A 118,908-nucleotide genomic window follows, 5' to 3' on the forward strand; every position below is an offset into this window, starting at 1 on the left:
TAAAACGTAATACAGTGAAATCTCTTTGTAACGAATACCGAAATAACAAAACTCCCAGTATAACAAATCTTCAATTTGTCCCCGAAAAACTTTCATACAAAATGTTTTCATTGTAATGCCAAGGAAACGTTTTACCTAAGTTTTCTTGCTGTAAAAATCAAAACAACCTAATCATGCAATTCGCTATTTTATGCGCAATTTCTTGTTTACAAGATCATTTGATGCGAATCTGTATGATATTTATTTACTTCTTTTAAATAAATAAATACAAATTTTTAATTGTAATAAAAATTGTAATCTTTCGATGAAACATTAAATAGTCATTAGCTCAACAAGTACTAAGTAAGTATTAAGACACCAGACTGAAATCAGTCTGTAAGGCGGTGATTGTCATCCATTTTAATAATTTTAAATTATTATTACAGCTTACAAGTATTATACTATATGTCACTTCACAAAACCTAGTTCGATTTTATTTTAAATATTTATTTCGATATTCATTCCTGAGGATAGGAAAACCTAATCTGTAATAATTGATCACTGACTTATACTACTGGTCTACAGTGTTGATTATATTTTTAATTTATTAATAATGCCTAACTATTATTACAGCTTACAATCATTATATGTTATTTTGCACAATCTCGCTCGATTTTATTTTATTTATTTATCACGATAATCATTTGTGAGATAAGTAATTTCTAGAAAACCCAAATCTGTGATAATTGATCACTGACTTATACAATCTCACTCGATTTTGTTTAATTATTTATTTATCTCTATATTCATTTGCGAGATAAGTAATACATAGAAAAGCCAAATCTGTGATAATCTATCGCAAAGTTCTATCGTATTGATTATATTTTTAATTTATTAATAATGCCTTATGCTGCATTATTGTAATGCTTATTATACGTATTATTATATAGAGAAGAAAATACATGCTAATGAATATAGAAATAGTTTTATAAAAGATAATACAATATATAATTCCTTTATATTAACAATAAAATACAAATTTAAAATACGTATGTACATATGTACAACAATTAAGATAGGTTGATCGATTGCCAAATTGAGGTTTTGATTTTTCTTATGGTCAATGTATTGTTTTAGGATTTATCTCATTGTTGCAAATATTATTATTATTAGTAATTGTATGAAATGAGCATTTTTAACAACTCACTTTATCATTTCTCGGTCAATGGGAACGCCTTTTATCTCATCTTTGATGTGCTCGTGAGTGCTCTGTCGGCCCTGATCTCCTTGTCCCACTGTCTGAACATCATTTGATGACTTCTCACACTCAATTATTTACTTCTTGATTATTTTAATTCACTGTTCGGCACAAGTTCGCTTTTCTAGTCTTCACTGCGAATAACACACAATATAAACATTGTGAAAACAGCGAGCAAGCGCACAATGCGAAAGTTCGCTAGTTAATGGACATAAAATCACGAATTTTCCGTATTGACATGTGTATAATCAGAGACCTAATAATATACACATGCCCTAGGCTGCACTCTGCATTTTATAAACACTTGTTTGGGTTTAAAAAATCGGTATTTATTACCCATGGAAAGTATAATTGTTTTGATAACACACCCTAAATATCTAACTGTGCTCAATCGACTATGATGTTTGATAATGTATTTTATAAAGTTAGATAATATGTTATTATATACAAATTTATTAACATAAAAGTATTTATATAAACATCTATCAACAAAAACATATTTTGAAAAAATAGTTAAGTTTAAACTAATACAATGTTTATTTATTATACCTGAAAACTCTTTGCTGTTTTTTCAATATGTATGTTCATATATATGTTAAAAATATGTATGTTTTTATAAAATATATGTCCTTAACATATAATATATTTATGGAAAATATGTGTACATATATGTAAATTAAATAGAAATTATAAATCATTTATCTTATACAATTATAAATGAACTTTTTTGACGGAACATATCAATAAGTTCTATACAGATACTGAAATATAAAATGCTACATTATAATTTCTTCATTAAACGGATATGCCTTTATTACTTTGTAAACATCAATTGCGTCTTTCACACTTTTGGTGCTAATTAAGATCAAAAGGCACGTACATCTCGAAGCCATTATGTAAACTTTGCGACGATCCTCAACTTCCATTTGGTCAAATCCATCATCTTCTTCAATAACTATTATCACAACTTTAAACTCCAAACCTTTAACTCTTAAAACCCAAGGCACAAGAAACTTATTTTGATCCTTCGTCACGATGAACTCTTCGACGCTTGTCGTCGATGTAGGTTGAAAACCATTCGGAACAAAGTACGACGCAATAGCTTTGTTGATATTCTCAGGTAGATATAGTTCGCTGATTAAGAATGGTAAAACGCATAAATCATGCGGTATGATCCCTTTGGTTGCATATAAATCGATGATTCCGGCAATTAATGCGTTGAACGTTTTACTTCCGAGGACGTCTGGACATAGCGATTCTGTGGGAAAGTTTTCCGAGTCTATCCAATATATTGGTGGACCTATGATATTATGTCCAACGTTGATACTTTCATCAGTTATAGCTGTATTTCTAGCCGTGTCGGACATTAACATTGTTGGATTATTGTAAAACTGACTGAATACATTATAGATCGTTCTTGTGTTCCGCACTATTCTTGATAATATAATATCAGGATTTTTCACAATATCAGGAGAATATTTAGGGATGAAAATCGTTACTTGGTTATTATCCACCAAATACCATAAGTCCCCGTAAACAAGATCAGGCGGTTTGACACTCCTTTTAATTTCATTGTTTTCTATTTGATATCCGTACTCGTAAGGAGTTGAATCATTTGTATCTTTATTATAATATATTTGACGGTAGTGAAAATCTTCGTCGTAATCGTTTAATCTGCATCTATTAATATGTTTGAAGGTGTTCGATATGATTTCTTTGTTGAAAGCTAAATATATAGCTTCACACTCGTCCATGAATATGTGTCTGTATTTATTTTTCTTGTATTTCAAGAAGCCATCTCTGGTTATAAGAAATATCACAGTGTCAACGTATTCAGATATGTTCAACTTTTCTAACTTTTGACAGAATTCAGTTCTAAAAAAATATTTATTTGATATTTTACTATATTTTTTAATTGTTAGGATGAAGATAAAAGTTTCACTAACCTTATTCCCTGCCAGTAACATATGTATAGTGCTCTGTTATCTTTGTTTAACAATCCGCATTCATGTAAGTAGCTCAATCTGTGTAAAATTAAAAGAGTTTTTCCTGTCCCTGCTGCTCCATGGATAACTGTAGGAGCTCCATCGTTTTTTGGCTTTTTATGTAAAAGACTCACTTGCTGTTGTGTTAGCAATGCTAGCATCCCATCATGAATTTCATTAACAAATATTCCACAACTCAATATGATGAATCTAAAAATATAAACACACATAATTTTTGCACATAAAGTCTAAAAAGGGGCTTTATATAGCATCGTGCTAACCAAATATTAATGTATACTTTTTATACGAGTTTAACTTGAAGCACAATGTAGCAAAAGTCAGAGAAATATTTATCGGTAGTTTAAGAAATTTCGTATGGGTGACATTAGTGCTAAAAATAAAATTGTAGCTAATAAAGAACAATTGAGAGACATTATAGTCAACTAGGTCAACTTTACAACTCCTAGACATCGTTTTGCTAAATTTACAATCAATGTGTTCAACTTTATCGAATGCCATTTGAAGTCAATAAAACACATATAGGCACTTAATTTGCATTGAAACATCACTGTATCTAAACACGAATGCTCAAAAGCTATGCAGAATTTGATACACAAAATTAAATTGATTAAGTTTGGAGAATAATTTATTAGCATTCCATTATAAAATAATTTCAGAGTTTTTTAATAAATCTGAAAAATATTCATTGTTATCTCATTGGGAGAATATCATTGTGAAAACAGTATTGAAATAGTTATTATTTTAATTTCACACAGAAATAAAAGTATTTTTTTATCCAGTAATTTTAGATTAAATTTATTATTTTTTCTTAATAACGTAATTAATGACGATCGACCAAATGACGGAAATCGTTGCGAAAATCAACATAAAATTCGATCTAATCAATTTTTCGATTCTTGAGATATTGGTAGTTGCAGAATGTTTACTTTATTGACGAATAATAAACTACAAGCTAATTATTTGAGTTATTAAAAAATCTGAATGTATGTGAATTACAACAGTACAAACTTATTCTAAATGGTTATATTCACCGCAACTATGACATATAGAACATAATTTTGAAGGAATATATATGATTAAGACAATAATCTTAACTCCCATTTTCTTTTTTTCCAAGATCCTTTACAGTTTGGGTAATTAAAATAATGAACAAGTCACTCATTGTAAGATTCAGGACACAACATTACTTGATACAAATTAAATATAAATAAAATAATATACATACCTTTGAAATACTTTATTAAAATGCTCCTTATCAATCGATTTTCCACATAAAACATTTTTATATAACCATTCGTTGAAAGCTTCCTGTTCAGAAAATGTGTCAGTAAAAACGTGCAGATTCTTTTCATTCTCCCATCGCATCACTCTATTTCCTCTGGGATCAGTGGTCCATCTCGTCAAGTAAGGCCAAAACAAGAACGTGTTTATATCGCTCACCGGAATCTGGGTAACATTTTGTATAATTTCTAAGTGATCACGGATTTGATGTTGGCCAGACCGTTTATTGTTTTTGATAGAATTCGCATCGCTGACAATGAAACCTCTTGATGGATCGTCGCACGTCGATTTAACTTCGATCAATGATATAAAGTATTTATCTGTAAATCAAGAAAGATTTTTTTAAGTTTAAATATAATTTTAATCAAACATTATATTATTTTTCATACCGTCATATTTATTGAATAGGACTAAATCATGCTCCCTGGTCATCAATCGTCCATCTCGTGCGTTTCTGTAAGATCTTCCAGCATAGCAAATACCTTGAAAGGCAGCTTGCCATAAAGTTTCTTTTACATTCGTAGGCAGTTTAACAGCAGACAATCTGTTGTATGATTCGAGTTCAGCTTGACATCCTTGCTTTTCTCCATGCTGTACGAACGATGTCGGTATTGAGTAGCATGAACATTGATTCTTGTCTTTAACAGGCATTGGGAATTCTCTATTTATATAACTGAAATTAATAAATACGATTGCATAAGCAATACTGAAATACTATATCTATTGTTTTATCGACGCTCACAAAACTTGTGTACATTTTAGATTAGCATGTATGTTTATGTACATATGTATAATATTTAGTGTACACATAAATAAATTCTTTATATTTAAATAATAAACACATACGGATCTAAACATATATGATAACAAAAATGTGGAAAATATTCGCTTATAGTAAAATTGAACGATTATTTAATAACATATTGAGGTTACATTAAATTATTATTTGTGTCACAAATTTGTTATGCACAAATATTGTTAAAATTGTCATATTATTATCGTGGCTAAAATTTATTTTTATTTTGTATATTTAAATACTTTTCAATATATTCGCATTAACACAGTCAGTTCGAGAACTCTCATTTCATCATTATTCATAATTGAGAAAGAGATGACAAGTTTGGGTTTACGCGCCTACTATTAGCTCTAAGCACATCTTTTATATTCATTATTTAGATTTAAATATAATTTTTTTGGTAAACTAGACCACAATTATGTTATTATTATAGATATTTAAAAAAATATTTTAAAAATAATTTACAACGATATTTTTACCATTACAAATGTATTATATACATACGTAGAATTAACAATTCATACATGCATCATTTTTTTTATTACAAGTAAAATAATAATTTCAAAGAAAGTTATAAAAAAAGTTACTGAAGCCATCCATTTTTGTATTTACAAAGTTTCAATAATTTTTTTTTTATCAGCGATCAAATAAACTTTTTATTTGCTATCTCGTTTCCTGTGTAGATATTTTGCGTTAAGATGCATTTTCTAAATTAATTTCAAAAGTCGATAAGATTGTGTTTAAAAAATGATAATAAAATATTACCAATGGTTTATTATTACTTGTGTTGTATTTTCACAGAAAAGTGTGATGTCACTATCAACAGTTGTACATAAATACTCTTTGTTTCACAGTGATTTTTTTTTATAACTATTAAATCTATAGTGGGCGTGAATAAGTTGACAATTAAAAATATCATTTTTCAGAATAGACATTTTGTGTTAAATACAATTATATCCTTTGTGATGTTTTTATAATTAAATATATAATTTTCCTTAAAATACTTTTAGAAGATACATCAAAACACAAATGTATTCACAGCAAAATCATATTATCTAAAATGCAAAAAACAAATAATTTAAAATTCCTTGCATCTCGAGTTGTCAACTTATTTACGCTTATCATGGATATTAAGAAAGATTTATTATACATAAATTATATTTTTGGTTGGTTCAACAACGCCTCAAGTACAGAATCGTTTATGTAAAAGCATGTGATATTTTATTATTATTATTTTTTTCGATTAATCAATAAAAATTATAATATTACGTAGAAACATGATTTTCATTAGCCCAATGCGTTACAACTAAGTAATAATACACCAAACTGAAATCAAAGTCTGTAAAACAGTGATTGTCAACTATTTGATCATTTTAAATTATTATTACAGCTTACAATTAATATATTATATGTCAGTTTGATTTTATTTTAATTATTTATCTCGATAAGTAAAATCTAGGAACACCTTATCTGTGATAATTGATCTCTGACTTATAATACTGTTCTACCGTATTCATTATATTTTTAATTTATTAATAATGCTTTACGCTGCATTATTGTATTAGCTAATTATAGATCTGTTTATACTGTTAGATAATTGATTTTTATCTGTAGTTTTGAAGAAAAATGGAATGGTTATTATACATATACACAGAGAGGAGAATAAATGGTTATGAATATAGAAATAGTTTTAAAAAGACAATACCTTTATATAATATTAGCAATAAAATACTTATTTAAAATACGTATTTATGTACAACAATTAAGATTGGTTACCGATTGCCACATTGAGGTTTTGATTACTCTTATTATGGTCACCGTATTTTGATTTAGGATTTACCTCATTGTTTCAATTATTATTATTATTATTATTATTATTAGAAAGTATATGGACTTAAGCATTTTTCACAACTCACTTAATCATTTCTCTGTCAATGGGAACGCCTTTTGTCTCATCTTCGCTGTTCTCGTGAGCCGGCAAGTAAATCCTGTCGGCCCTGATCTCCTTGTCCCACTGTTTGAACATATTTTGATGACTTCTCACACTCAATTTTTCACATCTTGAATATTATTATTCACTGTTCCGCACAAGGTCGCGTTTCTAGTCTTCGCTGCGAATAAAACACAATATAAACATTGCGAAAACGACGAGCGAGCACACAATACGAAACTTCGCTAGCGACTGGCTCATTTATCGCTTTGCGGTTGTATATATGGACATAAGTTGCTATGGGAAAGTTTATTTCGTCAAGCAAAATCTCCCATCATTTTTTTATCAGGAATTCCCCGTATTGAAAACATGTGTATAATCAGAGACCTACATAATAATATAGCACTCGCCCAAGGCGCACTCGAATGGGAGTGCCCCTGCATTTTATAAACGATCACAGTATTGCATTTTCGAAGTCTAGAATCAATAAGACATATCAGACTTACTTACTTCTGAGTTATATGAATGTCATTCCAAAAAAAGTGTGGAAGCTGGGTGCGTATTATGATATTTGGTTTTTTAAACCAAGCTTAAATTTATATGTATTATGCAAATAGTTAGTGTTTATCAAAATCAAAGAACATATATAAATGTGAGTATCTGGAGGAGTTGTTGAAGTAACATCTGAAGTCTGAAGTAGAAATGTCTCGCCTGAAAGGAAATATTAAGCCTTACATACATTTGCTCTTCAGTAGTTTCGACTAATTACATTTGGGCTAACCAGCTCTATAAATCAGTGATATAAGTAAATGACAAATATCTGAAAGAACTGGGTTCAACTTATACATAAACCATATTATTTTTCAATTCTATCGTGTCTGTAAATATCGGAATTAGTTATAAATATAAGCTATAGCTTTAAAATTATAATTTCAATAGATCATTACAGGATAGGCTTACCTAGCTCTGCCAAATCTTCCGAATGAATATCGGTATATGGTAAGGTGACCAGATTTTGAAAATATCAAAGCATTCGAAATTGTTGTTTGAGGAGAACAACATGTTTGAGAAAGACGATCCTTCTCAAAGGAGAACGTATGTTCACCTTGCTAAAAATAAAAGTGAAACGATTTTTTTTTATAAATGACCACAACTATTTTGACTTTAACTTTTGCATAAAAAATAGGAGTATATATCTTTAACCATCGTGACGCATTATGGAATTAAGAAATAATTTTTTATATTATTAAATTTATTTCTTAATGCATGAAGGTGTTTCTTTATTTCATTGAGGATACAAATTCACACTTCCGTACATTATTCCCCTGGCCGTCCTCATTTTCTTAAACCTAACTATCCTTTAATTGTCTCTATTTCCAATATTATATCTAGGTACATATTTATTTATTATTAAATACTTATTAAAATACTCTACTAACATAATATTTTACATCTTATAAATAAATACTAAAACAATCATATTCAACATTTTTTGAATATCCAAGCATTCCAATCTATCAATTATACTAGTAAATATATTATTATTTTAAAATACTTTCATTTCACTAATTTGTTTTTCATCTAATTTATTAAGCATATATAATATTGTTGTACAATAATTAGTAAGGTTTTTTTTATGTAAAAACTTAACATATTTCTCATCACAGATAATATACCTATTTTTTTAATATGTAATTACAATATAACTTATAATTTATTTTTTATATTATCAATTTCTATAATAGAGTTATCTATAATTATTTGCAAATAATATAGATGAATTAGACAATAGAATGTAAAGGACGGGACAACACAAAAGCCCTTGTTACATCTATAAAAAAGGGTTCACATAAATAACACGCAATTATTCTCCGATGCATTGAAAGAATATTTGTTGCAAAACGGTCAATGGAAACAATATATTATCGGAAGACAAAAATCACGGTACGGCGACAATATTCCCATTGCACAATTCGATCTAGGAAAGGTGTCTAGCAAACTAATGTCACTTTTAATAGACGTATACATACTTCATTGTTCTAAAAAACGAGTGCAACAATTAGCTGCATAGTTTTGATTCGTCAACTAGCTTTGCAACCCTTAATATTTAAGACTAATTTCCCACGAGGAGAAACCAAAGATTCTGTGAGGATCTGTCTCTGACATCATCTCTCCGCCAGCTTCTCAACCATAGTTAGATCATAGTTTGTCGCAATATGTAAATTTAACTAATAAATTATTACCAGTTTCTAACGTCTTTTTGGCTGCGAAGTCACACCCCTTAGGGTTAGAATACCTTAAAGTAGTGGACCCCGACTTGATAAGAACACCTTGAAACTATTTTTGTATTATTATCTAACATATATTTATAATTAATATACATTTAGTTTTATTTTAATTTAGTTTAAGTACATTGTTTTCTAACATATATTTATAATTAATATACATTTAGTTTTATTTTAATTTAGTTTAAGTACATTGTTTTTGAAGCATATTACCATCTTACTATTTTTTTAGTTATATTCAAGTTTTATTTTTAATATTATAATTCTTGCTTTGTTCTTTTTCAGTCTTGAATCAGTTAATGTAATGCAACTTATCTAAAAAATTGTGTTATAAATTCAACAAGACAATTGTTAAGCTTTGAACTAAAAAAATATATAAAATAATTGGTTTATGTAATAAATAAAATGTATTAAATTGAACTTTTTATACGAAAAAAATCCAAGCAGTTAATCTATAGCTTTTTTTAAATTTTAAATTAAACTTATTTTCCCAAATCAAATAGTCGAGACTTTTCCTTAAATTAAAGAATAATTATGTAGTATAAAAACAATGATTGTAAATTTTTTGTTACTCAAAATAAGCAAGGGGTTCTCGAGGAAAAATCATGAGACTTGCTGCTGCATTGCCTAATATGTCGTGACATTTCCTTTAACGATAAGCAATATACAAATAAAACGAGTTTTAATTTTTGCTACGCCATTTAGTGTATCAGTGTATATTATAATAAAATACATTTGTCAAGAAAATATTTCTTGGCACCCAATACTTCATGCATGTTTTTACATATATATTAATTCTCAAACAAAGATTATTGCGCAACATTATCCATTATTAAAAATTACTTTTTTAGACGATACTGAAATTAAATGAAAGTGCTAGATCTTTATGGCACTCAAGTTAAAAGTTTTTGATAATATTGAAATTATATTTGAAAATAAACTAATGTAATCCTCTCTAGCATATTGAAAGCTATGTATACAAAGCCTTAATAATGTTTGAATTGTATACTTAAAACATATAATTTGATTACGCATTAGTAGTTATCTATGTCAAAAAATTAAAATGAAATAATTAATCATCATTTTCATGTATTTTATGTCGGTTTTAAGCAGAAAATCTATATTAAACTGCGAAAAGCTGATAATTAAAAAAAAGATATATCATATATAATACAAGCGGTTAGCATTTCCTGTTGTAAAAAAATATTTTAATCTAATCCAATTTATTTTGTCGCTGTGTATATCGCAATCGTCAAATAAAATCTTATTATATACATATGTATATGTCATTCATAAATTTATCAATCAATATATATCATTCATAAATTTATCGATCGATATATTTCTATGCAATGAGATAGAACGAGTATAAATGTGCATGAAAAAGTATAATAGTATTATGCAATGCTTTTATGTATTATATATTATATTTTATAATACGGTAATATTTTTTATATTAAATTACAACCTAATTCCATCAACATAAGATGAACTCACGTCATCATGGCGGTTAATTGCAAATTCCCTAATCACCGGAAACGTTTATTTAACATATAAAAAAAATGCAGAAGTTCGAAAATGTTGATAAAAGTCAAACAAACATCCGATATAGATAAAATGCAAAAAATAAATTTACACATATTAGAGGTAAAATGCAAATTATTCGATTTTTTATTAACTTATTACTATATCTACGTGGTTTTTCTGCCAGACTATGTTGACATTACGTCTGAAAGAAATAGTAGAATTGTATACTATATGCGTCACATGTTGGGTTTCGGAGTTTTAATATCGACTAGAAAAATATTGAAATAACGTATTTTGAATATGTAGTGTGCATCAACTCTTTTGTATTGTGTATTTTTTCCTTGTTGGATAATTAAGAACCAGTCAGTCTTTGAAGGTTGTTAATGGCAAGTTAAAAGTGTAATTAATATCAGCAAAATACAAGCGTAAAAACAGCACAGAGATTGTGGTAAAGAAGAAATCAACTAATCATCATTGGCAAAACAAGTTCTTCGCCAAATAGGTCGTGTTTCAATGTTTAAACCTTTGTTGCCGAATTCCGGTATATTGACTTTCGCTATTTAGGTAATGCCTGCACTAGACTCTCTGGAAGTTCGCTTACTCGAAGTCGAACGAGACCTACGACACACTGCCGCAAATTTCATATGCCGTCCGGACGGCGGCTTCTGTCACGTACAGCTGGCATATTTGCGCGCGATCGAAAAATGTGCCAAATAATCGCAATTTTTAAATTGTCATATTATTATAATTACGCTACTGATAATTATAAAAGTTTGTGTGGGCACTCACCAATACAATATCAGTGAAAACTTTTCGGTCGTAAATATTCAATTTACGCAAAATCTTTGTCGGGTTTTGCAAAATGGCATAAGGCATAAAAATGATACTTCAGAATACGAACACCACATCTGTGACTATCCTAGAATGTGTCGCCATCGATTCCAAATAATAATTCGTTATGGTGTGACATTTATATAAGCCGATCTAGGTAAATACATAAGGATATTCGAAACGATTTTTTTTAACAAAATCAAGTACTACTAATTATTTAATTTTATATAAAAAAATATAATAACAATATCTGTTAGAAGAATATACTATCAAAAATATAGCTAATCCCTGTTGGTGCCCTTAAATATTCAAAGTTGTCAGTAAGAGTCTGTTGAAGTCCTCGATAAGCATGTGGTATTATAACTTGACCACGTGACTACGATGCAGCGCTCGACATGCGTGTTGACCACAGGGGGCCTACGCGCATACTAAAATTGAACCGAGTTACTCGTTCTATCTCAGTTTGCAAGAAACCATATCATTATCTCTCTCACTGTCGTCACTTAACACGCGAGAGAGCGAAAGGGGAAGTATCTCACCGCTCGAATGAGTAGCTCCGACTTCGGTTCCTTTAACTGCGGTCCGTTTGCCGACAATGTTCGGAAGCGCTCGAAGCTGGCCAAGTTGACTGAATTACCCCAACTTTACCTCCCGTTCTCGGTAACCTCGGACAACTTACGAGAGATTTTAGAGCGGACAGAACCGAACTCGACCGAAGTAACCCACTATATTCTCCGTCCTTGGCCAACCTTGGCCAAGTTCCAGAGAGTGTAGTGCAGGCATAAGAATTGTCGGATTTTACATCATCAATAAAGAAAGATTTGAATCTATTTTTAAGTCAGAAGCGAATTACAGCTTCGCTCTTTTCTACTCTCGAATATCTGGCCAATTTAATATCTTAGAGTGGAACATTATTGTCTGTTACTTATCTTATAATAATACTTGCTTAACAACAATTATTTAAACAGCAGTATATTTGGCAACGCTGTCACTGAGTACCTGCTAAACACATTAAATTTTGTCGTAACTTTTATTTTTTAATAATAGCGTATTTTTATAAATAAAAATCTAAGTTCCGGGGCTTGACCCACAACTTCAGAGTTACTAGTCTGAGACTTTACTATAAAATATACTACATAATCGCAATTATATGTGTTTTTTAGCTTTTGGAATCCAAAATAATAAAATAATTATGTAAAAGGTTAAACCTAAATAAACAAAGAGAAAAATAACTGTCTCTTAGCAAAAGTTTAAATCTTATTCTTCAGACCAGCTTCCTTTAACTTTTTAATATTTAAATCATTAAAAACTATGATGTATGTGAAAATATATAAATTAATCTAAAACTAATAATGGGAACCTTCAAATTTTTTTAGCAACGTAGTATCCAATATTTTTTTTTAAAATCAACATATTTGCATCAACTCTAGAAATGGTATTACAGTATTTTCCTTAAGTCTTAATATATGCATTTAATAAATATCAACGAGTTATTAAAACGGTATTTAGATATAGCAAGATATAAAAAAACTGTTTTACCTGAATAATTAAAACTAATAATCATAGGATTCCCCTCTTTTATTGCATGCAAATTACTATTACAAATTGTTGTTCAACGTAATTGAACCGGACTTAATACAGTGCTTCTTAAAATACATGTTAAAATTCTACGAATGAATTTATATTATATAGACAAGTACAATAATACAGCTATTTATTTGCGGTTATTTGCATATTGTTTGTCTGTATTATTATAAATAACATAGTCATACATTAAAGTGAATTCCAAACGGATATGCTTTTATCGCCTTATTCGTGTCAATCGCGTCTTTCATGCTTTCTTTGCCATGCATTGACCAATAAACAAGTGCATCTGGAAGCCATGACATAAATCTTCCTGCGATCTTCTGGATCGCAGCAGTCAAAGTCCTCGTTCTCTATCGCTATCACAACAACCTTAAACTCCAGTCCCTTTACTCTCAGAGCCCAAGGCAGAAGAAAGTTTTTAGGATCTCCATCCATCAAAAATTCTTCAACCCTCTGTGTGCAAACAGGTCGATACCCGTCGGTTATGAAATGACCCGATATTGCTTTGTTGATGTTATCGGGCAGATATGCTCTTGTGACGAAAAATGGCAACACGCACATATCGTGCGGCTTTATGCCTTTAGTGGAATACAAATCAATTATGACTCTAATTAATCCCTGGAACGTATTATTGGTTAATTCGCTGCCGTCAGAATCGACCCAAAATACAGGAGGACCGGCAATAGTGTGTCCCAAATGTATATTGTTCAAATATAAATCGGACAATTTAGCGGCAGCTTCGACTTTAGGTACAGGATTTTTATAGAATTGACTAAAGACCATGTAAATTGTTCCAGTATTCCTCATGACCTTAGACAACGTTATAGTGGGTTTCTTTAACATGTTAGGCGAATGCTTTGGAATGAAAAGAGTAGCTTGATTAATATCTACTAAATACCATAAATCGCCATATGATTTTCCGTCATGTTCGTCACAATGAATTCCATAGTATTCACATTGCTTTTTATGAAAATTTTCATCAAAATCAGTCAATCTAGATTTTTCAATGGTCAAAAATGTTTCCACGACAATCTTTTCATTAAAAGCTAAACAAATAGCTTCACATTCATCCATAAAAATATGTCTATATTTTTTAACATTGGTATGCATAAAATTTTCTTGTGATATAAAAATTCGCTCAGTATCTACATATTGTTCCAAGTTAAAAATCGACAACTTCTTTCTAAAATCAGCTCTGAAACAATCAAAATATTAGGAGCAAATTCTTAAGTTTAATTGATAATATTAATATTGACTCTCTTACCTAATTCCAGGCCAATAGCATATATACAACACCCTATTATTTTCATCAATCAGTCCATGCTCATATAAAATTTTAATTCTATGTAGTGCTAATAGAGTTTTTCCAGTTCCAGCAGCTCCGTGTACAATAGTCGGACTTTCATCTTTCAAAGGCTTAGTATACAATAAATCAATTTGTTCTTGAGATAGTAAAGCTAGCATACCTTCGTGTATCTCATTGACAAATATACCACAGCTTAACACTATAAACCTTTATCAAATGTATAAACATGATTAAATAATTACGTAACCAATTCAATAAATACCTTTTCAGTACAGTATTAAACATACTGTTTGTAACAGATTTGGCTCCTACAATTTTGGTATAAAACCAATCATTAAATCTTTCCTGATCAGCGAATATATTATTAAAGGCATGATTGTCTTCCTTTTCCCATCGCTTGATTTTAATGCCCCTAGGATCTTTAGTCCACATGGATAGAAAAGGCCAGAATATGAAGGTATTGATCTGATCGTCTGATACTCCACAAATGTTCCTCAATATCTCTAAATGATCTCTGATCTGATGCTGAGCAGATCTCTTGTTGTTTTTAACTCCCATTGTATCACTAATTTTGTATCCTGTAGTTGGATCGTCGCATATTGATTTGACTTCGATTAACGTGACGTAGTGATGACCTGGTAAAAATTTAATTAATTTATAAATTACACTATTAAACATGATTTTACTATAAATTTATGATTGATTTTGTGGCGACCGTTCGATAGACACCGTATTTTGGAACCACTTTAAAAACGGCTTTTTAAGAAAGATTAAAAAGCGATATTAAACCCTTATAAAGAATTGAAATTCGTTAGCATATGAAAAAACTGTGTGTAATAGAAGTGTTTTTTGTTAAAATTTAAAATTACTTAAATTGTGCATACTTCAGCATTCTTAAGATTCTACGAAGCAACTGCAGCGATTGGCTGGAAGATCGCTGCATATATGCGATCTGCCAGCAAGCCTTACAGCCCTCCGGACTCGGAGGGTCCGACAGGAGACAGGCAATCAGAGTTACCAACAGCCACTCGAAGAGACCAGCAGACGCGCCCCCACCGACAGACGCGAAGAGACGACCTGAAACTCCCGAACGACCATCGCCGCAAGAGAAACTGCCTCCTGATACTCGCTGCAGACAGCTACAAGAACCCTGAGGATCGTCCACGGACATCATCATGTGCGTCACCACTGCTCCGAGAAAACGTTTCGTCAATAATCGTCCGTCACACATGTAAATACTGCAATAAAAAGTCCTACTAGATTCCACATTGAGTCTCATTGGCCACGAGGTCAATCCCAAAGGTACCAAAACATTAAAACACAAACGCTGCCTTTCAAAGGGATTGAAGCGATAAAACTAAGGAAAGAAGTTTAATTTTTTCTAAAAAATAAACGCCCATTTTTTTTTTGAAACAAGTCAAGAAATTAGAGCAGAATATGAAGTACAAGCTTTGAGTTAGTTTTAGTTTGAACGAAATTTGAAGCTCTTGTTAAAACCAAGGGGGAATGTTTCACTTTTTTGAGAGGTAAATAAAAAATTCAATCTTTAAACATTTTAACAGTAAGGATGGTTGGCTTACTTGGAAGATATTTTACATCATATGAATAAGATAAATCTTTCCATTCAAAGTTGTGAAGTCAATATTACGGATGCAATTGAAATATCACAAACTATATTGGCTGATTATCCAATTTAGAAGACATGAATAAAAGCTGAACATTTCTATGTATGCACTTTACATCTTCTATTGGTAGCCGATTGTCAAAAGAATATTTTACCCCTTCGGGGGCTCCTCAAGGATCCAATCTGGGCCCTCTGCTTTTTGTGTTATTTATTAATGACATAAATACAGCAATTACAAATTCAAGTTTTCTTCTGTACGCAGATGATTTAAAATTATATAAATGCATTCGATCTGCTGTGGACTCCTTCTCTCTACAAAGTGACTTAGACTCTCTATGGAGATGGGCTTCCGTTAACCGTCTGCCCTTTAGTGTCGGAAAATGCCATACTGTGTCATTTTCTCGATACCATTCGCCATCAGCTTATTTCTACCATATCGGTGGTAACATTTTGACTAAAGAAACTTCCACTAAAGATCTCGGAATCACTTTCGAGAGCAAATGGAGGTTCTCTCTACACATACACGACGTCTGTGATAAATCTTCCAAGATGCTCGGCTTTGTTATGAGGAATGCCTTTCACTTTGACGATCCGTCAGTTATTCGCATCCTCTATGACACCTTAGTTCGTAGCATTCTTGAATCGGGATCTATAATTTGGAATCCCCGAATAGCCAAATATTCCCTTTTAGTGGAAAAAATTAAAAAAATGTATTTAAAATACCTTTACAAAAGGATATTTGGTTATTATCCGTACATATATCCCAGCGTCTTTCTTTTAGGAGCGTTGGGATACAATTCGCTGAGCTCTCGCAGAAGGTTGTATGTCGCTAAACATTTTTTCAAATTACTAAAAGGTGCTGTCGACAATCCAGCAATTCTCGAGGAATTCCAGTTTTGGGTTCCGGAACATTTTCGAGAATCACTATCGCGTCCTCTTTTGATGGCCGTTAGGGCTAGGACGTCCGCAGTTGCCGACTCGCCTATAGCTGTGAACATCCGGCTCCTTAATACGCTGGCATTACATATTGACTTATGTAATGTTACTTACGAGGATCTGATCCAGTTTGTATCATTTAATTTTGATATTTTATAATTTTTTGTTAAGTTTAAGTATTGTTATATTTATGTAAATATACGTTTTTTTATGTTTTATAAATTTAAAATTTGTTTTCAACCATCGTGGCGCATTGGGATAACCTGTTAGGCCACAATGGTCTTAATTTAACCTAAAAAATAAAATATTGTAGTGTGCCGCGAAATTCTGTGCAAGCTTTGGTGTGGTTTGAGTTAAAAAAATATACAGATATACATTTAAATTTATTTTAGAATGATAAGATAAGATCATCTAAAATAAATTAATACTAAAATTGATAAATAAAGTGTGTAGAAAATGTAGCGATTATTAGACAAGAAATTTATAATCTAAATAGCCCAAGTCAGTTTAATATGCTCTCGATGAATATTTCGAAATTGAAATAAGATTAGTAGTTTATAAAAGCTCACCTTGATAAATGCTAAAGACAACTAAATCATGCTCTCTTGTCATAATCTCTCCTGATCTTCCTTTCTTGAACGATCTATCAGCGTATGATATTCCTTGGAAACAAATCGACCATAGGTTTGGTAGTTTTAAGTTCTTAAGTCTATCACACGATATTTGTTCTGCCATAGATCCTTGTTTTTCGCCATGCCTGACAAATACTTTCGGAACTTGATAGCATAAGGTTTGGTTGTTGTTTTGCGCCAGCAAGGGGAATTCTCTGTTTATGTAGCTGCAAAGAAAATTTTTATTTATTTATCTTTTTATTACAGACATATAATGTATAGCTGTGGCAATCGAGTGTACGATAAGTAAATGATAACAAAATTGCACACGATTGATTGTCAACAGTAAGTTCTATCTTTATTATTAACACAAAGGTGCGATTACGAGGAAAATTTATACACAATGGCGTAAGCTAAAATATAGGTATATAACATATATAAATTACGTTAAATATTATTTCAATTTGCGGTAAGATAAAGAACATATAATCTTACTCAACAATTTCGTCCAGTAATTTGTTTTTAAGCTCTTATCGGTCAAATACTTTTACGTGTTTTTAGTAAATATTGGAAATCATTAAGGAAAAATTAAATAAATAATAATAAATATCAGGTGAAAAGGACAAGATAATTTAATATAATTAAATGTTAATAAATATTGACTACCTATATTAACTACCTCCTATATAAATAATATTTAGGGTAAAGATATAATATATACGTAGTTTTAGACACGCTTAGATCTTTTTAGTATAAATTTAAATTAAAAGTGTATTTAGTATATACTAGATGTAAAGCATGATTAAAATTATGATAAACTATTAAAAATAGTTTTGTAAAGGATCTTGAGACTATGGAGGAATGTTAAATAAAATAAATATAAGGCGTGATAAAAAATAAAACTGTTTCCATTTCAAAGTAGTAATTAACGGTAATAATATACTTATTTTTATCCGCAGAACATTTGGTATAGTCTTTAGGTCACACAGAAATGTTTCATTCATCTCTTCTATAATAGTAAAACGTTGACTCTTTATCTGTAGGAATAGTAGCGGGGCTCCTACCTGCGAACACGTTAGCTAAGGCATCACGACAGTGTCGCTTTTGGCCAAAACATCACGAATTTTAAATGTAAGTCAGTGGGTTATTATGCTGCAGAGATCCCAAAGTTGTTTGTTCACAATTCTGATCTTCGGTTTCTTCGGATTTCTTCTCAAAAACGACGTAAAGCTGCAGAGTAGTACTTCTTATTGACGGTAGAACTTAGTGATAGAAATTATTAGTGCATTATACTATTATAATCGGGTAAAAAGAATCTTGACATCTGATCGAACTTGACATGCTTTTTTAATCTTGATTCTTTAGAGCGCTTCCATTGAAACGATTGAACCCTTGTTTTGGTATCATAAAAATACATCCATGATAGTGCATTAGACAAATTATATAACATTAGAAACTGTATTTTACAAATGCTCAGAAATTTATAAAATATGAGCTTAAATTATCACACCATCAAGAATGGAGAATTCTCAACTGTCTTAGAATCGAGTTTTAGACCTTGACTTCACTGTGGAGACAAGAGTCACGGTCAGGGCCGGCCCTAGATTATTTGGCGCCCCAGGCAAAAACTAAATTTGCGCCCCCCCCCCCTATTAATACTTTATTAACTCATTACATGAGCACAAAAATATAATTCAAATTAAAGTAATTTAATATTACATTTGACACCATACTATTTTTTGAGATTGTGGGTATTTAAAAATTTGTAGTTTTATTTTCGTCGCGATTTTTTACTCGTGAAATAATCTAAAGAGTGCACAGTAGTGTATACAAAAAAATAATATCAGATTATATTCTTTAACAATATGGTTTGATAATTTTAAGTGAATATTGCGCTTTTATTTGGTATCACGGCGCCCCACAAGATCTAGCGCCCCAGGCGATCGCCTGTACTGCCTGCCCCTCGGGCCGGCCCTGGTCACGGTAAGAGTATGCATCTCAAGACCTTGATCATATTGCCCCTTATGGAGGTTTAAGCACTACGCCTAAATAAAGGGACATGTCTACAACAGTAGCAAAGTCAGTAATTAAAACGTTCAACCCATAATCTCATATTGACTTGAATACATTAATTTCATGTAATATCCGTTGTATGGCATCCTGTATATAATTATCGTTCTAATTAATCATTGAATCGAATCGCATAGATTACCTTAAATCCTTTTATGTATAAATAGTTAATTAACAAATTTTGTCGACATACACACATATCTATATTGCTTTTGCGATAAAATATAACATACAGCGATTATTAAAGATGGTATTATATTATATTAAAAGTTTTACCTCATATATGTATGAACGTGTCAATTTAAACACCTTACTAATAAGTAGAAAACTAAAATTTTGCTTTCATGCAACATAATAGTAACATATTGGCAAATTTCAATTTTTGTGCAAGAATATTATATATGTCACGATATAGAATAAGAACAATTGTTTATTATCTTAAAAATACACAGCAAAACGCTCAAAGAAACGTGCTTAGATAAAAAGACCTTGTCGTATAGTTTACTTGAATATATATTATGGTTATATCAATAAAAATAGCTTTTAAATAATCCAGGTAAGTTGCAAAACTTAGAAAATTCTTAATATATAATATGTATATATGCAGACAATGGTTTCATTGATAACTATTTGTTAACCGCAAAATATATCAACTTTATTTTTATAAATGAACTAATTGGAATCAACTTTTAACTATTCTATAAGACCGCAATGACGCATATTTCCGTAACGACTGACAAATTACTTTTTTCGAGCGACCTTTATTTAGCTCTTGAATTTTACCGGGCAACTTATACAAAACATTTAATTTAGAATTTGTACAAATAACGTAATATATTTGTTATCATAATTACCCCACGATCAAACATGGTTGTATTTGGGTGTGTAAGCACCTGCGCAATTTTTTAAAATTTAAAAGTCATTCTAACGACCACTTCAAACAAATAAAAAAATAAACAATGGCCCTCGAAAATAAGACTAACAATAGAAAAGAGATCTTGTGACCAAGCAATTGCGTTAATGATTGGAAATATTTCACGGACAATTTAATGGCACATCTGTATCAAAACCGCTCTTTATTGAAAATGATGCGCGATAGACAATATCTTCTACCTAACGCATAAGTCTAAATCTAGCTGACATCCGAACTTTCAGACTTGACCCGCCGAATGCAGATACATGCAGTGCATCAGAGCCGCGTACCAATATTTTTTGCTATATTCATATCAAAATCATTGCTATGTAAACTTTAAAAAAAATATGATTTTTATTGTACTTATAACAATAGAATAACATTTCGCATTAGGAACATATTATTTTAAAAACCATAGACGAAATAATTTCTCCTCAGCTCTCTGATAGAACGGGACAATAAAGAACTTGGTATATCATAAATTAAGTACAGCAATGTAAACATTGACGACATTCTTACAGCATTGTAAATACACGTTTCAAGTTATTTGTAAATAAAAATCTGCGTAATAACTAAGCAAAAGAATAAAATATGTAAAGGGCACAGAATTCATTGATAAAATTGAATACTATTTACAAATCATATGATTCAACTGAATCACATTTTTTTTTATCGATATAATACATTTTAATATTTAACTCACTTAATAATTTCTTCATCTATCAGATGTTCATTTTTACTCTCGTAATATTTATCTGCAGGTAAATATATTCGTTCGTAGCTCAAGTCTCGATTCCAATCCAGCGACATGATTTTTTTAACAAATCGAACAATAAACTAATTAAACATTTGCAGCATGATTATAATTTATATGATTATAGTTTTAAACTAGCGTCTGTCCATAGCAATGCTGACAGTCTAACTGGCCGCATACTAGCATTATCATTATTATAAGAATGAAGAGTCAGAAAGTCAACAAGACAATCGAGCAGTTCAGATACGCCTAGAATCTGGGTGGTTTTCAATCGTTGGTCCGCAAAAAAAGTAATTTCCGCTAATAACCCATGATTCGTGAGAAAAAAAGGTTAGGCATTACAGTGAAGATGACCTAAAACTTAATTTTACTTTAAAGAATATGACCGCGGCTTTTGTGTATAGTATGCGCCAAAATTCTGTCAAATGACGCTATGAAACATTTCTAACTTATTCGTCATTCTGTTCAAAATATATATTACAGATAAGCCACTAGATTGTTTTGTAAAGATAACTACTAATGACGTCCTAACTAGTTCTTCAAATATATTTTTTTAGGACGCGTTTTCGTTTGTGTTGCAGCTGATCTTTGGAATTTGTTATTGTTTAGTGTATTTAAAAAAAATATATTTAAATTAAATTAAGACCATCGTGAACTAACAGGTTAACCCAATGCGTCACGACGGTAGAAAACAGTACGTTGTATTATTTCAATATACAAAAAATTTATGATTAAAATAATACATAGAAAGAAGCAAACAAAAATCATAAAATATTAAGATTATATGGTACGAACCGGACCAGCTCCACATAACTGACATTAAACAGATCAATATGCATTGCTAGCGTATCAAGGAGCCGGATGGCGACAGCCATAGGCGAGCATCGACAGCACCCTTCAATAGTTTTAAGAAATGCTTAGCGACATACAACTTTCTGTGATAACTCGTATCCCAATACTCTTAAAAGAAAGGCGCTGGGATATGATGTAATGCTCGCGCACATTTTTTTAAGTATTCTATTGCTAGGGTAACCATATTTCCTAGAACTAAAAAATCTCCCCCCCCCCCCCCTTTATATAAAAAAAGTGTTGCATGTCCAAAAAAATTACAACTATTCCGTCGAAGAACCATTAATATTGTCAGGGTTTTTTTTTCATAAAGTACAATTCTCGTGTACAAAAAAATATAATGAAACCTGAAGACAAAAACGAAAATTTTATATAAAAGTAATTCGTTCACCGAACACTAACAGAGTTTATGGAGAAAATGGGAGTAAAACAGGACAAATAGTAACACGGGACTGAGTAGGAAAATACGGTGACAGTCCCGTATATACGGGACGTATGGGAACCCTACCTATTGCCCTCTTTGGATACGTGTTTTTCAATAAGTGTGTATAGTGTCGAAGCTCAAATTTAGAGCTTGAAATTATTTTTTTTAAGCTCGTACATATTTAAATCTTGTTAGATTAAACAGCGCGATCTGTAGCAGACGTTTATAAGCTATGAACTCTGAAATATTCTAATAGCGAGCTATTACAATATGGATCGTTAAAAAAACAATCGTCCATTTAATAGATATTCCTGTTTTACGATTAAAAATGACTAATGTGTACCATAATATATATATAGACTGCTTAAATAGCTTTATCGTAAAATCTATTGGTAATAAATTCATTTTATTAACCTTTAAAATTCTTAAAAAATGCATTATATAAAAACAAACCACATTGAAAGATAATTATTATGTACTCCCACATATTGTGTATATCAGATATTAGTAAGCTTGATAACTCGTTCATATTTCACAAGCATCTCCATCGTAGCGTTCACCGGGATTTCCCCAATTAATAATCGGATAAGCACGCCGAAAATGTTCACAAAAACCTACACAGTAAATTCAGGGGCTTCCCGATATCATAAATAAAAATGATTATCTGTCATTTGTAATCCCAGTACAAGACTCATAATTATAAACACACGGGAAACACCTGGAAATAGAATAATTAAAAACAAGCTTATTTAAATTCAAAATAAATCTGGGAATAATCTTGGAGGTGGATAAATATATGATATGAAACACATATAAATAGAAAGTATTTGTTTAGCTTACAGAGTGAATCGGCCTCCTCTCGGTAGCAACCCAAGTAGGAGGTCTCTTGAACTCCGATGTGGATGTTCAAGTATGTGTGACACGAAGTGATTCCTGGTTGCCAAAGTTTCAGTATTTATATTCATGGTGTATTTTGTGGTTTGCCCCTTTTCGTTGGAACGACCGATTACAGAAAAGTGGTAAATTTCTTTAAATTAACTCTTCGTTGGCCGATAAAGTAGATTAAAAACAGTTGCGCGCGTTTTATACTAACAAATGCAATAAATATTTTATGATTTACGGCGTGTACCGTAATTCGTTAAGTGGTCTCCTTCTGTGTTTCATTCAAACTAAGAAACCCATTTTATTTTCGACGGATAAAACGCTTTTATCGCAAGTAGAACTGATACTTTTTTTATGATTATGATGTGCGTTAATCCTTATTCTTGTAAATAGGGAGTGTTTTAGTTGATGAACTCGACAACATAAATTTAAGATTGAAAAACTATCATAAAATAAACAACACATTTTCCAAATAAATATTTTCTCGCTAGTAAAATACTGGCTATGTATGTAATTTACAGTTGTCTTTCAGATGTTGAATAAAATAAAATTTGGAAGCATTTATGTTTTATTACTGAAATCATTTGATTCGTGACTTGATGCTACAAAATATTTACCTGCAAGCAAAGATTCGTCATCTTTGCTATATTTTTAATAATTTCAACTTAGTTTAAAAATAAATATTATGGTAAAATTTGCTTCCAAATCTTTTCGAACAAAAACACTCGATGAAAACGTACCTTTTATTATTAAAACATTGGTAACTGACAAAGGAATATAAGCCGTTAAAATAACTTTTCAACACGATACAACGTTATCAAGTACCCAAACACTATATTTTTTATATTTGTATATGTACACGTTTGTATCACAATTTAGGGTATATTTATAACATAAATCTAATTATAAATTAAAACTAAAAACAAAATCTATACATTAATAACATAATGAAATTATGTCGCATTGAAGAACGTTAACAGTGTTATACATATTGTGTAATTATGAGTAGTATAATGTATTAAATATATATACTATATAATATATATATCGTTCTAAATTTTATCATATAAAATATAAAACAAATTTCTCAGACCCCCATCGGTCCTATAAAATAGATACAAATTTTTTTAGAAATAATTGTAATTTATGCATTTACAATATGTATACGGTTGGGGTTTAAAACTATGTACATTTAAAACAAACACTGAAAAATTACGATTTTACAACACAATTATTAGATTATTACGAATATACCTGCAGTCCGGATATCATATCAATATTTGTTCATTTACGTATTAAAAGTGTTTCAATATTCTGAATATAATATTTGACTAATGTTTCACCATGCTGACAATTTAAATTTATATGTAGACTGTTTTTATTTATTTATTCTGTACTATTGTAAGTTTTTGTTTTAATGTATTTTATGTCGTTTGTATAACACTTCAAATTATGTCAGTCTTCACAAAAAGAAAAAAATAATAAACCATTATAAATTAAAATTACTGAGTAATAGGAAAAATGGCTGGATTTCTTTAACAAACATAACTCTTATTTACAAGCCGTAATGAATGAAAATACATATATATATATATATATATATATATATATATATATATATATATATATATATATATATATATATATGTATATATATATATATATATATATATATATATATATATATATATATATATATATATATATATATATATATAAATAATCGAAGAGCGTACGATATATTTGGTTTAAGTGCAACAAAAGTATAGAAAATAATAAAAAAAATCCCACAATAAGCATGTTTTTTATACATCTTGTAAAACACTTCAAAGTATGTCAGTCTTTATAAATAGAACAAATAATAAATCATTATAAATTAAAATTAGTGAGTAAAAGGAAATGGCAGAATTTCTTTTGACAAAAATAACTTATTTACAAGCAGTAAAGTGTAATCGAAGGGTGTGTATCATATTTGGTTTAAGTGCAAAAAAGATAATAAAAATATTTATAAATAAAATCATCGAAATTTAACATAAAAAATACTCATAATTGATAGCTCATATTTTTACTATGTAATAAATCAATTATATCTCTAAAACACCACTTTGTTGCATAGAGATACATATATTATATGTATGTAAATATTAAAAATCATCTGTTATCTGTTGAATACGGCATGTGCCTCAAAAATTATATTTAAAAGTAAACTAAAGTAACTTAAAAGTAATTTTGTAATTCAAAGTGAAACGTTCAAATGTTTTCAAGACTTAATCCAATCAAATTTCCACCCTACAATTCGCAATCAAATCAGTACTTAATAGGAAAGCTAAATATAACATAAAAAATACAGCCATCTTTAACAACGTCTAATATATATTCATATGCATTTTTACAATCAATCGTTAATAATAAACGAAAACCTAACTAGGACGACAAGCAACTGTAGCGTCCCTCTCGGGCGTACTACTCCTGGCTCCGGGACCACCTTCACGGGCGGCGCGTCCCAAGCCTCCTTGATACGTGATATTGAAGAGCATAGCTTCAAACGGATCAGCTTGCATTCGTTGCTGATTTGCCGACGCTGCATCAGGAATGTCTACAATTTCTCGAGGTTCAGACACTCCATCCTATATCACAAAACGATCATTAATCTTTGAAATATTCTATTAAAACATTTTATTACATACCTCAGGTCGTGGACTCCACAAGCGGACAACGGCTTCGATTCCACTCGTAGCTATAAGGCACGAAGTTGGATGCACTTGAATGCAATTAACTATCGATTCGTCTCCTTTCAAACAACGCACAATATTACCAGACTTTCTCGACCATATAAAGAAGGATCCGTCGTCAGAACTGAAACATGTACATTATAAGAAAATTGAACACATTAACATATAAAACAAATGAACGATAGCATACCCAGCAACTATATAATTGCCGTCTTGTCCTAAAAAGTTAGCTTCTTTTATATCCGTTGTCGTATTACAGTGACCCAAGAATCTATGAGAATAATCGTTACTGGACGATCTGAGTTGACGCTCGACTGGGCTCACAAACTCCATATCATAATTGTTCTGATCGTCTACTGAAAATATTCGAGAAAAATTTGATTATTTTTCTCAATGAGAATAAATGGTACATTAACTTTTATCAAACTTACTTTGGAACTTTTTATCTGAATTTTTCAAAGACAATTCAATGTCTTTTTGCAACAAACATACTGCGTGAGCGTCGGCTTGTTTGGGGAATTTATCTTTGAAGTAAAGAAGACACTCGTTGGCTTCTACTCCCTTTTCGAGTTCCAATAACGCTTTGGCTAATCGGAAGTGTGATTTGACGTGTTGTGGATCGAAGTGTATGGCTGTGTAGCAGTCGCGTATGGCAGCATAAATATCACCAGCCCTAAAATTATTAAAATATTTAATAAAATAACCTCTTAAATGCCATAATTTTTTTTAATAATAAATACATAATTCAAGTAAATACAAAAAGTCGTAGTTTAAAATATAGATTTTTGATAGGGAAAATAATTATTATACTGGAGGTTGTCTTAGAGATAGCTCTATGGATGAATTTCGCATTTATTTATTATAAAATTCTGATGAAAATTTTCAAATTAATATTATATTGTGACAAATACGCACATAGATAAATGTCCATATTACTGTTTTTAGAGATATTCTATGTTATTTTCGAGTTACCAATGAACTGTTTTACTCGGATATGAATATCTAACTAGCAAGGAAGGTCTGGTTTTGTTTCTGCAGCGTTTTTATTTTACTCAAGTTACAAAATACTGGACGAAAAAGAAGCTACTAGTAATCCAATTGAGTTCTTAAACTCCGTGAATCAGAGCGAAATATTTTTAGCCCGCAAAACGACGGTTGAAAATTATTGATTTAAATCAGTCTAAATCAGACAGTCGATGCGAAATTCATGTCCGGATTTTTTGCTAAATCATAACATTTGTGTAAATTTAAGCATTAATCAAAAGATACAATTTAATGCTTTTTTTAAGACATTAAAATTTTTAAAATACTGTGATACCAATAACTTTATAAGTGTTGCGAGGTTGTTGTAAAGTGGATAAAAAATAATATATTTAGTAAAGCCAAAATATTTCAATTATTATACATATATCACAGACGGATTAATCATACAGATATGGGCGATCGGTATATTTCCAATATTTTAAAGCCATGAAGTGAACATATGTTCTTGAGCCAAAAAAAAGGTAAGAAATACAGCAATCTCGCTTAATCAAACAAAATCTTAAAATGCGTTTTTTTTTTAATAAATATCAAACAATGTGTGAAAAATAAACAAAGATGCAAGAGAAAGAAGAACAATCGGCAGGATGCGAACAAATAGAATAAATTGAAAAGCAACCAATGGAGGAGATAGAAAGCAACAATGAAATACGATTGGATTTTCCTCAAAATAACGCTTGTAACGCTCTGTTAACTTGTGAATGCTCTTTCTCAGTTCTTAAGCGCATTAAAAATCAGTTAAAAAAGTCTTGAACAAAATAATTTGTAAAATCTTTCGATTTTATAAGAAATAATCTAACACAACAATTAAATTTTGATATCATCATCGATATATTTGCTGCAGCTAAAAGTAGAAAAGTACCATTTTAAATATGAAAACTTTTGAATACTTTTTAATTTGTATATTTTCTTTGATGACCTTTTTTCAATAATTGGGATATTTCATTTATTTTGTGTGATATTGAATTTAAATACATTTATTTAGAACAAAATCTCATTTAGAGTTTTTTTTATCGATATAATTAAGTAATGCTATGACGGAATTTCATTCGATTTTCGTTTGATTATCAAATATTACATTTTTACCGCTTCTCAGCTTTTTAAGTTTGAATCAACTGTTTTTAAGTTTATTATGTAACTAAGAAAATTGTAATTATAGTGGATCTAAAGAAATATCAATTTCGGCATTAATAAGAATAAAAACATATTTATTAATGCTACTGAACACAAACCTCTTTGTAATTCGGTTTTATTTACCGATAGAATTGAAATACAATACTGTTCATTTATGCTAATTTATTATTTTAAAATATTATTTTCCCTTTCTAAAATCGCTTTATAATTTCACGGATCATGTTACATCTTTTTTAATATTATCGCTATGTTTTTTTTCTTTATATTAATAATATGTAACTAATTGTCTATCAACTACTAACTGACACATCTCCTGGTGAGGTACATACTAGCTTCCACCTTCTCATGGTATTAACTGAAAAGATTTGTTAATACAAAGCTGCTTATTCTAATTTTTATATTAACGTTTCTGACAAAGAGGAGCTTTATCATATTTATACATATTAACTACAACATAAAAATATATGTTCTAATAAAAAAATATTTTATGTGCAATTGAATTTATTTATGACCCTTTGTTTATTAAATGACTCAATGGTAGCTATATTATGAATGCAAAAATAAATATATGACTTGCTGCTTTACCAAATTTGTCATCTGATTGTGATATTATTTATGGCAAATGTAAATAATTCAAAATGAAACATTGTTTAGTCAAATATTGAAGAATACGATATAACTGGTAACAAAACTGTGGGGTTTAAATATTCGATGAGATATTAAAATTAAATTAAAAATCACTCAACGTAATTTAAATATGCATATCTATGGAGTCAGATATAAAAACAAGGATAGCTATAAAAGATTCAGACAAGAGTTTGAGCCACATTAGTCAGACACAACATCAACAAAGATACAATTTTTATCGAAGCCTCATCGACAAATAAGCCAAAATCACAACATCAACGTAACCACTTCATAGAGTCTCAAATAAAGAAGCAGTTGTTTAAGAGCCAAACCAACGTTTTTGCTGCTTGTCGCAGTATACACTATATGCAGACTGCATTGCTACAGATCTGAGGATCTCAAGTCATCTAGACTAAATCCCCATTACTTCTAGATGAAAACCCATACACAATTGCATATAATAGAGCCAAATAACCGCATTTTGTACACAAATATAGACAATATGCATATATGCAACCTGCACAGTCCCAATCAAACAGTCATGCGTAAAAATTGAATTGTTTCATGGCTCACTTACTCAGTGGTCATCTAGCATCCATCCCCGCCATTTCTAGACAACACAATAGTAAAAAACAAACATATATAGACAAGGACTATAATTATCACCTGCCTACATACATTTGTGATTGAAGACACTGGTAAATAGTTTGTCACTAAGATAAGGAAATACGAAGAAAAAAACCTCGCCGGTATAAAAGTTAATCGTCGATGAATACATACCAATTTCTTCTCATTAACGCAGCGGCTCGATTTGAATACAATATAGCACAATCGGAGCATAAAGATATCGCCTGGTTATATAAATGTACAGCTGCAGGATAATTGCTATTGTGTAACTCATCATTGGCCTAAAAAATTTAAACATTATTTACCAAATGCATCTATAAAATATTTGCATGAGTAACTTTTAAGTAATATTCAACCTTATCTTTGAGATTTTTAGCTTTCAATGGTAATATATACTCTTTAGACGGAATCGGCTCAGTATGTATGGTCCCGTTTTTGACTTCAACTTCTATTTTTGCAGTGCTAGCACCGGCCTGATTAACTCCATTTGCATTGTTGGCCATAGTCTTTTCGTAACTATGATTGTGTTGGATGATGAAACTTTCAAGGAGAGTCGCCTTCTTGTTTGAGTTTACGTCAAACAGATAGACTTGCTCGGATCCGAGATTAACTAACAGTTCATTTCCATCAGCGCTGAACGTCAAATATGTAGTCGCTTTCTTTTGTATTGTCGAGTTGTTGTTATCTTGTATTGCCAAATGACCTAAATATCATACACAAGACATTAATTATGGCATTGAAATCATGATTGTTAACAATACACATTCAAATAAATTACCAGGAGCGAAATACTGTACACAACCCTTGGGTAAAACGTATTCTGGATCACTGCGATAATTTCGTAAACTATACCTGTCCCCGTACAAAGTATACACTTGCTCATTAGGACTATGACTCTGTAATAAATTAGTTTACATAAAATAAGATATTCAGTTATTCAAAACATATTGAGTTGAGTAATAATTCATCGCATTTATGAAATAACAACGGTCTAATTGACTGAATGACTATAATTTCAAAGCTTTTAGATCCTCAAAATTGACAGTGAATAAAATCCCCTTTCCAAAGCTTGTCATATCAACATTTTTCAAGCTGAAGAAAAATATGATGATTTAATACTCGACTTGGTATAAAAAAATATTTACATTTTGTAATTTAGATAATTTAATCATTCGCCTATCATATAATCTAATATAAAAGTCGTTTGCTCCCACAGCGAGTTGTTCCGGTCTTCTCGGGTTTATCGCCAAACATTTTGCTTCGATAAAATGTCCGACTTGATTGAGTAAGTTTACTAAAACGACGGGAGATGAAGAAGAACAAACATGTGGTGTTCTGATGTCATGTTGTCTAAAAAAAAAGATATGATCAATTTAAATTTGTTAAAATATACTAGTATTTACTTACATTATTAATCCGTCTTCGCCGGCAGACCACAATAAATTGGGACATTCTGGAGTCGTAGCGAGACGTTTCACTCGGCTGTAATGACAGTAACATTCGGAGCCTTTGTAGTCAGAGTCAAACGGTTCTCCAATCACTTGTACCCTAACGGTGGAATCAGCTGCACAAGTGGCCACTACATCTGGTCTAATAAACTGTAACATTTCCGAATTGTTATTGTAATGTTTATATGTTGTTATTTTGTAGTATTGAAATTATTTTCACCTTGACCGAAAATATGTTACCGCTGTGTCCTGTCAATATTTTGTGTCTTATCTTATAACGATAAGGATCCCATAAAATGACATGATAATCGTCAGATGCAGAAGCGAGTACTCTGAAAAAAAATGAATTTTTTGATGAACTAAAAAAAGGAACAGCTAAATGCGAAAAAAATTAATTGTTACACTATTAATCATTAAGTCGTAGGAAGGACTTTTTGGTTCTCCACTGAAGAGTCATGGGACGGACCATAAGGGTTTAAATTTTCGTAATCGGCGTAAAACTACGCCTTTTTTTCTCTAGTTGTGCTGCCTTAGTTCACTTATTTTATAATTGCTTTTTCGAAGTTTACAACTGGTTGACGATAATAAATCATAGTAAAAAATATTTTTGCTATTACATATGCAAATAGTTGACATAGTATTTAGATAGTATTTTTTGTATAAAACGCATTGACACATGATATGCCCCACTCAGATGATACGACTCATATTTAGTATTTTGCTTTTCTAAAAATATATTTAATAACAGTGAGAAGAAAAATTCAGTTTTGGGCAGTTATAATAGATATTATATGAGTATAATCAATTTTGTTAAAGTTTGTATAATAATTATTACAACATATGTAAAACTGGAACATCGGGTATTTTTTATTAAAGACAAAATATGTCACTACAACATTTTTATGAGAATACTGGTGTTATGTTTCATAATATGGTGTCATATCCTATCAATTATTTAACCCTTTAAGTGCTGAATTAATTTTCATAATTAGTCAATTATACAGTAAAAAATAAATTTAAAGATTTAATTACGATTTATTTACATATATTCATTCTATGTTGCATCTATATTCACCTTCAGGAATCTTTCATTTTATTTTTTACTGTATAATTGACTAATTATGCGACTTTTTATGGAGTTATATTTAGAAAATGAATTCAGCACTTCAAAAATCTATTATTTTTATTGAGCGTAAATCTGAATTTTGATTCGGATTATCCGCACCTAGCACATAAAGGGTTAAGTACGAATTTATTTTTTGAAGATATATTTAGTGAAGATTCCTGGTTGGGTCTTTAGACTGAAGAATCAGAATTGAAATTACATTAGGAATTAATTGAAATATCGACAATCGAATTAGGACCAATGGCTCTACTTGAAAAAGCAGTTATCCACACTTTATTGTGGACTATGGGCTGTGACAAGTAAAATTTAATTTGATAACACATTCAGATAAACATATTTTTTGTATTTTAAAATACAATTATATCAAAATATATTACTAATGATGGTAATAAGATTAAATCTTATAATTGTAGAGAGATATTTGCTATATTTTATGTTGTTTTTATCTGACTAAGGATTTTTTTTAAGAATCCAAAATGAATTAATTAATATCATGTCCAAAATATTATTCGTTTATTTTAGACAGCACACCCGATATCAGTAATATAGAACAGATGTTTATCATAAGACGATTTGTTCGTAAAAATTCTCATGAAATATGTGAACATTATCTTGGTTTTATCGAAATAAAAAATAAGACTGGCGATGGATTAAGCTATTTTATAACTAAGGAACTGGAGGAATATAATATCAAGATAGATAGTACGAGGGGTCAAAGTTATGACAACGGCGTTAATATGTGAGAAAAACATGAGGTAGAAAAACATATCAGGGATAGAAATTCTCGTGCTTTTTATGTTCCTTGAAATTCTCACAATGATGCTGTCAAATGCAATTTAGATGCTGTCATTTTTTGGTTTAATTCAAGTAATTTACAAATTCTTCCCGGCTTCCACCAGCGTATGGTATGTTTCACTTAAATTTGTACTGTCACTTACATTAAAACCTATTTGGAATATGCGATGGGAGTCCAGAATTAATACAATTAGACCTGTGCGATATCAACTACCTGAGATTTATGATGTCTTGTTATATAGATAAGAGAATCAAAATGGACAAAATAAATCTGTAATTATAAATATATGTACTGCCTCATAATTTGGTATGATATATAAAATTCAATAAATCCAGTTAGCAAGCAGTTAGTCCATATATTTCAATATCAACATAGCCTTCAGGTCAATAGAAGCCTTGCTTGACTTTTTCTGAGGTTACAGAGAAAGTGGGTTGAAAGTAATAAAAATTGCAGCTCGTGAATTATTAGAAGCCCTCGAAATACGAAATATCTGCATCATCTTTTTAAAAGTTGATTGCAGATTGTGAAAAATGAAGAAACAATTCGATTATGAAAGCTGTGGTGAACTTATACATAATATTTAAAAAAATCCGAAGTTGAATTCTTCAATTGTTTAGTAGATAAGCGAATTTTGTATAACATCAATGGTTAAATAAATGTTTTGCCAGAAGCATTGATAAAAAATTGTAAGAAATTAGAGACCAAGCTCACTGATAATGGGTAATTTGATATTGATGCCATTGAACTGTGTGAAGAATTAAAATTACTCTGCAGATTGATTGATTAGAAAATTGATTAACGGTCAGAATTTCAAAATGATATGTCACAATGTACGACTGCATTTCGGATAATCTGACAATTCCTATATCTGTAGCCAGTGCTAGTTTTTCAAAATTAATCCTCATTAAAAACCAGAAGATACAAGCAAGAAAAGATTAATTTATATAGTGTAAATTTAAATGATATTTATTTATACATATCGATGGCTTAGTGTAAGTTTGCTAATTCCACTTTTGGGATGACATAACAATGTCATTTTGTACCTTTAATCGAAAACCACATGTTCAAAAAATTGCTATCTCTAATATCTCCAATTAAACACCAAAATTTAAAATTAAGAAAATTAAGGTATTGTTTTATTTTCCTATTTTAAGGTTGTCTTTAGTTTTTGTTTTTACCGTAGTTGTCAAGATCATTAAGAGTCGATACTTAAATCATGTAAGTGCATTTTAAATTTATATTATTTTTTGTGTTACATAGTGATTTGAAAATATGTAATATGGAGTTTTTGGATCATATTTGTACAGAATATGGCTCGAGAGTATCTTTGTCAACAATTATACATATAATGATCTTATTTCGAAAAATATTAAGAGTGGTATTTTAACCCTGCCACTGGTAACACGGAACGTTTTCTATAGCCTTGCCTATATATCAGCATATCACAACCAAAGGATTAAAGCATTTCGATTGAGGCCCGATTCTGTCGCTGTGAGCAATTCTGGGATAGCAAAACCTGATGAATTGTAATTATGAAACGTTGAAAGAAATTGTGTATACTTTGACTGTTGCAATGACTGGAAGGAACATTTGTGACATCACGTCTCAAAAAAAGATGCCGGAAGAAAAGTTTTCTGTCAAACTTGTAAAGCTTCAAACGAAACTGAACGTTCAATTTAAAATTGAAATTGAAATTGAAATTAAAATTAAAAACAAAAACAAAGTATAAAAATAAACAAATGAATTATTTTTTATCGGAATGCGCGTGACGTCACATGAAAAAAATTTGGGGCCCTCTCGAAGACTCACGATCCGTCCGCATTCCACTCGAGGCAATTGACGCATCCGGTGTGGCCCTTGAGCTCGGCCTCCAGCCCCAGCCGATCGACGAGGGGGCCATAGAACTGCAGGCGGCGAGGGGTGCGCCGGGTGTCCGGCTGGAAGCCCCCCGCGCGCTCCGCCACCAGCGACGCCGCCTCCGCCATCACATACCGACGGGGCACAGCCGGCTCGACCGATTTACCGATCGACTAACAGCCGGACTCCGTCGTCTGTCACGCCGCTCTGACGTTTCGCTAGCTGCATTGACTCGCACCCAAACACACGAGAACGTGTCGCAATAATCAAAGATGGGGGCAATTTTAATTTTAAAAAATATGCAATTTTAACTAATTCAAAAACATTTTTTATTTTACAATTGTCAGACCCATATAAATACGAATAATTTATATTATATATTTATTAAACAAAAATTTCATTATATATACCATGATGCTGTAGCACAGCCGTGGTAGAAGTGGGGGGAGAAAACTTAGCCCCCCGCCTTAATTTTGGATTGTCAACGCCGCTCCCTAACGATGAATTATATATCTCAACGCGCTTTGCAAAGATTCGATAAAATACGATTCGTACTACCTCTTGTATAAATATCTAAAAAAACGTCCTCTGCTTCTACCAATAAATAACCAATAAATCGATTAGGTGACACACGCTCCGCATTACTAAACCGAGCATCTTCAATACAAACTGCTTAAACGTTACTCAATTCCTTAACGGAAGTATTCCTAATTTATAAAATGTGTGGGTCTAAGACTTTCTCAATCAAATATACGAATATTCGTAAAATATTATTTTATACTATCTAAAATATGAAACAGTTTGTATATTTGAGCAACACAGGTAGTCGTTTTTTCTCTCAATATACCCGAGTGACTAGTACCGCTCTAAGATCTATGATCCTTCATGCGCTTTTATTTTGTTTTTAAATGCGAGACAACGAGACGTTCCTTCTCAACATAAAACTGCTTTTAATTGTTTACGAAAAACATTTGTAAATAAAATGTTTGTGTATATCAAATTCGTTCCAAACATTATTATCTATTGTATATACAATAAATTAGATAAAATCATGTATTTAAAATGTTCCATTATTTTTTTACTAAATTAGTCCAATCGCAGCTCATTTTAGTTCTGGTAATTTAATTTGACAAAACATTGGTTGATAAAACGACTCCGATTTTATTAATAATATTATATATTGAAGCTAATTTTGTTTCTCACAAACTTGATTTAATTGAAAAATAAATTAGTTTTTTTTTCACATGAAATGAAAACATGGAGAATTAGCCATTAGCGATAATGTACTTTCTGTAAAACCTACGATAAGAATGATTCATTCTTTATCATCATGGATTTTGGAACACATGCATCACATTTTTTCAAATTTTGTTACTGTATAAGCACGTGATGAATTTTTGTATTTATTCATTTTGAGACACAGGTACCTCATTTGGGGGGTGAATTTGCTTAACCTAAATTTTGCCATAAAAATGTGTTATTTGTTAAAATAATGAAACACTTCTCAAAATATATTTGAGAAGTGTTTCTCAAATTTATTTTGAGAAGTGTTTCATTATTTACTATATTAGCTATAACTTGGCGGATGTTGGTTTTTAGGTGCTCAAGCGTTTCGGGCTTATCGGCATAAACACCACCTTAGCGTAACTCCACAAAAAATACGACTTAATTGCATGATCTTAGCGGCCAGTTGACGTCACCAAAACGTGAAATAATGCAACCTGGGAACTTTTCGCGCAAAGCGTTCAATGTTTCACCCGTTGTGTGGTAAGTTGCATTGTCTTGTTAGAACAACATGACTTCCACATCAATATCTTCAATTTCGTGGCAAAAATAATCGGTTATCATGCGCTTATAGCGATCACCATTGACTGTTACAGTCCGACCTTCATTGTTTTTGAAATAGTAAAGCTAAATGACGCCGCCTAACCACAATGCACACCAAACAGTCCCATTTTGTGCGTGAAATAGTCTCTCGTAAATCACATGAGGATTTTCCTTACCCCATATGTTGCAAATTTGTTTATTAAAATACACAGAAAGGTGAAAATGTGCCTCATCAGAAAAAAATTCTTAGAAAAATCAGCATCAACCTCAGACTACTCTAGCACTCAATCTGCATAAATTATTCGCTGTCCATGGTATCTGAGCTTCAGTTCTTGTGTTATATGAATTTTATACGATGTAGGTGTAAGTCCGGATGCAAAATGCGCCAAAGGGAGCCATAAGAAAATCCAAAAGCTGCAAACGCCGACGAATCAACAATTCCAGGTTTTCGGACACATTTTCACTTATAGCAGTAATGTTCTCCGCTGAACGGGCGCCATGCTGAGGCACAAGCCATACCTATCTCCAACGCTTCCAGTTTCTTCAAAGATTTTTAATACGTTACGAATTGTTCGCTCAGTAGGACGATAAAATTAGCCATAATCTTTTCATAAATTTCGAAGCACAGTTCATACAGAATTGTTATTTAAGTAGAACAATTTAACAATTTTATTGTGTTATGCGGTGGTTAAACGATCTATTTCGTAAATGTGTTGTTGTTAGTTATGTAAAGTATGATGTCAGGCATCTGGACAGGGAGATAATTTTTGTACTTGTCATAAGCGCTATTTTCCGTAAACGATAATGCGTTATATTGAAGTACACACAATCGACACGAGAATGAAAATTAAGGCTATAAATCAGTGACATATTTAAAAAAAATAATAAGCCATTGTCACGAGCGCGCTTAGTAAACGTGGCGGTTCGCAATAAACTGGCATAAACTGACGGATATGAAATATCAGAGGTGGGTGAGGGGGAGAAAGATAGCGGTCAGTTGCGCTCCACGTATTTGTGAATCATTTTCGTGAATAAAAATAAAAAACGCGCCTAATAAAATAATAATCGTTTAATATTGCAGTAAATGCATTTATTAGAAACGTTAATGCTTAATAAACAATACAAATTAACGTCCTTCAATTTTCTGTAATAAATAAAAATATTTTATTTCTTATTATAAAAACAAAATTAAATGAAATGCAAATAACGTCCCAATAAACTTAAAAATGCTTAAACGCCCAAAGATTTAATTTACATTACTTTTTTTTATATAGTTACTTAATGCACTGTCGTTTTATTAATTTTGTTATTTGTTTTATTTTATTAATTACTCTATGTTAGTAATTTGTAAAACCTTTTTTAAATTTTGCAATAATTTATTGCGTTTGACCGATTTATATGTTGTTATGGCCAATTCTTAAACGTCATTCGAGTGACATTTCAGGCGTTCGGGCCGTGTAGAAGGTAAAAGTCCATGGTTATTATTATATCAACTAGTTTATTATATATATCTAAAGAAATTTAATTGAAAATATGATTTTTAATAATACAATTATAGTAAAATTCAATTATACATCACAACTCTTGCAACTGCACTGTCTTTTATGTTAACATCTTCGGCACAATATATTATTTAGACATATTTTTGTAAATTTTATTTATAATCGAAAAATTGCCTCACTATTGTTCAATTTGTACAATTATATATAATATACTTTATGATTTATCAGCATTTTAATTCATTAATTTAAACCTAAATTTAGCTAGTTGCAGATATTTACGTAGTTATATTCATTGGTGTTAAAACGGTAATCTAACTTCTACTCATAAAAATTACCTTTCAATATTTGTTTACTTGATTTTAAATGTTGGACTAATTTTTTTCTTAAATGCATCTCGGACCAAAATATTTCCCGAAATTACCATAGGTTAAATAAAGTCATAATATCACAATTTTCAAATCTTAAACATTTTAATGAAAAAATGTTGAAGATTTTACGCATCTTTATTTGAAAAAAACACACATGAAAAATATTTTTTTCAAGTTTAATTTGACTTATCCTTGTATGTATAATAAATAACCTCTAATAGAGGATTATGAAAGATATTAATTAACAAACTAATATTTTTCAGATTTTCTTCGACTAGTTGCTCACCCCGATCTTCAAAAATGGGTGAACGCAAAGGACAGAATTTATACTATCCGCCGGACTATGATCCGCGCAAGGGTGGAATAAATAAAGCTCAAGGAACACACGCGCTCCGTGAGCGAGCCAGAAAGCTGCATTTAGGCATTCTGATCATTAGATTTGAGATGCCTTATAACATCTGGTGTGACGGCTGCAACAATCACATAGGAATGGGAGTGCGATACAATGCCGAAAAATCTAAAATCGGAATGTATTACACAACGCCTGTTTATAAATTCAGGATGAAGTGTCATCTATGCGACAACCACTTTGAAATAAAGACAGATCCTGGGGTATATTATTGACTTATTTTATATAACGATATTATTTTCTGTAATATTATTTAATATTTTATTTTAGAATCTTGATTATGTTATAATAACTGGTGCTAGAAGACAAGAAAATAGATGGGATCCAACAGATAATGGTCAAGTAGTACCGGAGACTAAAGAAACACAAAAGAGACTATTCGACGATCCTATGTTCAAATTGGAACATACGTCAAGTGATTTACAAGCTGCCGCTGAAGCTAAACCGCAAATTTGTAAATTATTCAACAGAAATGAAAATGTGTGGAAAGATAGCTATGAAGCTAATTGCTTATTAAGAAAAAACTTTAGAGTATGTATTACATTCTTTTTTAATATATTATTGATTTTATTTTATATTTATTACTATATGATTTTAGGACAAAACTAAAGAAATTAAAGGAAATGTATTAAAAGACAAAATGTTGCTTTCAAAATCTTCATTAGATATTCCTTTACTTCCGGAATCGCAAGAAGATGTAGATTTAGCCGCATTGTTGTCGTTAAAACCAGCTTATTCAATGGATGAGAAACAAGCCGTCACCAGAAGAGATATAATCAACAGTCCAGCTTTACCGAGCTCCAGTGGATTGATCACATCTTTCGGAGGATTAAAGAAAGAAAAATTGCTTAGTCAAAGTAAAATTTTAAATAGAAATACGTTGGGAATTAAACCAAAATCAAAGACCAGTGAAATTGCAGTGACAACTGAAATTGAAGAAAACTCGGAAGCCAATAAGAAGCGAAAGGTTGAGGATGGAAGTGAAAGGATCGAAAGTAAAAAGAGTTTATGCGATTACGATTCAACTTCGAGTTCTGAATCATGACTTTTTTATATTGTTTATTTTTGAAATAAAACTTCTGAAGAATATATCAAAAACCTTTATTGAAAAATATAATTCAATTTAATTGCATAAATCAACCATTCTGATATATTGAATGTAACGGCAACATGATAAAAAAAACTATAAAGCAAACAATAACCATATGTATATATAGTCAAAATATAGTTTTTATATTTTATTTTATTATATTAAAAGCTTTGTTTTAATTCTTCAGTTGTTGTGCAAACGTTTTATTATGATAATTTAATTAATGCACCATTTAAATAGCGTTTCATATAAATATAACTTACATTAATTAATAACAATTGAGGTTTTTCTGCCCGAGTATATATTATTTCATACTTAAATTATGATTTTTTCACATTGAGATATTTTTCAGCTATTTTTGTTGTGTTTAACAAATATTTTGATATAATTTTAAGTTACGATGACAAAATAATTGTCTTAATATTACTTAATAAATATATTTAAAATTATAGTCATATTTTAACATTCAAAGTAAATTTTTCTAAATAAATAACAAAGCTAAACAATGTTTAGAGCTATTTAAATATAATTATAATAACACAATTACTATTATATAATTAATATACTAAAAATAAAATAATACATTTATAAATAGAAGTTAACATGCTTTAACGATTTTTAACCATATACTTTTCACCAACAATTCATTTCTTTTTTTGGCAAATTGACTAAAATATATCGATACATTCACTTCATTCATCACATGCTTACAATACAACGATAATTGTAACGATCAATACATATATTTGAATCTAATACATAAAAAAAATAACACATAAAATTTCTTGCCACAAGTCATGAATAATTTCTGTTTAATGAAAATTGTTAATTAGTTACCCCCTTATAGTTTAAGTTATGTTGTTTATTGAAAGATGTTTCTATCAAAACAAATAATATTTATTTCTTGTCTATTGTATGTTCAGAATATCTGACATTATTATCTTTTTTCAGTCAATTGTATTATATATAAATAAAATCAATTAAAGTTTAATCTTAAATAATATATAATTAATATAAAAAACAGATAAAACTATGTATTAACTTAGAGATACATTTCCTTATGTTGGAAATTCTTATTTTTTAAATTGGATTATTGATAAGTAAATGTTATATATTATTAAGAAATTACTTATGACTTGAGAGCAGATATTTATCTACAAATTAATTTACACCTGCGAAGGGCAGTGTTTATCTTCCATGTTTAAAATAAGTGCCGATTCCACTTTAGACTGCAACCATTTCAATACTTCCATATCTTCGCATTCAACTATGCGCTCATTGTTTGAGAAATAGTTGACGTTATCATCCTATAAAAGAGTAATTTTTTTATACATGTGTTATGTGTACAAATAAGTTTAAAGGCTAGTAATTCTAATGTCAATAATATAGTATAGGGACTAGTTGATTTTTTATGCCAATATTATTTTTTTATTTTATTCACGAACAGCAAAATTTCGTAGAACACTCCGTTTCAGCCCACTTGCGAATTTCCACTGAATCCTGTCAAAAACTCTTGATAATGAAGTTACGGGATATAATACAATCGAAAAGGTGTGGTGAATACTTGTAAAGGATAGTAGAAAATCATTTAGAAAAAATAATTTACTTGTTTAACAACAAAAATCAATTTATTTTCGCTGATATTTGGAACGCCTATCACATCATCGATTCTGATAGCCCATTCGATTTGCCAAGGACTGCCTGAATTGCCAGTTCTTATGAGGAATATGTGCCTGAAATTATATAAATATGTTTGATATGTATGAACATTAGATATAATTATTACAATAAATAATAATTACTGCATTGTGAGCAGCAATGTGACTTTAGCATTCGTGGTTAGCGCAGCGTGAGCCAGATACACATCCGTATCGGCATAGTGCCCTCTTTCTAAAGACGCTAATAGTCTTAAACCAAGCGCTTGATATAACGAATAAGGTTTTATACCCTAAGAAAAGGTAGGTATTACAATTTTTGATTGAATGAATATTTCAGATCAACTTACTTCATACGGGTGGCAATATCTTGGTAATCTAGCTCTCAATACAATCGGTCTACCGCTTTCTGCAGCACGTCTTAAAGAATCATACATTGTAGAAATCGTGTTACTACCAGATTTGGATCCAAAAACTGCCACAGTTCCTCCGCAGTTCTTTACAACGCCTTCGACACATTCATTTCTTCCGCCTGAAAAATTATAAATAATTATGCTCAACTTAAGATATGATGTATTGTGAATTGCTATAATATTTTTAAGATAAATAGTGAGTAATTATGTTATCATGCAATGTCCGTTACCTTCATTCAACGTGAATTCTTCGTCTGCCGTCGAAGAAGACAATTATGAAAACATGAAAAATACATAACATTCCATTAAAATGATCAAAACAAGCATTGTATGTTTATATTTTTTTAATTAATAAACATGCCCTGGTAAAACATTGTAATTACATTCTCTTAAACACACACATTGTTAGTGAACGATTATTTGTTAAAAAAAGAGAGTGAGTCAGTTGTTAAATGTAATAGATCAGTGCCACATTTTTGTAGTAAGATGTGCTCGCATAGTATTAAAGAAGGAAATTAAATACACACATTATGATGTATGTTTGGGAATAAAATGTTAATTTGTGTTTAACATAATAAAATGAAACGCAAACTCTTTTAACAACAATACATGTAACGTATATGAAAATAAAATAACTATAAAAGAAAGTTGTAACATGCTAAAAACAATATTACGGAAGATATTTGATTCATGAACATTATTTTTGTAATTTAACTCGCAGGTGTAAGTCTTACATCTTAAGTTGAAATATTGTGCGATAATTAAAGAAGATCTACTCAAGGAGTATTATAACACCAAATAATGGCAAAATACATTTTTAGCGAAACGGAGTGAACGTTAGACAATGCAAAAAAACTTAATATGATTTTTTGCGTAGGCTCGTGTATGTTTGTACAAGATTATCTCAAAAACAAATTGTCTAATTTGTATGTTGTTTTTTTCCATAGATACATATTGTTTGGAAAAAGTTTTTAAGTACAAATCTCCCATAAAAATATTTATTGCGTCATCAGCTTGCATGTATGTCTTGCTACATTTTGGATAATAGCACGAAAATGTCGGGTATTTAGTGCTATTATTTTATATCTTTTAAAAGGTTTATAGTGTCATAAAAAGGATTCAATTTTATTTATTGAGCAGTACTACACTAGCAAATTTCGGATGAAAATTATTATGAATAGTTTTTACAATGACGTATGTAATATTATTTAGTGTATATCAAAAAAAGTGTATATAAGATTGTATAAAAACTGCCTTGTTTTAATGAAACTGCATTAAAGCTTTTACTGTAGAACCAATTTTTACTAAAAACATTATTCTACACATTTAATAAAATATATATCGACAAAATTTGATAAAATCCATTGCATCTATATAATAGAACGCAAGAAAATGAATTTTTAGATCACTTAAACCTCTTTTATTCATTAATGTTCAAATCAAAGATCTTCTATATACATTAATATATAAGCAATATAGAAAACATTAAATAACCATAGTTTTTAAATACACACGTATTCAGACCATAAAACTAACTTAATGCAAAATAAAAAAAAGATCTCGTTTATTAAACTTTTGACTAAAATGAGATCCAATTATAAATAATCATAAAAATATTGAAATATCAGAAATCTACTCACCAAATGTTGGTTTAGTTATAATACCACCAAGTCCCAAAGTAACACTCATTATATAACTTTGACTAGCCAAAATAGACGATTCAGGTAAATCGCTGTTCTTTTGAGTACCATATCCTGAAATAAACAATGAAATACATTAAAAGGCACTCTTTTACATTGCTTCTTATTTATTCATACCATATTTTCTTTTCTTTTTATAATCGTCATCAAATGATAAGGTCGCTACTAATTCTCCCAAAGATTGCGACAAAAGAGATTCCATTCTGTTTGTATTTCCGGAACAGTGACCGTACAGTGTAGATGCTCCGTAAGCAAGACGGTTGGAAACTTCTTCAGGTCCTTCAGGTATTCCCTAAATTGGAGTGATCAACATGTTAGATATTTTAAATACGATAGTGTGATTATGAAAAGATCATACCACAAAAGGTTCATAGAAGAAGTTGGTGATGGCTTTAGAGAAATCTGCTAATGCATTATAAGGATTTCCTAGAACGTCCAATCCCAAGATCAACACGTAAAACTGCTGTATGACTTGAATGTAATAATGTTGATAAGCGTTTGCTATTACTTGCGAAGAAGACATTGTTTGTCCCAAGACTTCATAAAATGACATTCTAAAATATAGTAAAAAAATATATTACAAGATGAAGTCCACTGTATAATATAATATTTGAGGTTTAGCCTTTTTTTGACCTAGAAATATAGATTAAAATTTAAAATAAATGTCTCCTTTAAAGCACTTTTTTAGTGCTGGCTTTCAAGAATTCGAAATGGTGTAAATAGTAACATTATATAACATTTAAAATTAGTAGTGAAAATTATGGCTAAAAATATGCTATATAAACTATCTAAAATTTGTATTGGAAAGTTCTACCATGGAAAGGTAAAACATTAACTGCATCTCACAAATTTCACTAAAAGTTTGTAGTGCAATAGAACACCTCGTTGCAGCCTGCGGTCAGATATACCCTAAATTTTATACAAAATACATATACACAATTATTATAATAATTTAAGGGGCGACATTTTAAGAGACAGAAAGTCAAAATCTATGTCAAGAATCGCCTGATTTTTTTGAATTACCGCTTATTTTAGTCAAAACTAAAGACTCATGGAAAGCGTGAACGATGTTACTTTTTTATAGCATACCATGAAAATCAGAGAAATAATGTGATAAAGACGTAAACTCATTAATAGGTATACGTAATACTTACTTCAATTTAACACCTTTCATCTCTGTCAAGAAAGAGCTCCAAGAATTGAACAAAAATTCCAATAGATCACTATTGAACAACTTAGGTCTATTCTCCTTCTTTGAGTTGGTTTTAGATCTTGAAACTACGTTTTCTTTATTATAACCCCTCGAAGATAAGCTCAATTGGAATTTCATTGGAGATAGATGCATGTATTCTATTATGGCAAGTCTAGAATTATCAATCGACTGTCTCGCTGCTACGTTAGTTATGGGAACGTGAACTAAAGCCAAATCAGCTCTCAGCCTTAAAGCTGGCTTTTCTTCGACAGTCCATTCGTTTAATAAATCAAATATATAGTTCACGAAACCTCTATCAAGCTGAATGCAAAACTCTTGTACTAGCAACTTTATGTATTTATAAACATCTTGATTAAAATATGGTCTATTACGTTTCAGACTGATGTATTCAATGCAAGGGCGAACTCCTACTTTCTTCGCTACGTTTACAGGTATTATAGCAGGATAAAGAACGGAAGGGAAAACTGCTTCGTTTAACTGATTATCGATTTGTAAACGATGCATTTTAAGATGGACATATGTCTGATTTTCAGATTTGCGGCACTGCAGCCACAAAGCCGGGAAGTAAGTCCTACGTAGTTCGGCAAAGACCGGTTTGGTCATCTGCATCTTTTCAAAGTCTATATGTATGCATTCCTTGGGTTGACTCTTTTTCTGCTCCGACTTGAATCTGTCTTCAATCCATGTAGTCAATTCTAATGGTAGCAACTTCCATTTATGAGCAATACAGATTTCCCACTTGGCGGGTGAATCAGTCAAGCTAATGTAAGACAATTCTTTAATGCCTGTGCTAGTTTGCATGCAGATGGAAAAACCGATACCAGTAAGCGATAGAAATATTTCATAGTTACACTTTTCGGAGTCTATCTTGTGTCTGTATTGATAAGCTATTCTTTCCTCTTGGGTCAACATGAAGACTCTTTGATAGTTTTCTAAATATGACACCCAATAAACTACAGCTTTATCTTTTCTCGTTTTGGTCGCTTTTGAATTGGCTTTTGATACTTCCGAAGTGTCCGAGTCTTCGCTGCTTGATGATTCCGGTTCTGGAGATTTCGGAGTAAACTTTTTGAGTGTTGATGATAGTTTTGAAGTGACACTGTTTGTATTCGTTGTCGAAGATTGTTTGACTGTGTGGAAGCTGACTCGAACTTCTCCGAACCTACACATGAAATATGAATTAAAAAAGTATATTATATAATACAGTGGTTCCCAAACTTGTTGATTATGCAAAAAATACATCATTATTTATATTTGAATCTAGTTATGGAGTACAGTTTGCAAGATGGCAAAATGTTATATTACGAAAATGAAAACACTTATCCGGCTATATCTTAACCTGCACTCCGTCACGACACCTTGCACATTGACTCAGTGTTTAACATACCATTTCTAGAAACAATTAAATGCACTTCTTAGTCGAACAGTTGCGCTCTTTCATCCTACTTTTAAAATAATAAATAAAAAATCGATTTGATCAGTGTTTAACGAATAATATACACTATGAAATGATTACTGAAAGATTATGATTTGAGAAAATCCGCGCTCGTTGGGTGTCAAAGTAGTTATATAACAGTTGCGAAATCTTTATGACGTTGTAGTCAAGAAACTTAAGAGGTGTACAAAATGAATTGTAAGTCAATCTTAAAATAAGACGTTTTTCTTATACGTATAAGTTAGAAAGTATGCTTAAATTACATGAACTTTGGAAAGCCACTGCCCTATAATAATATTTGTTTAATTTATTACCCGTCCTTTAGAAATTCGGCTTTGAATCCCTTTCCTTTATTATTGTAAACATTCCAGAACAGAGTCCTTTCCTTTGTAGGATCATCCCAAGTGTATAACGCTGATTGATTGGGACTCAATAGAGTGACTTGTCCTGAGTCACTCTGATTTAATTTTAAAAATATGTCTTCGCATAGATTGTCGACTCTCACTGGAGAATCACCAGGCTTGTAATTCATGAAAGTGATGGTAAACGGTTTGTCTATTCCTCCGACGACGTTTACGCAAATGCCGGTCTGAAAATAACATATAATCGAATTATACAATCGTAACGTTATGAAATAAAGAGCGAAAGTACAAAAAAACTGTGAATTTGTCATGCACGTGTTAAGTGGAAAAAATAGAAACGTGATAATTAATTCTTTACTTATCACTTTTGAAAAGTATGTACATATATATATATAGGGGCAGAGGCGGAACTGTTGAAATTCACAGTAAGCCTCAGCTTTCACTTGAATAGTCGCAAAAGGAAAATATCAACATGTCATTGGTGTTCAAGTTGTGTGTGTTTTTGCAAATATTTATCTTGTGCGAATCCAGAAGTGTTGATATTAACAAATCGAAAGAGTGTGAAAATTTAACTATTACGGATAACGTTGTTAAAAACGAAACCGATCATATATTGAAACCACGCAGCATACCAAAAGTTAAACAATTAGGACCCATTTATGTTGACAGTGAAGAGTTTTATGCTGACAGTATTCTATATGATACCAGTAAGGAAATATTAGATACACCTCCAATAAGAAGCGTAAGTATAATTTTATTCATACTTTTTGTTTACAGAACTTAAATCAATACTCAAATCTAACTTTCAGATCCAAATTAATGATGTTACAGAAAATAAAGATGATAAAACTTTTAAAAGAGAAGTCAATGAAATATATAAAAATAATGAAGTTAGTATAAATTACTTTTACTGTTTGACTGCCATATAATGCTATATACTTATTATTATTTTAGAGTTCTGAAGATGTTTTCACTGAGTTAAAACCACCGAAAGAATTAATTGATATAGCTGAAAAGCGAATACAATTAGAAGAGTCTGGAAAACTAGACGAAGAAGTAATAATGATTTACTTTATATATTTATTATAAATTATGAATAATTTTTTAATAATTTTATTCAGGTTATTGTTGCAAAAACTACACCTGCCACGTCTTATGGAGTGCCATTTTCTTCAGTAAGTTAAATGAAAATAATATAAAATATTTATAAATAATATGTTCAAGTATATATACATATATTTTAAGGTCGTTGGTTATCCAAAGATAAAATCAGACTCGAACTCAGACAAAACTGTCAAAAGAAGTCCTCCAGGAAGATCGTACGGTATTCTTGACATTAAGGTAATAAACATAAATTGATAAGGCATAGTATAAATCAGCATTATTAAATTATTTTCAATACAATAGTCAACTCCATATCCTCCATACCATATACCATCAGATTCTGATAAAAAATCAGAAGAGCATTCTAAAACTCCGCCTGCAACATCATTTGGTGTACCAGATACTAAGGTATTATATTTTTAATTATTTAAATTTAAAGATCAATCATTATTATAAAAATTAATATTTATAGATAAATCCTGAAATTTTCAAGCGTAACATTCAAGACAATACTTTTTTTAATGATGTCAAACCAATAGGCAAAAATTTGACTTCATACACAGCTCCAATGAATTGGGTATTTAAAATAATACTATACAATTAAATATTAAATATATATAACACAATTTTTATCTTAGGTATTAGATTTACCAAAAATTAGCTCGGATTTTATTTCAACTTTCGAAGTTCCAGAAGTAGACATTAAAGAAAGATTTAATGCGAGGCGTGCCAGAAGCGATCAAGTAATTTACATATTATTTTAAAAAATAACTATAAAGTAATAATATATATTTTTAAATTAAGGATAAAGAAACTACTACTAAAGGTCATAAAAGTTCCGAAAATCTCAAAGAACCGACGATTGTAGATGTTCAAAAATCGATTAGTTCATCTTTTGATTTAAAAGGCAAAGGACTTCTAACGAAGAAAGATGCTTAAATATATTTTTATGATTTTTATATTACTTAATATTTTTATATGTAAATAAACATTATTATGCAACATACCCCTTTATCCATCCTTAGAACAGTGTTGTGAATTGATGTTATAGGAAAATGTTGTGAAACCAACGACGAATCTCTATATTTGCAATGCATTTTCATTGAATCAGTTTCAGGCCAAAATGGCACACATAGAGTTGGAGCCAAATCCATCCAAAGATCTGCCCTTTCATTTTCTTCCATGAATCTCAAATACTTCTTGGTTTCGTTTGAAACCAAAAAGTATGGTAACAGAGTTACGATTCTCGTCAATTGTGGGCATAATTGAGAGAGACTCACCTGTCAAAATCAAATTGAGTACATATTCTTCATATTATATAAAATTAAATACTTACAGTCATTAGGATCCTATAATGACGATTCCTTTCTCGATGATTACATATTATCAAACCTGGAGCACCAACTGTATCCAAACCAAAAGCAGAAGACCAAGAACTTTGATAGATTCTTAGTCGCACTTGTTTTTTTCTTATGGAACGTTTGTAGTTAAATAGTAGAGGTTCAGAACCGACGCATTCATAAACCATATCAGATTTTGATCCCTAAAAATATCATATAAGGATTATACTACAATCATTAAGAATATGAACGGCTGTTTTTAGTTGAGACGTCCATATATGTTTTAATAATATAAAAAGGTTAACTACGTAAATAGCAATCAGGCTTAATAAATAAGAGCAAAAGTTATTTATGAAAATGCATCTATCAAAGAAGTCTGTGGATAAAAAGTTCTAGCACAGATGAAGAGCAAAAAATAAAACATCTACTTACTTTTAGCTGTAGGGGCAATCCAGTCTTATTTATAATCCAATAAGGAGCATGAAGGAATAATTCACACCCTTCAGTTCTATCAACTTTGATACCCAACCCCAACTGTTTATTTCCGCCATCTGTATCAATATCAGTTGTCATAGTCAGAGTTTTCTCATGTAAATCATTACTCAGATTGAAGCTGCCAATCCATGGTAGACCCAAATAGTTTATTTCGACTATAACTCTATGAGATTTGTTAATATTCATGTGATAAGCGTTAGTCTTCTCTCCTGCTTCTATCCTGATTTGATAATCAATGTTAGGTACTTTGATTTCTACAGCATATGGAAGACGATTGTGTATTGTCAATGGAGATAAAAGACGAATAAGATAATTGGGAATCGTATGCGAAGTTTTATTTGCCTTTGTTCCTAGAAAATATAAAATAAATATAGCATATTGTAGATAAGTTTTATTATAAATTTAGATATATACCTTCAGTAGTGAAAGCGCGTATTGAAAATCCAGTTGGATCTTTATCTTCTTTTGGCAAACAACATAAATTAACCCCAGTATTTAAATCAGTAGATAACTCAGGCCACCATAAGCCATGACTAGTCACGTGATATTTGCTATAAATCATTTTAGATAAGTTAATTAATACGTATATAATCATTTACTTTAAATACACTTACTCGACATAAGTTGGTTGCAAATATAATTGGCAATGGTATGCTACATATAACGGTATATTATAAGTTTCATCCGGTTCTAAAATATGTATTCGCATAGTTCCTTCAAACGGATTCATCTGCTCTCCCATTAAGCTGATATTTAAAGCTTCTAAATCTGTCTTTCTATAAAATATTCCAATGGCGTATGTAGTTTCGTTTCTGATCTATAAGTAAATGTTATTAAATAAGCATATAAATAAATATAAAATGCTCATCAAAAATTCAAACCTGTAGAGGAGATCTCAGAACGACCTTCTTATTCTTGTATTTAGAATCAGTGTTCAACATTATATGATATTTAGTGTTATTTTTGCTCGGCTGTAAAGAATGCAATTTATTTACGGCCCTTTGAGGGCAAACTATAGATAGATCGTCGAAATCTTGTATCTTGATAATTAAACGTTCTTCAGTGATCTTTCTATACAATTGCGATACAGGATCCAATGGAAACAATTGCGTTGGACTAAACATTGGCTGTGGAGTGGGTGTCCGAATTTCACAATTAAAACCACCTTCAAATCTAAAATAATATTTACATTAAAAAGAAGTCTTTCATTACATATGTGCTTCAATACGTACGTTTCCCAATCATGTTCAGAACCAATCGAACCATGATTTCTTCCATCGAAGCTATTGGCAGGACTACTTGGACAACTATAGTCTTTATCATAATTTGCAAATGCTATCACACGATCATTTCCTGTAATATCCAATTCTGCGTGTGATACCAATTCAACTCTCGAAGCAGGACCTATGTCATTGATAAGATTGATTGGATTCTCGTAATCTACTCCCAATACAGTTTGATAATCGACTATCGATATTATTTTTTGAGTGAAGTTATTAGCCAAATCGTAAATGACTTTCATCGATTGAGGTGTTAATGTGATATTCAATAAATCTCTGGATTCTATCATGACGTAAGTAGCCATTTTATCAGAAACATTTTCTGATTCAAGGCCAGAATCTATGCTTTCTGCTTTCATGCCCATGTTAATGTTGGTAGCGGGTTTAAGGACTGCCGAGTCAGTCATGTATTTGGCAGGAGACTTTTTAAATTTGACGCCATTTCCTGTTTCTTGATCAGATTGTTCTGATTCGACACCAGAAGGTTCAGCTCCGGAAGAATCCTCACATTCACTATTTTCACCATCGCTGGAATCTCTGTAATGAAATAAATAAATGATACTATTCAGCGGTTTTGCATTTTTTGTATTTTAGTTTTTTCCTAAAAGATATCGTCGATTTGTCGATAATGATTTAAATGTAAAAAAAATAATTTAATATGCATGTATTTTAATTTTTAATATACACTTTGGCAAGAAAACTGTAGTTCAATCATTTATGTGACTTATTGATAGCTACAAGCATTTGAACAACTTCTTTAACATAAAGGACAATTTTTTATTAGAAATTGCCACAATATGTTTTATGCAGAGCATTTACGATATACCTTGAAATACTCTTCATTATCATATTTTTCAGTAAAAAAATGATTGAATATGAATAAATACATTTTTAACCTAATTTATTATCTTATACGTACTCGATAGTAAAAAACACATTTACGGCAAGAACGTGATAACTACATATTTGGTTATGAAAATATATGCGAGTGGACGAGGCACCACAGCCGCTGTCTATCCGGCGAAGTCCACCAAGAAAATGTGCCGCCGTTTTTTGGCCATAATAAATTTGTGTGTTTTTGGCCATAATAGAGTGATACCAGAATGCCGCCAAATTTTGGCCATAATAAATTAAATACATATGTAAATAGGTCCCCACATTACCACCAATGGTATTGTCTGGGCCACTTTAATTTTTCATTGCAATTAGTTATACAATACAAGGAATAGTTATAAATACAAAAACTTTGTGTATTTATAATTATGTAATTATTATTGTAGTGCTTTTGTAATACTTGACAGAATTTTTTTTTAGTAGTATTTAAAAAAGATTTAATACTTTTAATTTATTGAGTTCTTCTTTATTATACATTTTGAAGTCCTCTTAAATTTTGCGCTACTAGAAAAAATACATTTCTATAGAAGTATAGACTAATGGTATAAGTCGTGATTGAAAGACCTGGATTCAAATCTGATATACATGATGGATTTATATTTCTTTATCTATCTCTGAAAGATCGGAATTAGTGATTATTTTATAATTATAATTGAGATTGATCCATCATAGGTGAGGTTTTCATACATTTTCCTAATCTCCCAGATGAATAAATAAAAAAAATATTAAGAGCTAATTTATGCATAATGACACTATTGATTGTAGGCTGTAATAGTTGTCACTGATTTACAGACTTTGATTTCAGTCTAGTAATGATTGTATTTACTTCATTGTAAAGCATCTTATGTTGAAACAATGTACATTTCAATAAATAAATGTTAACTATCATAAGAAAGTACAGAAATTTGTACAATGTATATATAATAATTAGTATTAAAATCGCTATTAAAAAGTATTTTGTCAAAAAAAAAAATATATAAAATGATATTTGATAAGAAAAACTAATGACAGATTTTGCAAGCGTGCAAATTCACCACACGAATAAAATGATTTAATCTTTGTGGCATATATTTTGTTATATAATACGTTGTAAAAAAAAGTAATAAATACCCGGTAAATAGATGTCCGATAGCCGAAGCTAACTTTTCCATGATTCCATCTTCGTTTTCCGAATCGGAATTCTGACGCAAACACATTATAAAATTAAGGCTATCCGCCATATATTCACCCTCGACTTTGCTATCGCTTCTGTGTTTAATGAAAGTCATTCCATTATCAAATTGATCGTTTTCGTCTCCTGATGTTTCGCTATCGCTATCCGTTCTCTTTTGTAATGAGATTTTCCTTATCTTGTTTCTATCGTTGTCCATTTCCGAGCAAGACGTATCGTGATCTAATTTACTCGAAAGTGGATACGATTTAGCTTGGAAGCATTTGACAAGCACCTCCCAAGGTCTATATATATTTTCTTCGTGAACCATAGGTTCGATGAGTGGTTCCCAAGTATCAACTTTTTCGTTGTAATAAGAGCCTTGTATATTTATTTCGCATTTTGAGTGCATCTGCTTCGACCAGTCGCATATGGTCATTTCCATGTTTGATTTGAACATCAAAACTGGTATTCTAGCTTTTGCTTCAATCTCAAATAGAATTCTAATACTAGGTATGACCATTGTGAATGTTTCACAAGCTTTATTAGTAGGATATGAAGGTACACTATAATACTGATCTTCAGGATTTACATATGTGTAAGGAGAAATCTTTTTAGGTGCCCATAAATCTTCGCTATCGGCTTTGTCTATAGATTTTTGCGCGTAATTTAGGAAGTTAAATGCTTCTTTTTCTTCTGGTGGCGCTATATCTGTCCTAATGTCGTCTACGATATCTGAGATGGTTCGAACTGTAGTTTCAGATAAGTGCAAGTCTACAGAAGACACTGACATGTTGACTTTTACGCCTTCTTCTATGCTCTTGAAAGATTTTGAAAACTCTATATCGCACGGATGCAAGACTAAATAAGGTTGAGAAGTTTTTAGTTTGCTTTGCAACTTCGACATGATCTGTAGACCAGATAGAGATAATGTCATATTCTCTCTGCATGAATGTCTCGAGTAATCGAACAATATTTCAGTTCTGAACAATAATGCATGGCCAGCTGTTTTCGTCAAGTCTGAGAAGAACATTATTTCTGGTTTTCTGAACTGAATCGAGAACGTCAATCCTGAAGAGTCTTCGCATAAAGGCGTTCCTTAAATATATCATTAATGTAATTGCTGTATTTTTATATGTTTCATATCGGAATACCTGTTGAGAAATTTCCACTTGTGGAATCAGCCGAACTTGGAGGTCTCAAAGATCTGCTGTTGGTAGTTGCTTCTTGTTTTGAATGCGTTATATCACCTACGTAACCATGATTTACAACACCGCCATCCAGAGATTTATCACCTAGAAGCAACACAAATTAAAATTATATAGATAAAATATTGGATGATTTCAAAGTACATACCTGGTAGAGCGTCAAGCATAAATCTGCCCAAGTTCATGAAAAACGGTACAGAAAAGTTCAATCTAGTCTTTTCTACATGAACGTCTATATTACGATCTCCTGTTTGATTTTGACGAAACGTTAGATCGATAATAGGCGGTGAAGATACAGATATTGCGCAATAGTCTTGTCTATTTTCTCCAGCATGCGAGTGGAACATCCTAAATATTTAAAAAAAGTTACTTACATCTTATATAGAAAATGATTTATTTAATAATCAAATATTACTTTTTAATAACGATGGAAGTATCTGGTCTTATGTCATCCATTGAAAGACTTTGCAGATTTGCTTTCACATCCAACGATCTATCAGAAAAATAGTCTAATGCGAAGGAAGCTTCTCCTGCTGTCAACTTTGCTAAACCTCTATTGGAATCTCTGACTGGTGAACTCAAAACTTCATCTATATCTGTGAATATTTTCAATTCAATTCCTTCTAAAATAAATCTGATCACTGCTTCTTTTCTCAATGGTTCAGATAGAGCGAAAAATCCTTGAAGTTTTCTAACTGAAGAATCTGAACTTGCAACTGGATCGCTTATATGACTTGTAGTATTAGTACCTAAACAACAAAATCAAAATATTATTTTATGCTTTTATTAAATTATTGAGAAGTTGTATATATATTTTTCTTACCAACATATTGACCTTCCATGAGATTATCTGTCCAGACAGCCAAAATGGTAGACAAATCCCTCTGTCCCAGATTCACAGTAATAACTTCCATTAAAGCGTCAACTTCAAATAACAATACGTCTTTTTGAGTCAAACTACTTCCAAAAGTTTGCGTAGTCAATAAATTATGGTAACCGATTGCTCTTCTGATATCAAATCTTAGAGAAACTGGTTCAAGAATGGGCTCCTAAATAACGAATATTATTAATACACATATACTTTAACAATTTATAAAAATATTACTTAAATACATACTTGCACTTCTAATGTACCAGCTAAAGTCATGACAGCTCTGCTCAAAGTTATAGAATCAAGTTTTATTAATACATTATCAATAACTGGTTTAACTGCATGTTTATATGAATCATCTTTTTCAGATGCTTTGTTGACAGGTTGGTTGATATTTTTAAAGAAGTTTTCAACAGTTAGATCACCTGGAATTAATATTATATATTTTAAACACTTGTATTCCATTATTGATGATGTGTTGAACTTACCCATGTTAAAAACTACCAAATTTGGAGATGTAGCTTTTTGAGGCAGTAGAATTATAGGTGCGTGTATTTCAATTGAAATGTTCAATCTAGTTTGCCAGCTTTTTATGTTTGTCAATTGAGATTCTAGATTATTTTCTGCATATTTAACAGCAGAATTTGCTGTTCCAGTAGGAATGAACGGTTCAATAAAGTGCTGAAAAAAATATGAATTGAGTATTTTTTTTAAGAAAATTGATCATCAATAGGCTCACCTGTAGTTCGATCAATATTTTATATAACAAAACCACGTGTAACCTTCCTATGTATATCTTAAAAGATCCATCAGATTTTATGTTTTCAAATTCTATTAAGCTGTCCTTATCTGAACCTCTGTAAACTCTGGGATTATGCCTAACATATTTCATCTCAAACACTTTATCTTCGTCTACCCAGAGTAACTGAAATATTGATTATATTATTACAGGTAAGATTTATCAAATTTATATTTTTAAGAATACCTTTGAGTATAATGTCATATCTGACATGTCATCGACCGTCAATGAACTGAGAAATCCTTTCAAAATCATTCTATCGTTTGCTTTATAAACACAATCACTCTCCAATCCTCCTAATTTTATCTCTAAAATATCAACTTCAGAATGTGACAGCTTCAGTGCAAATTGCGATAATCTAGAAAGATATGGTTAATTTTATATAATTTATAGTACAAAAATATTAATAGTTCAACATATTAATTATTTTGACATAGAAAAAATTAAGAAACATTTGGTTTACAAACGGCTGTTCGTAATCTGTTTCAAAAACTCGCCACCCTTTTGTAATTGGCCGTCCTACCGAAAGGGGCGGAAACTTCCGGAAACACTTTCTCTGATAATTTACTGACATTCAATTTTTGACCAAAAGAAGACAGATCCAACATTAGGCCATCGAAGATTGCAGAAGCCGCCGCTTCTCTCTTCACGTCCGGAACCCACAGGAAAACTTTACGTATAACTAATATATACAAATTGTACGTGACGCTCTCAATTATTGCATAAAAATGACACGAAGGTTAGAATAAAAGTGGGAAAATCTTAAAGACGGAATATTGTAGGTACATTAAATTTAACTTAAAAATATTATTTAAATATTGAATTATTTAGAAACTGATTTTTATGCGTTAGAATAAGATTATTAGGTATTTTTTAATGTATTTTTATAGTTTATCTTTATTGTTTTTGATAGTTACATGTGACGCATAATTAAATTCAATATTTCGATGGAATTGAGTTATCTTAGATTTATATCGAAAATCGTGTTTTACAATGCAGTAAGCATACCTGAAAGAATAACTGAATTTTGTAGCACCAGGTGGTATTGGAGGATCTACACCTGTCCCTTCCAAAAGACTCATAGCAGTTTGTGTGTGAGATCCTAAAGCTTTTTTCACTTGCGCAGTATCTCTGAATTGTACTCTACAATGATTGTATAATGTAATAGTATTTTTTTAAGTAATAAAAATTTTCAAGGCATACTTTTGCATTATAAATTCCAAATATTTAAACAAAGTTTCCCAAGCTTCTCTATGGAATGTCACATTGATGATACCAACATCGGCCACCAAAGATTGTTCGACACTATGAAAGTGGGATTTGAAGTCAGGACAATCGGCTCGAACCTAAAATATAGATCAATTGTTATTTTGTATGTGACTATAAATTAGTTGTATTATCATACTTTTCTATATAAGATATTGGCAACTTCTTCAGAAGGATCTGTCGTGATTAATTCTAGATATTCTCCAGAAGATCCTTGATGCAGTTTATCAGATAGCATTAATGACTGCAAATTGATTTGCAAAGCTGGACCGTATTTCATCAATGCTGCGTCGACACATATCTTTAAATCGAATATATTTTAATATTTAAAATAATGTTATTAAATTTAACAAATAATCAAAACTTACTTTTCCAAAACGCAGCATCATATAAGGTTTATCCATCATGTCCAAAGATCTACATAGATTCAACACAACTTCGCCTAAAAATAATTACAATTCATAATATTCTGGGTTCAATAATTAATATAATCATAATACACATTGTTATCGTACCGATAACAAATCTTAATAAAACTGTTATGTTATTGTTTGGTGAAACGTTATCATCAAATCCAGGCAAATCGACAGTTCTAGCCCAAATTTCAGCATCATCATCACTGTGTTCTATCGAATGAGTTGATTTATCTGAATCTGCTACGCCATTTCTAACGCTCGACTTTTCAGTCATAGAATCATACATTCTAAAAATATTTTAAATTAACATTTGAGCAGATTTATAGAACTGTATAATAATCACCTGTTGCGCGATAGATGAGCCAAAGGTAGCGTATGTTTAATCTTCTTCAACTGTCGATATGTAGGATCGTCTGTAATTCTGTCTAAATCAAAATCATACGCTGTTCTTCCATCAATGTTCAATGAATCGAATACTGAAACTGGAACTGTGTTTGATGTTGGTATCGGAAGGTTATCAAAATATTCCAGCAGCAATCCGATTCTTCTATCAGACAGATTAATCTTGAGACTCGATATTGTAAAGTTCAATTTGTGCTTCGGTAAAAGTTTATAGTCTTGCTTTATGCTATTTGAAAAGACGAACTGCATTCTTATTTTCGTTATCAGATGATAATCTGAATCTGCCATCTTTCGTGCATTTCTCCACTCATCTCCAGAATCAGCAAATAATACCTAAAAATATAATATATTTTATATCTTAAGTAAAATTACTTAATAATATATTATCATAATTTACTTGAATTGCAGAACAATCTGCATGCAATCGATCGTACAACCTTTCTTCTAATTCCATACAAGTGGCATCTTCCAATTGATTATTTGAAGGTTGTAGATCAGATTTTATTACAACTCTTCCTAAATCAATCACTAATACATTTCCACTTCTGTAATAATATATGTAATTAATTATTGAATTTAAAAGCATATTTTGTATATCCTATAAACATACTTATTCAAAGATCCAAATTCAGGGATTATCACATATGGTCCTTTCAGATCCATATTGATATTTATAATCTTATGCCTTTTTATAATGTAATTTATTAACGATTTACCGACTACTGTGACTTTTCGTATTTTTTCGGTTACTATATCAGCAACGTCGTTTACAGCCATAGAGCGCGTTTGGAAAAAGTTGATTATCTCTGATAAAGCGTGCTAAAAATGTTCATTAGAAATAAATATTAATTTTAAGATAATCAGAATGGATTTTTTTACCTCATTATAGACGATCTCCATTGGTTCCAAAGAACAAGTGAGTCCAAAATCAGCTTCAATGTTGTGCGGATTTTTTTCGAAGTCTATTGCTAAAAAGTTGGAATTTGTATTGCCTTGGTAGATATTATCAGCTGTAACCATCGGCACTAGATCGTTATCTGCATTAGAGCCTTCGATCACAATGCTTTCAGCTCTGGCTGAAACCTGATAATAGAGTTTTAGTATATTTATTAAAATATAATATTTAATACGATTGTCGAACATAAATTGCATGCGTTTCAAATTCATTTGTAAAAATCATAAAAAATAAATGGACCAATAAGAAATGGCAATCAAAATTACTCGCTTCTCAGAATTCTTTGATTCACGTCAAAAGTAATAAGCCCAGATCTTGTGCGAATGTACGAATGAACGCTTCAGTAAACAATTAAAATGCTTGGCTGAAGAAATGGACCAAAAATGTTATTTACTGATCAATGAATACAATAGACTTATTTAACTTATATCTTCATTCGTAAAAAGATTAGTGAGCTCATTGCCATTATCTAAAATATTTATAAAATTACCTTAAATGCTTTAGCAGCTGGTCTTGTTTCTAAAGATAGCAACAGTTGAGTCAAAGTCAACACTAAAACTTCTTTTCCTCTATTGACGAGACTCAGTGAAGCATTTGCCAGTGTAAAATTAATTTTGTGCTCTAAATTATATATTAAGATTATTATATTACATAAATTAATTAAATATTATATATGACTTACCTATGTATAATTTTGATTTTTCAGGTTTAGCGCCGCCTTCGACGTATCCGATTAATTCGCAAACTCTTTTCTTCTCAGGACTGGATAAATGGCTCCAAAGTCCTTTCACCTTTTCTGGTTTTACACACAAGTCTATGTTTTTTCTTCCGAATGGATATTCAGAGGTTTCTCTTATGGGACTTGGAGTCGATATTGTCCACCATTCAATTTCGCTCTCTTTTACGTAAACTCTTTCCGGATCTTCTTGTTGCATCTTAATAAATAAATAAAAATATTATAAGCGAAATTTTACTGAAATGTCTTAACTTAATTAGAAATATCAAGCACAAACATTAAACAACGCTTTTCTTTGAAGTATTAATTAATCTCCTTTACGTTTTAAGCACATAATGAACATTTGGATCACTTTTTGTTACTTCCATTTACTTTCAACATAATACATAGCTAATTAACGCAATTTTAACGCTACTGTTAAACGTGCCACATTTATGTCATTATTTAATTTTATATAACTTATCGGTAAAGTAATGAGAATCTATTTATAAATATATTTTTCCGAATTAAAGGAGTCCTTTGTTGATTGAAATTGTTGTATAAACAGGGCTGTGGAGTCGTTGAAAAATTTTCCCGAAAATTAATTATTTTATTTATTTATATTCATGTTAATAATCCCAAAGAAAAAAGTACAAAAAATAATTTTAATAATATTTCTTAGGATTAGTGCCGCGCCATGACCATGCACGTCGGTTGTTGTTGGGTATTTGATTAAGTGCATAATATTTTTTACTTCATATTTCTGACTTCAAACGTATGGCGCATGACGAGCAATTAAAAAAGTAATGGTCGGGGTGGAAAGGGTTGATAAGGAGTCGGAATCGGTCGATTTTTACAACTCCGACTCCACGGATCTGATTGTTTGTCTTTTGACAGATTAAAAACACGTCATAATGCTTGAACTAACGCATTTTTTTAATAAGTATGTCCAATAAATATTACCGTAAATTTCCGTGATTACCAAAACTGTTATAAGTTTTATGAGCAACGGCGTTTGAGCAGGTTGCCAGAAAGGATTAGACAAGAATTAGAAAAATCATAGCGATATGACGCTAAAATTTTTTTCCTGCACAATTAACTTTTTAAACGGGATTCATCAAACTTTTAAGATAATCGCAGAAACACAAAAAAAAACATTTCTTTGGGCAAGTAGCGAAATAATTGTTGTCGATTTTACGTAATGTACATGAAGCGCTAGAATAATTTTATATAACATACGAAAAATATTGAAGAAAGGTTAAATTAAAAAATAATATGTACTAAAGTATTTTAAAAATATATAATACACTCAAATTTACTACAAGATTATGTTTATGAATTTAGTTATTAATTTCCACTTCGTAAAAAATACGTCCTTTTTACTCTGATCGTCAGATTTAATTCAGCCAAGTCCATATAAAGAATTAAATCAAGGTTCAAAACCATTTGAAAAATGTAATTTCAGTCACGTTATATACAGTACATACTTAAAGGTTGGAATAGCGTAGTCAGCACGATCTAGATTAGCAATCCAGAAGCCGTGGGTTCGAACTACGGCTGCAGACTTGAATTCTTTTTTATAAAAAATGCGATTTTTACCTACCCAGTTAGTTTATAGTTTACCCCGTTTGAATGTATTAGGCTTACACCTGTCAGGTTACAGCAGAAAATTAAAAAAATCATTGCACAAAAATTCATTTGCATCACTAACTGCCATAGTCCAGGAAATATAACGTTTTAAGAGGATTTTTAAGACGGAAAAGATAAAAAGATAGATGACAAGCTTAGCACATTATTAATTAAAATTTGTAAAAACAATCTCCCGTCGTTACATACCTAAGCCCAATGCATTACAACAGGCCACATTTGTACACTTTTTATTAGGCCAATCAGACACAAAAAATACCTAAAAATAAATATTAAAACACCAGACTGAAAGTCTAGAAATCAGTGACTTCTATATAATTATTATCATGAACAAATATGAACTTCTGTGATTTTTCCCTGTTTTCATAGATAAAGTAGACATGAAAGTGAAAATATTTTGTAAGATTAAAAGAAACGCTGAATAAGTAAATCATCTGTTAGGGATTACGTTGAAGGGAACGTCATCAATATTTAAGAATAAATAAATTTGATAAATCAAAAATTGTGGTTTATAATATAAGTTTTTGTAATTAAAATTTTGAGACATTTAAAAGTACATATGCTAAGTAATTTATTTTGATAATTTACTGGCTCTACTGAAGCAGAACTTAGAAAATGTATGTGAATGAGAAATAATTAACAGAAAACGCCAGTTACTTGATTTTGCGTTGGAACAGCTGATTTATTGAACCTGCAATGCAACTTAAAATTACTTGAGAATAAAAAATCAATTGGGCTAAATGTATTATTAGGGTCACGAATAGCATTCACTGCCATGATATCGATTACTTTTCACAAATGTACAAACAATATTAATAATATAGAATTGACTTACCTCAATCTTTGCCTGCTCTCTGGCTATAACGATGCTCATGATGGGCAGATTATCTTCACACTTCTGAAGATCCATTTTCAATTCCGTATCGTTTGGACACTTGAGAGTGCTTTTGTAAGCGTCTTTGTATTTGTGATAGTTTTCCCTGTGGGATTTTATAGCTAGCCACGTATAAGGCTTGACCCTCTGCTCTAAAACTACGTCATAAAAATACTTCCACCATTTTTTTATGTTTTTACTAACAGGTACCTTTGGGTGAAGATGGCGATATTTTCTGTTAACAAAATAACAAAATATCATTTTATTGCATAATTACTATAATATATAAAATATATACTAACCGATTTATCGAAATTCTTTTTAGAGAATCTACTACGGAACATATTGATAAATATTGTTTTCTAGTGACTTGTGCGGCACTGTCTTGCAAAACTGCGTCTACCAACAATCTAGGAACTCTCGCCTCTCCAGATCGATTTACAATCACTTTAACTTTGCAAGTTATTGGCTTTAATACTGTAACTTAATTATTAGATAATTATTCTTACAATAATAATTACACAGCAATGCTACTTACAAAATTCAAAATCATCTTTGTGCATCGAGAACTTCTCTAAACCATTAATCATATAATGCCTCCAACTATAGAACTGCGATTCTGTAATGCTTCTAGTTTCATCGTCGTCTAGGACTACTGTATTTGAGTTCCAATAGAATGACAGTGATTCTATTTTCATCATTTGATACACTGTGCTAGCTCCTTGTGGCGTCATAGATTGCTTCCATTTGCTGTTGATATTATTAAAAATTACATTCATCGAATCAATTTTAATATATTAATCAAGCTATCCTTACTTGTTGGTAGTTTCAATTGACATACTCTGAAGGCAAAGCCCACAAGCCAAAGATCCTTCAGTTGAACTGATTGAATCTTCATATCTGATATGGACATTCCTGATGAATATTTGCACGTTATTGACAATGGTAGTCAATAAGTTTTCAAAGAAATTTTGAGGACCACCCAAGACTTCACTTTCTGATTCCAAATCTTGCAGAATCTTTTTCTTGGCAGCTCTGATAAGCCTCTTTTCTCTTTCGCTGTCAAAAAATTGATTAGAAACAGCCGGACCGACTAAGATGAGCACATCCTGAACGTTGATGATGATCGGCTGAGTATAGAGGCCAGTCCATGGTATCTGAAGCGAAATCTGACCGATTGTTCCGATCCTCACATCGATGGGAAGATCGAGCTCGTACTAAAATAATTAATAGATCAAAACTCTTGAATAATACAATAATCTATTCAAACTTACCAGAGCCTCGGGCTTTAATTTCAGATCAGTCAAGTTTACATTTCCAGAGAATATGCCTATATTCAGATTTTCAGTGTCCAAATCTTGAACGTACTTTCCGAGAAATCTGTTCAAGATTCCGGCTACGACCCCCTCGAACATTTTGAATGTTGTTTTTTAATCAAAGATCAATCAGTTGAAAACACGAATGGACGACTCCATTGTGTGTTTTTTTTAATACTTAAGCCTTCGATTTATTTTTATAACCTGAACAAAGAATATACTTAATATAGAAACGTACCTCGTTCGTGGATTTTATACAATAACTAATTGATTACGCGTGCGCAATCTTATCTATGTTTAATATAAAAATATATATCACTAATCACTACGTTATCTATATCAATTTCGTATGTAAATATTAATGGTGTTAATAATAATAAAAATACACTAAAATATAATGTAAATAATTTGATGAAATACATATTATTTCAATGTTTTATCAGTGGTATATTTAGTCATTGTTTATAAATTAAAATGCTATGAAATCGATTTGGTTTTTAAAGTATTTTGTATGTAGGTTACTATTTTAATTATTTTGGAATTATATTTAGACACACCATGATCTAACTAACGGTTAGCAGGTTGGATTTAGTTCCTATATAATTTAATAAATATTTTTGATTTACCAGTGAAGTAAATACACTGAAAGAATATTTCTCATTTCTGTCTTTATGACTTGATCAATTTCACTTTCATCGGTCACATGGTCGTCAATATATAATTTTTGTAATATTTTTTAGACATTCCTTATCCTTTTGCTCACCTGCTAATAGTCATGCATGACTAAGAGGGATTAAAAATCTTAAGTTTAATCAAGTATAACAAACCAGCCATTAAGAAAACTAATCTGAACCGAGATTCTCACGCCGAAAAGTAAATAAAGTTTCAGTATTAATAAGTCACAAATTATATTACTATACATATTTTATACTAGTACGGATGCCGAAATCGTAAGAAAAAGTATGAGATTGCGCAATATTATTACCCAAAGTCGGCTATATAAGGGTTTCATTTTAAGTACAAATTTAATAATTCTACGGTTCACAAACTGTGAAGTACATGTTTTATCTAACTTTCTAACTGTGAGATCTACACAATCGCTATTGGATACAGATTTATACGAAGATCTACAACTGTTAAGTCGACGGGAGTTTATTTTTCTCGTCGACCGATTCAAGAGTCATCATCATGTAATAAATATATATACAGTACCATCACTCGTCTTCATTGATGGTCATCACCATTTAAGTACATGCTATAAACCTTATAATCTGTTAATTTACTACATTTTTAAATAGCCGCTATTTCGAAACATATAGACGAATCAGTTTGGATAACGAACTTAGTTGAGATATTTATAAGCTATTAACAAGAAATCAACGAGCGTGACAAAATACTTGGCCGTCAGAAACAAACTACGCATCCAGCATACTTATCACAGACAGTAATACCAACGTAAAAATATAAAAACGATTCCATAAACGAAAAGCGTACGTAATTTAAAAATTAAAGTAATTTTTAATCATTGTGTGATACTCAGGCAAGTTTATTTTAGTAAAAGTTAAAATAATGAATCTAGGCATAATTTGTTAAGGTCAGGTTATTGATTAGTAGATGTATGAGAGATTACGTATTGTGTTTGCCATTTTTACAGCCTATTGAATTACGGTAAAGTTTCGATATCCTACGCCCACTTTTTCTAAGAAGAATCATCGGACAATATTGGGATTTATAGTGACATATGTCATCAGTAAAAAAACATGAATAAGTAAAATGTATGGAGATGTTATTTTATGAATATTTGTAAAATTACGCAAGGCATGTACTTAGAAAGGAGTATAGCGGACTTCCCAAAACATAGCTGAAGTAAAAAAAATGACTAGCAGACCGTTCGTAAGACCGCGACTACACTAACGCATCAGACGCTGCTCTTGCGGGAGAGATAATGTAACATTGTTCAGGTGAACATTGCACCAATAGAGCAAAAGTTAGTATTATATTTATTCGAATGTCAGAGTAATTAAAATGTAGAATATTGATTTTTAATAGAGCTATTTATATGAGTTGGAATTGTGCGGCTCGCGGGTCACATGCGGCTATTAGGGTAATCGCATTTTACTTTAGAAATATAAAATTTTAATATATAATTAGTATCTTACAATATATTTTTTTGTATATATATATTTATTTTAATATTCTATAATTGATAAAAATAGGAATACTGATTACCAGGCGCGTACAGTGAGATACAATATCTTTCGCTCGCGTGTAATGGGCGTGTGTTACATGCGTCCGTACGCCCACTTCTTCTCAGTCACTCTCGTCACTTAACATGCGGGCGAGCGAAAGGAAATGTATCTCACTGTACGCGCCTGCTAATTACTTGTTATTACACAGCTCACAAACGGCTTGTGGGCTATCAATTCTAAGGTGACATAAAGGCGTAGAGCCTAATACTTCCAGACCAGAAAATGCTTTTTTATATCGTTACGTTAAGTTACGCTAAGCGATAAAATCAATCTCGAACTATCGAAAATATATGAGTAAAACATTCATAAATAACTATGAAGCATTGAGAATATTAATGACGAACTCAACAAGATAGCCATTTTTAACAATATCGTCGAAAGATAAAAATACATTGCATGTTGAGTTCACCATTAATATTCTGAAAGTTACAATATTTTTTTTAATATTTATAAACTGTACATAAGGTAAAGAAAATTATTATTCAATAAAAATAACTTGTTTGGTTTATCCTTAAACTTTTATAAACTTGAAACAAAAAAATCGCAAAACTACAGTTTTTACTAAATCTAAAATGTAATTTTTCCAACGATTATTTGGCGCTTTGTGCTCATAAATTTGCGCTTTGATTCTTAATTATCTTTGTATTAAGTTTAATGTATATTTAAAAGTTTGCCCGACATTTACTAATATTATATAATTTCATTATTTTTATAATTGAAATTATTATTAAAAATCGATTGACTATGATTAGTAAGAATTAGTATTAATATTTATAATTTTCAATTTATCACATTAGAGCAATTAATTTACTTAGTTGCGCTAAAGTTCTATTCAAAGCGTTTTGTGCTTTACTCAATATAATAATATAATAGTTAATATAAGTATTATATATTAATATTTATTATTAGCTTTACATGGCAATCTTGACAGAAATTATATTATTTTCATAAATAAATATATATTACATTTATAAAAAAGAATATAAAATGTATTTACTCTAATATACCAGATTTAACCCTACCATATGGAGTATATAAATACGTTATATAAAATGTATTTAGAAGTATATTTTGTATATTTTATAGTTTTAGTAATATATTGAGAAGCACAGTTCGATCTACACGTAATACAATATATTTATAAATTATTTACAACGTCACATTAAACATTTATAGACGCGAACCCAAAACGCAATTTCTTAGTGAGAGCTTTCGCTCTGTCGAGCTTTAAGAATGCACGATCCACATTTTTTATTTAATATAAACTAAAATAGACCACAAACGTTCTAAATGATTATTTATTTATAACATAGATGCATTTTAACAATGAAGCGATCACTTAAACGTGTCGTATCAATGCGTAACATATGTTAAGTGTAACGTATCGATCGATCACGGTTTAACCTTCATATAAAGCTTAAGTTTTCTCTCAATGTCATTCATCTTAAGATCACCGCGTACAATTATAAACCGTATATCATTTAATTACTATAATAATAAATAATTTTAAAAAATCAATAATTTTTATTTAATTCTATAATATTAGTGTGCATAAGCACATGGGTACATATTATCATAGCTCGATTAAAAACGCCTTTTGCTTTAATTGAAATAAATTATATTTTTGGTAATACGACCCTTAAGTAATTTATACAATATTGATTATTATTTTAAATTTTAATACTAGAATAATAGATTTAATTTTTTTAATATTAAGGATAAAATTACAGATTATTCTTAATGAGCCATCATCTGTCACCAGAAAATAGGCGATTTGCTTTGTACAAGATAACATCGTAATGTTTTTTTTTTATATATTTTTAAGGCTTGGAAAAAATGGATTTATAGAGAAATTTTAAGATAATGATTTATTGAAATATAGAATTACGCCAAGCCATATTGTGAATAATCGCTGAATTTTTATTATGTAATGATTTTTTTATTAAGCATAAAATGCTACACAAGCGCCATTTTAATTTATCACTACGAAATTAATTTGTGAAATTGGAGAACCAAATAAACCGTTCTTCTAAATACGTTTAAAATTTTGCCGCATTATGCGGTTAAAAATAAATAGTGAAGTTAAATTTAGTGTTTAAATGTAACATATGCCATATTGCGGTTTTTCATTAAATTTTTATAATGCAATAGTATATACAATAAATTATTTTTTTAAATTTACCTATTGGACTAAAAAATCTGAATCTTTAATTACACTATTAATTATTTTTATTAACTGTGATTTTCCAGACACGATGAAAATTTCAATTCATATGGTATTTGAACCCACCATATTTTAATTGATAAACAATGACTTATACCACTGGTGTATGATGAATAATGATTTTATACTATTAAATTACTTATCAAGTATTCTATATATATGCATGTTTTTTTTAAATATGCTAGGAATTTTAAGATTTTTTATTGATTTTTAATATTAAAAACTAGTTGCTCACCGTTAACCGGCCGCCAATGTGTCGGTTATTCAATCATAATTTTAAGGTTAAACTGTCACACTTGTAGGCCTGTGGGCGAATGACGGAGCGGCTACTTTCCGCGAGAGCTGAGCACCCACTGAAAATCGATTGTAGGGTAGGTGAGAGGGTAGCTGTGGGGGTGGTTTGGGTAGCACAGCAATATGACGCAAATAACACGGCCCGAGACATGCGCCACCACTGTGCCAAGATATTGAACAAAAATGTATTTACAGACTTTGCCTCTCAAATTTCGCTTTAAATTATAGATGGAACGTTATTAAATACTTCAGAAGCCATTTAACGATACTTTAATAGCTATTGAAAAGTGATATAATATTGGGAGGCAGGTGGATGCTGGAACTGACCTTGCTTACCATATTGTCTCGTGGATGGGATTTTTCAATAGTTTAGAGGGGATTTTAAATATAATTTCATTTAAATATTTATTATTAAGATAAATCCTTAGTGACATAAAGCAAGTTATGTCAGTCAGTGACGCATTAAGTAGACAGGAGTTACGTATAATGTACCTCATTGATAAATATTAGGCCTCTTATTTTTCTCAAATTTGATATATATTTTGTGTTACATAAACATGCTCCTGTTATTAAATAACAGTGAAATATCAGTGCTTTATGTGGAATATAAACTGCTTTTAAAAGGAAGGAATCTTAGAAAAAACAACACCAGTCAGCGGTACAGTCAGGTTCTACTGCCCCGCCTTTACTTCATTAATGATTCATAGTTAGGGTTAGCTTTTCTGCATCTGAGCGTGCACTCCAGTAACACTTGTTGACACACAGAGGCTTATTTTAGCCTCGTTCCATCTTCTTCCCATAACGGTAAGCGTCATTAACCTCTTTTCCCTAATGACACTCAGGTCTCCAATATAGCCGTGACCCGTGAGCATCTGAGTCTCTAGAGAGCTTGCTACCGATTTGACCTGTACCGGATGGTGGTGGGAATTCGCATGTAAATACCTGTTGGTATGCGTACTTTTTTGGTTAAAAAATTGATTAAGAACCATAACCATATTTTGCTACATCGAAATTAAAAATAAGCCACTCTTAGATATTTTGGTTATCGATTATTCCAGGTATGCAATCACATATTCATAATCATTGTAAAATGTCGTCTATTAAATAACATCCAAGAAACTATATGTATATTGCGAGTCGTCACTCGGAACGTAACGATCTAGATGATTTTTTTTTGCTGTAAAAATGGTTTTAATTTATTTTACCAAATAATCGACTGCATTACAACCATTGTCACGCGATCGTCGTAAAAGATAATATCCCCAAATATCAATAGATATTTGATCGATATTAACTTCAATCTTCATACGTACTAAGGTATATATTACATGTTCACGTTTAAAACATACCTAGCTCAGTAAAATCTAACGTATATGTGCATTAAATCAGATGCAATGATAATGTTTATGTATTATAAAAGGAAAAACTCACTTTTCGGCTTCGGAGTTTGTTGACGGTAATTCAAAATTTGAATATTTCATTATGTATTCTTCTGATCCTCAACACATTATGTATATATTTAATTTTCATAGTTATAACACACCCAGTTAGGCCGGTTTCACACGTGCCGGATGGATTTGCCGGCGCCGTGTAGTGGAGGTGGTGTTCTATGGGCAGCGTCGGGCCGGCACCGGATGGATTCGTCCGGCACGTCTGAAATGGTAGGTAGGTACTAACCCATACAACACTATCCCCACTACACGGCGCCGGCCCGGTGCCGGGTGATTCCATCCAGCACGTGTGAAACCGTCCTTAATTTGCACTCCGATTATTTATTATATATTCAGTCAAATCGAACAACGCACATGACGAATTAATGAAAATTATTGTCGCGTAGTAAAATTTTATTTATAAATAATAATTATGTCACGTTACTATCGGCCATTTTGTTTTATATTTGAATGCTTGTTTTTCATTGGTCGAAACAACTGAATGAATTACTGGCGGCTCGAAAATCAATCAGAGTAAATTTAAATTTATTTTTATTATCATAATTATATAATAGATTAATAATAAACTATAAAAGCTCCAGTTCCCTTCAATTCAGTCATCTCCTTATATTTATTTATTTATTAGTAATTTGACCATATTTCTCAATTGAATCATGATGATTTTTATACAAGATAGTTTATTTTATATACATAAATACACACATATATTTACTATACGTCAGCTCAAAAAAGTACTTATGTATAGGAAATTCAATTCTGAATCAAAATTGCAATCCCGGGATTTCGGGTTCGCAATTTAACGATTGTATTTTTATAGCATATATTTATATATGTACATATACTTGCTATATATCATAAAATATAGCGTTCATAAAATTATTATTGCGTTGTTTAACTGTTGTTTTATCGTCATTTGTTAAATTGATATGTACTCCTAAGGTTCTTGATAAAAATACTAGGTTCCAACATATTTCGATTGGCTTTAAAATTAGCGTATTTGGTAATGTTCTTTAACTAATTTTTCAATAAAAGATTTATTTGATTCTATAATGATTTAACAATATACTTAATATTGTGATACAATAAATATTTCAATGCATCAGTTAAGAGAAAAGTATTTTTGCTTAATGTAAATTGAAGCTTAATTGAATTTTACTCGATTTTAATTAGACATGATGTTTCAAAAGATTTTTTCTTTCACTTCAACTACTAGGATTTTCACCCATATATTTTTGTTTTGAATAACTTGATCATCTGCCGAAAAGTGACAGATATTTTATACTTTTGATTCGAGACGTCTCTGGCGAATCACAGATGCGGATCACAGATCGCTTGCATATTCAAACAACGAAATATGTTCAGTCTTGAAGTGAAACTCATATGTAAAATTTAAAAATCGTTCATGCAAGGGGCTTAAGTGGAAACTTAAACCCGCCAATAATGATTATGTATTTGTGAATAATTATATAAAATAATTTAGCAGTAGCTGAAGCACAGTCTACAGTTTTAAATGCCAAATCGATGAAAATATATCAAGGGTAAGCAGGGACATTATCAAGACAGCCCATAAATATAAATTCGATATTAGGCATGATATTTTTTCCATCTGCGAGTGAAGTCTTCAAACCTGGCAAATAGTGGCTTCGGTTGTAAATGGCCTTCAATACAAGCCCGACAAGCCAACGCCAAAAATCCCTGGCATCTTCGGGCCCGAGGAGGCTGACCGTTGACCTAATAATTCGCTGTATTGACGGCTCAATATCTACTGTCACAGAACGTGATTCAATCTCTAGCACCAAGCGGATGGAGGAGTTTCTCGAAAACAAAGTCTCTCAGAAACGTATAACTCACGCTTTCTCTATATCTTGAAAAGCAGCTTTTTTCTTTTCCCGAGAAACGTCGTTATCCATTGGACGTTACAACGGTCGTCACATGTGTTGTTATAAATGTATGTACATATGTGTATCATCGTAAATGATATTTTAAAATGTTAGGAATAATACTTTACTATATTGTCGTATGGCTAGCTTTCCATTGATTTATCAACGACCAGGGTGCGATTATTATTATATCGAAAATTCGAAACATCGAGCAAATGAAATTATTCGCAGTGCTCCTCAGTTATGGCAAATCGCCTGTGATGTTTTTCTATTCATAAGATTTCCAGGAAATTTTCCACTCAGTCAAATCACATAGCTCTTTCCAGAAGACGGTTTAATTTAAAACATAAAATCAAACTATACAAATTTGTATATGATGAACACTTGTATTGAATAATAAATTGAGTTTTCCAACATAAATTGCTTATAAGTATGGCTATATTCAATCAAATTTGTAATAGTAATTACTGTTTTACATATTGTATTATTTATTATGACCATATATGTACATATATAATATAAGAACATATGTATAATGTATATATTTGTGTAAACGTATATGAAAAAAATATCTTTTGAACATATACATATTAAAGACATGCTAAGCACGCGAACAAATGTTCAAGAATAGTTTTTTTATTAGACTTGTTTTATGATCCTTTTCTAAACTTTCCCTGCTTTTATGGTTCATTGTATTTTTTTTCATATAACTACAAAAATCCATTTATGCACATGTATATTTTATTGATGTGTATCTGAAAAGTAATTAAAAGTAAAGTGAACATTTGCAATAAAATATGACAACGCAAAATATATAACAATAATAATTTTTCCAGTATACAAAAGTATGTTTTATTTCACTTTATTAATGTTTATATTGCACATTTTAATCTAGATTGCATCAGAGCCAACGTATTCACTATTTTTTTTAAATAAATTACTTGATTTAAAAACACCAATTTAATGCAGCGTGATGATGTTACTCTTAACAATATGTAAAATATATTTTAATAATTAATTTGTAATTATATCATCACGCATTAGGTATCAGATTCGCTTGTTTTCGAACTGTGTATGGATACAATGTTCATAATTTATATTGTATAGTAATCATAATTTCGACCTTCATAACTAATAATATAGTATTATAGTTGATAAATAAGCCTGCGCAATTTGAGTAAGTTTAATCAATTTAAAAAGGTTATTTACACATATTTTTTGCCCACAATGCAGTATTACTTCATATAACTTCATTGCTAAATTATGCAAAATCACGCGAAAATTATCTATAATGGCACACAGTTCGTTTGGTCGTAATTTACAACAATTCACAAGTCCATAATGTTCATGGCAATTTTTTACTTTTAGATGCGTGTCAAGAGTGTGACTATAACAGGATGGTCGCGTAAATAATTTACTGTAATAACTGCGATTGTCATCTATTTTTTAGAATGCATTTACTATATATGTATTATGTATATAATATACACGTATACAATGCAAAACACAATTGTGGATATATCATCAACGCTACAACTAAACTAAATGTCCTCGATTTTTGCGCGCTTTACCTAATATTAGTATATAAATAATATTTTTGTAAAATTTGGTTCAGTCTTACACTATGGATGCTAAAAGTTTGATACTGCTACTATTCGTTGCCGTAGGAAAATTATTAATTGGCGTTATTAATAATGCCTATTTTATAGATTAAATGAAGTTGATTATATATTTATTTTTAAGGTCGCACGAGCAGATAATATATGTACAACTAAACTTGAAACCGTGAGTAGATGTTTATATATTGTTTTCTGGTTCCTAAAATATATTGTAACATATTACTTCTATTCACGAATAATTAAAGATTATGTATAATGAACACGTATAATACAACACGCGATAGCAATAACTGGACATCATAATTTTTGATTTTACTAAAATTTACTATTGACCATTTTCTCTGGATATTTTTTTAATCTCATTGCGATAGTCGTGAAGTAAATTTTCAGTCTATAAAATATGTTAAATGTTTTAAGAATAAGTTATCAATATCAATTATATAGAATTACTTGGACGCTTGTGACGAATTAATAAAAAAATTATTTATTTTAAATTAAATTGTTATTTTTAGTCTCCAGATGAATGTTGCATAACGCTACCTATGTTTGCCGATGAGAAGATATTTCTAGATTGTGGACTCTCTGATATGGACGAAACCTCTCCAAAGCTACCGAGCGTGAGGCAAATATATTTTCCATCAAAATATAACTCTGTTGATACGAATCAAATTTCAGTGTTCATCTTTTGAGTGCGTGATGAAAACTGCCAACCTTCGCGGCTCCGACGACAAACCAAACAAAGAAGCTTTCAAAAACGCTATGAATAAAGCTCCATCAGACTGGCAAACAATCACTGAAGCAACTTTAAATAACTGCTTCGATATGGCAGGCAAAAATATAACCGGTTGCCCACCCCTGGAATTAACGGCTTGTATATTCACTCGTTTGCTAAAGGTACATTAAATATAATGATTTGTATTTTTAAGTTATGCAAGTCTAATATTTATTTGATATTTTAGGAATGTCCTGCTGCTCATTGGACTGTGAGCAAAGACTGCGATTTGGCGAAACAATATGTGCAAAATTGTATGTGAAAAATAAATAAAATTTAATTTATGATACACACATATTTACAACACGATGGGTGTTTTATTTACTATATAAATATTAGAAATAACAATAGAATAGCAAATTTATATTAATAAAGTTATTTCAAAATAATTTAATTTATTACTCGTTTATTTATAATGTGAATAGAATGGCAATTTATGAGTGAAATATCAAAGAAAGGCTAATACACCTTTAGGGCTTTCAGTAATGAAACATATTTCAAATACCGGCATTTCAGTATTCTCTTTATGCGTTATTATTCTGATTCATATTAATGAATGCTTATTTTTATTTTTTCCACTATATATAAATTAATATCTTGTTACAACTTAATCTCTACTGTCAGAAAACTTTGAATTAAAATAAGAATGAACTTATTAACAAGCAAAACCATATTTTATTGTGTTGCCAAATATTTATCTGCACGCAAAATTAAACATAAACATTAAAAGTAGTATTGTAGTAACAGTTCTACTCATGTAAATACTTGTTAAAACAACACACACCCGTAACATACATTTAAAACAAACATACAGTTGTTTCGTGTATTATGTTTGGTGTGCTGACAAACGAAATTAAGTTATTAGACTAATTGAAGACATTCAAATTGCAAATAAATACTACGTTACATATAAAAAATATAAGTACAGTAAGGCTGCAATGGTCAGTTACAAGAACTAAGAGTGTAATTGGATTAGTTGTATCGTCGTTCGTTTTTTAAGCAGGTTGAAGTAGTTGACACAAGTTTGAAACGTGTTGAATTTGGGGATGAAAATTCCTTGAAATTTATGACCGACACTTAATCAACATGTATTTCTGAAAGTATCCCCAAAGTTCTACCGATACAATATTTAAAATCATTTACCAGTTAATAAGTTGATCATATAACTGGCTATTGTGATTTTATTTCGAGTAGTAATCCTTTGTTTTATGGCACGACAAAGCTTTACCGACCTGCTGCCATTTATTATTTAATACATAAGTTTATTTTTGATTCTCACCTTGTCTGTCTAAGAAGCGATGAGATTGGCTCGCCAACATCCTCATATATGATTCGCCAGAGCTGTCTCGAAACAGAAATATAAAATATGTGACACGAGGGGCAGACGGACAGACAGAAGAAGACGAGACCAGATATGTAACTTGGGTATTTGGCCTGGGAAAGTCAAACTATCCACTCCTAAGTTTATATATATTTCACAATTTTTAAATAGATATTTAAAATAATATAAATCTTTGGAGAAGCTATTTTACGTAAAATGACCATTCATCAATCAGGATAAAATATACAATAATGGGACCACACAAAGCCTTCGTTACGACTAGAAAAAAAATGGTTTCCCATAAATAACACGCAAGGATTCTCTGGTGCATTGAATGAATATGTGTTTGTTAATGTCGACCATGCAGACACTCGAAGGAGCAGATTCGGCCCGCCCACGGACAATATACGATCATGGACATTCACATCCTGAGAGAGACTCCACCACACGAGCACTACAGCAGGGAGTAACCAACCTCCGCTATACAGTCACTGCAACTACAATCAGAACTCTGAAGCATCTTTCACTGACTTTATCTGTTTCCCTATAGTCTGGTACCTAAGGAGATATGCCTCTCCCTAAACCCTCCAGAGACTTAATCATGAACGTCAAAGAGTCACAGGACAACACATCACATCATACATCGTCCAGCATCATCATGACAGATTATAGCCAACAATAATTCAACTCGACACTCCAGCGAAAACTCTTTGACTTCCAATACTTGCCATTTCGATTTCACTACCGGATAGCGGTAGCTACATTTTCATATATTATATATTAATGTGCTTTTGAATTATATATATATGTGTGTTTAATAAAAAAAACTATTTTTTTCTGTCATTTATTTTAGCTGCATTTATACCCATTAGAGGTTTATGAGTAAAATATTCCAAATGTTCCTGTTTATATTTTAAAAAATATTTATTAATTTCCGTAGTAAGTCGCCCGCAAAATTTATGTTCTCAAATATTTATTTTATAAATTGTTTCATAACTAAAATGAAACACAAGGGTGCTTTATGCAATTTTACTTAATTTTTACGACAGTGTAGCATAAAAATAAAGAAAAAATGCTTTTTTATTAAGCAAAACTCTCGAAGTTAGTTCGTCTGCGTAGTGAGAAAATTTTAAATATTTACAACCGTTACTTTTTTTTTAAATAGTAATAATTATGCAGAAAAAAATATTAGTATTACTCATATGAAGTTTCCGGAACAAAGCTTTCCGTTGATTTATCGACAGTTACTATGCAAACTTACATTTGATCATAAAATTAATATTAAGCATTAGACTTAAGCCTCTTAAGACTTCTGAATAAAGTTAAAGGTTTTCTCGTTAGAAATTTATATTAAAAGATAATGTGGATGCTACCAAATGAGTGAGATTTCAGAATAGAGTATAGTGTCAATAGCAAAATTAGAGGACATATTTTTTAAACATGCATGATATGATAAATAGTTTCAATTAAGGTTAGACCATATCCTCAATTGGCATAAAATTCCACTTAACATACAAAATACCAATCGTATGAGATTTTCCAACAAACATATACTATACATGTTTACATTTAAAATATATTATAAAAAACACAATAAAAACCATTTCAACAAACAAATTATTTTCATAATATGTATTTTTGTATACACATACTTATTTCCTGACAACAAAACAATTATTCTGAAAAAAAGATATGTATGACTATTTTTTTCGTCCTTTTTATTTCGGATGTATATAAACCAACGAATTGTTGTTTATGTAGCTCACACTCACACTAAGTGTCGCAAAATGTTGTTCCTCTTGTCGATTTTATTCTTAGTAAAATTTATAATAAGTTTCAGTACATATTTATTTATTTATTAGATAACATTATATTTTTTAAATATTTCAGGGAGCAAATCAAGTATATTCTCAAACTGTTGATTGTGCAGCACCACCACCAAATGTTGTACGTATTTAATTTGTAATAATTTTATTGGATTGTATATCTTAATATCAATTTATGTTATATATAGTGCCTGTTTGATTGTCTTACATCCATGCCTCGATTGATGAATAATACAATTAGCAAAACTTGTAATGTATCTAATATGGACCCTCATAAGTTTGGACATACACAACCTTCAGTAATATTTTTTTCTTTATATAAAAATAATAAATAAAATACCTAAAAATATATATTATTAAAATACCGATATTTTAGAACAAGTATGTTTTATTGATAATCAGTAGAAATAACTTTAATTTATTTAATTGAATCAGCAGTTTACAAATTAATAATCTTTTTTCAATCTATTATTTTTAAGTTTTTTATTGAATCGGTTTTTTAAGTAATATTTATTTTACGGACTACCCTTATCTTATTTTTTTAGAATTTTAAAATGTATCCTATTTTTAAGTGCGAACAAGTAATATGCGTCTTGAATCAAAACAACCTTATAACTGGTGACAAAATAAATCGTCCAGCTTTCCAAACTTTTATGGAGAGTAAGCAGTCGAATGAATTTAAACCTGCTATAGACATTACGATGAAAAATTGCAGTTCTCAAATCGCTCCAAATACTGAAAACTGCGAACCGAAGAAATTTGTCAGGTGTTTCAAAAGCAACATTATATTGGTTAGTACATATTTTGTATATTTGTAAATATAATTTTTTATAAGTGATATTAAATAAATATATATTTTCAGAACGCTCCTGATACAGCATGGGTACAAAGTGAAGAATGCAAGACGTTCAGAGCCAGAGCTAAAACCTGCTCAAAAGTTCGGATTGGATTCTTGGGTTAAGTCGCTTTTGAAGATAATTTTCTGGATTTTGAAAAAATATATTAAATTATCGACTAATAAAATACTACGTAGTGTTTTTTAGAATATACATTTGCCTTTTATATATATGTTTTAGTTTAATTTAGTTATTATTTACAGTATAAATAAATGCTATATAATTATTGTTATATTTAATTTATAAAGTATTTTTCTTGCCTTAAATACACAAACTGTTATTTATATATTGCTCTCATACAAAAATCTCGTTTGTTACGAAATATTTGGCACATGTGATGCATCTCAATTTTTTTTCGAATATATGGCTGTACTCCAGAATTTAATTCCATTTGTCCATATTGACTTTAAAATATGAATAATATTTATTGTAAATGTTCCTTTGCAACATGATATTCACTAGCCCAATACAACGAGATAAACACAGTTAACAACTACTAAGAAAGAAGTGAAACACCAGACTAAAATCAGGGACATATACCTTATAGGAAAAATAAGGCAGCTTGAAGCAAAAAACTAAATAGCTATGAATCGATGGGATTTTACATATTTTTGCATTTAAATATAGTAGTCAAAATTATTGTTACTATACAAATATGATGATTTTAATCCCACAAACACAACCACGTTCCATTTTGTAGTTTTGGTGGGTCTATTTTCCTCAGTATCATAAACTTGAGTTTATACTATGGTACTTTACATTGATTCAGAGAGCTTTTAGAACTTTACTAATTAACTAAAAGTTTTTTTCTTCGTCTATTATCTTGTTGATTGAGTTAAATAAACGTGCTGCAACTGCATCTCTTAAATAAAAAAATGTATTATATTTGCAACAGATCATTTTGTAAAAATTACGTATCACTAATTTGTTTAATTCGCTAATTTTTTTAGTAAGACACACATACGAATTAAATACATTAAATCGATTAAGTTGAATATTTATAATTAAAACTTTTTATCTACAAGAGTCCAAAACGTGACCCACGGCAGGATTTTAAATTGTTTCGTTATTTTGAATTTTGAGAGTAAACAGTGTCTTTAATAAGTTCTCATAAGTTCTTAGATTACATAAAGTTGAACAACGTTAATTAAAGAATAAAGTAAATCTAATTAATTATCAAGTATATATTAAAACATAACATATTACTTTCATTGTATCGTTGTTTTTTAATAAACAAATTATTATATTGAAATATAATACATTATAAATAAATTTCTTATTACAGTGTAATATAATTAATTTTTAATATAACAGTGCTTAGTTAATATATAATTTGTGATACAGCAATAAAAGTGAAAATTGTTGAATACAAATTAAGATCTTCAGTAGAGGTCTATAATATCAATTAGAATATTAATTAATAATTTAATTAAAATATTTTTTAAGTCTTTAAGGACATTAATAATATTCTAAGATACTTGGCTAGCTTTGTAGTTTATTATCTCGAATCAGGCATTTGTTGAGTTCGCCCTTAATATTATTCACGCCTTATACAAGATTCGATATTACCATATTAAAATTACAGTACACAAAAAAATCCTAATGCATTATAAATTACTCCTTACTATGCAACTGTTATGAATACATATAAACTTACATACAAAAAGTATTAGAAAAATGACTTGTCCCCACAGTTTTTTTTTATTTCTGGTAAGTGCTTTCTAACTCTCATTTAAATTGTCACGTAGATATTAATTTATGAATATGTATTTTTCTTTTAATTTCTAAATACACATTCCTAAATTAAGATCTCCATGACTGTATTATTTATTGATTTTTTAATTTAAAGTTTATTTAATAAAAATGTATTTAACCAATTTTATATAATACAAAAAAAAACAATACTATAATTTGAATATTTTTCAAATTATAGTATTGTTTTTTTTTGTTATTCTAATATTGGTCATACTATTATTAAATATTTTATTAATATATGTAGGGGAGTATTACAAAAACTACACTTCTATAAGAGCAAAAAACCCTAAAAACATAACTGCTGTGTATTCTTTTTTAAGTTTTTATGTATTACAACCACGTAGATAGTCACTATTAGCCGACAAAAAAATAATGAAAAAAAAACACATTTTAATTGCCGAAATTACATAAAATACGCATATTTTTAAATCATTATTGCGCAACTGTGGACTTTCTTAATGGCTGGTTTTAAATATTTTATCTCTTTTAAGTCATAATATTTATTTATCTTAAGTATTTTTTTAATTGACCTTTCATTCTTTAATTAATTATTTTCTGCAACAGGCAGATATAAATAAAAATAAACTTCATATTGATTTTAAGATTAGACTTTTAAAATTAAAATTAAGTCTTAATACTTTTGATTTTTTTATAGCATAATTATGTGTTTGAATATGTATTCAGTATTTAACTGTATTTTTCGATTCTTTACAACTATATTATTATATTCGAATATTATAATATTTTATAGTTAAGATACGAATAGTAAAAAACCGAATATTTTTAAGCTTTAGTGGCGATTTTAATAACACTGATTCAAAAATAAATCATAATCAAAGAAGAATGTAATCATTTGTAAAGAAAATCTGTAATAACAGCATTTGAAAAGCTGAAATAGATGACATAAGTATCAGCAATCACCGAAAAAATAATTTAGTACACCGGCAAATGATTTAAATCGGTGGTATGAATTAAAAGTTTCCTGATGATAATTAAATCTCCGACATACGACATTGTTTATACACAGGTAAAATGTATACGCACTCTACCGACGAATTTAGACCGCTAATGACCGTTTTAAAAGAAAATTTAAAAAACGAGCTCATCGGCTGGTGAAATCTTTGAATCATAGGATCTAGATCTTATAAAAACAAATAAGGAAAAATATTAGAAATAAATATTAGTACGCGGGGCCACCGCCAGGGCTTCGCCCCTCCGTTGGCTCAGTCGGAAGCTGCTGAGATGTAGTCTGGCAGTACCCTACTGAGAGGATACGGCCTGGCTACATCCACACACAAGTATCGCACCCCCAGAGGCTATGAAATTTCTGAAGCAATTTTAATCATAACTTTTACAAATATGATGATATGTACATACAAACGACGTACTAAAAATATTATTTTTAGTATAATTTTATATATATATGTATCTACATAAGTAAAAGTATTGAGAATTCGCATTTTTTTTACTGATCTTATGTATTTATATAAGCTGTTACCTGATTTTTATTTATATAATCATTCATCTCTTTTCTTTCACATTTAGTGAATATTTATTATGAATAGATACATCTCCTAAGTAATAAAAGAAGTACATACAATAAACATTGCTGATCTGAGATTTCTCACAAGCAATTATTAATACGGGACAGTTTATGTTAAAATCAACTCTTAATATGAACCAATATGCCCAAATACACGTCACCAGATGACTTGAACTTGGTAATTTAGATTATGTTATGAGTTAAACATTTAAGATGTATTTTTAATGAGAAGCTAATCCTTGAAATATAACTTAGCTATTAAAGACTGTTTAATGTATTTTTATTTTATATTTTTTGCTGCAGATAAACGATTTTTTTATTAGCCTTGACGCAGACTAAATCATACAATAAATAACATTATCGTATTGCACATTATCCTAAATTACCCAATTTGAGAATCAAAAATAACGCGACAAAGAGAATTAATAACGTTACGCTTCGTTTCAACGATTACTCCTATGTGACACCTAAAATTTAAATATATTATATAAAGATAGTCATGAAGTTCGATGTTTCACTGTACATCAAGTATAGAAAACACAACTATCAAAATGTTGGCCACTGTTCTAATTGCTACTTTGTTTTTGGTATGACTTTCAAATTATTTTATGGAAAGATATGGTGTAATAATTGTGTTATTGTATAAAATTTTATCATATAGAACTAAATTGCATTTTGAAAATAAATATTATCAACCTAAGATTAAAAATGACTAAATAAATAAAATATAGCGGTATTTTTATCACAAGATAAAATTAATTTATCTCTATAAGAATATATTATTTAAAATATTTTTTGGTGAAGTTCGCGATTTTTTGTTAAAATAATGTTATTCGGTTTTATAAATGTATTTATTTATTTTTAGGCTGCTAACATTGAAGCCCACTCAAATCATAATTGTGGAAGCCGTCCTGCTACGGTATATTTCATTATCTAATTACATTTAAACCAGCAATCGTTACTTTATAAAGAAAATATAATTACAGCCCCTCTTAGACTGCGTGCGAGTGCCAAATTTAATAAACGCTACTACTATACAGATATGTAATTTACCACAAGATATTATGGCTAACGGTCCTGGTTCACCTGGTTGGTCTCCTCCAAAAGTTAGTATATCGATTACAATAATATTTAATAAATTATACATTTTCAATAAAAAAATATTAAGTTTCTCAGAGTTACAGTTAGGCATACATAAAAAGAGCGTAAAAAATTGACAAATAATTAGTTAGTTAAATAACATTTGCTTAAAAAATGCTCTAATTTATCCCAGTTAAATTGTATTGCTGGATGCCAAATTTAACTTCACTTCAAATGTAATAACATTAAATCTAAATATAGGTCATCTGATTAGCTTCGATTAAATAATATTTGCATAAAAATTCTATAATTAGTTCGAGTAAAATTATATTAGCTAAAAAAAACATTTTGCATCTAAACTATTAACTAAACGGCAAATTTAAATGTCATATTTTATTTTATTTGTGAGAAATAACTGTTATGGCATGTTCTGTGAGAAATAAATATAAATTTTAATAATAATTTAATTATTATTATTGTAGATAATTTCTTGTGTTCCTATTATATCTAAATAAACTTTATATTGAAAAATAATATTTAATGTCATATACGATTTTTATTATAAATGAAGATTTTTGTAATTATCTTGTGTCATTAGCAATTTAATCATATGTATAGTTAAATGGCTAAACTTTGTTAAACATGTATAATAAAAAAGTTTTGAAAGTGCTAAGAAAAGTTTTAACTTTCTCTTTAGTAAGAAGTCAACTAGAATATAATTCGTCTTTTACTTTTAAAATAGACGTGTTACCATTTTTACTATGTTAAAATATATATGATTAATTGTTATCAATCTCTATTTTTAATCACATTTTTCTTAAAAATAATAGATAAATTATTTATAAGGAATTGGAATATAATTAATATAATATGTAATAATTTCATTATAACATGTAGTGCGACGACGTTAAATGCGTCTTGAGAAGTTATAATTTGATGAATGGAGATAATGTCAACCGAGACGCATTCCAAAAAAGAATGCAGAGCGCTTTTCCAGAAGCTACAACTTTAATTTCTTCAGTTGTACAAGAATGTGGCGATAAAGCTGACGTCTCAAATGAATGTCCACCAAGAAAGTTCCTCGGCTGCTTCAAACATGAATATATTGAAGTAAGTAATATTAATATATAATTAATATTAATGTAGCAATGATTGCAGCTTTTAATTCATTTTTCAACTATAATGTTTAATTTTATAAACAATATTTACAAATTTTAGAACGCACCTGATTCAGCTTGGACTTCAACATCTGCAGACTGCGTAGCATGGAAGGCTTTCATTGGCTGCCATGGCGGTTAAATAAAAATTATTTTTATAATGATTACGACTATACATAAAAATGACCTACTGGAACTATTATTTTTAGCATAATTTTATATATTTATGTATGTACGTACATTAAAGCATTGATTTTACTAAACTTATTTATTTATTTTTTACTTTCGTATTTATCTATTTCCTTTCACATTGAGTGACTTATTTATTGTAATGGCAAAAACAAGGCTAATTTGGAGTTATACATATGTCCAATGTATTTATAACCTATTGTTTCACAGTTTAAATGGATGTAAATTATTCAGCAGCATTATATTACAATCAAACTTAAGGTTTAGTATGTACTGTATTACAAAAATTGAACTCAAGTAATTTACTATATGTATGGGTTATTAAAAAAAACTGTTCTCGAAGAATTCCAGTTTTGGGTTCCGGAATGTCTTTGAGAATTACGATCGCGTCTTTTTTTTGCTGACCGTTAGGGCTTTAACGTCCGCACTAAAAAAGTAGCCATCGGGCTCCATATGCTGGCATTGCACAATATTCTGTTAATGTCTGCTACGAGGAGCTGGTCCGCTTTATATAAAAAAAAATATGTTATGATTTTCTTCTCTTTCTTATTATGTATTATATTTTTTTTTGGTAATGTAATAAAACAATAAATTGTTATTTTTCATCATCGTGACGCATTGGGGTAACCTAAGATTACAAAACTTTTCCTATTCAACAGTATTTTTTTTCTTTAAAGAATGTACAGGGTTCTAAATTTCAAATTTAAATATTTTAATCTAATTAAAAAGCATCAAATATTAAAATTAATTATATAAATAGATTTTTTCTGTCTATAAACTAACAACCAAAATAAATAATTTTCATTAGCAAATTTAATAAATTTTTTGTTTCATGAACAGTACAACTATTTAATACCAAGCATCACATTTTCTGCGCTTTGTGTCAAATACTAACCATTTCATTATCATTGAATTTACTTAGTTATGTCACTTTGCTCGTACTATTCTGACATACATATATGCTATTAAAATCTTGCAAATAATTAAAAAATAGCAAGCAAATCAAATACAACTAAAAGAAAAGCGTTACTGAAAGTAACACAATAAAATTAGAAATTTAAACATATTGTTTGCGAACGAAATTAGAAAATATAGTTGTCTGTAAAAAGAACATGAAAATAGAGAAAAGATCCTGATAACTCTAAAGTTTGTATCCTTCCTGTATTGTAAAATATTATTTTCCCCCTGTAAATTGGGCAATTAAAGTTTCGATACATTTGCAACTCTCTTGTGTTAATAAGATAAAACAATCCAAAATATATTTTTTTAAAGAAAATAAATACAAAAATTACAGCATATTAAAGGGGCTTTGAAAAAAATCTTAGTGCCCTGATCCTGTATATCACTGGGAGATATAAAATATGATACTTATTAAGATATAAAATTATTTATATAGTAGTAAAAAAGCGGGGTTCTCGCAGCTCGTATAAATGCCACTGACATGTGTTTTTGTATTTTAATATAATAATTATTAATTATATTTTTAGTTTCACATTAATACAATAATATTTAAAACAAGTCTTATGAGCGAGACAAAATCCGAACTACGCTTCTGATTGATGTATGAAAAAAATGACTATAATTATTGAATGTTTGTATGAAAAATGAATCCTTGAAATATGCTAGTTTAACCTACTTATTAAAGTAAACAAACTTTATAAGTACAAGTTTTTTTATATATATTATTATTTCGCAAAAAAGTTATAAACAACTTGTTTTCTATAAACAAGTTATTAACAGTAAACTGAATATACGTCCTTCATAAATCATACGTTAAGGTAGTGTTTTTTACCTTTTCAGAGTGATCAAAATAAATACTTGCTAATAAAAAATATCACATAACAATTAAAAATAAATATTACTACCAAAAAAGTATGTAAATAAATATTATTTATTAAAGACGTATGGGGTGTTTTTTCCCCTCATATAATATACTGTGGGGGTTTCAACCACCTGCACAATTAATTTAAAGGTCATTCTTACGACTATTTCGAACAAATTAATAAAAATATGAATTCGTCTCATAAATAAAACCTAACATTGGAATAGAGAACTCGGGACGAAACAATTGCGGTAATAATTGTTATTATTTTACGGAGCACTAGCATCCCAAAACGTTAAAAACTCGTAAACACATAAAAAACTACTATTTGTTTGGAAAGGATGCGTGATAAACAATGCTGTCTACCCTGCGCAAAATACTATTGATATTTTCACTCCTTTTCTAATGATCACTAAAAGTGGTCACCTAGTAATTTTATTTTTGAGGCGTAAACGTGTTTCGTGGGCGTGTCAGAAGAGATGCAATTGGACCACAACATCCTTATCTGCAATTCACCAGAGCAGTTGCAAATGAGCAATATAAAAAATGTGACACCAGCTTAAGGGCATCATCACAAGATCACATACGACAGATAACAGCCAACAATATTTTTCCGACACTTCAGCAAAGACTTTTTGACTTAAAAGATTATCTATTTTGACTAGACCACCACATAACAGTAGCTACATTTCCATATGTATGTGGAATTTTATATATGCCTAATAAAATAAACGGTTACCAGTTTTTCCGGCGTCTATTTTGGCTGCAAAGTCATATTCTTTCGGCCTTGAAACCCGAAAATATAAATACCAGCACAAAAGGCCGGCTTTGGGGAGTGTCTCTCGCCAAAAAAAAGTATTCAATAATATAGTATAGTAATTCCAAATAATATTTCAAATAATTTCAATATAAGCAGTTCGATGTTTTGATTCTTCAAAATCACAAGTAAATTAATTTCATATACATCATGAAAAATAACTAGACTACACAAACTGCAAAACAAAACATTTGTAATTTCCAATATCAAAGTAATATATTTTAGAACTATATATTGTATTATATAACGACTTAAGGAATCTTTACATTATTGAATCATAATAAATTTATTCCTCAATAAAAATAATACTAACATTAAAATGGGCTCGACATAAAATGTTTTTAAAATACTGCTAACAATCAACGTATGTATGTTAAATTTGATTATTTCCGAAAAATAGACTGTTAAAATAAAACATAGAATCGAACATGTGCGTTTTAACAGGCCATAGTTTTTTTTTGTATTTTATTTATTTATTGCGACGAAGACTAACTTTAAGGAATGATTCATAAAAATGACACATTCAAGTTGTTCTGACCCTTGTTTTTTTACACAAAGGGTTCCATAGGTGCGAGGTAGTAGTCTCTGTCTAGATATACGAATTTTACAAAGACACAAAGCCTGAGACATTAATGAAACATGCATAAAAAAATGCTACGGGAGATAAAAATAGGTCATCTCGGAAATTTATCAAAATTTTGGATGATGTCAAAATGCGGGACACTTTTCGGGACGATGTTCAATGCAGGATGAACAAATCAAATCCGGGACAGTCCCACACAATCCGGGACACGTGTTAAGAACAACTGCATTAAGAAAATAAATTTGTTTAGATATTTAATATTATATAATTAGGGACTGAAAAAATGTATTTTTGTGTTTATTATATTATAATTTTTTTCGTAAAGAAAATGATCATTTCCGCCAACCTTCACGCAAACATATTCTAAAATCATACAATGAATAACAAATTTAAAACATCGTTATTATTATAAATATTACACGTTATTCGAAATTACGCAATTTGGCGATCAAAAATAATGTGACAGACAGAATTAATAATGTCACGCCTCGTTTAAGCGTATTTTCTTGTGTGACACCTGCAAAATATATAAGGATGGTGATAAGGTTTAATGTTTCACTTTACAACAAGTACAGTACAAACAACTATCAAAATGTTGACTGTTGTAGTGATTGCAACTTTGTTCTTGGTATGATTTTCAAATTATTTCATAGAATAGTTTGGTGTGATAATTATGTTATATTACAATTTTTACAAAAAAAAAATATAAATTAAGATTTAACTTTAATTTATATTTTTACAAATAAAACATAGCTTTATGTAAAAGCACTACATTAATTATACATTTTTCGCTACAAATATCAATCAGTTTCTATGTATAATAACAGGCTGTATAGATCAACAATATGGTTTTTCGATAGAATTGTATTATTAGGTATTAAGTGTATTTTATTGCATTTTCAGGCTGCTAACATTGAAGCCTATCCAAATAATAATTGTGGAAATCGCCCTACTACGGTATAATTCATAATTTAATTAAATACAGATCATTTATATATTTCATGATTACTTTATAAATCAAATATCATTACAGCGTCTCTTAGACTGCGTGCGAGTGCCGAATTTGATAAACGCCACTACTATACAAGCATGTAATTTACCATCAGATTTGATGGCCAATGGTCCCGGTTCACCTGGTTGGTCACCTCCAAGCGTTAGTATTTTATTACAATTTAATTAAAAATACAAGATAGCAGATATTCCTTTGAGTGATAACATATTAATCAGTTTCACATTGGGCATGTCGAATAACAATATATTATAATTTCAGTGCGACGAAGTTAAATGTGTATTAAAGAGTTACAATTTGATGAATGGTGATAACGTGAACCGTGATGCATTCTTAAAAACTATGCAGAGCATTATTCCAGAAACTGCAGCTGTAATGTCTACTGTCGTACAAACATGTGGTAGTGAAGCCGACACCGCGAATGATTGCCCGCCGAGAAAATTCTTCGGATGCTTTAAACATAAATTTATTCAAGTAAGTCTTATTATTTTTTATGTTTCATGAATTTGCCTTAATTTTATCATTTATTTAAAAATGATACAAATTTTTTAATGTTATCTATATGTCCAAATGTAGACCCCCCAATAACACGGTCAATTGCGAATGTGTAGTTGGTGGACTAGAAAATACTCATACAACTTTTTGCCCGTTGGCTCGCTCACACACAAAGTAACGGATACCCAAATAGCACGTCCCCATAGAGTAATGAAACATTTCCTAAAATCTGTATAAATAAATCCTTAGGACTAGACTCCTGAGCCGCCAGCGGATGTTTCGCAGTCGAAACCTTGATTTTTTTGGTGCAATTCACAGCATTTTTACCTAGATTATTTTTTAGTGAATTTTAGGCGTTATAGGAAATCAAATGTCGCCTCATCGTGTTTCATACACTTCAGATGATTATTAGATTGTTTATAATACATATTGGTACATTTTATTACGATATAGAGCAAAAAGAGACAGTTACATACCAGTGGGCATACTAGGGGATGGACTTTTTATGATTTATATTAATTTACTATATTTATAATTTCAGAATGCACCAGATTCAATCTGGACTTCAACATCTGCAGACTGCACTGCGTGGAAGACTTTCATGAGCTGTCATGGCGGTTAATATGAATACAATTTTTACAATCATGACGATGAATAATAACGACATACTGGAAATATTATTTTAAGCATAATTTTATATATGTAAGTGTATGTATATTAAAGCATTATAAAATCACATTTTTTAACTTATCTCTTATACACAGCTTTGCCTACGTTTTGTTCCTATTTATATTTATATCCTTTAATACTACCATAGATAACATACACCTATTCCCTTCATTCATTAAAATCGTTGGCAGAATGTAAATATAAGGATTCGCAAGAAATCAGTCTCACTTCAAGCGGTGCCAGCATCACCTCTTTAATGACTACTAAAGCAGCTTCCATAAATAAGGTGACCGGTTGTTAGAAATATCAAAGGAGGATTGCTATGGGAGCCTAAAAAAAAGGTAGTTTTGGAAATGTTTGTTCAAGGAGAACAACATTTTTGAGGAGGGCGTCTGGTCACCTTAACATAAACAATGTTACAATATTTTTGTTCAGTTTTTTACCAACCCCAATATCACAAGATGCCACATTATGCTGTAACACTTTTTTACAGACTGTCACATTTCCATTAAACCTATCCCTCCTCTAAACGTGTGTTGTCATTTACAATCGCCCCCTAACTCGACGATATTCTATTACAATTTATCCGGACTCTTTCGCATTCGACATCGACGCCTGACACTAACACCTTTATATGTGTATAAATTGTGCAAAAAATCTAAAACAGATCCATCAAGCGTCTCACTGACTTACAAAGTCACACCAAGTCGATCCCTAAACCCAAAACGTCATTGTAGTACAATCTAGCGTACAATCTATTTTAATTATTCAATATTTGGATCAACACTGACCATATCAATATCAAAGAACAAAAGTATGACTTAAAATTTCACCATCTACTTATAGATTTAAGACAGATTGGATATGAACAAGAAGATCGAATATATGGTGTAATTAAGAATATCAGAAAAGTTAACTAGACCTGCATGCATAAAATATAAACTGTTTTTTATCCAGGATATAATGTTCTATCATATGTATGATGCTATTTATTATTGTCTAAGATACCACAGTATCCAAACAAGTACAAATAAAATTACGGCATAGGGAGACGATGTTGTGATAACAGAAATGAGATAAAAACCAGACATATCACTAGAAATAGATATTATCACAACTGCATGAGATTTATAAGGTCAGAACTTCTCACAAAAACCTAAAAATGATAATATAAAAAAACTATTATGAGATCAGTTGTCATTTATGGTTTGGAGACACATTATTCATTCAAAGAGAATATAATAAACTGACTGTATATGAAAGAAAAATCCTTAGAACATATATTATTTAATTCATCATCATAAAGCTGGTAAGGTTTGATATATATTTATATTTAAAAGATTTACTGTACAAGTGACAAATTGACTTTAAATAACCATATGAATGGACTTATTAGGTGTTACATTTTTAGTTGTATGTACAAGTCTATGTATTTATGTAAGAAAGAAGGATTTCCTATAACCTTCCCACAAACAACAGCACAGTGCAATACAAAAATTCAAAGCAGCGTCATTACATTAAATAATATTAACTATACAGTTTGACAGTGAAACATAACATAATAACAGCAATTATCACACAATACAACAATTAATCATAGCACTCATCATATATTCTACATCTGTACGAACATTACGTAGCTATAATATATTTTTTTTTTAGTACATATATAAGAGAACAATCAAAATATTGCAACACATTGTAGAACGAACTACAACTAAAAACTTAAGCAATATGTTGGCTCATTTGTTCGCCGTGGTGTTGTATTTGGTATTGTTTTTAATACTGATACTTTTAATAATAGCTAGATAATAATACATTAGTATATTCTTTACATTTTTATTTTTAGGGCATTAGTGTGAATGCCCAAAGTGCAGACTGTTCTACTCGTCCTAAAGTCGTAAGTATTTTACAACTCTAATTATATATTCTATAGCATTTCATATGATTTATATATTTCAGCATCCACATGAATGTATTACAATGCTTACTCTATTGACCCCCAGTGAATTTGAAGCGTGTAACATACCAATAGATACATTTAGTAAAGGTCCTGGAGGTCCTGGTGGACCGGGTGGACATGGTGAACCTGGTAAGCCTGGTGGACATAGAGGAGCAAAAGGTCCAAGAGGACCAGATGGACACGGACCGAAAGTAATTTCAAAATATACATATATCACTTTCAAATAAACTTACTAACGTATAATGAAATTATAGTGTGAACATGTAACTTGTCTCTTAAAAAACAAAGGAATGTTAAATGATGACAAAATTAACCGTGATGCATTCCAAAAAGCTATGCAGGAGAAATTTCCAGATAGTACTACTTTAATTGCGTCATTAATGCAAGAGTGTGGTTCTAAAGTTGACTCTGATCCGTCAGACTGTGAGCCAATGAAATTTGTTGGTTGCTTCCATTTTAACTATATGCAGGTAAGTAGGTATTCATAAAATACATATGTATGTATTAGCTTTCACACCCGATTTCATATATAATATGCAGATGTTTTGGATGCTCTGATAGTGGGCTTATATATAAATGCTTATGAAGGATGCATTCATATCTTTTCTGTCACATTAAGCAAGAATCGAAAAGGCAGGTAATAAATCTTGTCAATTAAGTAAATTGAAGATACTGCAACTGGCATCATCTCTTGAATCGAAAAATTTATTTCATCGACTTTTACATTAATTGGCTATATAAATGAACACCATTGATATTATTTATCTGGCAATGTATTGAACAATAGTGTTAATTTATCGTCAGACCTAAATTTCTTTTCTCCCATCACTTGCTCTAATGATCATGTTGGGTTTGGTTAATTTGTGTAGGTTAGGTTTGAGTTTGAATAGAAAATGGACGTGTTGCAATTGTCTAATTAAGTTACATAGACATTTTAAAGCTGCATATAATTTCACTGGCGCCAATCAATTAAACTGTATTTTCACTAGTATAAATATGTATCTACTGGGGAAAATGTATTTGGACTTCATTAATAAAAATATAAATTCACTGCAAAATTTGTACATTACATGTAAATAAATAAAGTATGTACATAAATGAATATATCACTACGTATAGAAAAATTAAAATCATATAATTTCACTAGCACCTGTCAGATAAATTATATTTTCACTAGTAAAAATATGATTCTACCAGTGAAAATGTATTTCGATATTATTTCACTGAAATGACATACGTTAAAAAATATTTTCGGGGTAAATTTGCCTTCTTTTTGAGGGATAACTAGATAATTTTTAGTTTAGAATCAGTGACGTTATTTCAGCTTGGCTCGTCAGTGGTCGATTTTTTTATATTTTGATTTCATAAAGATTTATTTTTATTTAATTAAATGATATACATTTTCTGGCCAAATTCAAAGTGGGCAAATGTCCCCACCTGCCCCTACAAATTACGTCCCTGCTAAAGTGCGAGTCTAGAGATATTTTATTCAATATACATGAAAATGCGAATTCCAACAAAACTGCCGGTAATTAAATGTTTATATTTAAACTTCCATATAATTGTAAAATTAATTTTTAAAAAGATAAGCTAATATTATTCTGATTATTGTTTGTGGACATCCCATTTATTTGATTATTTACTAAAATACTTTGAAGATCATCTTAATATTTCCTATTGATGTTTTTTCAGAATGCTCCTGATTCAGCATGGAAACAGACCGGCGATTGTAATGCGTTAAAAGATCACATAAAAAACTGTCCAAAACCTGAACCATGAATTGACTATATAATGACAATAAAATTAGCAACAATAATGACGTATTGGCAATATTTTAATTATTATACATATTTATTACCATGATTTTATCTGTAATAAAACAATACTTAAAATGACTTGGTTTTTTATTATAATAAAATCGACTAATATTATTATAATTCTGAGGGAATACCCGGCCTAAAAAGATATTATTTTTTATGTAAAAAAATATAATACCATAGTGTTATTATTTCCAGCGACTCATCATAATTTGTGCGTATTGTTATAAAAGTGCAACTGAATGCAATTATCTTCATTATTTTGAATTAAAAGCATTCATTATAGTGTACCTATTGTTAGATGTAGTCATATTCATACAGCTATATAAAAGATTGAACATAATAAAACATATCAGTCATTCTTTACAAACGATTCAACCATGGCGAAGTTTGAAGCTGTACTTCCAATACTACTTTTTGCATGTGTAATAAAACAAATATATTTAATATATAATATATTTATGTATTATATGATGTTTGAAATTTTTATCTAGTGTTTGCCATAATTTATTAATATAATATTATGTATATGTAATGCACATGATAAGATTCACATATATTACAAAATTATACTGTTTGATTTTTAGATATTACATGTTCAATGTCAAGTAGAAGAGACAACAAAAAAACCTCGAATGGTACGATTAATATTTATGTATATTATTAATGGATAGTTAGTTATGAATATTGTTTGTTTTATAGCAACGGATGCGAAACTGTGTTATGAACTTCCCTAAGTATGCAACATTTGACGATTATCTAGCATGTAACGTCAAACCAAAAGATAAAAACTTTAAAAATCAAAATGTAAGTACAAAAATATGATTCTTACTAAACACCTATGTTAAAATAAAGAGCAAATGAAAATCTTTAATGAGTAGCCAGATAAATGTTACAATTGTATGTTATTACTATTCAGACATGTTTTAAAAAGTAATAGCAAAAACAAGTACTTGGTTATGTGATCAGTCATTATATTATGGTTTTTAATTTCCATTTGCCACTAGTTGCTTAAATAAATATTTAACGACCAATAATGTAGTGTTTTTTGTAATTTGCTTACAAGTAAATAAATGAGAAATGTTTGACATTGATCTCTATATTTTTATAAAAAAAATTTCAGTGTGAAGCTTATCAATGCATACTGAACAGGAACGAACTCATGGATGGAAGTAAAGTAAATAATGCTGCCTTTCAAACATTCATGGAGAATCATTCACCAGACGACTTTAAGCCGGCCATCACAAAATCCATACAAACTTGTAACGGCGAAGTGGAGACTAATCCAGGAGAATGTGAAACCAAGACGTTTATAAAATGCTTCAAACGAAACTTGCTTATGGTATGAAATTTAAATAATCATTGTTATCATATTTATTAATTAATTAATAACTGTATAATTACAGAATATACCTGACTCGGCATGGAAAGATACTGAGGAATGCGCCGAATTGCGGATGAGGGTCAAAAATCGTGTATAAATAATCATATTCTAAAAAAGGAATAAAGTTAAATAAAACAAGAGTTAACTTTAAAAACCAATTTCATTCTAAAACAAAATGAGGTCACAATTTTCATTTTAATAGAACAATGGTTAAAGTAAAATACAAAAAAATGTAACCATGCAATTTTAAGTATTCAAAATTTAGGATACATGAACCGAGTCACAGACTGTATCACTTTATCCTTAAAAATACATACACTAGCAATTTCACGTATGTAAAACGAAAGCAAGGCTCAGCCTAAAAGTATAAATATAGCGCAGCTACAAAACGCATAAAATATTAATGTATTTTCTAACATAGAAAAATCACCATTTGTCACAATACTTATTTAACTAATGAAAACATTAGGCATTGGTTTAAAATATTAGAATAAGTTTTAAAGGCATACTCGTAACCGTGCATATATAATTGGTTTGTATTATAGAGCCAAAGTTTTGAGTAAAATCATCGGACAATAGATGACATCAATACCATTAAAAGTTAAATATTGCTAATCAAATCTATGATAAAAAGTTTACTTTTCGGTTAAAGTAATAATAATCAAATAAATATAAGTAATGACATGTTTGATAAAGTGCATTCATTTTTGCTTTCCGAACATTACAAGACACTAGAAGAAGGCTCCAAATCCAAAAGTTCTCTTGATGCTTTCCCAATAGTAACGTTCCCAATTCTGCTCGGTCATCTCGACGTCGCAAGAAGGAACTCCAGTTTGATTCAAGGTGACCACGGTATGATCAGACTGAAAAAAATATTAGCAATATGTTACAAAATATTTAGTGTTACATATGCTAAATTAAAATCAAAGAATTAAAAATTATTTCTTACGCGACCCATTAAAAAAAATACACTGACTATCACTCACCAGTTTAAAGAAGACCGAAAAAAAATGATCGTTGAAAGCACTTTTGAAGAAGACAAAAATATTTCAAGATAATAGACACGAAAAGAAAAACGATTTAAATTTCAATTTTCATGTTTCCTTGACAATAAATAAATCACAAAAAAAAATAAAAAAAGGCAGAAATTTATTTGAAAGAAGAATAGTTCTTTAAAGGCAATTTTGTGTTGTAATATTACAAGCGGAGCATTCAAAACTCTTATGTTCCGGTAGAGTAAAATACTTCAACGCGACATTGTCTGCAATTAAGTATTGATGGATAAAATGTAACCAGGAACAAAACATTGGTGATGTCAGATACGAAAGATACTAAATTAAAAATGATTAATTGTATGAGTATCTTGGCAAAACTAGTATTAAACAACGATTGTCTGGTGAATGATATGATTTATATTGAATGTTTAATCAATACCTCTTGTTTTATATCTATGGTGACTACAGAGAAATGGGATTCAGGCCATCTCTTGTACCGCCAGTGCTGCACGATTTTCTTTCCGGGTTGCAATTCAAGAAATTCTCCAGATATATTCCCTCCAAACAGTACAAACTTTCCGTTCTTTTCGGCCTGGATGCTCACGGAACTGTGAGTGAAGGCCATTAACATTTCAGGTTTAGTCATGGCGTCGTAGAAATCCTGTGCTCTACATTGGAAAGTGTGTTTCAATTGGATGCTTTTCACGTCTAATTTCACACCAGACGATTTTTTAGTAGAAGTGGTGTCAACCACTGGCGCCATATCTATTTTCTTGTTAAACCCGCTTGTTATATTCTTCACAGAGTCCGGTTTCACGGCAACTTTTTCACCGTTCTTATTAGGCAGTATCATTCCTTTGGAAAATTCAGCCGTAAGCGAACTAGTGTAAAGATCGAGTTGTTTTCGAATCTTGTTCCGACCGATTCTGTGCAAGATGTCTTTTATTCTCATGGCTTCTTCGGTGTTTTCTTTGATTGTCGTAGTAATCTGAAAATATAATTAAAAATTAAGTAAGTTGTATATCCTTACAAATTGAATCATACTTTTCCAAAACATTGAAGTGCCAAAATGTAAATTGATTAATAAATATTTATTGACCAATAAATATGAAAAATCATTGTAGCTCCTAAGTCTGAAGTACGATATATTAACTTTTGCTACTTTGGCGAAAATTACCAGATCCGACATAATCGTTAAAGAATCAGATACATTTCAATGGGATGTAGAATATTTGCTTTAAGGGAATATATGATTTTTTTTATTATGTAATACATTGATATTTAGATAGTACGATCAAAACACATAGCAATTTAGGGGTATACAAATCTATTATAGATTTTTTTGATTAAAATCTGTATCTATGGCAATTATAGTTCATTTACATTAAAAATTGGCATTTACAACCTCATGAAAATGAATGATTTATTAGGTATTGAGCTCTCATATTAACCTGCTTCTTGCAACATATATTCTATGATGTTACATTATCACCAGATCGGCAAATATCACTTATGTCATCATGTCATCATACTACAATTATTTAAAAAGAGCATTTAAAGAGCATTTAGCAAAAGAATATTAATTTTAGATTTTCCTTAAAACAATGTTTTTTTTTTAAATTACAAACATATTTATTTGATTGTTTAATATTATGTGTCAGATTTTTACTCATTCAAAATGGATCGTGATTGGGATAAGTCGTTTATAGTAAAAACCTATATATTTTTATTTTTTTCACGAGGAGCGCTGTGTTCTTTATTTTGTTTTCTTAACTGCAGTCTTAGTAACTGCAGATTTACGTATCCTTTTTTGTTCGAGTTACCAAAACACAATACAGAGCAGGCATAATGAAATATCAATTTTGAGGTACTGTTAGTCACAGAACTGTAAAGCGCTAGTTGGAGCCCCGTGGAAGATCTCCATCTTATGTTGACGAAGAACAGTTGAAAAACATTCACAAACAACTGTTCGGACACTCGCAGCAGACATAAGAGGTTTCTCCTGCTACCGTTTCGATCCATAGAAAAGTTGGGAAACATGGACAAATGGGTACTGCAGGAACTGATCAAAAGGCAAAAATAGTAGCGTTTCAAAGTCTACCTTTCTTAACTTTCACGAAACTAAGCGGGGTGCACTTGCACCCCGAAATTCTTGTTATTTCAACTATTTGTTGAATATTAGTAATATCTATCTGATATTTATTGTAATCTATAAAGATATCTCAATGAATAGAATGTGAATTTTTTAAATATATTAAGAAATAATAATGATATCAAAGTTTTGAGATTATTAATAACTTTGTATTTTTAAGTAAAATAAAAATAGTTTATTGACTTATATCCTTTTTATTTCTCACACTAAAAGAAAATCTAAGTACAGTCCTTACGAAAATATTTCAGTTAAAAATATGACTGTAAAACTTTATATTAATTATTTAATCGTTGACAAAAGACCATTTCATATCTTGATTAATAAAATTGTAGTAAATAAATTACGGATATCTCATTGATAATGATGTAATTTTATTTTTTGAGTCAATTGGAATTTAATTATATCGCAATGTCTCTCCATACGTTTAGTAACTACATAATAAAATAAATCAATAAATACTCACTTCTATATCGTCGATCGAGTTCTCCTCGGACAAATTCGGTATCTCTATCTCGCCCTTGACGACCTCCTGGTCGCCTCCGGCCATTCTTCCTTCCCACTTCAAATTGAGATTCCATTCGTAGAAGAATATCAATTTACCCTTCCTGTTGTTAGCCGAAGCTTCGCCCTTAATCTTATCTATCTCGGTGATCTTGCATGTCATGTTTTCGTGAGACAGATCCAAGCCTACAAGCAACTCTTTGAGCCTGTCCTTGGACCAAGGTCCAGCGTTCTTTTCAGTCCAATGCCAGTTGTTAACGTTGGTAGCATCTGGCCGCTCTTCAACGATCCAACGAGGGTCACCTTCACCCCACTTGGCCATGATAAATGTAATGCAGATATGTAAAAAGGCTCGGTTTATGTAACGGGTGTGCGAATCTGGCGACCGGATCGAAATCTGACTTCTAGGTGAGTATTGGTCTGTGACGTTGTGGTAATAAGTGAAAATAGTTTATTACACGTATGAGATTCGAAAATTGTGCAAAACAGTGGGAGAAAGATCGAGAGTTTGCGAACGTCGAACACGAGTACGCAAATGACAGCTGACAGCTATCCGGCGCGGTTCTTCAAACTTCTAGACAGTTCTAGACGCAGTGTTGCTATAGTAAAATACACAGAAATGAAAAAATAGTACTTTTTTGTAAATATTAAATAAACTCAGAGGTTAAAAATAGAAATCATAATTTTTATTTCTATATAAATATATAATATGCTTTTTAAAAAAACACAGAAACTCTAAGAGCAAATATTTTTTTCGCCACGTGGTGGCAATTTTTCAGATATTCTACTTATTAATTATTAAGTTATTTTATTTTTTTTTACTTATATTTCAGCTTTAAAAAACTGTTTTTGTTTATTTTGTATAAATAAAAATATTTCCATGCTCCGCAAAATGAGATATTATTACGTTTCAATTGCTGTAACAATTTATTAAATCTGCTAAATACCTTTTATTAAATATTCATTAAATTATTGAACGTATTTTTGTAGTCTAAAAATAAAATTAAATAAAAAATATATTTATGATTATTTTTGTTTGAAGTACAATAAATATATAATTTAGCGATTTCCTAATAAATTCCGACATATAAAAAAATATACAAAAAGAAGGTTTATTACAAAGTCAAAATTTTACACAATGCAAAATTTCACAATAAACAATTTAATAAATCAAATTACCCTTTTTCTTAATTTTTAGCAAGCGAGGGAAGGGGGTGGACGTCAGAGTTACTTATACATGTGATTTTTGCTACTATGGGGGCCAAAATAGATTTGTTATGACCAAAACTGGTCGGCGCTTGAGCCTCCACCCCCGACTATGTGCCGCCATCGTCAGCCACCGTCGCCGCTGACAGCCGCCGCCACCGACCACGTGACCCAGGAAGCACCCAGCGCCACCACGCGCTCCAGCGAGAAGCCACCGAAGTTCTGCCGTAGACCAGGCTCGAGTGGACCACGCGTGACCCGTCACGCACCCGTAGGGCTACGCCCCGCAACTCCGAGCTCGAACCGCATGTTCAGAGCCCGTCGCGCGCGCGCCCTGTGTAGCTGCACCGACGCACCACAGGGCTCCGAAAGGTGCTCCCGGACACGCCCGTTCTTCTCGCGCCCCCTGGAGCCCTACGCGCCGTCCGGGTCTACACGTGTTCCACTCGGCTTGGAGCGAAGCACGCCGCGCGTCACTGGAGGCCGCGCCGCCGCACCATACGTCACGACTTTGCTACTTTTATGCCGCCAACATTTAATTAATAGCAGCGCCAAGGCCCCCATATCTCCCCCTGGTTATATTTCGCAATTGTAAATTGCTAGGGCCAGAGCCATATGGGGGCCAAAATAGATTTGTTATGGCCAAAACTAGTCGGCGCTTGAGTAGCATTGGCGTCACGGTTTTCTCTCTACCGGCAAGCCCGCAAGGATTCGGACGCGTGCCGTCGCGCGCGCGCCCCTTGTAATGTAAACACCGTTAATCTTCAATAAATATATTACTGCAGTGGCTCAATCTGTGTCTCATTGCCACCCGTCACCATCACAGACCCTAAACTACTGTTGTTGTTTTTTTTATTTTGTAAATGTAATCCAACTTTAGTTTCTGAACTTTAAAAAAATATATAAAAATTTAAAGATGTCTGGATTTTTTACTAATCGACCATTTGATGTTAATATAATATATATAATTTAAAAAATAATCTTTATTAAATGGTCGGCTCTGGCAGCCGATCTTTTAGATTACTTTTTCGTACATTTTCGTATTTCGGCTAGGATTTGTCTGATGTTAGTTTTCATGTGCTCTAACATTTTAGGTTTATCGGCGTAGACGTGACATGCGTAACCCTGTAAAAAAATGTAACGGCGTTAAATCGCATGATCTTGCCGACCAGTTGATGTCACTTACACGTGAAATAATGCGACTTGCGAAGTTTTCACGCAACACATCCAACGTTGCACCCGATGTATGGCAAGTTGCATCATGTTACGTCACGGTTACGGGCCCGCACACTGTTCATTGTACATTCTAACAAGTAACATTAAATACGCAATAAAAATACTACTGCAGCGGCTCAATCCGTGTCTAATTGCCACCCGTCACCATCATGTCGCCAAACCTTCATCCTTTTCAAAAAAAAGTAGGCGGTGTTCTTCGCCAGGAGGCCCGGCAGGAAAAACAGATCAGCCGGCTCCACTAAGATGTTCGGAGAGGGGATCCCGTGGGTCAGCGAAACTCGCTACCTCGGACTCATCCTCGACGAGAGACTAACATGGAAGCCGCATATCAATCATGTGTGAACCAAGGCGATAGGAGGCGGCGGCGCTCCGTCCGATCACGGGCAGACGTAGCAAACTAAACCTAAAAAATAAGGTTCTGCTCTACAAAACGATGATCCGGCCCATCGTCACGTACGCGGCCCCAGTGTGGGGATACGCCCGCCCGACACTCATAGACAAATTGCAGGTCGTGCAGAACAGAATATTGCGAGAAGCAGTAGACGCCCCGTGGTTCGTCAGGAACGTCGATATCCGGAAAGATACCGACACCAGGCTGATCATGGAATTCATCAACGAAATCTCAACGAGATTTCATGAGACACTGCCCTCCGTACCCTACGACACCATAAAGAGCCTGTCCAGCGCAGATGACCCGTACGGAAACCCGCACCCTAGAGATGTGCTAAAATACGAGCCACCATAAAACAGATGAGTAGCAATCCAACTTAGTCACACATGACATTTACTACAGACATATTACACCTTATTTCCAGATAGACGACCTCAATCGACACAACAAATCGACAATCACATCCAGACTGAGAACGAAGCCCACCGCGCAGCTTCTCACACCACACAAACTTAGAACTTAGAAAAAAGTAAGACCCAATGACCATAATGTGCCACAAATTATCATTTTTTTGGTATGTAATAATCTCTCGTGCGTCACATAAGGATTTAACTCGCCTCATATGCGACAATTTTGCTTGTTAACATACTTAGATAAGTGTAAATGTGCCTTATTTGATTTGCAGTGCTGCCAACATAAGAAACTCGAATTAGATCATCCTATGTGTGTAGTTACGGGTTGATATTGAGATACAGTTTTACGGTTGCAATATTTTGTTGTTTAATTATTACATGGTATAAAATTATGTACTAAGGTGGCGTCCTACGTGAGCGAACTCGACGCGAAAATAACAAACAGTCGCTACCGCTTGAAGTGTCCTACGTGACCAAACGCACGAGAGCCCGGTGCGGCGCGAAACGAAGCGAACGCAATCAATTGGATTGATATTTTCAAACGCGACGTAGACGCTAACGCGATCAGTTGATATATTTTCACACGCGGCGTAGATATTAATTCATTATTTTATTTTAAAAATCCGTTCTGTTCGTCCATGATCAATGTACTATCTTGAATGGACTGGTAGAGCAGGAACGAGCAGGTCGATGGTGAGACGCGAACGCAGCGCGGCGCGACGCGCGCAGTAGGCGCTATGTAAGTCCTTCGCGTCGAGTTCGCTCACGTAGGACGCTATATAAGTCTTCTACTGCCACTCCTTTTCAGTGCTGCCAGCGTAGCTCCATGTTAGGCTAGGCGCGCACTAGGCAACTTGGCTGCCGCAGCTAGAAAAGACAGAGACAGCGCATAGAAATGTAGGTGCGTGAGATATGCCGCGTACGCGGCAGCCACGGCTGCTTTGGCCATTACCGTAGCGTCCGTTTGCAACTCTTTTATTTTCTGATTGCGAGCAGCCACTGGTTGTGTGCAACCACTGTCTGCGAGCAGCCAGTTGAGGCCAGAGCAGATGTGACTGCCGCGTACGCGGCATATCTCACGCACCGACGCACCCAATACACTTCTACGTGCTGACTCTGTATTTTCTGGCTGTGGCAGTCAAGTTACCTAGTGCGCGCCTAGACAAGATAATATTTTCTAACACGTGACATTGCCGATTAATTTGCGACTGGTAGATGAAAGATATTCTTATATGACTATATAGCTATCCTCGGGCGATCCTTAAAATTGCCCCCCCTCCCATAATTTTTTTAGGGTCATAAAATCGCCATTTCTTAAAATAATAAATTGGTTATTATTAAGCTCTTGTTATTCGTAAATTTATATATGTTTTAGTGCATTCAGGGTTAAGAACCACACTAGACGATTCCATCGCGAATATTGAGTTATACAATAATATTAAGAGTAAGATTTTGTCTATTTCACATTCGTATTGGGACTAAATCGTACAAGATAAAGTTTTAAAACTCTGGCAGAGTATAAGTGTATATTATAGTGTTTTCAGTATAAATAAAAAATAATTCAACGGTTTGTAGCCCCATAACTATCAATTTGCGTCGCGACGCCATGCATCGCCCACGCTTTTGTAGAAGCGGATAAAAAATAAGAAATATTTATTGTGGAGTCACATGTCCCACATAACCTTTACTGAAACTTTTTGTTAGCAAAAATCTAATATTTTTCTAATCTGTGTATTATTAATTATTTATGTATTAAATAATTAATAATTGCGCAGTATAGTATTTTATGATAATTTACTTTTAATCGCAATTTTGTCAGTTTTACTCATAAATTGCCATTTTACTTGAAAAATTTGAAAGCATCTATTTGGCGTGTATAAGAAAATGGTCAGTCAAGAAAATGTATACCTAATAGAAATCAAATAATCGTTTTAAGCATATACACTAAATACTTAATTTTCTTCTGATAAGACATTATATTTTATAAAATAGTTTTTCATATTATTAAAATTGAGAACCACTGACGAGTGTTGATAAATATTACATGTATACGAGTTCTTCCACGTTCGAACAGCCAGGACCACTCTTTTGCAGACGGTGCTTGTTGGTGGGTGGACGACTACTTAGCAGAATGTTTCCATTGAGGAGATTGGCAGTACAAGTACGTGCAAAAATAATAACTCTACCTATAAATGCGAGATTACCCGTAGGAAAATACTATTAACGTATTTTACGAGCTCATTTTCAATTCACGAATTGCCAATGAGTTTGATTGAATGTAAACTCGTGGCGTGGCTTGCAAATATTTTAGCATACGTATAGGTGTGCCTATAGACATATACATACATACAGATATAATTCTGTAAATTTGACATATAAAAAATCAATTTTGTTACACGAGGATAAACAAATTAACCTAAGTCGTCGATTATAACGTAATGACCGTAAATTACGCACATATTTGGTTTAATTAGTGAAATCGGTTCATTTGTGACACGTAGTAGATATAAGTGCCCTATTATTGCTTCACAAAACTCTTTTCCAATTTTCGCAATTGTTATACTAGTAATAAAACAATTGATCCACAGATATTCACTTTCAATGAAATATGTTTTAACATTTTTAACAATAAATGTTTTAACATGTATATACATATGTATGTCTTTGAAAAATACATTATTTAATTATATGTTAACACTGTACCTCAAAACTAAAACATATCAGAATGATCTTAAAAATAAAAACGACTAAAGTAATGTAAAATACAACTAAAATATAATAAAATATACTAATCACTCAATACGCATAAGAATAAGTTTTTTATTCTAACGTCATAGAAGTCTTACGCATGCTCTTTTCGACACCCAACACGCGCATAGTTGCCGATAAAAAGATTCTCCTTTTGCATAAAATGATTGGATCACTGTTCAATGAACGAATCTCGCACTTGAATATTTAGTGCGTATTTATTTAGTCATTTAAAACACAAATCACACGCATAACTTTGCTGCGACTGGTACCTGGTACAATAGTAGAAACGGCAATGGTAACTTAGCGGAAACAAAGTTTTTTTAACAAATCGTTGTATTATCATAATTTGGTTGTGTAATATATTTTTAATGATGATTTTTTATTTTTAGGCTGCTGAACAATGGAGAAGCTCTACCAAGCTTTTGGCGACAGCTAATAGGCAAAATTCCACTCTGAGTATGCATCAACCCTTGACTGTCTTTACCGAAGACGAAATGGCAATGAAAGAAACAGGTTTAGTAGCTATAAATAACATTTTACAAAGTTCATATTAAACTCGTGACTACGTGGTGCTTCCTTTACAATATTCGTAGCAAAAATTCGCACTTAGCCAAATATAGCATTTGATCTAATATTTAAACAGCAATGTAAATGCGATAAAACGTATACTGACGGTTAAAAATATTATCTATAATATATAGCTACCAACAATATCCTGCTTTCATTAAGATGAAAACAAGTTATGTTTTGATATAAATATAATCTTTGATGACTTGTCAATATAGTATTTCCTTGACAATAAAATTAAACAAACAATATACTATAATGCCTTTATTTTATCTAACTAATTCAATATTTTGAACTAATAGCCTAATACTACATCTAATATGCAAAATATATATATAAAATCAAAAGTCTGACATAACTGATGCATAAAATTACATTAAAATCTTATCTTATGCCGCGTTTTCTTTAGGTCAAATATTTGCACGTACACACGGTATCAAATTAGTTACCAAGGTTATTGTTTTGGACATGATAAAAAAATAAACGTCATAATCATAACATGCCTTTATTTTCTTATCGTGTTTTTACTTTTCCTGCAACAAGCCTACTAGTTTGACGATGTTATTTTTTATATTATGACTGTTACTATGTCAGAAATAGTAATAAAAACTGCCTATAAACCGGTTTTGCTCAATAAAACCAAATTTTGCTCTACGAATATGTTTGTATCTAAAAACTTTCTTAAAGTAATTAAATAGCAATACAAATCAAATAGCATCTTCTGAATAATAAGATAATTTTCTACTTCCTACTAATAAAGTTAAGGTAACTAGTATTTCATCTGGTAAACGAGTTGTCGTACTTGAGGCCTTGAAGGTTCGTATTTTGTTCATTGTCAGGGTTATCACATGTCAATAATAAAGTTTATAAGTATTTCACATCATAATTAATGTAATGAATTATTACTGAACGAGTTGGGAGTTTAAGCGCACAACCATTAATTATTTACATTATAATTGTAAATATATTTTAAAACTATATAGTTCATATAGTTCTTACATCTATGTAACAGTTACACTATTTTTTTGTTAGATACTTGTAGCATGCGATAGTTATACGTTGTAATTTATTAACAACTGTTTTTGAATTTGTTAACATGTAATATAACAAATAGACAAAAAAATGTAACGATGTATAATATATATTAGGGCGACCTGTGATCTACCAGTCGACCGCGAAGATATTTGTAGTCGCCCGCGTTTGAGTGTGAGATCTCGTGCTTAAACGTTTGTCTGTACAAAAAACGGCATAATTCTAAAAATAATAATGGTTAGATTTAGTCCTTTTGTCATCTCTTTTTACAATTATTATTGAGGATGATTTAATGAATCAGACTCGTAATGGCATATCTTCTTTTTTAGGATGATTCGGACTTTTCCCCAGATCGTTTTGTAACTTGTTAGGCAATGAAATGATTTCTGGCATTTTGTCACCAGTGGTAGCAAACCATGTTTTATGTACAACTACTTTACCTTTAACATAATATATTTATTATATAAATACATAAATGATATTGTTTAATTTTTGCCTTTGGGGGTTCTGGGGATTTGGGCAATGTCATATTATCAAGACCCAGCGAAACATTTATCTTGCGTCCATATATTACGGACGCTAGTGGTATAAAATCGCGTTCAGTTTGGTTCAATAATCTTGCCCATAACACAAGTTTGGCTGGGCATGTTCCAAATAAATTAGAACAGGTACATAAAATAATATTTTTAAAAATATGAACTATTTATTTTTCTCTTAATTAGTTCTCATTTAAATATTCATTGCAAATTATTTGTACCCAATCAATTGTATTTTTAAAATAATATCAATATAAAAAAGTATAAAGCTGTATTGAGGTCGTTTGAATTTATGTAATAATAATCTGCACGTGAGATTTCCGTGTATTATGCCAGTTATATATTATCATATTCAAGAAAAATTGCATGCGTTATTTATGTTACAGTAACATGTAATATGTGGTTGAATGTCTGCAATTTTGATAACACCACACTTTCAACAACACAGCAGTAATACAATGAGATTAGCTTGTGAATAGAGAATACAAACGCTCTGAACTTTGATCAAAGACTACAAAACTGATCAATTACCTAATATAAATTGTCCAATTGAACCGTTGAGTCGTCAGGCATTATATTATTTATTATAATAAGGGTTATTTAATTTATTAAGGGTTATAATGTGTTTTCAATCAAATGTTATAAGACTTGCATTTTAATGTATAATAACGACTAAGAACATTATAAGTAATATATAATGGTTTTTATTATTTAAGAAATACTAATTTTTATGCAGTGTCACTGATTATAATATTAATTTCCATTCCTAAAGGGTAACTATAAAATAATAAATTTAATATAAACTTATCAACGCTGTAAGAAAAATAATTTTGAGTTGACACTCCTTGTAAGTGTGGGTGTGCCAATCCACTTTCGCCAAGGTCGTCATCAAAATTGCAACGACGAATAGATCAAACACTTGAAGATTTATTATAGTAAGAACTGTTGAAATCATTTTGTTATCATAAATCATCAAATAAAAAAACAAATATAATTGACGTCATAGAGGGTCAACTTGATGACCAAAAATACGTCAAATGGATGTTTTTTACACAATAGATAATATTATATCGATTTTTTAAAAAGAATATTAAAGATATGAATAAAAAAAATAGGTTAGCAATAGACTAGTGTACATATGTATGTTATAGTATCAAAGATCTTAGGTCTGATTCCTGATTCAGTCATGAAATTTATTAAAATGTTTTGCATTGCACTCCATGAAAAATCAAAATGTGTGGGAGCCGTTCCTTTCTTTGGATTTCGAAGGGTCGACTCTTTCGATTGAGCGAAAGCTCCGCTTCGAATTCCAAGCCGGAAGCAAAGTCTAAGTGAAAGTTGCGATAGAAGTGCTGAACTGAAGTGAAGTTCTGATGGTAGTTTTTGTGTTTTTGGAAAATCCGAAAATATCAATATATTTATAGGTTTTATAATGTTTGTACTAGTTATTTTTATACAATATTAGTCCGGATAGACAATATAGATATTAAAAATAATTATATCATACTCAGCGTGGGTACTTAAGCGTGTGCGAATAAAATTATTTTTATTATATTTCTCTCTCTATTTTGTTTTTCAGTTGCAAAACTGGCAATTGAGAAAATTGCTCCACTCGTTAAAAAAATGGAAGCCGAAGAAAAGATTGACGACTCCGTCAGACAACTGCTTTTCGAAAATGGTGTACGTATAAAATATACTTTAAGTATTCTAGTTATTAATCATAGCATTACTTGTTGTTAATCATAGCAACACTTTAACAGCTGATGGGCATTGAAACACCCGTTGAACTTGGTGGATCCGGTTGCAACTTTACTACCATGATGCTCATCGTTGAAGAGCTGGCCAAAGTAGATGCATCCGTTGCAGCTTACGTCGACATTCACAACACACTTGTGAACTCTCTTATTTTGAAAGTAGGAACTGACGAGCAGAAGCAGAAGTACTTGCCACTATTAGCTAATAAATATGCTGGAAGCTTCTGTTTAACGGAGCCGCTGTCAGGATCTGATGCATTCTCTTTAAAGACGACTGCCAAGAAAGAGGGAAGCGACTTTTTAATCAACGGTTCTAAGATGTGGATATCAAATTCTGACGTTGCAGGTTTATTCTTAGTGATGGCAAACGCTGATCCGTCAAAGGTTATATAAATTAGACTCTATATTTTTTGCAATTTATGTGTAATAGGAAATATTTAAATTTTTGTTTGATTGATCATTTAGGGCTATAAAGGAATCACATGCTTCCTGGTTGAAAGAGAGACTCCTGGATTAACTGTAGCTAAACCAGAGAAGAAACTTGGAATCAAAGCGTCCGGAACATGCATGGTACACTTTGATAACGTCAGAGTGCCCGAAGAAAATATTCTCGGTCAATACGGATGGGGCTATAAATATGCAGCTGGATTCTTAAATGAAGGAAGAATTGGAATCGCAGCTCAGATGATAGGCTTATGTCAAGGATGTATGGATGCGACAATTCCATATACGCTAGAAAGGAAACAATTCGGAAAAAAGATCTTTTCATTCCAGGTTAGATTTTGTATAATAAAGTACAATATATTTAAATATACGAACTAATCACTTTATTATTATTCAGGGAATGCAATTTGAAATATCGAAAATTGCAACTGAATTGGAATGTGCAAGATTGCTGACGTACAACGCTTCTAGAATGAAGGAAGCTGGAATTCCATTCGTCAAGGAGGCAGCTATGGCTAAATATTATGCTTCTGGTAATATTTTCTTATATTTAATTGTACAGAAAATATATTCATGATTTAATTTTTATTATATAATATTGCAGAAATTGCACAAACTCTGACTTCTAAGTGTGTCGACTGGATGGGAGGCGTCGGTTTTACTCAAGATTTCCCTCAAGAAAAGTATTACAGAGATTGCAAAATTGGAACAATTTATGAAGGAACAAGCAACATGCAATTGCATACAATTGCTAAATATATCGAAAAGCAATACTCTTCCTAAATACTAAACAACTTGAATACGCTAAAACATATAACAATACAATGTATTTTTTATAGTTAAACAGAACATTATTTGTATTTTTTTATGATTAATGTGCATATTAAAATGCTTCAAATCTGAAGAGCTTGGATGTTTTTTTGGTAATTAAATAGCTTCCCTTATCTACCAAAAAATAGAACCTGAGATGAAGCCAAATTTAGTTTTTTATGAATAGATTTTATATAAATATAAATTGTTTAATCCTGTCTAATGCAGTGGCGCAATTAGGTGAAACCAATGGTTGTTGATGTATGCGTTGTAATATTTTATTTGCTTGTGTGTATGGTAATATAAAAAATAATTTAGTTTATTAAGTGCAAAGCCGATAAAAACTGACATTAACGATGTTTATAATCTCATAAACGTAGTTTAAAGATATTTAGACATTTGCAATTTAAATTTATAATTTATACCTAACAATATTAAAAAGTCAATTGTGATAATTATGACTGAAATTTAAAAAAATATAAATATTATTATTCGTATTTTAATCTTTAGGCATTTGCACAATTTCTTAATTTGAAAAAACCTATTTCATTATTTTTATATAAGGCGTGCATGACATAACCTTTAATATCCTCAAATAAATTAATGTCATATAATTCTTCCACAGATTTATATAATAAAAACCCAGAGACGTCATTTGGGGATGGGGACATGCATTTAATGAAATACTATGTATTTTAATGAAAGCAAAAAAACCCTCTGGAAAAAGCGGAAATGACGTCCCTGAGCAGTCAATGCTTAAAAACATTATATCAGAAGTCTACTAGAAAATTATAAGAAATCTGTGTATCTGCAATAATTTATCATATAAATTTCCAGTGTAATGAATCAGTGTTGAATATCACTATGATTTTCTATTATGTTCGGAGAATTAGAGTTCATGATTATTAATTATTATTCTGTTTTCAAGATTTTCCTAATATCATGGATGAATATTTAGGAAATTAATTGTGATCAAGATGGGTAATGAAATAAATTTATGGTTAAAAAAGAAACATCTGTTTTTAAATTATTTTTATTCTTATACTATTTAATAAAATATATTATATAAACATTTACATCTAGGACTAAAGTTGTGAAATGCATCAACGGTAAATTTAAGACGTATCATGTGGCAGTTTGAAGCCAACCAATTTAGCGGTGTCTGCTACAGTCCTTTCTCCTGCACCTGCGTATTCAGCGTTGATCTCATGGTACCTCCTCTTGCTTTGCAAATAACACAAATAAGTGTTTGCCAGATGTTTGGTTTCTTCTGCAGCTTTACACAGTTGTTTGTTCGTAGTTTGATATTTACGACACTCCGACAAAACATACCGGGTGACCATTAAGTCTTTGATTTTCTTCTGCGAGCTCGACTTTCTAATTTCTGCCAACAACTGTCGAATGACGTGCAGAGTCGGTTTGCTCGAAAGCGTCGCCATCGTATTTCACCCTTCAAAAACACAATTACTCTTTAATCTTCAACTTATTCACAAGACTATTAGAAATAAGCTCAATGTCTCGCTCGTGATACGACGGTTCCGGACCGCGATTAACCCAAAAATTATCCGTTATCAATTCTAACACGCACTCCGGGAACACATGAATGGATAAATCGTTAAATATATCGTAATATTTAAAACTGTTCACTAAAGTAAACTCTTGGGAATACGAGCAAATGTTCAATATATAAGGTACGCTCTCATTGAGTAGCCTCTGAGGTTGAGATTCTACGAGTTTGGCGAAGCTGTTACATAACAATATTGCGTTTTTTAATTCAGTGCCCCAATTCTCCCATAAAAAGTTATTAGTCAGTTGCTTTGGACAATGCGGCAAATAAATTATAGTCAATCCGTCACTTCTTATTTTATGTTTGCCTTCTTCGTTATCGGCAATCAAGGTAAAATTTAAATTTTCCAGAATCTGGCATTCGTCACTATAAAATATCGGATCGTGTACTAAGCAATCGACTTTGAAATGGTCTCTAATGCATAACGCTAAGGCGAGTTGATAACGCGATATCATACACTCACCTATGTGCCCTAGACCGAAACAAACGATTTCCACGACCTTCTTATTATTCAACACCGAGAGACACTCCTTGAGCGCGATTAAAAAGGATTTGCAATAATCTGATGCTTCGAGATCTTCTTTTGCGGCGGTGATTCGTCTGGAACATTTGATTTCAATATTATATAACTATTTACAGCACATATTGTCATATATAATAAATATGACCAATATTAAATCGAATAATTATAAATTTGTCACAAAATAAACACGATAAGAACCTGAGAGCTGTGTCTTTGTCTACGGGCTGATCGGGGAATCCGCCCTCGGCTGCCGATCGAATCGAATTGACGTGAGAATTAAACGTATTGCTTCTTTTGGATCGGCCTTTACGTGGTTTTACCACACGAAATTCCAGTTCATCGTTCATTTGTGTCTCGACATGCCCAAATGTCAATCGAATCTTAGGTTATGTAAAATGGAGATGCCATCGTAAATAAAAATATGGCAAAATTTAATAAAATAATACGTTATATAACTAAAACTATTTTTGACTTACAAAAAATATATATATGGCAAAATAAAAATAATAATTAAAACATAACAATACATTTTATTTTAAGTTGTTCTATATTACCCCACTCGCAGTGAAAATAGTATTATATAAATAAATAATTAATTCAATTTGTTTTTCATTAATTTATTTTTAATAATGTCTTAAATATGACGCAAAAATTAAATTTAAGAAAAGACAGGTCCAAATATCTGGTCATTTTCCTTATAAGACAAGCTAAGGGAGGAAGGGGAATATAAAACGTTAGACACTTTACTCTATTTTTCTTGCATTTCCTAATTATTAAAAACATTCAAATAATTTATCAAAAATAAAATTAAAACAAAAACAGTTAACGTGGCAAAAACAATGATTTTATAAATAATATTTTGTATAGATGCCTACTATTTTTAACAACAAACTACCAAAGAAGATAGTGTATTATTTACTAATTTTTAAACTAAATACTGAATTATTTATTGAATTTGTGGGTTTGGACTTGTTTTGCAGAGAATTTAAAGTTTAACATTTGAGGTTTTCCAGGGAAGAGGCAAAAGTTTTACAATCAGTGATCGTAGGCCGTGGTCTAGGCCAGTGGTCGGCAAACTTATTAGCCAAATATGTACATTACAACGATTAAAAAAAATTGAGAGCCAAATCTATTTATTAATTTAGCAAACCTCTATTATAATTTTCCAAATCAACACAAGGACCATATTTCCTTATTTTTTAAATCCGGCGCGTCTTGCGCGAATGCCCGTGGATATTTGTGCTAGAGCTCTGGTCTAGGCCAAATTCACAGAAAGCAAATGCCCCCAAAGGACGTCCTGTTTAGAATCCATCACAAAAGCAATAAAATTGTGCCATTGCTGTCGCAGTGAAAACGTTCGGTTATCTATCGTACATATTAAGACTATGTATTATAATATTACAACTTATGCTTCCTCCACACTCTCTGGAAGTAGGCCATAGTTGGGCAAGGACGGAAAATATAATGTGTTAATTCGGGGCTACTTCGGTCGAGCTCGGGTCTGCCCGCTCTAATGTCTCGGCGACCTCGACCGTATTCGGTAGACCTTTGGTTCGGTAACTTCCAGAGAGTGTAGAGGAAGCATTACAATAAGCGAGAATCAAATGAAGCATATCTAAATCGAAATTTGACCAATAGGAGAGCTCAAAAAACAACTATCCCGTCTCAGAAGTCAAAAGCAATAAAATCATGCAGTCGTAGTGGAAACACTCGGTATCGAATGTTTCACTGCAACGGGGCCGACATGATTTTTGACTTCTGAGAAATGATAATTGTTTTTGTGCCCTCTTGTTGAACATAATTCGGTTTGAATACACTTTTACCAAAAAACTTTTTTTATTTAATAATTTATTACTAAGTTATTTTAATGAGAAAAATGTATTATAATAGCAGTAAAATTTATTTTAAAGCAATCTTTGCTAATATAATATGGACATTTCAGAATTTAGCTCGGTTTACAGTCATCGATTGGATTGCTGTCTGTGGTTTCAATCTTGTTCAACTCCTCGTACCAAGATTTCTCAAAATCTTTCAACTCTTGAGGTTTTTTGTACTGAAATATTTTATCAAACATTAGAAAGTATGATCGGATTAATAATATATCCGAAGACCCCAAGACAGGAATATTTTAAATAGCAATTTAGTAGAAAATTTGTAATAATATCCATTGGTCTGAGATAAATCTGTAAGAATTTAGTTACATTATATCCTATTTTACCGAAAAAACATGATAAGAGTATTTAAGGTTTAGTTATGCATGTTTTTCATAGAAATATAGTTAAACATTTCTTATGACATATAGCTTTTTTAATTTAAAAAAAATACTGAAATACTAGTCATGATTAAATATTATGAATTATAGAATGCTTCAGGTGTACCCTTGAGAATTAATTGTAGTTCTCTTGTTAAAATTGATAAAAAGGAACATATGAGATGAGAATACATAATACAACATATGAATATACTTTTAATACATTTCAATTAGCGTGAACTTGTATTTTTGTAATAATTTATAGAAAATGCAGGTCAATTCATGTTCCTGCATTGAGGTCTTCATCTATTTAAGATACTCACTGTGATTATAAGAGTGTTGAATTTATGAGTATATTCTATATTAGATTGTTTGGGCATGATTCCAATTCTTTCGAGATCCGGTATAGTTAATTTTTTGTAATACTTCTTATTAGTTGTTTTTATTATGATACAACTTTCATTTGTATTCGCCGCAACTGAATAAACATCAATAGGGTATGGTAAATTTCTAATTCGCCACTCTAAGTTGTTTCTGGTGTTTCTTTTTGTTATGATCGGCTGAAATGTTAAATAAAATCTATATTAAAACAAAGGTAGGAAATGTATATGATACGATTTGAAATAAGATTACCTGGTCATTTGACTCACTGAAGACTTCCGATTCATTTAAAGTCGGTGGAGCTTCTCCTACTTCAATGGTCCAATCCGGAGGTCCTCCGAGGGGCGTTTGTGCTTTACGCCAGGCTCTCCTGGTCAGGCAGGTGGTGTTCAACGAATACTCTTCGAACATTTCGCTGCCGTCTTCCATTTGGTATTTTACACGACGCAATCCATTTGCAGAAGTGCAACTTTTCTTTGAGTCTTGTAGGCGCTTCAACCAAGAAGCTGATGGGCTGGGAATAATACCTTCGAATGGCATCTTCGACTCGTTGTTAGAATCTTCCTGTTCTTCGCCAGACTCTTCATTGATTACACAAATCCATTTGCGTTTCATTCAATCGCGTTACTAGGTGACAAGTTTCAAATTGTGTTTCTTTTTGGTCATAACCTCAAAATATTTGACGTTTGGCCTTAAAAAAGTTTGACAGTCTTGTAATTTAATTTAATTTCAAATTAAAATAGCTAAAATAAATAAATAATATATGCAATAAACAATAAATTTTATAATATTTTTTTATTAGTTTAAAATTTAATTAGATAAAATAAAATAATTTTACCCTTTTACAATTCTATAAAATAATAATAATACGTATACTATTATACCTATTATTTAAATAAAATACAATTTACTGATTATTTATTTAGAAATAAATGTATATATATATATATTCATCTCCAGTTATGAAACTAATATTTGTAATGCAAATTGACAAGTTAATGTTGTACAAATAATTAAAATCTTTTTTGAGGATTACTTCAACAAAAAATCTTTGATTTATGAAATTATCTTCACTAAAGCACAAATATCCAGAAAGTGAGCATAATTACGCTTATACATATAATGTAATAGTGTTATATGTATATAAAATAAAAAATGTTCGTTTATCATATATGGTTGTCAGAATTATTGCAATTTTAACTAACTCTACGCCAATTCAGGCAAATTAAATCATTTCTGAATTTAGTATCGGTTTTTGTGTGTCATTGCATATAATCTGCCTTTTTATGTTGATAAGGTTACTATGTGAATATTTATTTTCATCATTTTTTGTTAATCGTCAGTTCTTTTCTTCCACCTGTAGTTCTGTATTTTTATTTTAGAGAAATGCGATTTAAATCTTTTAACATTATTTTGATTCAATCTAATATAAATTGTTTTTGTTTTTAATTTAAGGGAATAAATTAAAAAACCTTTTACAATTTAACCGAAATAAAAATAAAAATACAGGAACAAAAAACCGCAATAAATGATTTAAGTGATTATTTGATACATTTAATTTGAGAACTGGAATTATTAATATTTTGTCCTTAGCCTCTAAAGCAATATGTGCTTTGGCATTTTGTGCTTGTATTTAGATTTAAGCTTGTTTTTATCGTAGTCACCAATACATGAGATTAGTGGGTTAGTATGGTTTCGCGAGATATTTTTATAGTATTTTCTGGTATGAAAGTGTTCCCTTATTTTTGATAAATGAAGGCAAATGTACATTTTTAAAGATTGGTATTAAAAATTTGTATTACATATTATTTTTGTAGCTTTGTTTTGAATGACTTATAATTTTGAAAAAATAGTATTACTGGTGTTACTCCACATCGGACAGGCATATGTTAAAACGAGTCTAATTAACTGTTTATAAATAAATAAAAAAAATCATAATCAGCGCGCTTTTTTTTTAATAAATATCGGTCTAATCGCAATGACGGCAAGCCCTTTAGAGCGAAGTGTCATTTTAATAATTAGAATACTAATGTATCAAAACAATGTTATCACGATTATTTTAGCTAATATGTGATACATATTACAAATATTAAAAACATATGTTGATGTTATATAATATATATTATTTAAAACGTATCCACTTCATGTTGTTAGAATATTATATTGACGATGTAACTAAAGATAAATATGAAAATCATTTCTAAAAAGTATTCTTTGCTTCTTCTTTTACGCATTTTTCCTTCTAAAATACACCGCCCATAAAGACGAATGAAAAAATAATTTATTCTCTAATAACAATATAGACTAGTAAAATAAGCCATTACGGTAGTCCGAGATGGCGATACCAATTAAAATTCCTTCTGGGTCAAATTTCCGGTCAGTCGGTCTTGTAAAGACTTTGCCGATAAATTTTCAACGCGCCTCCCTTCTTTCTGTACATAAGAGAAAAAGGATTGTCTTAGGAATGCTACAAGAGCAGCAATCATCTTCATTTAAGTTAAAATGAATATTAGCATCAATATTTATGTTATAAAAATTAAATATAACTTGAATTATGTAGAAATGATAATGTATTTTTGTATAGTAATAAAAATGATAAGATATCCACTCAAGATTTTTAACAGTCATTGATAGATTGACTATTAAGGAGTGCTCCATTAATATTTCAAGATTTTCTAAGATTAAAAAATTGACATCAATACTTGTACAACATTGCTAAGCAGTAGTTCTTTTTTTTAAAATACTTTAATTAAAATAAAATAGCTAAAGAATATATAGAAACTATAGAACATAATAATATCAATACTTGATGATATATTCCTCTTGTATTTAAAAGTTGATTGGTTGAATTAATAGGTATATATTGTAGTTTGTTTATACGCAACCCGAGTAAGAATTTAACAATTGTTTCTATACCGCTGACGCCCGTGACGTACGGACGCGGGGATGAGTCTAAATGTTGTTAAACAGATAGAAAGACTAAACTATTTAAATATCAATCAAAATGTATCCATAAATATTCATAAATTTACATCGATTGTTAAACGCCAAGATGTGTTTCTTAATTTTTCGAATGAGTCTATCAATGATAGTAAATGGCTTTTCGTTATTTTCAAGACGAATTTAACATATTTTTGCGGTAAACTCACGACAGCATTTTAAAGCAAGTATTACTTTAGGAGAAACAATTTCATGATAAATTTCAATAGCAGATTCTACTATTGCATCCAAATGAACCTCTTATTTGACATTATTAGGAATAGACACAGCTATTTAAAACGCACTTGGTTTATTTAATAAAACTGATAAATATTCATATGAACGTTTTGTATTAATAAATGTTAAATTATATACGATCAATATGTTCTTTTTATCTGTGAGAATTATCGATTATTATCTATCAAATATTATTACTATTATTTATCAAAATGACGTTTTATTTAGTTGCTGTTATGGATCGTTATTGTTAGTAACAGTTAAAAAATATAGGATGTTAGCATTCGTAGTCATATAACAATAATTATTTGTTGTATAATATGTGATCCTGTCGTAAGACACCATTTATTTTTTTATTGTTATTTATAATTAACGTGTAATAACTTTATAGAACACAATCTAATCAAATTAAATGGGTGTCCTTGTAATATTTTTGTTGAAATTGCCGTTAGGTTAATTTGTGGTGAACCTACGCAAATGTCTGGCGAGGTGTCGCATTGAAAATTAAAAAAATCATACATTAGCATATTGTGGCGAGGTGAAAAAAAAACATCTACAAAAAAAAAATTACAACCGAAACAATACAAGAAAGTATGTTGTACAAACAGTGGTTACATGGTGTGGGACGAACGACTTTTTGGTTATCTCAGAGTTTTGTGGGACTTCGAAAAAGGAATATGACTAAATGTATACATGTTAAAAAGTCGGCGAGACTAATCCTATTTATTAACATAAGCATTGTCTCTTTACAATATTAATGAGTAGGGATCTCCAGTGAAAGCCAAGATCGAAGTTATTTGATTTTAATCATACAAAGTTTCCAAAACAAGAACATGCAAACTGACATTTTTGTAAAAATGAGTTATTTCTTGCTCGAGATGGTCCAAGTATCTTGGCTATAACAGTAGTTTTTTTGAGCATGTCACAAATAAGGCAAAACAGACACAGATATACTATTTTAGTGAAACTGCTCGAAAGATGTTAAAGAGTTCTGCTTTTATCACGTGGTTTATATTTCTATATTTTAGGTGAAACTTTAATTTTTTGGCTAGGAAAATAAAACATTTTACTCATCTGCTATTTTATCTATGCATATTTTAATTGTAAAGCTTTTTATAAATTATAAATAACAATTAAATAAAATCTAAGAACTGGTTAGCTTTACTTTTTAACATATAAATTATACCAGTAATTTTAATTTTCATAAAATTATTCTAATATACAAAAATTTATGGATATAGATGAAAGTTCTCCACTAAAAATACTACTAAAAATTTTACTCTTTATATTCAAAGCTTAAAAAATTATATTTTTTTATAAATTTAATATTTACTACCTTTATTTTATTATAAATATTGCCAGAACAAAAGTTTTCTAAGACAAAATCTACGATATCTAAAAAAACGAGACCTTATAGGGAAATC

The 118,908-nt window shown here is 30.7% G+C and overlaps 15 protein-coding genes and 2 long non-coding RNA genes across 23 annotated transcripts; 9 read left to right on the top strand and 8 right to left on the bottom strand.

Annotated features, from left to right (window-relative positions):
* Positions 1–949: 949 nt before the first annotated feature.
* LOC148228656 (uncharacterized) lies at positions 950–7,505 on the bottom strand. The gene is made up of 5 exons (XM_088200381.1): positions 7,237–7,505; positions 4,914–5,197; positions 4,469–4,844; positions 3,184–3,432; positions 950–3,112 (listed from the first exon to the last, which is right to left on the bottom strand). Exons 1-5 carry the CDS (start codon positions 7,344–7,346, stop codon positions 2,014–2,016), a joined length of 2,118 nt encoding a protein of 705 aa, XP_088056507.1. The 5' UTR covers positions 7,347–7,505; the 3' UTR covers positions 950–2,013.
* A 5,951-nt stretch (positions 7,506–13,456) lies between these two features.
* On the bottom strand, positions 13,457–21,873 carry LOC148228657 (uncharacterized). Of its 2 annotated transcripts, none has more exons than XM_088199687.1 (5): positions 21,644–21,873; positions 17,916–18,184; positions 15,049–15,421; positions 14,745–14,993; positions 13,457–14,675 (listed from the first exon to the last, which is right to left on the bottom strand). In XM_088199687.1, the coding sequence occupies exons 1-5, from the start codon at positions 21,748–21,750 to the stop codon at positions 13,712–13,714; spliced, it is 1,962 nt and encodes a 653-aa protein (XP_088055813.1). In that variant the 5' UTR covers positions 21,751–21,873; the 3' UTR covers positions 13,457–13,711. The 2 variants fall into 2 exon arrangements, with proteins under 2 accessions (XP_088055813.1, XP_088055814.1); XM_088199688.1 differs by lacking the exon at positions 21,644–21,873 and adding an exon at positions 19,022–19,156.
* Positions 21,874–25,757: 3,884 nt separating this feature from the next.
* On the bottom strand, positions 25,758–35,500 carry adp (WD and tetratricopeptide repeats 1). Of its 2 annotated transcripts, none has more exons than XM_088200130.1 (11): positions 35,190–35,500; positions 31,679–31,790; positions 31,418–31,608; positions 31,156–31,360; positions 30,789–30,906; positions 30,367–30,713; positions 30,164–30,291; positions 27,013–27,254; positions 26,772–26,937; positions 26,537–26,705; positions 25,758–26,476 (listed from the first exon to the last, which is right to left on the bottom strand). In XM_088200130.1, exons 1-11 carry the CDS (start codon positions 35,363–35,365, stop codon positions 26,270–26,272), a joined length of 2,061 nt encoding a protein of 686 aa, XP_088056256.1. In that variant the 5' UTR covers positions 35,366–35,500; the 3' UTR covers positions 25,758–26,269. The 2 variants fall into 2 exon arrangements, with proteins under 2 accessions (XP_088056256.1, XP_088056257.1); XM_088200131.1 differs by having other exon boundaries at positions 26,772–26,934; positions 35,190–35,496.
* Positions 35,501–38,467: 2,967 nt separating this feature from the next.
* Positions 38,468–40,432, top strand: LOC148228659 (coiled-coil domain-containing protein 130 homolog). Of its 2 annotated transcripts, none has more exons than XM_088199946.1 (4): positions 38,468–38,528; positions 39,198–39,546; positions 39,614–39,874; positions 39,942–40,432. In XM_088199946.1, exons 2-4 carry the CDS (start codon positions 39,235–39,237, stop codon positions 40,386–40,388), a joined length of 1,020 nt encoding a protein of 339 aa, XP_088056072.1. In that variant the 5' UTR covers positions 38,468–38,528; positions 39,198–39,234; the 3' UTR covers positions 40,389–40,432. The 2 variants fall into 2 exon arrangements, with proteins under 2 accessions (XP_088056072.1, XP_088056074.1); XM_088199948.1 differs by lacking the exon at positions 38,468–38,528 and adding an exon at positions 38,626–39,128.
* Positions 39,973–68,754, bottom strand: LOC148228660 (intermembrane lipid transfer protein VPS13A-like). 4 transcript variants are annotated; one of them, XM_088199942.1, is made up of 43 exons: positions 68,652–68,754; positions 63,902–64,147; positions 63,444–63,844; positions 63,166–63,377; positions 62,930–63,104; positions 62,589–62,862; positions 60,074–60,326; positions 59,882–60,012; positions 59,316–59,519; positions 59,047–59,255; positions 58,834–58,981; positions 58,378–58,769; positions 58,134–58,321; positions 57,987–58,060; positions 57,758–57,919; positions 57,556–57,698; positions 57,361–57,495; positions 56,539–56,710; positions 56,293–56,478; positions 56,042–56,234; positions 55,800–55,978; positions 55,506–55,731; positions 55,098–55,431; positions 54,831–55,030; positions 54,629–54,769; positions 53,435–54,572; positions 51,383–51,967; positions 51,032–51,323; positions 50,765–50,967; positions 50,565–50,701; positions 50,088–50,500; positions 49,652–49,858; positions 49,323–49,595; positions 47,164–47,438; positions 45,356–46,576; positions 44,560–44,755; positions 44,319–44,493; positions 44,142–44,255; positions 42,732–42,755; positions 42,439–42,620; positions 42,236–42,381; positions 42,040–42,166; positions 39,973–41,740 (listed from the first exon to the last, which is right to left on the bottom strand). In XM_088199942.1, the coding sequence occupies exons 2-43, from the start codon at positions 64,040–64,042 to the stop codon at positions 41,600–41,602; spliced, it is 10,722 nt and encodes a 3,573-aa protein (XP_088056068.1). In that variant the 5' UTR covers positions 64,043–64,147; positions 68,652–68,754; the 3' UTR covers positions 39,973–41,599. The 4 variants fall into 4 exon arrangements, with proteins under 4 accessions (XP_088056068.1, XP_088056070.1, XP_088056069.1 ...); XM_088199944.1 differs by lacking the exon at positions 42,732–42,755; XM_088199943.1 differs by lacking the exon at positions 68,652–68,754 and having other exon boundaries at positions 63,902–64,184.
* A 4,813-nt stretch (positions 68,755–73,567) lies between these two features.
* LOC148228661 (uncharacterized) lies at positions 73,568–74,745 on the top strand. Its single transcript, XM_088200382.1, has 5 exons — positions 73,568–73,704; positions 73,785–73,826; positions 74,173–74,277; positions 74,336–74,554; positions 74,620–74,745. Exons 1-5 carry the CDS (start codon positions 73,666–73,668, stop codon positions 74,692–74,694), a joined length of 480 nt encoding a protein of 159 aa, XP_088056508.1. The 5' UTR covers positions 73,568–73,665; the 3' UTR covers positions 74,695–74,745.
* Positions 74,746–77,512: 2,767 nt separating this feature from the next.
* Positions 77,513–78,699, top strand: LOC148228662 (uncharacterized). Its single transcript, XR_015811713.1, has 5 exons — positions 77,513–77,570; positions 77,644–77,700; positions 77,768–77,878; positions 78,152–78,370; positions 78,442–78,699. It is a non-coding gene; the product is annotated as an uncharacterized LOC148228662 (long non-coding RNA).
* Positions 78,700–82,169: 3,470 nt separating this feature from the next.
* On the top strand, positions 82,170–84,271 carry LOC148228663 (uncharacterized). Its single transcript, XM_088200405.1, has 5 exons — positions 82,170–82,360; positions 82,639–82,692; positions 82,760–82,879; positions 83,751–83,963; positions 84,072–84,271. The coding sequence occupies exons 1-5, from the start codon at positions 82,283–82,285 to the stop codon at positions 84,150–84,152; spliced, it is 546 nt and encodes a 181-aa protein (XP_088056531.1). The 5' UTR covers positions 82,170–82,282; the 3' UTR covers positions 84,153–84,271.
* A 3,698-nt stretch (positions 84,272–87,969) lies between these two features.
* LOC148228664 (general odorant-binding protein 67-like) lies at positions 87,970–89,663 on the top strand. The gene is made up of 5 exons (XM_088200141.1): positions 87,970–88,049; positions 88,325–88,378; positions 88,455–88,574; positions 88,692–88,904; positions 89,467–89,663. Exons 1-5 carry the CDS (start codon positions 87,972–87,974, stop codon positions 89,545–89,547), a joined length of 546 nt encoding a protein of 181 aa, XP_088056267.1. The 5' UTR covers positions 87,970–87,971; the 3' UTR covers positions 89,548–89,663.
* Positions 89,664–91,258: 1,595 nt separating this feature from the next.
* On the top strand, positions 91,259–93,405 carry LOC148228665 (general odorant-binding protein 67-like). The gene is made up of 5 exons (XM_088200133.1): positions 91,259–91,364; positions 91,444–91,494; positions 91,557–91,748; positions 91,812–92,027; positions 93,250–93,405. Exons 1-5 carry the CDS (start codon positions 91,329–91,331, stop codon positions 93,334–93,336), a joined length of 582 nt encoding a protein of 193 aa, XP_088056259.1. The 5' UTR covers positions 91,259–91,328; the 3' UTR covers positions 93,337–93,405.
* A 309-nt stretch (positions 93,406–93,714) lies between these two features.
* Positions 93,715–95,618, top strand: LOC148228666 (uncharacterized). Its single transcript, XM_088199553.1, has 5 exons — positions 93,715–93,799; positions 93,962–94,012; positions 94,077–94,181; positions 94,498–94,716; positions 94,781–95,618. The coding sequence occupies exons 1-5, from the start codon at positions 93,755–93,757 to the stop codon at positions 94,853–94,855; spliced, it is 495 nt and encodes a 164-aa protein (XP_088055679.1). The 5' UTR covers positions 93,715–93,754; the 3' UTR covers positions 94,856–95,618.
* Positions 94,900–98,986, bottom strand: LOC148228667 (activator of 90 kDa heat shock protein ATPase homolog 1). The gene is made up of 3 exons (XM_088199552.1): positions 98,369–98,986; positions 96,193–96,741; positions 94,900–95,621 (listed from the first exon to the last, which is right to left on the bottom strand). Exons 1-3 carry the CDS (start codon positions 98,726–98,728, stop codon positions 95,490–95,492), a joined length of 1,041 nt encoding a protein of 346 aa, XP_088055678.1. The 5' UTR covers positions 98,729–98,986; the 3' UTR covers positions 94,900–95,489.
* Positions 98,987–99,817: 831 nt separating this feature from the next.
* Positions 99,818–100,964, top strand: LOC148228668 (uncharacterized). Its single transcript, XR_015811784.1, has 2 exons — positions 99,818–100,359; positions 100,707–100,964. It is a non-coding gene; the product is annotated as an uncharacterized LOC148228668 (long non-coding RNA).
* A 2,770-nt stretch (positions 100,965–103,734) lies between these two features.
* Positions 103,735–109,640, top strand: LOC148228669 (short/branched chain specific acyl-CoA dehydrogenase, mitochondrial). The gene is made up of 7 exons (XM_088201022.1): positions 103,735–103,813; positions 104,793–104,916; positions 108,118–108,218; positions 108,299–108,676; positions 108,758–109,066; positions 109,134–109,269; positions 109,341–109,640. The coding sequence occupies exons 1-7, from the start codon at positions 103,784–103,786 to the stop codon at positions 109,517–109,519; spliced, it is 1,257 nt and encodes a 418-aa protein (XP_088057148.1). The 5' UTR covers positions 103,735–103,783; the 3' UTR covers positions 109,520–109,640.
* Positions 109,641–110,563: 923 nt separating this feature from the next.
* LOC148228671 (protein FMC1 homolog) lies at positions 110,564–110,985 on the bottom strand. The gene has a single exon (XM_088201024.1). It carries the CDS (start codon positions 110,983–110,985, stop codon positions 110,662–110,664), a length of 324 nt encoding a protein of 107 aa, XP_088057150.1. The 3' UTR covers positions 110,564–110,661.
* Positions 110,564–112,038, bottom strand: LOC148228670 (SRR1-like protein). Its single transcript, XM_088201023.1, has 2 exons — positions 111,835–112,038; positions 110,564–111,713 (listed from the first exon to the last, which is right to left on the bottom strand). Exons 1-2 carry the CDS (start codon positions 111,981–111,983, stop codon positions 111,011–111,013), a joined length of 852 nt encoding a protein of 283 aa, XP_088057149.1. The 5' UTR covers positions 111,984–112,038; the 3' UTR covers positions 110,564–111,010.
* Positions 112,039–113,517: 1,479 nt separating this feature from the next.
* On the bottom strand, positions 113,518–114,983 carry LOC148228672 (protein DPCD). Its single transcript, XM_088199511.1, has 3 exons — positions 114,521–114,983; positions 114,211–114,447; positions 113,518–113,689 (listed from the first exon to the last, which is right to left on the bottom strand). The coding sequence occupies exons 1-3, from the start codon at positions 114,881–114,883 to the stop codon at positions 113,582–113,584; spliced, it is 708 nt and encodes a 235-aa protein (XP_088055637.1). The 5' UTR covers positions 114,884–114,983; the 3' UTR covers positions 113,518–113,581.
* Positions 114,984–118,908: the final 3,925 nt, after the last annotated feature.

The sequence above is a fragment of the Plectrocnemia conspersa genome, unplaced genomic scaffold, assembly GCF_051122295.1.
Source record: "Plectrocnemia conspersa isolate PC_06_02 unplaced genomic scaffold, ASM5112229v1 ptg000012l, whole genome shotgun sequence".
Taxonomy (NCBI): Eukaryota; Metazoa; Arthropoda; class Insecta; order Trichoptera; family Polycentropodidae; genus Plectrocnemia; species Plectrocnemia conspersa.

What these genes read in the sequence shown, in the direction of transcription:
- LOC148228656 (XM_088200381.1), bottom strand. Translation starts at nt 7,346, where the DNA reads ATGTTCAAACAGTGGGACAAGGAGATCAGGGCCGACAGGATTTACTTG. An exon ending in ATTGACAGAGAAATGATTAA is followed by an intron (nt 5,198 to 7,236) that starts GTGAGTTGTGAA and finishes TATTAATTTCAG; the next exon opens with TTATATAAATAGAGAATTCC. An exon ending in TTTAATAAAGTATTTCAAAG is followed by an intron (nt 3,433 to 4,468) that starts GTATGTATATTA and finishes TTATATTTTTAG; the next exon opens with ATTCATCATATTGAGTTGTG.
- LOC148228669 (XM_088201022.1), top strand. Translation starts at nt 103,784, where the DNA reads ATGTTTCCATTGAGGAGATTGGCAGTACAA. An exon ending in CAAACGCTGATCCGTCAAAG is followed by an intron (nt 108,677 to 108,757) that starts GTTATATAAATT and finishes TTGATCATTTAG; the next exon opens with GGCTATAAAGGAATCACATG. An exon ending in AAAAGATCTTTTCATTCCAG is followed by an intron (nt 109,067 to 109,133) that starts GTTAGATTTTGT and finishes ATTATTATTCAG; the next exon opens with GGAATGCAATTTGAAATATC.
- LOC148228667 (XM_088199552.1), bottom strand. Translation starts at nt 98,728, where the DNA reads ATGGCCAAGTGGGGTGAAGGTGACCCTCGTTGGATCGTTGAAGAGCGG. An exon ending in ACTCGATCGACGATATAGAA is followed by an intron (nt 96,742 to 98,368) that starts GTGAGTATTTAT and finishes TTATATTTTCAG; the next exon opens with ATTACTACGACAATCAAAGA. An exon ending in CCATAGATATAAAACAAGAG is followed by an intron (nt 95,622 to 96,192) that starts GTATTGATTAAA and finishes TATTTTTTTCAG; the next exon opens with TCTGATCATACCGTGGTCAC.
- LOC148228660 (XM_088199942.1), bottom strand. Translation starts at nt 64,042, where the DNA reads ATGTTCGAGGGGGTCGTAGCCGGAATCTTGAACAGATTTCTCGGAAAG. An exon ending in GAGAGCAGGCAAAGATTGAG is followed by an intron (nt 60,327 to 62,588) that starts GTAAGTCAATTC and finishes TTATTTATTAAG; the next exon opens with ATGCAACAAGAAGATCCGGA. An exon ending in AAGTGGAAATTTCTCAACAG is followed by an intron (nt 54,573 to 54,628) that starts GTATTCCGATAT and finishes GATATATTTAAG; the next exon opens with GAACGCCTTTATGCGAAGAC.
- LOC148228663 (XM_088200405.1), top strand. Translation starts at nt 82,283, where the DNA reads ATGTTTCACTGTACATCAAGTATAGAAAACACAACTATCAAAATGTTG. An exon ending in TAATTGCTACTTTGTTTTTG is followed by an intron (nt 82,361 to 82,638) that starts GTATGACTTTCA and finishes ATTTATTTTTAG; the next exon opens with GCTGCTAACATTGAAGCCCA. An exon ending in TCAAACATGAATATATTGAA is followed by an intron (nt 83,964 to 84,071) that starts GTAAGTAATATT and finishes TACAAATTTTAG; the next exon opens with AACGCACCTGATTCAGCTTG.
- adp (XM_088200130.1), bottom strand. Translation starts at nt 35,365, where the DNA reads ATGGCGGAGGCGGCGTCGCTGGTGGCGGAGCGCGCGGGGGGCTTCCAG. An exon ending in GGCGAAGACGGATTAATAAT is followed by an intron (nt 31,361 to 31,417) that starts GTAAGTAAATAC and finishes CTTTTTTTTTAG; the next exon opens with ACAACATGACATCAGAACAC. An exon ending in TGTGGAGTCCACGACCTGAG is followed by an intron (nt 26,477 to 26,536) that starts GTATGTAATAAA and finishes TTTGTGATATAG; the next exon opens with GATGGAGTGTCTGAACCTCG.
- LOC148228657 (XM_088199687.1), bottom strand. Translation starts at nt 21,750, where the DNA reads ATGTCGCTGGATTGGAATCGAGACTTGAGCTACGAACGAATATATTTA. An exon ending in TGTCTTTAGCATTTATCAAG is followed by an intron (nt 15,422 to 17,915) that starts GTGAGCTTTTAT and finishes AATTTTTACCAG; the next exon opens with GTCATCACTACGTCACGTTA. An exon ending in TGCTATTGGCCTGGAATTAG is followed by an intron (nt 14,676 to 14,744) that starts GTAAGAGAGTCA and finishes TGATTGTTTCAG; the next exon opens with AGCTGATTTTAGAAAGAAGT.
- LOC148228670 (XM_088201023.1), bottom strand. Translation starts at nt 111,983, where the DNA reads ATGAACGATGAACTGGAATTTCGTGTGGTAAAACCACGTAAAGGCCGA. An exon ending in GACAAAGACACAGCTCTCAG is followed by an intron (nt 111,714 to 111,834) that starts GTTCTTATCGTG and finishes CAAATGTTCCAG; the next exon opens with ACGAATCACCGCCGCAAAAG.
- LOC148228666 (XM_088199553.1), top strand. Translation starts at nt 93,755, where the DNA reads ATGGCGAAGTTTGAAGCTGTACTTCCAATACTACTTTTTGCATGT. An exon ending in CAATACTACTTTTTGCATGT is followed by an intron (nt 93,800 to 93,961) that starts GTAATAAAACAA and finishes TTTGATTTTTAG; the next exon opens with ATATTACATGTTCAATGTCA. An exon ending in AAAACTTTAAAAATCAAAAT is followed by an intron (nt 94,182 to 94,497) that starts GTAAGTACAAAA and finishes AAAAAATTTCAG; the next exon opens with TGTGAAGCTTATCAATGCAT.
- LOC148228659 (XM_088199946.1), top strand. Translation starts at nt 39,235, where the DNA reads ATGGGTGAACGCAAAGGACAGAATTTATACTATCCGCCGGACTATGAT. An exon ending in AAATAAAGACAGATCCTGGG is followed by an intron (nt 39,547 to 39,613) that starts GTATATTATTGA and finishes ATTTTATTTTAG; the next exon opens with AATCTTGATTATGTTATAAT. An exon ending in TATTAAGAAAAAACTTTAGA is followed by an intron (nt 39,875 to 39,941) that starts GTATGTATTACA and finishes ATATGATTTTAG; the next exon opens with GACAAAACTAAAGAAATTAA.
- LOC148228661 (XM_088200382.1), top strand. Translation starts at nt 73,666, where the DNA reads ATGGATGCTAAAAGTTTGATACTGCTACTATTCGTTGCC. An exon ending in TACTGCTACTATTCGTTGCC is followed by an intron (nt 73,705 to 73,784) that starts GTAGGAAAATTA and finishes TTTATTTTTAAG; the next exon opens with GTCGCACGAGCAGATAATAT. An exon ending in TATTCACTCGTTTGCTAAAG is followed by an intron (nt 74,555 to 74,619) that starts GTACATTAAATA and finishes TTGATATTTTAG; the next exon opens with GAATGTCCTGCTGCTCATTG.
- LOC148228664 (XM_088200141.1), top strand. Translation starts at nt 87,972, where the DNA reads ATGTTTCACTTTACAACAAGTACAGTACAAACAACTATCAAAATGTTG. An exon ending in TGATTGCAACTTTGTTCTTG is followed by an intron (nt 88,050 to 88,324) that starts GTATGATTTTCA and finishes TTGCATTTTCAG; the next exon opens with GCTGCTAACATTGAAGCCTA. An exon ending in TTAAACATAAATTTATTCAA is followed by an intron (nt 88,905 to 89,466) that starts GTAAGTCTTATT and finishes TTATAATTTCAG; the next exon opens with AATGCACCAGATTCAATCTG.
- LOC148228672 (XM_088199511.1), bottom strand. Translation starts at nt 114,883, where the DNA reads ATGAAACGCAAATGGATTTGTGTAATCAATGAAGAGTCTGGCGAAGAA. An exon ending in TCAGTGAGTCAAATGACCAG is followed by an intron (nt 114,448 to 114,520) that starts GTAATCTTATTT and finishes TTAACATTTCAG; the next exon opens with CCGATCATAACAAAAAGAAA. An exon ending in TCAACACTCTTATAATCACA is followed by an intron (nt 113,690 to 114,210) that starts GTGAGTATCTTA and finishes AAAATATTTCAG; the next exon opens with TACAAAAAACCTCAAGAGTT.
- LOC148228671 (XM_088201024.1), bottom strand. Translation starts at nt 110,985, where the DNA reads ATGGCGACGCTTTCGAGCAAACCGACTCTGCACGTCATTCGACAGTTG.
- LOC148228665 (XM_088200133.1), top strand. Translation starts at nt 91,329, where the DNA reads ATGTTGGCTCATTTGTTCGCCGTGGTGTTGTATTTG. An exon ending in GTTCTACTCGTCCTAAAGTC is followed by an intron (nt 91,495 to 91,556) that starts GTAAGTATTTTA and finishes TATATATTTCAG; the next exon opens with CATCCACATGAATGTATTAC. An exon ending in CAGATGGACACGGACCGAAA is followed by an intron (nt 91,749 to 91,811) that starts GTAATTTCAAAA and finishes ATGAAATTATAG; the next exon opens with TGTGAACATGTAACTTGTCT.